Consider the following 107,145-nt stretch of genomic DNA (forward strand, 5'->3'; position numbering starts at 1 on the left):
TTTAGTTTACCTTTTGGTACTGGAGATTGACCCCTGGGATTGACCCACTGACTTTGATTCCCGTAGGTCTCTTGCCTCCAAGGTTCAGTGTCCCCACTGAAAAATTATGTGTATTATTTTCCTAAGCAACATTCTGCTTTCAAGGAGCTACTACATGAATGATTTAGAAGAGGGATTCCCTGGGGTTGAGGATGTGGCTTAAGCGGTGGCATGCGCGGGGCGCTGGGTTTGATCCTCAGCACCACATAAAAATAAAATAAAGATGTTGTGTCCACCGAAAACTAAAAAATAAATATTAAAAAATTCTCTCTAAAAAAAAAAGAGGGACTCCCCTTCTCCACCTGAGACCTGCCCCCTAGCCCTATACCATTAATCAGCTTTTGGAGGGGAGAAGGGAGTACTGGGGATTGAACCTGGGAGCACTCAACCACCGAGCTACATCCCCAGCCCTTTTAATATTTTTATTTAGAGATAGGATCTTGCTGAGTTGCTTAGGTCCCCGCTAAATTGCTGAGGCTGGCCTTGAACCCTTGGTATTCCTGCCTCAGCCTCCTGAGCCACTGGGATTCCAGGTGTGTGCCCCTCACCCAGCACCATTAATAAAGCTTTAATTCCTTAAAGGATGAGACCTGGCGGGGTTGTTGGGAAGCTCACCTTCCTGGCTGTGCCCCCAGGGAGCCACCTGGGCCGGGAGGGAGGTGCCTGGGGGAGGGGGTGAGGCTGAGCCCAGATCCCCTTTTTCCTTCCCCTGCCTCCGTCTTTGTCTCTGGGCTGATGATTGCTTTATTACTGTTTTCAGTCTGATATAATTCCAGCATTTTCTATAATCTTGATCTTTTCATTGATACCAGATTTTTATACAAAGAATCTGTATATAAAATGATTGCGCGCCCCGCAGACTGCGTCCCGGCAATTAGGCCGTTGCAGATGCAGCTCGTCTATTACTTTTGAAAGTGTTTTGTGGGTTTTCTTTTTTGTCGGGGGGATGTGTTTACAAATCCAATAACAATTCTCATTCAGAGTTGCAAAACACGGAGCCATTTTGAGCGGCGACAGATGGCAGTAAATGAAGTTTAATTAAAGACTGAGAGCTCGGAATCAAGTCCCTGCGAAGAGCCCGGTGCGGGGCGCGGGGGGCTGCAGCGGCAGCAGCTGCGCGCGGGCCGGGGACCGGGCTGTGCCGCCTGGCGATGCCCGCGCCGCCTCGGCCGGGTCCACCTCCCAGCGCGCAGGGCCTGGGACTGGGAAGGCCCCGCAGGTGGCCTCGGCGGGCGGGGAGGGTGGTCTCCCGTCCCTGGATCGCGCGCTGCTGGCAGCCCCGACCCGATTCATCGCCCGCGCCTGCCCGGGGGCGCGACCCGGAGCCCAGCGAGGCCTTGCCGGCCGCGGCCCGCGCACCGCGCTGCCCAGCTGGGGCCGCACCGCCGCGCCCTCCGCCCAGGCCCGCCAGGAGCCGCTTCCGGCGCGGGCTGCAAAGCTGAGCGCGCCTGGCTGGGCGGGCGGTGTAGACGGCCCAGCGGCGCCAGCGGTGGCGGGGGCGCCAAGTGGCCGCCCGGGCTCCAGCTTGGGGGTGGCGCGAGAGACCGGGAGGGGCCGCCCGGGAAGGGGAGGCCCCGCGGCTCGTCTTTGTCCCTGGCGGTGCCGGGAAGCCGCCGCAGTGGTTTTGGTTTCTTGAATCCGGAGTCCCGGGGACTGTCGCAGGGGAGGGGCGGAGGCCAGGTGGCTGTGGCCAGCCAGTCTGCGGGGTTTCACAGGCAGGGCGAGTGTGGCCCCTGAGGGAGGCCACCAGGATCCTGGAGAGGAAAGGAGGCCAGGCCGTGGGCAGCAGTGGAGGTCCGTGGCTCCTCAGGCCCTTCTGGAGAGGAGGAGGCCTGCTGGCAGCTGACTGGCTGGGGTGGCACCAGCAGAGGGACAGTCTGGCCTGGCTGGGCCCCGGGCGGTGTTTCAAGTCTTTCCAGGAGGAATCCCAGGCCGGAAGCTGGGCCCAGGAGACCCACAGGGTGGCAGGGGCGCCTGGGCCAACTTGAGCCGAGGGCCACTCCGCCCAGTGTTAGAGCCAGACCCCAGGGTCACCTTGAGCCCTGCTCTCCAGTCGCCCCCCCCCCAGGCCTCCCTAAAGGCTGCTGCCCCCCCCCCCCTTGAGTCTCTCCCTGTGAGGACCAGTGTGGGGCCTCCCAGTGCCCTTCCCCTCACACCCCACCTCTGCTGCTTTCTCCAGACACAACACACTCCCAAAGGGCAGCTCCCCCCATTGTCACTCTCATTTTCTCTCCGGAAGTCGCCTTGCACAGGCACACTGGGGCTACAGGGAGAGGGCCTGCAGTGCACTGCCCAGGAGATACCCAATTCAGCACGTGCAGATGACCCTAGTCCCCACCCAGCCCTTCATGCCACCTCCAGGCACAGCCTCTCGCTCCTGCAGACCCTCCTTATTCCTGGACAGTGCAGATGTCCCCACCTGTGCACTGGGCCTCCTCCTAAGCCTCAGCTTGAAGTGTCCTGACTTTGCTCAAGGTGAGGTCACCCTGCTTTGTGCCCCAGGGCCCTCTGCCCCAGGGCCTGTCCTCTCCACCTGTGATGGGAGTGGAGGATCCTGTGCTACAGGCTCTGTGACCCCTCTTCCTGTCCCCAGTCCTGTCCTCTCCCTAACTTTTCACCTGCTACCAAAATGCTGTGAGAGGCAGCTGAGACCCTAGAGATCTCCTAGTTGGGCTGGGGGTGGAGCGCAGTTGGTGGAGCACCCGCCTCAGGCACAAGGCCCTGGGCTTAATCCCCAGCACCCCCCCCAAAAAATAAAAAAGATCCCCCCCTGCCTCAAGGTCCACCCCAAAGCCTCGCCCAAGAGGTCTGGATCCAGCCAGGGTGACCCACTGGACGTGTACTTAACACAAGGATCATCTTATCAGCACCTTTCCCCCGAGCTTGTGCTCTACCTGAGTCACTTCCTCAGCACCTTCCCCACCCCCCACAAGGTTTTTTTTTTTTTTTTTTTTTTTTTGGTACCAGGGGTTGAACTCAGGGGCACTCAACCACTGAGCCACCTCCCCAGCTCTATTTTGTATTTTAGAGACAGGGTCTCACTGAGTTGCTTAGTGCCTCGCTTTTTGCTGAGGCTGGCTTTGAACTTGCCATCCTCCTGTCTCAGCCTCCAGAGCTGCTGGGACTACAGACGTGCCCCACCACACCAGGCCTCCCGAGACAGGGTCTTGCTGTGTCATCCAGGCTGGCCTTGAACCTCTGAGTAGCTGGGATTATGGGCTCATGCCTCGACACCCAGACTTCACCTAGGTCCTGGGCCCAGGGGGTCCCTGCTGTCACTCCTGCCTGTGCTAGCTCAGCCCCAAGCAGGAAGGATGAGGGACCCCCCCAGGTCCCAGCTCACAGGCAGGCTGTAGGGTGGGGAGGTGGCTTCATGTAACTGGCAGAAGACCCAAGACAATTGTGGCTCAGGCCACTGCCTGGTGGAGGCCTGTCGGTGGCTCTTCTGTCTCCTGTGGCTTCTTGTCCTCAGGTCCCATTCCCCTGGTGGCAAAGAAATGAATGATGTCTGTTCCCAGACAGTGGGGCCTGGGCAGGCCACCTGAACTGGGCCTCCTCTGCCTGTCCCCAGTGGCAGTCACAATTCCAGAAGAGAACACACACAGTGAAGAGCAAAGCCAACTTTTTTTTTTTTTTTTTTTTTTTACTTATTTAAAAAGGCCTTCGCGGCAGGAATATAGTGTAAAAATCATTGGAAAAACTAAAAGGCATCGATACATATCCGAATATACACTTTGTACATAAATTACATTTCCTTTAGTCTTTCTGAGTGAGGTCCTGGGTCAGCTCTGAGGTCTAGTAATTAAGAGGTCCCGGGAGCTGCGTGTTGAGGCCGGCATAGTCCACCATGTACATTGGCCATTGCTAGAGAGAGGGGACAAATGTACCGGGTTAGGACTCCAGGTGACACAGAGAGGACACCAGACGCTGAGCTCTGCTCCGTCAAGGGCTTGCTCCATCAAGGGCTTCCTACGCCCAATTTATTTTGGGGCCATTGAAGCCCAGAGAGGGGATGTGACTTCTCCAAGGTCACACAGTTCAGCAGTAGCTGAGAAGGATGGGCTGGGGATCTGTGACTTCCCACCTGTGTCCCAGAGACTCCTTGTGTGGACAGTCAGGGGCATGGTGGCAGGGGGCTGAGGAAGCTCTCCTGTCCCTGGGCTGTGTGTGGAGGTGGGAATCCTCTATGAGCATCCGGACACTCAGGCAGGGACAAGGTCAAATTCTGGACTTTGGGGGCTCCAGTGAAGGGTTGGGGGAGACAGTGTGGTCATGAAACCAAGAAGTCCTAAGGTCATTTTCAAATGTGCTCAAATATCCCCCCATCAGGACTCAAGATTTATTTTTTTTCCCCTGGAACTGGGGATTGAACCCAGGGTGCTCTACCCCTGAGCTGCATCCCAGCCCTTTTGATTTTGTATTTTGAGGGTCTTTCCAAGTTGCAGAGGCTGGCCTCAAACTTGTGATCCTCCTGCCTCAGCCTCCTGAGTCTCTGGGACTACAGGCCTGCGCCACCGAGCCTGGCTGGACTCAGGGTTGCTAAACCAGGTGTGTCCCTAATGGGGTTTTCCCTTGGACAGGAGAGACGGATGTGCGTAACACAGTGGCACTGATGGAATTCTGGAGCTGGGCTCTCCATCCAGCATGGGTTGGTCCACCCTTGAATCCTGCTGTCTTCTTCTACACAGCGGGGTGACACCCCCACCTCGAGAAGCCCGCTGAGGCTCGGACAGACCCCGGGTCCTGTCTGGGAGCACCGGCAGGAGGGGCTATCTCATTGAGGCTGGAGGGCCTGCTCAGAGCCCAGAGCCTCCCCGAGCCCCCACCCCACCTCCTGGAGCAGGCAGCCCCGCCCGAGGGAGGGGCAGAGGCCAGAGAGAAGCTTGGCGGAGTCCAGGTCTGTGCAACTTTACCACGAGTGAGATCTGGTTGGTGGGGGCCACAGACTCCGGGTTGGAGGACGAGGAGGAGGAGGACGAGGAGGAGGAGACGGAGTTGCCTTCGGAGACCCGCTTTCTCTTGCGCTTGGGGACGTTGCTGTCTTTGGCTGGGGGGAGAAAGGCTGCTGAGGGGAGATGGTGCGGGGAAGGGGGCTTCTCTCAGCCTGGGAGCTCCCTGCAGGAGGCCGGGCTTTCAGGGTCAGGGTCAGCACTGCAGACATCAGCCCGCCCGGTGGTCAAGACTGTCCTCCTCTGCAGACCCACCCAGGGCCACTCGCTCCCGCTCTGGCTCCGGCTCCCACCACCTGCCTGCCTGGCTCACCCTGCATTGGCGGCTTCCAGGTCGACCTCCCCAGAGGCTCAGTGCAGGCCTTGTTCCCACTCCTGCTCCTCAGAATGCCCAGCTCCTTTCCTGGGGCCAGTACCTGTCCTGCCCGCAGCCTTGGGAGTGCGGTATGAATAGGTCTTGCAGGCAGCTGGGCCTGGTGGCACATGCCTAGAGTCCCAGCTGTTCGGGAGGCTGAAGCAGGAGGATTTCTTGAGCCCAGGAGTTCAGGGCCAGTCTGCATCTTGCTGCGAGACCCATGAGATACTGCACAAAGCTCTCCCCCACCGCCTGTTTTTTTTTTTTGTGTGTGTGTGTGTATTTTTGGGGACTGAACCCAGGGCACTCTCTCCCACTGAGCCACATCCCATCTTTTTTATTTTTATTTTTTTTGGTACCAGGGATTGAGTTCAGGGGCACTTGACTTCTGAGCCCTATCCCCAGCCCTTTTCTGTATTTTATTAGACAGGGTCTCAATGAGTTGCTTAGCGCCTTGCTAAGTTGCTGAGGCTGGCTTTGAACTCATGATCCTCTTGCCTCAGCCTCCTGAGCAGCTGTGATCACAGGCGTGCGCCACGGTGCCTGGCTTGTGCACAGCTCTTGGCACAGTGTCTGGCACCCAGCCAATGCTCAGAGACTGGGAACAGGTCCTAATTGTGTGACTACTGAGCTGAAAGCTCCTCTGCACAACAGGTGCACCCCAGTAGAAAGAAACTCTGGGGCACAGAAGCCTAATGTATCAACTTCTCTGAGCCAAAATGGGGGAAAACAGGATGTGAGACTTAGAGATTGTGTGCACACAAGGCTAGCACACAGTAGGACTCTAGGTATTTCGATGCTGCTGGGTAAGTGGATATGCACGTACGAGACTCACAGCAGAGCTTTGTACCTGTGTGCTACTGGAGTCTTTTATCTTCCTTTCTTTTATTGCCAGGCTAAGGATTGAGGCCGGCCTTGTACTGTGGGACAGGACTGTACCCCTGAGCACGGTCCTGTGTGCTACAGAATTCGCGTTTGGGGCTTAACCGCGTGGGAACCTAAGGCTGCACAGGGGTTGGACCCAGGTGCTCTTAATCACTGAGCCACGTCCTCAGTCTTTTTATGTTTTGAGACAGGGCCTGGCTGAACCGCTGAGGATGGCTTTGAATTTGTGATCCTCCTGACTCGGCCTCCGGATACAGTCACTGGGATTACGGAGGTGGAAAAATGTCAGGTGCCACCGTGGGTCTCTCGGTGTAGTGGCACCAGTGGCCTAAAGATCCCTCCCCAGGCCACCACGCCCTCCTGTGGCACCGCCTCTGCCTGAGAGCAGCTCCCCTATCTCGGCCTAGATACTGCCACCTGTGTCTGCTGGCAGACAACTAAGTTCTCTGGACTCTGGTCCCCCTGAGGCAGAAGGGTGGCCGCCTCAGCCTCCAACTCACCTGGCACCTTGGCATCGTTGCAGAGTTCTGCAAAAGGCCTGGAAAAGAAAGGGATGAGGTGGGGTCAGAAATGAGGCTCCCGCTCCTCACCTCCTCCCTGAACATGAGCTACGGCCTCAGGACATGAGATGCCTCTGCGGTCCTCACACTCGAGCTTGGTGGACTGTCATGTGCTGCCACAGGCCCAAGTGACCAGGGGCTGCAATCTCTAAAACCCTGAGCCAGCTGGGAGCACTGGCGCACACCTGTCATCCCAGAGGTCTTGGGAGGCTGCAGCAGGAGGATCCCAAGTTCAAGGCCAGCCTCAGCAACTTAGCAAGCCTGTGTCTCAAAATTATAAAAACAACAATAGAAAACAGCTGGCATGTAGCTCAGCAGCAGAGCACCCCAACATTCAATCCTCAGTACCACAAAAACACCAAAACCCAACATGCTCACCCGCAAAATGTACCACAGTGTTTGTTGCTCGTGCTAGGAAAACTGTAGGTCTCTGTTTCCTTGTTCTAATTCTCAACTTGGCCACCTGTGTGTGCAGGTATTTATTTTTGGCGCTGGATATCTATCCCTGAGCCACACCCCCAGCCCCTTACATTTTTTATTTTGAGACAGGGTCTAACTAAGTTTCTTAGGCCTCGCTAAGTTGCTGAGGCTGGCCTTGAACTTGCGATCCTCCTGCCTCAGCCTCTGAGGTCACTGGCATTACAGGTGTGCGCCACCGCACCTGGTGGCATGTACTGCTTTTAAATCTGAAAACTCTCAAATAAATGATTTTTGGCTTCTGGCCTTTTGATCAGGGACCCCCAACCCTGGCGGGGCTGGTCTCCACGAGTCCCCTCTCCCGCGGCCCCTGGTGCCGGTCACTCACTGGAGCTGGTTAATGATGACCATGCGCACATGTTCCCGGGCCTTCAGGATCTTCTCCAGCCGGTGGATGTCATAGGTGTTGGGGTTCCGGAAAGGGATGTCATCTGGCAGGCCCTTGACCTCCACGGCATCTGGGCTGTCTCGGATCAGCTTGTAAGGAACCAGCACCGGGCGGTTCAGGCCGAGGGCCTCCCCTGGAGGGTGAGGGGGACAGTGGTCCCTGGTCACACCTCTAGGGGGAGGGCTCAGCTGCCATCTCACCCCAGGAAGGTGTCACAGTCAATAAATCTGCGGGGCCAATGAGGGCAGCCCTGTCCGGGTGGGCTGTAGGGGGGTCCCAGGGCTGGCCCGCAGACCCATGCGGCCGCAGGGGACACTGACCATACTTCTCGTTGAAGAGCTCCTTCACCTGCTCCCGGAGGATCACCTTCTCCCCGAGCCTGTTGGCGTCGTCCTCATCTGCCGAGGAAGACAGGGGCTTGAGGGTCCCCACAGGCCTCTCCTGCGAGGGGCCCCTGGCCTGTGTCTCTGGGCCCCCCCCACGCACCCCACACTTCCCAAGCAGCATCCTCAGGTCAGAGGAGGCACAGCCCAGGGCAACACCAGGCGTGTCACTAGTCACAGCCTCTCCAGGGGCAACAGAAACCCTTAGGAGGTGACATAGGAAGGGAATTGGGGTGACCGGCCCTACTGCAGGTCTGAGGTGGCCCCCAGGACCATCAGGGTGGGTGGGGAGAGGCTGAAGGGCAACCCTGACCTGGAGTGGCCCACAGGGAGGTGCCAGATAGCCCAGCCTGGGCCAGCGCCTAGTGACACCTGCGAACGTCCTGGAGGAGATGGGCACGGGCACCCCGGCCATCTTGCCCAGGCCTGAGTGGGAGCTGCCTCTGGGGTCTCCACAAGGTCCTTGCGCAGCCCCTCCGGGCTGCCTGGACGTGCCCTTCCTGTGCTCCTTGGCCTAGAGGAGTCCCTGGTGTTGGGCCAGGGTTCTGGCCATGGGGACAGAGGGACAGGTGGGCCTCTGCAGGGAGACAACTCCTGCTCTGACCTTGGGGACCCAGTTCTGTTGAGGAGCTGACCCAGGCTGCGAGTCCCAGGCCGGGCTCCACCTGCCTGTCAGACCCACCTGGGGGCTTGGTCTGTCCACATGCACTCCCCCATGGGGGGCTTCCCGCATGGCGCTGGGCATCGGCTCGGCCTGACCCCCCTTCCCAGAGTCCCCAATGCCTATTGTAAGTGTCAGTTGTCCCAGACAACCCCTCCCCATGTCCCCACCTCAGAGGACTATATCCTCCTCAGATGCACCAAGACCCCTGGCTCAGCACCCCAGGCCCCCCTCCCAATGGCCTTCAGGACCCTGATATGGTAAGAACCAGCTGACCCTTCCCCAGACCCAGGCAGGGACCAGATGGGCTCTGGGTGAAGGGCCTGTAGCAGAGCCTTTCCTCCTGTCCCGTCACGGAGGATCCCCGGGGTGGCAGACACGGCAGCACCCACACAGGACAGGGAAAGATGGCTGGGACTGCAAACCAACGTGTGCCAAGCCTGGTCATGGGCACCTTCATCACAGCCAAGGAAATGGGCTCAGTGAGGTTGACTGGCCCAAGGCCACCCAGCTACAAAGTGACAGTGCCAGTCCATCTGCCTGACCTCGGCCCTGGTCTTTCCACACCCTCACAATCCTTGGGTCCCAGGAGTCTGCTTCCCTGTGGAGAGGCGTGGTCTGTGGGGTGTCCTGTGACCCCTGCCCACCACCCACAGCTCGACCTCGAAAGGAAATGGGCGGGACCCCTAAGACAGGGCCCTCTGAGCTGAGGCCTCTGTGGTCACCAAGCAAGGACAGGGGTGGCTGCCTTGTGCACACAGGGTGCAGCAGACCTGACCTGGCCCTGTGGCCCGAGGGCAGTGTGGACAGAGAGACTGAGATGGAGACCTGAGCCGCACTGTCCTGGGCTGGACACCCAGCTGTGGAGAGCCAGGACTCAGTCAGAGCTGGCCCATGTCATTCCCCAGGGATGTTTCTAGAGCGCCATTCAAGCTGGACAGGGTGCTGTCCCTGGGAACCTAGCAGGGGACGGGATGTGAGGTGACCCCAAAGCTCCTGTGTGAGACAGTGCAAGAAAGTTCAGAGGTGAGCCACTGGGTGGTGACATCCTTGGCCCCTCAGTGTGTCAAGCCTGTGGGGGATTAGCTGGGTGGTGACTGCAGACGGGGGTGTGGCCGGAGGAGCCCTGTCCCTCTGCTTCCTGATGCCACGTCCCCAGCTGCTCCCCTCTGCCACCCTCTCTGCCACAATGTTCCTTCTGACCTCGAGGCCAGTGCGCTGGGGCCAGTCCTGTGTGCGGATGGAGTATTCTGCCCAGCACCAGTGAATCTGATTGTACCTATTTGGAAGATATTTCAGTACCGTACATTCCCCTGCTTGTTCCCAAAGTGCTCAGAAATAAAGCTTTTTCTTTGCTCTTTAGCTTAGGGCAACTTCAACATCGGACACCGTGAGCCCCGAGTGAACTTTTCCACCGCCAAAATTGTCCTCGTCAGGCCTTTTGGTCCCGGTGATGGAAAAGCTGACCCCAACTGCCCAGCACCCAGCCCTGCCCTTGCGTGCTGTGGGACACCTAGTTGCCTTAGGAGATGGCAGTCAAGTCTGCCAACTGCCACTCGGTGGCCGACAGGAGCAGGTGGCAGGGGCCTGACCCAGCTGGGGGCCAGAGATGGGTTCCCAGAGGTGACAGCCACAAGGGACCCGAGGAACTGGGCTGCAGCCTCACCGCACGCGGAGACTCCTCACTGGGACTGTGGAAGCGGGTGTGAGGGACAAGAGGCACCAGGAGCCCCGGGGTCCTGTGGGTGCTTGGCTCAAGATTCCCCAGAGGAAACCTCCCCTGCTCCCTGGGGGGCCTGGCCCTGGGCTGGGATGAGCGCTCGCTTAGCACGCAGGGGCCCCCGCTGGCTGTGAACCTGGGAGCCTCCTGTTTCAGCCTCCCAAGGTGCTGGGATCACAGGCGGAGCCACTGAGCCCTGCAAGATTTTTCTTAAGGGGTGAGTTTTGGAGTGAAATGGGGCAGGGAAGGCTGGAGGGAGGGAGGAGACCCTGCCCTCTGGGAACTCGAGGCCACTCCTTGGGCAGTGCGGGCAAAGGAGGGAGCAGCTCTGGGAGGAACCCTGACCACAGATGGGCGCCCTCTCCAGCCCCGGGACCCGCCCTCCCTGCTGAACAGGGGGGAGGGCAACTTGGGGAAGGGAGGTGCCCAGCAGCGTGGCCTTTCCTGACGTGAACTGTGGCCACTGCCTGTGACGGAGGTGATTTGCCCCCACGCCCTGGTCAGCCCACAAGAGGAGCCAAGATCCCTGCAGATCCAGATGGCCCAGCCAGTGGGTTGTGTGGCCTAGAGTGGCCCTTCCCCACAATCAGGCCCTTGCACACCCACTGTCTGCACTATGGCCATCACCAGGGAGCCCGGGGCTGTTGTGGGCAGCAGTAGCCAGGACTTGGGCAGGCTGTGCCTCTGGGTCTGCTCACGGGCAAGACAAACATCAGGGAACCCAGGACCTGCTGGAGATGCCGCAGGGTGGCCACAGCCCAAGGGCTTCTGAGACTGGCTGCCCAGGTTCAAATCCTGCCTCTGTTCTCAGCTGTGACCCTGGGCAAGTCCCTCTCGCAGTCCTGTCTGTAGCAGTGACAGCAGCAGGGCCCGCGAGCAGGCACAGAAATGCCCAGCCGGCAGGTCAGGGCAGCGGTGGCCACTCCTCCAGGCACATCAGCAGGCCTAGGTCACGGGGGAGGTGAAGGGGTGTCCTGCCTGAAGGGGGTCTTCAGGGCCAGCGATGAGGAGGGTCCCTGGCCCAGGAGAGACAGCAAGACGACCCTGAGTCTAACCCTAATGCTGAGTGGGACTTGAAAGGTCACTCAACCTCTCTGGGCCTCAGTGTCCACATCTTCCAGGGGGAATCCTGGCCCGTTGCAGGATCTAATATCACATGCAGAAGAGCACTACGAAAGTTTCAGATCCCTGCCACCAGTCAGGATGTCCCTGCTGTCCTTCGCTCCAGGCTTCAATCCTCCTATAGTCCCAGGAAGCTAAATTTCACAAATGAAAACTTTCTAGGCCTCTGAAGTTCGCTCTCAAGCTCCCTGGGCTGTCTGGATAGACGTCAAGATGCACCGCGCGCCCCCTGCTCACCGTGCACTGGGGGGGAGGGGTTCTCAGACCTGCTCCTGAGAGCCTTCCACCAAGTCCCTTGAAACTGTCCCTTCTCTGGGTCCCCAGAGCTCTTCTCAATCCCTCAGGGCCCAGACACACCAGAGCTATCAAGCCCCCAAATCCAAGACTGTAATGGGGGGCTGCGGGGTGGCACTCATGTTGCCCTTTCACAGAGCACTTAAAGGTCTGTGGGGGGTGGGCGCAGAGCCAGGACAGGCAGGAGCGGGCCCTGGTACCCCCCATGCTCACACGCAGCCCACGGTCTCCCAGGGACCTTCCTGCCTCGGGCTGGGGTGCCAACGAGATGAGGCACCAGAGGGTGGCTCAGCCCTGGGCCCCACCTCTCCTTGGGTGGGGCTCAGGACAATCAGAGGCCACATGTGAGACACCTGCCCCGCCCCCCCGTCCTGGTCGCCTGATGGTGCCCACCGCCAAACAGCAACCAGGGGAAGCTGTGGGTGCCGTGTCTCCTGGCCTGCAGCCTCTGCCCACAGGAGTGAGGCCAGCCAGCCCGGGAGGACTAGGGTCTGCTCTGGTTTTCTGAGCTGTTCCTTCCTGTGTGGTGGGGACAGGAGAGGGCACAGATCCCAGGACAGGGGCTGCCACACACTGGGCAGAGCCCCTGGCACTTGGGATGTGGCTCACAACCACCTGCTGGGCCTCGCTGTCCTTTGGACACCAGGGGATCTGCCAGTTCTGACTCCACAGTGGGTGGTGCAGGCAGGATCAGGAGCACCACCAGGGGGCGCTGCTGTCCCCAGCCCTTGGGGAGTCCAGGGCCTGAAGACCCCATTATGGTCCCCATGCCCAAGTGACCTGTCATGTTTGCAAATCAGGGTTGCACAACATGCCTTCAGACTCCTGACCACCCATAAGGACAGGCCACCCGCCCCACCGGACAGATGGTGACAGGCGTGCAGCCTCAGAGAACCTTCTACATGTGAGGCCTCTGCTAAGTCCAAAGGGAACTTTGGGGTGTGGTGTCCAGCTGGGAGATGGGTAGGCAGACTGACACTCACCCTCCAGCAGGACACAGGCACTGAGGTGGAGCCTGGGCAGGCCTCGGGGGGTGACGCGTGAGGTCCTGGGCTCAGGTGGACTGGAAGCCAACATCGCGGCTGTTCTGCTGGGACCCAGGGCCCAGGGAGCAAGTGTGTGCACAGGGTGGCCGTCTGGGTGTGCGCTGGGCACCCACAAGCAGGTGCACTGGCGAGCCCCACGCGGGGTGAGAGTGACAGGTGGCCCTGCTTGGGCTGAAGGTCTCTGTGCACACACACACAGCCAGCCTGTGCTAGGACTCTGCACACCTCCTTCCTCCCTGCGCCTCTCCTGGGTCCCTGCTCCTGCTCTCACCGGTCACTCCAGAGACCTCAGCTGGCAGAGTTTAGAGGCAGCTACTTCTAAGATGGAGGCCAGGAGGAGGAGGCCTCTAAAGCTGGACAAGGAAAGTACATAGACCACCCCCTGCCCCCATCCACCAGGAGGAGGCAGCCCAGCCTGACTTTAGCCTCCTGAGACTCGCGCTGGACTTCTGGCCTCTGAACCAGAAGGTAGCACACAGATGTCTTAAGCCACTAAGTCCAGTCAGCCACAATGGGCCACTTTCACAGAGAATCGTCCCGAAGGTCCAGCCTACAGCCCAGCCTCCCTGCGCCCATCGCCTGCCAAACAGCTCTTGGCGCATCCACCTGGCTCGGCGTCCCCTTGCTGAAGTCCACTGAGGGCCCTGACGTTTAGGGGGCAAAGCTCACCCCCTCCCAAACAGGGCCCCGCTGAGGGACCAGTTTCCCACTCTCCTCCCTGAGGCGGGGTCTCCCTATGTGCCTAGGCCAGCCCTGACGCCCGGCTCAAGTCACCCTCCTGCCTCAGCCTCCTGAAGAACTGGGCTCGAAGGCGAGGAGCCCCACACCTGGCCAAGGCGTCCACATGTTGTCTGCCAAATTCCTTCTGGCCTTCCCTGTCCTGTCCCAGGTCCCCGCAGAAAGGTCATGGAAAACTCAGCTTCAGGGGCCAATAATGGGGACTTGGGGTGCCCTGACTTCACGGGGCACAGAGGGTATCTCTGTCCCTCTCCACCTTGTGTGGCAGCGGTAGCCCTAGGCAAGGGGACTGCGTCTTCTATCACCAAGGAGCAGCACCCACGGACCTGTAGGACACTAACCAGCCTCTGGGTGCCGGGCCTTACATACTCTGTCACGGTTTAGATGTGCGGTGGCCTAGAAGCCCCCGTGGGACAGTGGAGAGTCATAACTGGGTGGTGACTGGAGCAGGTGGGGTATGGCTGGAGGTGGCCCCTGGGGGTGGCCTTGCCCTGCCTCACCCTCACCCTGGGCCCAGACAACGGACCTGGCTGTACATGGACTGAGACCTCTCAAGCCCTGAGCCCCCCCAAAACGTCCTTTCCTCTAATTGTTCTTGTTGTGTCTTTCAGTCACAGTGTGAAAAAGCTGACTGGGACATTCCTGGGTGACCTCACTGTCCCAGGGCTTTAAACACCAGGTCCGAGCTTGGGAATCTCTAATTACACTTCGGGCTGTGGCTGCTCCCCTGGACCCCAGCTTCTGCCCTGAGAGCTGAAGCCCCAGACAGTGTCCCACCCACCCAAGGCCTGGCACCTCCTCTGGCTCAGTCAACAGCACCTCCTGCGGCCAGAAGCGCGCTGGCCCCGGCTGCCCCCACAGCCTGCATCAGCAAATTCTTTGGGTTTTAGCTACAAAAGACACCCAGAGTCGGGGACCGCCCGACAGCCTCAGCCTTCTCAGCCTCCCGCCATCCCAGCCCTGCCTGTCCTGGGCCTGACAGCCAGGGGGCTCCTCTCAACCCTGAATGGGGGAGCAGCCCAGAGCTCACACGCCATCTTCCCTACTGTTCCTGCCTCACCTCTGGCAATTTCCCCTGCTCTTTCTTAACACTTGGCAGGTGACCCCCGGGCCTTTGCAGAGGGGCCCTCTCCGCCTGCAATGCTTTTCCCTGCTCCCTGGTCAGCGCTGCCTCCTTCAGGCCTCTACGCTGGGGCCACTCCTGGGCCACCACCTGCCTAGGCCTGGGGTTCGGCACCGTGTAGAGTGCATGTGTGAGGCCCCGGGTTCGACCCAGTGCTGCCCGGAGACAGAGCGCCTCAAGCCCCGCCCTCACCCAAGCATGTCCACAGCACTTCCAGCTTTTCAGATTGTCCCTTTATGTCCCCATCAGGAGGTGAGCCCCGTGACACAGATTTTTACTTTTCTTTCTTTCTTTTTTTCTTCTTCTTCTTTTTTTTTAAATCATTGTTGATCAAGAGGCCAGCCCCGGACACCAGGACATGGCCCAGTGTCTCTGTCGCTCACAGTGTGACTGTGCCTGTGCTGGCCCCCTGCTGGCCAGTCCCCATGACACTTACAGATATTGGGCTGTGTCCCCATCCCTACCTCCTGTTCTGCCACCTGAGCGTCCCCCACCCCACCCCGTGGGCTGGAAAGACCCAAGCCATCCAGCAAACCACAGGCGGAGCCTGGCTTCCTGCCCAGCCCTCTGCCTCTGCGGCTCAAAGACACGACCACCATTTGACAAGACCTGCACAGGCCAGGTGCCTGGTGACCGCCCTGCCACGCGCTGACCTCAGTACAGCCCAGCCCAGATGGAAGGACCAGGCTGTTCCGGTGGCCTGGGTGGCCTCAGTCAGGGCTTTCTGGAGCCCCCTCCCCACACTGCTCCCTCCAGGGGCCTGGACCACCCTCACTGCCTGTCCAGGGCGCCTGTCCAGGGCAGGATGGGGCTGGCACGGCGCTAGCTGAGCACCCTCCCCCGCGTCCCCGGGATCCAACCACAGTGCCCACTCTATGCAGGGCAGGGCGTGTCTGCCCACAGAGGCCTCTCAGCCCTGCCCAGCAGATGCCAGCTTTCCCTGGGAAGGCAGAAGGGGATCATTACCGGGGCCTAATTAACAAAGCACAGCAGAGATAATTAAGTAGAGAAACACGGCTGGCGCTGGAGCCGGGTATCTTTAGAAACCAGAGGAAGGACGGTTTTATTTTGAGCTCTCAAGATGACAGAGTTGCAAGGGTGGAGAGGGGTGGGGACGGCGGGGAAGGGAGGCAGGCCCTGAGGGGTGAGTGCCTCCAGTGACTAGGGACATGGAAAGGACTCGGGTTTCGAACAACAGGAGAGAGGTGGGAGGAATCACAGAGGGTGCTCCTGTTCCAGGAGACCCTGAGGAAATAGAGGCCCAGTGGAATTAACTTATCCAAGATCAGAGACAGTAAGTTAACTTATCCAGGATCAGAGACAGTAAGTTAACTATCCAAGATCATAGCTAGTAAGTTAACTTATCCATACTCACAGGCAGTAAGTCAACTTATCCAAGATCATACAGGCCAGAAATGGCAGAAAAAAGTCCTGAGGGGGCAAAAGTGACCTGTTCCTGCTGCTGACACTGTCCAACCCCTCTCTCTGCACCCCTAGTGCCTTTCCCATCAGGGCACCCTGGCCCAGCTCCTGCAGATGACAGGAGACCCCACAGAGAGAGGCCTAGCAGCATCTCTGGGGCCCTGTCCACCTGGGTCCCAGGACCACAGCCCTCGCTGCGCAGAGTGAAGTGTCCATCTTCCGAGCAGCTCCTGCCCTGACACTGCCTTCAACTGAAACTAAGGACGTTCCAAGTGGACCACAGGGACAACCTCAATCAAGCTGGGGCCCCGCGGGCTGCTCAGGCTCGGGGGGCTGCGGGGACGTCAGCGCAAGAGCTTGCCAAGGCCGGGTCTGCAGGGTCCAGTCCACGCTGCAAAGCCGGGCCTTCCAGGCCCTCCACGCTCAGCCTGGCCGCCTCTCGCCTCCCACCTGCTGAGCGCCACTGCCCCTCCCCCTCTGGCCATGAAGGGCACGGGGTTCCCGCAGTGTCCCCCACTGTCTGACGAGGTTGCAGAGGCTCAGGCAGGCAAACTGACTTGCCGGAGTCACACAGCAAGTCGGCAGCTCTGCTCTGCCTCTGAGGTCCCCATGCGCTGGGAGGGGCTTCCTGAGACTGTCACTCAGGCTAGCAGGTTCCCAAACAGGGGAGGAGCGGCCTGCCACTGCAGAGGGAGTGGGTCCCACCCTAGCCCTTCCCCCAGACTGGCCCGAGGAGAGCCACCAGGCTCAGACACAGGCAGGAAGAGCCCTTCTGTCCCCACCTGCAGGTAGGGACCTCAGGCTCAGACACAGGCAGGAAGAGCCCTTCTGTCCCCACCTGCAGGGAGCCCTGCCGGAAATGGCCTCCCTAGTGAGTGCCTGCCCCAGCTTGGCTTAAATGCCTTGAGTGACAGGGAGCTCACTATCTTTCATGGCTTTTAAAAAAGTTTTTTTTTTTAAATTAAAAAAGAATTGTTTTTGATACAGGGTGCTCTACTGCTGAGCCACATCCCAGACCTCTCTGCATCTTCTTTAGCTGAGCTGCTGAGGCTGGCTTTGACCTCGCAGTCCTCCTGCCTTGGCCTCCCCAGCTGCAAGGATCACAGATGAGCACCCCCTGCGCCTGGCTACACCCATGTTCTTGGCTCGGTTCTCCTGACCCACAAACTCCGTGGCTGTCTCTGCTCTGCTCCTGCACTGCCTCTGTTCCTCAGGGTGGCCACTGCCCCCACCCCAAGGCCACCCTGCTTGCGTCAACCACCACTCGGACCCCACCAGCTGCACCCATGTCCCCAGGTGTCTCCTAGGCCTGTAGACCCTGCCTCGGGGACCAGTACCACCTTCACCCTTCTGGAAGTTTCCACCTTCCTCACATCTGGCTTCCCCTCACCAGAGACCTGCTGCTCGCTGCTGCTGCCCACCACCCTTCCTTGGCTCCAGTGCCCAGCTCTTCCTTCTCCAGCCTACCCCGGGCGGGCAGTGGAACTGTGTCACCATGGTAACTGCAAGACCATGAAAACCTCCTGATGTCATGTGGGTGGCTGAAAAAACCCTCAATGCCACAAAATCAAGCCTGTTGTCAGCCTGGCTGGCCTGGCCTTCCAGTCAAGGCCCCGTGTGATTCTGGCCGCAGCTCTGCTAACTCCGCCCCCTGCTGCCCCAGGTCCCCAGCACCCAGGCTCGGGCCATGGAGACTCTGCCTCGCTGAGGCTTGGTTTGCTCAGCTACAGATGGGACCCTTGACAGCACCTCCCTCCCTCCCAGGGCAGCTGGAGTCTGGGGGAGATGGGCAGCCCCAGGCCTGGCACCCAGGCACCCGGCAAGTGTGGGGCAGCCAGGAAGGGAGCTCTCCCTGCCAGGATGTGGGCGGCTGGCCCTGGGAGGTGACAGCCCAGACCCTTCTTTGGCCCCAGTGCAGGGGAGAGGGCTGGTCTCTGGCAGGTGGCCTCACCCTGGCATAGAGACCAACCTGCTCCTGCCCCTTCTGGGGACTTCAGCTGCAGACAGACAGGCCTGGGTGGCCCGGACCCCTCCTCGCCTCTTGGTGACCAGCAGTCAAACTTCCCAGGCCCTTTTCTTCTTTTTAGCCCTCTGTCCACGGTCTGGTGACCCTTCCTGGGAGAGATGGCAGCCCCCCGCCCCTAGTGGGTGGCTCCTCCTGCCACCCCCAGCCTCCCCACTATCCCTAGGCGCCATCGCTCCCTCCCGGCCCTGGCTAAAGGCCCTCTGCAGCTCGGTGGCTCCTCTCCCACCCCCACCCGCAGGACACTGCCGCACAGTGACCCAGGCCTCCCCCACCTGTGAGCTGCCCCCCCCCCATGGTCCCAGGCGTCACGGCCTCCCCCATGGCAGCATCCCCCTGGGCTTCAGGCCTATGAGGTCCCCTCTTTCCACACCCAGGCGCTGGACGTCCCGGGGCGCAGGCTTGGACCGTGGCTCACACACCCCACCGTCAACCAGGTTCATGAGCCAAGTTCACTCGCTATGATGGCTGCCAGCCACGTGTCTCGGGCGGACGGTCCCTGGTTTGCAGGCCTCACTGCCTGCCACTCAGATCTGCTCCTCGTTGTCCCCACCACATGGGGACTTTGTTCCTCTAGTGCTCAGGATGTCTTTCTTCAGCACTGGGGACTGAACCCAGAGTGCTCTATCACTGAGCCACACCCACCCTTTTTATTTTTTTATTTAGAGGCAGGGTCTCACTGAGGTGCTAAGGGCCTCTCTAAGTTGCTGGGGCTTTGAACTCAGGATCCTCCTGCCTCAGCCTCCTGAGCTGCTGGGATTACAGGGCTACTGCACCTGGCTCCTGAGACATTCTTAATAGTGTCCTTCTACCACCCAAGGGGAAGTCCCCACTCCCCACACCTCACCCTAGCACCCTGCCCAGCACACCCCCGGCCCCCTGGCTCCACCCTTCCGCCCTGCCCTGGGCCTTCAGAGGGCTCCCTGGGCACAGAGGGACCTAGAGGCCAGATGAGGGGCTGTCGGGAGCCCTCCCCCCGGCTGCTCCCCAAAGCCTGCTGGTCACTCCAAGGGGCTCCTCTGAATGACCTGCCGTCCACATTCCTGGTGCCTTCCCACGGGAATGCAGGAGAGAGGCTTCAGGGCGCGTGGGGTGAGGGCTCTCAGGCTTCCTCTGCCCCATAGAACAGGGCCAAGGGCTGAACCTGCCACCGGGGCGGGCATGACCCTTCCTTTCCTGTTGCTAAACCCACTTAAAAATGGGCACAGCCCAGGGCAGCCCAGCCGGGCCCTCTCCTCCTGTAAAAGGGAGCAGACTGGCCGGCGGTGCCTCACTCCCCGCTCTCACCTGCAGAGGGAGGCCTGGCCATCTTCCCAGCTGCCCGTGCAGCAGAGCTAACGCCACCGGGGCTGAGCCCCACAAGGTGACACCCTGCAGGGGCCGGCCAGCGCTGGGCCGTGATGTGAGCCCCAAAGCCCCAAGTTAGGAGGACAGAGAGCACAGAGATCACGCGGTCCCCGGGAAGCCCTGGGAGGCATGTCCGGGACCCTGGCTGGTGCACAGGAGGCTCTGCAAGTGCACCCCGTGATGCCATCACGATCCCGTGATGGTCACTTCCTGGCCCTGTCCTGCTGTTCCCATCCTGCTTCCTGGGGAAACGCTCATTTCCGCTGTGGTGGCCTGACTGCCTCGGGATCCACTCTGGACTGCCCAGGCCTCAGCAAGCTGGCGCTGGCATAGCCACGCTGCAACAGGGGACTGGCTGCGACTGAGAGCCCAGTCTCCCCTCCGCAATCAGAGGGGTCCCGGAGAGGCCTCCTCTCTGCCCACCATGGTCACTCCAAGCCCAGAACATGGCCGGCCCTCCAAGTTCTCCAAAGAGGTGTAAATGTGCCCATGGTAAAGGTCCGGGTGGGCCAGCACCAGGGAGCTCTGGACCTTGGGCACTCGTGCCACGGCTGCTACTCAAGCTGCCCACCCACCACCACCTTCCTGACCCTCTCCATCCGAGGGCTCCGGAGACACAGTCGGGCTCTGGGGAGCCCCTGGAGCGGCTCAGCCTCCCCGTGCCCTCTCCGCCAAGACTCCCCTCTCCCTTGCCCCTCGTTGGGGTCCCTGTGCTGACAGGAGCTGTCACATCACTACCCGTCCACCTGTGGAGGGCATGGTGTACTGAAGGGGTCAGCAGGGGCCTCGTCATCCAGGCAGCTGGCTCCCCCGTCTCACCACCAAGCTCGAGTCTCCATAGTCAGTCGAGGCAGGACTGCAGCCTGGCTCTGGTCCAGAGCCCAAAACCCATGTCCCACAGTGGACTCAGCTCCAACCTCTAGCCCCAGGACAGGGCCAGCCCCCCACGCCCAGCACCCCTCCCAGCAGGCCTCTTACCAGGCTTGGGGATGAGTCCTTGAAAGGGCCTGGAAGAGAAAGAGAGGGGGCTCAGGGCGGGGGCGGATGGACAGCAGGGAGCCACTGGGATACAGAGGCACTGGCCACGCCTGTGTGGGCTAGGAACGCTGGGGCCACCTCAGGCCTCCTGTGGCACAGCCCGCATCTCATCAAGGACCCCAGGTGACTGTGTGCGTGGGATGAAGGCCTCTCTCGGGGCTAGGGAGCAGGGATGAGTGTCAATGGGCGGTGTTGAGCAGAAGGTGCTCAGAGGTCACCCCTGCTTTGGAGTGGTAGTGGGGTGGCCAGTTTAGGGAAAGACCAGTGGTCCATCTCCAGTCCCCCAGGATGGTGTGGGGAAGGCCCCCAACCAGCAGCGAAGCAGGATCCGGGGAAAGGCCCCACCCTGGCCAACCCTGTGTCCCCCCTCCCCCGGCACCTGGTGACGGTGAACTTGATCTTGTCAGCCACAGCAAGGATCCTCTCCAGGTTCTGGGAACCAAAGGTGCAGGGTTTCCGGAACGGGATTCCCGGAGGCAGCCCCTCAATGATCACGGAGCCAGGGTTGCTCTTGATGCGCTTGTAGGGCACCTGGACGGGGTACTTGATGCCCAGGGCCTCCCCTGCGGGCAAGAGGGACAGTCCTGACCATCAGGAAGGAGGTGGTGGAGGTGTACAGAGGGTGGAGAGGGCCTTTGGGTGACGGGAGGGGAACCGGGGGCTTTCTCAGCCTCGGAGCCGAGATCTGCGAGCCCCACTGGGGGAAGCGTGCCTGTGGCCTGGCTGCCTATGACAGAGACGGCTCTGCCCTGGTTCTAGCAGGCACATTCCATCCGGGGGCGGGAGCACCAGGCCCAGCCAGCCAGGGTGCCGCCAGCCGCTGGGTCCTGTGCACTTGGGCTGTACCTAGTTTCTCATCACAAACGCTCTCCACTCCAGCCAGCCTTTCCTCACAGCTGGACTGGTGCCTCGGTGTGTCCCCAACCCACTGGGGGCCGAGGTGCTGCCCACGGGGGGCAGGTGTGGGTTCTCAGCACTGGACACCCCGCAGCCGACCTGCACATTCAGGGCTCAGCCGCACCTGGCCACCTCAGGAATCCCCTCCCCCAGGGCAGGAGCTCACTGAAAGCACCACCCCCAGCACTGCAGGACAGGGCCGGGCCAACGGGGATAGGGACAACGGGATAGGACAGATGAGATTTTTGGTGCAATGAGCTAATTTTCATCTCATGGACACTGGGAACTGCTCTGGCCTCCAGGAAGCTCAGAGGCCAAGGTGCGCGCTGCACCTGGTGAGCACGAATCCCGTCTTTGTGCATCCTGGGTACCCGCCACTGCCCAGATGCAGGGTCCTGTGATGGAGGTGTAGCTGGTGAACCACAAAATCCGCCATTTTAAAGTGGATCCTCCAGTGGTTTATCAGTCATCAGATTCGAGACTATTTCTACCATATCTCAATCCAGAACATTCTGTCTCCAAAGGGCAGCACCTCACCCAGCCCTGCCTTCTCCTCCATCCTTTTTTTTTTAAACAAAGACTATTATTTTACAGCAGTTTTGAGCCCCACTACCCTGACCCCATGCAAAGCATCCCCAAGGAAGGGCTTCTGTGTCACAGCGGCATATCTGTGACGACTGATGGATGAACCTACACGGACACATCATGACCACTCGGGGCTGGCCCAGCCTGTGGGAGACCCTGGGCTCCCCAGCACCACATTAAATTAAAAAAAAAAAAGTCCCCATATTTCTGTCACCACAGGTCGTCAGTCACCCGGGTGCTCTTGCCATCACAGATTCCAAGGGTTGGAACATGTGAGGTACCTACAGCAAATGTGAGCGTGTGGCGGCACTGCGGTGTCACACAGAGGGCTTCACTGCCCGTGGGTGGCTCCTAGGCCGTCCCAGAGGCCGCTTTTCGACAGCAGACTCCTTCGTCACCTGTGTCCCGACTTCCCTCCTGGGTTAGGCTCGGCCCCTTCTCCCTGGCTAACAGCTGGAGTGTCCACACCATCTGCCTTCCCCCTCTCCACAATGACAGGTCAGGTAACCCTTGCCTAAGTCAAGGGGCACTGACCATGTCCCTGACGTAGAAATTGGGTAAGGAACAGACATGTGACTCAAAAGGGACCAATGAGAAACAAGGGGAGGGCTTTCAAGGAATTCTAGGAAATAAATGACCTAGTTCCCTGAGAAACAAGGAAGACCCAGCCCTCTCCTTCCCAAGCATGCAGAATAGATGCCTGGAGCTGCTGTAGCCATTCTGTCGGCCTGAGGCTATGTCCACACCACAGAAACAGACAGCTAGGGCATGCCTGAGCTGCTGAATCTAGCTGATCCTGAAGGCTACCCTCCCACTGTACTTCCTATGGCATGACCAATGGCCAGCTGTACTGTCCATAGACAGCTGCACCAATACTTCTCCCACGTCACACGCTCCTTTTAATGTTGCACTGATACTTCTCCATGCAGAACTGGAGCCTGTGGCCTTCCACTTGAACTTGGGTGGGCCTGCGTGTGTGCGTGCATGCGTGCGTTTCCGCATGTGTGAGGTGCTGGGAGTCAAACCCAGGCCCAGGCCTCGTGCACATGGCGAGCGCTCGCCCCTGAGCTGCGCCCCTTTCACGAGCTGTACCCAGTCTAAGGTTGAGCGCCCGTTCTCTTGAGCAGCCTGCAGAGCTCATGTCGGTCCCTCACTCTCCGTGGGGCTGGGGCGCTCACCGTACTTCTTGTTGAACAGGTCCTGCACTTGTTCCCGCAACGTGTTGGCGATGTCGATCCGCGAGAGCCTGGCGTCGAAATTTTCTGCAAAGCAAAGACAATTATGGATTGAGGCTGCCGGAGGGAAGGCACTTGGCGGCGTTTAAGGAATGCGATTTTCTAATTAGGGGAGCTGCTTCCAGGGCCATTAGCAGGTCCTCGGAGCGCCCGGGAGCCCTTGGCGGCGACGCGAGTGCTCCGAGGACGCAGGCTGTTGGGGCAACAGCAGCGAAGCCGGAGATTAGCTAATTGCTGACATTTGAAAAACCAAACACATAAACACGCCAGAGGTGGGCTCCGGGGCCGGCAGCTGGGGTCTCCTCTCCCGGGCGCAGACAGGAGGGGACACGAGCTCAGCTGACTCAAGACCCCTGAGTGGTGTGGGACGGGGCCCAAGAGGCAGGAGGCTGCCTGGCGACCCTGGTGACCATGCATTCCCTGCAGTGTCCCTGGAGGACCTCCCTGTGCCAGCAGGTGCAGAGTGGCGGGGTGTAGGGAGGACAAAGAAGGGACCTCTGTGCTTGGGGGGACCCTGGCCAGGTTCAGTGAGGGGTCAAGGGGTGAGGCAAGAACACGAGATCCCCTTGTCACAGAATGTCCCAGATGCCCTGGTAGGACAGTGACCAGGGCAACAAGCAGCATCCCTGTGATCTGGGCCTCCCTGGCCCCCCCACTCCCAGGACTGACCCCACTGACCACTCGCTGCTCAGAGGCATGGAGACCACACCAGGTCACCTGGGGACACCCACCCCTGGGGACTCACAGTCACACTGCTAGTTCCTTGGAGTTGCTTGGACACAGGGATGTGGACAGCGATTTCTAGCCATTGCCACCATGGCAGGGATGGGCCCCCCTCAGGCTGGGCCTCCCTGGGTCACGGCCTGTTTCCCAAGGACCCTGGCCCCTTCCGGCTCCCATGGCCCTACCCGAGCCTTTGTGCCAGTGCCCCGGCCACCCTGGCCCTCCTTCCTCATACTGAGGCCCAGCCCGGCCCAGCCCTCCTCCTCCAGGGGGGCCTCCCTGCCTTGGAACCTCTCCCTACTTCAAAGCCTGGAGGACATGGAGACCGCTGGGGACAGGGCAGTGGCTCGGGCCCAGCCAGGGGTGGCCACCACGCACCCTGTGCCTGGCCTTCCCCAGACCTTCCTGCGGAATCTAGCTGCAGCTGGCAAGTGACAGTCTGGCCCAGAGGCCAGCCCGGCTTGCTTGGTCCCCCAGCCTAGCCCCCCACCCGGTCAAGGTCACGGTGCCTGGCCAGCTGACCTCAACCTTACCTTGAAAGCCCTGTCTCTTCAGGCTCTCGTCCACAAGGGGGTCCCCGGGGTCCCTCTCTGGGGGCGGGGGAGAGAAGCCAGGGTGAGAAGGCTCTGGGACCTGAGGTGGCACTGCCAGCAGGGCAAGCCCCATGGGGGGTCCCGGGGAGGAGGACAGTACAGAGGAAGCAGGAGGTGGCCTGGCTGAGGCCTGGGCCCACCCACACTGCCCGCGCTTCGCCCAGGACGGGTACCTTGGCTGTCCACCACGGGCTCCTTGACGCCCTCCGTGAGCAGCTCAGGCCTGGAAGACACAAGCACAGCCGTCACCCAGGCCCCCCGCACCCAGGCCCTCCGCACCCAGGGCAGCCCACCCTCCCCGGGCCTCGGTCTCCACATCTGTGCACTAGGTCCTGCTGACCTACGGGTGATCTGGGGGCCACACCAGGCACTGAGGAGCCAGTGGGGGACAAGACCCTCTAGGGTCCTGCCCTGGTGGGTGACACCCTCACCTGGGGATCCAGGACGTCACTTAATTGCCACAGCCAAGGGCTGGAGCAAGCAGCCGGGGCGGGGGGTTCTGATGCCCAATGTGGGAGTCCAGCACAGCCTGGGTCCAGCCCGGCTGGCCTGCATGGAGGGTGGGCTTCGGGCACCAAGGGATTGCGGGCAGGGCTGGGGAAGGGGCCTGGTGGTGCAGGGATGTGTCAGGGTAGGACCTGCCTGCTCTCTGCCACAGGGATGCCCAGAAGTGAGGATTTGGCACCCTCTGGCCGTGGGCACCTCCTGGGCACCAGCCAGTGTCCAGCGCACACCTGGGCTCTCGGGGCCAGGGCTGGTAGGAATGAGGACTGCAGCCTTGGGAGCTGGAGAGGGCCCTACACTTGGGCCTCTTCTCTTCAGGGGGAGACTGATGGCTCCGGGGGCCTCAGGGAGATGGCAGCTGGCCAGGGCTCCTGGGCCAGGGCCACCTGGGTCCCCACCAAGCAGCTGAGCAACCTGCCAGAGGCCCCAAGGACTGAGGGCAGCCTTAACCCCAGAAGGCTGCCTCTCCAGCCTGCACAGCCACCAGCTAAGCGGCCTCCCTTTCCAAACAGAGGGCGGGGAGGCCACGGGGGTCTTTGTTTTCTAGTTTTTGCAGCGCGGGGGACCCCTGAGGCCTCAGGCAGGTTACTCAAGCTCCACTGCTGAGCTCCATCCCAGCCCCTTATCTTCTGAGAGGCTGCTAAGCTGTTATCCTCCCGCCACAGCCTCCTGAGCCACTGGAATCCAGGCGTTTGCCACCTCCCCAGTCAGGATTTTTCTTCTTAATTTTCTCCTGTTTATTTTTATTCTGTGCAGCACTGGGGACTGAAGCCAGGGCGCTGCACCACCGAGTGGCACCCACAACCTCTTCTGCCTGCCTCTGGCCTGCGAGTCCGTTCCCCAGCCGCCTTCCCTCTCGGAAGGCCCCCACCCCTCCAGCAACACGTCAGGTCTCTGCCCCAGGCTGCCTACCTGGAGGGTTCCCAGGTCCCCTCTGCCTCCCACCCTGAGCCACACCCCTTCCCAGCATTCAGCTCTGCCTGGCACTATGCTAGGGGGTTTTGGGGTACTGGGGATTGAACCCAGGGTCACTCAGCCACTAAGCCACACCTCCGGCCCTGTTTTATATTTTATTAAGAGACAGGGTCTCACTGAGTTGCTTAGGGCCTCCTTTTGCTGAGGCCTCAGCATCCCGAGCTGCTGGGATTATAGGCGTGCGCTACTGCGCCAGGCTTAGGCCGTGGTTTGGCAGTGGATAGGCCACTGGCTGGCAGGAGTTGGTGGCTGTCCCTGCTGGGTTGTGGCCAGCACCTGTGGGTGCTCAGGACTTTGGCTGAAGGTCAGGACCCCATGTCTGCTGCTGGCATCTTCTGAAGCGCCCAGCTGGGTGGACCCCAGGCCCCACAGGACCCTGCCCAGGGCCCCCAGCCTGCCACTTGGCGTGAATGAGGCCGAGGCTCCCGGCCAGGGCCCTGCTGCCCACGAACTCGGCCTCGGGACTCCCCTCACCACTCTGCCAAACCAGCCTGAACAACACCCAGGAGGGACAGGGACCTCCCCCCACCCCCGCTCACTCTGTAGCAGCCACTGCCCCTTCCAGAGGGACACTGACCCCTGCAGGGACACAGAACGAATTGGTGGGTGCTGCAGGGATCTTTGCAGACCAAAATGGGGTGCCCGAGGCACAGGACCCAGAAGACACCACCAGACTCTCCAACCCTGACCACAGCAATGCCCCCTTTTCCCAGAAGGCGGGTAAGCCAACAGGCACATTCCCGTCCCCAGCTGGGCCACCTGGGCCTGCCTGCCTGAGGCTGGGACAGGGGTCGGTCTGGCCACAGCAACAGGCTGGGCAGGGGCACCTGGTGCCTGCCTGACGATGGCTGGACCCCTTTAACGCCTTTAATAACCACTTGTTTGAAAACGAAGGGGGGAGTCTTTGCCAATCTGCAGAGGGAGGTGCTTGGTACTGCTGCTGGGCGCCGGGTGGTGTCCCCGGGCACAGGAGGCCTTACCTCTTGATGACGAACTGGATGCTGTTGCTGGCCTCCAGAATCTTGCGGAGCTTGGCGATCCCAAAGCAGTTGGGCCTGCGGAGGGAGATGCCTTCAGGCAGCCCCACCACAAACAGCTCCTCGGGGTGCATCAGGAACTTGGAGTAGGGCACCTTGACGGGCTCCGAGATGCCAATGGCCTTGGCTGCAGAGACACGGCTGCTGTAGGGGCACCCAGGGCCACGAGCCTCAGCCCCTGTCCCCCACGCCTGTGCGGGGCGCCGGTGGCCAGAGCCCTTTAGCCCAGCGCTCAGTGACCCTGTGGACCTGCCCGGGGGAGGAGCAGCACCCTGGCCTGCAGGTCAGGGGCCTGGGGCTGCAAGGGGACATGGCTTGTCTGAGGCCAGAGCAGCAGGGACAGTGACATGCGCCCAAGCCAGGGAACCCCCAGAGTACATGGCGGGGACCAGGCCTCATACCAGGCTGTGCAGAGGCCCCCACTGGCTTGTAAGATTTGGCGTCGAATGCACCCAAGTCCACTGGTCCTTGTGCTTCCAGTGGAGCCCTCCTCAGGGTCTCCCTGAGGCCCAAAACCCCAAACTCGTGTGGCCAAACACCAAGCTACGAATGAGCTAGAGCCGGGCGCCGTGGTGTAGGCCTGCAGTCCCAGTGGCTCAGGAGGATGAGGCAGAGGATCGCAAGTTTGAGACCAGCCTCAGCAACTTAGTGTGGCCCTAAGAAACTCAGTGAGACCCTGTCTCTAAATAAAAAACAGGCTGGGGCTGTGGCTCAGTGAGTAAGCGCCCCTGGGTTCAATCCCTGGTACAAAAGAAAAAAATAAACAGAATGAGCTGGACCTCAGGCCCAAGCCACGTGCCTCTGAAAAGGTGCACCACTGCCTGGCCTCATTTTTCCATCTGTGAAATGGATCTCGGGACACAGGGCTGTTGTGTGGATGTGAAGCAGCCACTTGCCCAGTGCCTGGTGGAGCTGGACAGAGAGGTGCCTTTTTCCCGCCTGCCTCCCGGGCAGCAGAGGGGCAGGTTCTTGCTGTGAGCCCCTTGGAGCACCTGAGGAGGGTCTGTCCATGAGGACAGGGGTCAGCCACCAGGCCAATGGGCAGCATGGCAGAGGGTGGGATATCTGGAGATGGGGACATGGCAGGTGGCCCCTCTCGGTGGCAGGTCCCAGCCTGGCCGCCCTCGCTCACCCTTGCTCACCATATCGAGAGTTGAAGAGCAGCTCCACCTGCTTCCGCAGCGGCCGGATGACATCCCCGGGGCTGTCTGCAGAGGGGAGAGGAGCTTCGTGAGCCTCACTGCCTCTGCCCCAGCTCTGCAGTCACCAGGCGCCACCCTGCGGGGACCCTGGAGCGGGGAAGTGGGGATGGGGCGGGCAATCTATGTGCTCAGAAGTGGTTGCTCCTGGGCAGCGGGTCCACTCCTGGACTTGCCCACCTGATGGCGAAATCAGCCCGAGTGGACTAGGAACAGCACTGGGCCTCTCTAGGGAGGCAGCGCGGGACCAGCTGGGCACTGTGTGGAGTAAGCCTGCAATTTGAGCCCGCCGCCACCAGGGGGCAGTGGGCCTCTGTGGCTACTTCAGGGCTCCCCAGCCAGGCTGGGTTTGGGGACTGAGGCTTCTGTCACTCACCCACTCCACGGGCAGGCACCCCAGAGATAAAATAGACCCCTCTCCCTGTGGCCTCCCTCCTGTCCTGCCCCATCTCAGCTGCCTTCCCTCAATGTCTACCGGCCGCAAAGCCAAGCCGGTGATTTCAGGCCTGAACCCCACTCCCCCTGCCCAGCCTCAGGGCGGTGTGTGGCGCAATTTGGGAAAGAACACTGTGACCATGACCCTGACTGCCCTTACAGGAAGCAGCAGCGGGCCTCTGGGCAGGTCTACGAGCTCAGCCCACCAGCACCCCCAAAGGGGGATGTCCGAGAGATGGAGTGCAGAGCAGAGCCAGGGACAAGGGAAGGAGAGGGGTCGCGTGGGGACAGGTACCGTGGGAGGTGCACAGGGCCTCACCCTCCACGGGCCTCTCTTCTGGCCGCGGGTCCTCGCTGGGGCCTTTCTCTAGAAGAGAACAGAGAGACAAATAAAATAACAATACTAAAAAATCAGACAAAACAGAAAAATATCAGAACAGAGAGGACACGGGGGGCCATGCCTGTCACCTCCTGGTCCCTGCACGGCCAAAGGTAGGTCACGATACCCCCAGAGGGGACCAGTGCCCCGCTCCACTCAGGGAGCTTTAGAAGGGAGGCAGGGACTGCTGGACGTGCGTCCCCAGGGGCCACCCCTGAGCCACTGTGTCCCAGGGGTGAGCATATACAGGAAAAACGTCCCATCCTCCTGGTGTGCCAGAGACAGCATGAGACAGGGACAGTGAGGGGCAGGTGGGGCCCAGGGGCCTGACAAGGCGGCCCTGCAGCTGCTGGGGCTCAGGAAGCAGCGCCTGTCCCGCTGGGCACCCTGGACCCAAGGTCTCTGTCCCCGTCCCTCCAGTTCCTCTCTCCTGCAGTGCAGGGCAGGGCTTCCTCCGAACGTCCCTGCTGACTCCTCAAAGGACCCTCTGGGGCCTCTCCCCATCTCATTCAACAGGGCGGGTCAGCCCGCAGGAGAGGACGGCACAGGGAGTGGGAGGGCCGCAGGGTGTCCCTTGTGCCTTGGCCCACCCCCTTCCTCTCTGTATGCACAGCCCATCTCCCTGTCCCTCTGAAGAGGGCGGCTTTCTCTATTCCCTGTCTGTCATTTTGCTTTAGGACCTGCCATCACCGCACCCTCAGGGCGGAAGGGAAGTCCCCTTCACCCCTATGTAGTCAGGGACCCACCTCGTCCCTGGACGCTGCCCATCATCAGTGAGGGCTGGAGGTGAGCACCATGTTGGCGTGGGTGAGGGTCCCCTGCTGGCCCTGGGGGGCTGGGAAGGGAGGCTTCCTGAGGGAGGGGACCTGGGGTGGACCAGTGTGCAGAGGGGGGGCGGCCCAGAGGACAAGCTGGGAGGCTGGGCTCCTGGCCTCCTCTCCAGGGATGACCTGGGGGCCGGAGGGGCTGTCATTACATGGGGGATGGCGTGGCCGGCGGTGCACAAGCTGCTCCCACCCTCAGGGGCCCGTGGCAGCCACCACTGCACCTGAGCTGGGGGGGTAGGCCAGGCTGGGCCAGGCGGGGAACTCAGGACTCCTGGCCCGGAGGACGCTCCTTGGGAAGGAGGAGGAGGATCCCAGGAGAGCTGGCAAGTCAAGACCTGCTCCCCACTGACCAAGGGGGCTGAGCACACTGCCTGGACCACTGAGCAAGTCTGAGCCTAGAGCACGCCAGAAGGTTCTGAAGGGTCTGGTCTGTCTCAGTCAGCAGCCGGGAAAGGTGGAAGGGCCAGGCTATTTCAGGGCTGCACCTTCCTCCAGGAAACTGGCACCCTGCAGGCGGGGGCTGTGCCCAGCTGCCCCTGCCTGGGCCAACTCTGGCTGCAGGAGACGACACCCCGGGAAGTGCTCTCAGGGACAGTGTCCCGGCTCCCGCCTGCTCAGCTGCTCTCACCCGGAGGCCCACGACACCCACAGTCCCAAGTCCACCCAAGCTCGGCTGTGGCCCTGGGGGCCCCAGGACACACAAGTGACCCAGGGCCTTGGCTACTAAGCTAAATCTTCAGCTCTTTCATGATTTTTATTTTAAGACAGGGTCTCTGTAAGTTGCCCAGGCTGGCCGTGAACTACGATCCTCCCAACTTGGCCTCCCGAGTAGCCAGGAGCCTGGGCGTGCAGAACCACCCTGGCAATCTCACGTACTTGTTACGGTTTTGAAGGGGCGCCTTGGAATGAGCTCTGGAAATGGAGGGACTGCAAACCTGGGTTCCAGTCCAGGGCTAAGGCTCGGGGAAGTGGTAGGGGAGCCCATCAGCCTTGCTGACACCGTGTCTGCCCTGCCAAGCCAAAGGGGGGCTTTGCCTCGGGAAAGGCATTGAGTGTTTCTACGGGGGCCGCAGGCATCGGGCTCTGCCCAGTGGAGCCCCCACAGCCTTCTGTGGTCTCAGCCAGGTGTCCTGTGACCTCTCAGCGGCGAGGCCACCCTGGCATCTTGCTCTGTCTCAGGGTCTACCGATGTCCCCACGTGGCTCCACCCCGGGCAGCTGTCGAGTCTGGTCATGCCCAACTTGCACCTGGACAAGTCTTGTTGCCTCCGTTCCCAAGGTACTCAAATGTCCCAGCGGTAAGGAGAGGCGCAGGGGAGCCCTGGACTCAGGGTGGTCCAGTTCCAGTACCTCTTGTTCCTTCCTGGGTGGGGATGCCCAAGCGACCTGCGAGGAAAACCCACGCGGCCCTTCCTCTCCCTCCACAGGCACTGAGTGGGCTCCTGGGGCTGCTCGCAGTCGCCGCGTCAGTGTCCACCAGGGGACTGTTAATGGTCCTCTGACAGCTGGACAGGCTTTTCCTCATACATCACTGTCACCATCAACACTGCCACTGACACCTTTGCGTGAAAACGCTGCCCACGGCTGTAGATGTCACTTCCTGGGACTGGATTCCTGGAGCCACCAGAGGGTGCTCATTTTTATGGCTCTTCAAGGTGACGAGTTTCCTCCAAAACCATCTTGCGGAATTCGCCTCCTCCGGTCCCCAGGTGCTCGGATGCCAGTGTCTCCAAGAGCGCGTGTCCCCCTGTGGTGCCTCCTTTCGGGTACCCGTTTGTTGCTCTCCTTTGCTGTGGCATCTTACTCTGGCCGTGGTGGAACTTCAGAAGCACCGTCCAGATCCCTGAGCAAGGAAGCGCTCGTCCCCAGCCACGGGGAGGGACCTCTGCAGAGGTCATGCCTTCCCAGAGCAGGCCTTCCCTGTGGACTGAGGTGGGACAGAACGGCCAGGACCCCTCAGTCCTCCTCAGCATGACTCCAGGGACCCGGAGCTCCTGGAGGGGAAGGCTGCTGGGGCTGCTTCCTGGCTCGGCTTCTCCCGGCCCTCGTGGCCACAGGGGTCAAGGTTAAGGGCAGCCCTTAATGTGTACCACGGCAGAGCGGCTAGCCCAGGCTGTCCTCAGAACGTGCTTGTCGCGTGTTCCAGAATAAGACCCTGGTGCACAACCAGGCCCTGGAGGAACCCGCACTGCGGGCCTCAGCACCCTCTCCAGGGAAGGCCAGATCCCGGCCTCTGGGAGGCCATGGGAGCCTCTCCCGGGAGCTGGGGTCCACCAGCCACCCGGCTTCCCCAGCTCTGCCTGGAGTCCACTAACTCCCCTGGTGACACCACTTGGGGTCCCTTCGAGACGCTTTCCAGGATCTGCTCCAGACCCAAGCCAAGAAAGGCTCGGGCCCATTGGTAACATGCTCCCCCTCCGGAGGCCGGCCCTCCGCCGTCGCCGTGCCACTGCAGGACCCTGGACGGGTCACCTGCGGGCACCTCCTCAGAGCCAGGCCCTCCCCTGCAGATGCCCCGAAGCTCTCTGCTGTTTGGGCTTCCGTATCTCCCCGACTCCTCCTGTCCCCGGGCCCTTGTCCCTGACCGCCAGCCCATGGCCATCGAGGAGGAGAGACGTCCCACCCTAACCTGTCCCCAGTGAGCACGGCGTTACCCCCGGGGTGCACCATTTCTTTTTCCGGTCACCTGTTCATTTTTGGTAGAGAAGAAACAGAACACGCAGAGCAGTGCCCGGGATGCTGTCCCCAGGCCCCGCACACCCTCCATCCTCCACCCACAAAATGCAAGCCGGCGCCACCTCTGCGCCTGGGTGGTCCACAAAACCTCACGACCTCGGAATCCCCTGTGTCACTTCTAGCCTTCTTGCCCTGGCTGCTCCCTGGGGAGAGGCAGGCTGAGCCACTCCTCTGCTCTTGGGCACAGAACCCAGGGCCCTGCTGATGGAGGGAAGTGCTGGCCCTGGGCAGCCTGAGCAGCCTGAATCGGAAAACCCCAAATCCAAAAGGTCCAGAAGCGGAGTCTTTTCGAGCGTGGACGTGATGCCACTGGGCAGAAAAGTCCACCTGAGGGGACAGGCCAGAAGGCCAGTAGCCAGAAAAGAGTGTAAGAATGCTTCAGGCCGTGTGCAGGGCGGAAGGGCCCAGCCCCAGGATCGCTGTGCTGCGCTAATATCCCAAATCTGAAAAATACACAGAATCTGCAATACTTCTTGTCCCAGCACTTTGGGTAAGGGATGCCTGGCTGCGGCTCTGTCTTGGCTGGATGTAGCCCCGTCCCTGCCCCAGCACCACACGACACTGGGTTGATGTTCCCAGAATGTCTTGATTCCGTCTTCACTTATTTTTTCCCCCATTATATTAGGGCTTTGAGAATTCTTTGTGCTATCTGGGCGCGGCAGCACACGCCTGTAATCCCAGTAGCCCGGGAGGCTGAGGCCAGCCTCAGCAATTTAGTGAGGCCCAAAGCAACTTAGCAGGGCCCTGTCTCTAAATAAAATATATAAAAAGGGCCGGGGATGTGGCTCGGTGGTTGAGTGCCCCTGGGTTCAATCTCTGGTACCAAAAAATTGTACTCACTATTCATTTCTCTCTCTCTCTTTTTTTTCTGGTGCTGGGGACAGAACCCAGGGCCTGGTACATGCTGAACAAGGGCTCTGCTACCCACTAACCCCCCAGTAATACCACCCATTTCAGCACCATCCTTTCTTAGAGGTTCTTGCTCTGGGTAAACCCACCCATCACTTCTGACTCGACACCCTGCCCACCTGGCTCCGGCTCGCTGGGTCTCTGCTCTTGGGGACACGATGGGCACAGGTACCTCAGGGCTTTTGCACTCACTGTTCCCTCTGGGAAGCTCGTTCCTGATATCCACAGGGACCTCCTTCCAGTCTTGCTCTGATGTCTCAGGGAGCTCCATTCTGACCTAACCCTAGTCCTAATCTGAGAGCAACTACCACCTCTTGCCCCTGACACTTGCCTGTCTGGCTTTGTGCCCCTCTGGGACGCATGGCATCTGCCCCTCGCCTTACTAGGTAACTTGCTATCTGGGATTCTGTCTGTCTGACTGCTGTGTCCCCTGTCCTCTGCACAGGACCTGGTATGTAGTAGGTACTCAATAGGCAACAGTTGAGTGAACAAGTGAGTCACCCACATAAGGCTTCCAGAGAAAGAGGAAAGACTTTATGAACCAAACCTGCTTCAGGTTTCCTGGAAGGAGCCCGGGCAGGAGCCGACACACACAGTCACACACTCCTAATCCAAAAGCTCCAAATCCCCAAACCTTGCACCCCACAGGATGCCATGGGGGAGACTCCACACAGTGAAACTGCTTCATCCACAGAATTATTTAAAATATAAACACAGTGTCAACATACTTTATATACAATCAGAAATATGGAAAATTGTGCTGCATACATGTAGTAAGAATTGTAATGCATTCTGCTGTCATTTATTTTTTTTTAAAAAAAAATCAATAAAAAATAAATAAAACAGTTTTGGGTGGCTAAGAAAAAATATATGTGTATATATATATATATATATATATATATATATATATATATATATATATACACACACACATACAGCTGGGCACACTGGCACACACCTGTAATCCCAATGATCTGGGAGGCTGAGGCCGGAAGATCACAATTTTGAAGTCAGCCTCAGCAACTTGGTGAGATCTTGTCTCAAAGTAAAAAATAAAAAGGGCTCAGGGTGGGCTGGGGCTGTAGCTCAGGGGCAGAGCACTTGCCTAGCACGTGTGGGGCACTGGGTCCGATCCTCAGCACCACACAAAACTAAACAAATAAAATAAAGATGTGCTGTTCATCTACAACCACAAAAAAAAAAAAAAAAAAAAGAAGTGCTCAGGGTGTAGTTCAGAGAGCAGCCCTGGGTCAAGTTCCCAGAACCACAGAAAACAAAAAACTGTCAAAACCACCTCGGGCTCTGCGTAAGGTCAGCTCTGTCCTCAGGCTCAGGTTCAAGGTCTCACCATTATGTCAGATATTTCAAAGTTGAACATATACATCTGTCATGCATGGTCCGAGCGTCTCAGCCTGACTGGGTGGCCTCTAAAGGCGCCCGGGACAGCCTACCTCGGGTGCGCCCACTGGCCACCATCCGCTTACCGGTCAGCATCTCCATCCCATAACCAGAGTCCTCCGAGGGCAGGTGCCCAGGCATGGAGTCCGTCATTTCTTCAGAGGTGGGTGAAGGGTCTGCAGAGAGAATCCCAAACAACAAGGGCGTCTTCTGCCTGCCCCGCCTGTCAGGGTCCCTCAGGGACCACAGACCAGGACACGTGGAGGAAGCCGTGCCCTGGAGTGTGAGGACCAGCGGTGCCCAGGCTGGGCAGGTCCCAGTGGCTGGCCCCATGCCACCCCTGGAGGCCACGCACACCCTGCCTCACAGAAAGGGGGTGAGGCTCAGAGTGCCCCCCCCTTCTTCCTCCTTGTCCAGCCTCCCAAGTGCCAGGAGCCAGGGCAGCCTGGCGAAGGTCAGGGTGACCTTCAGGAGAGTCCAAGGAGGGAGCAATAGCTCCCTCCATGGCCGGGGGCTGGCAAAGCTTCCCCGACACCCTGACGGCCATCAGGATGGAAGCTGGAGAGTGGCCTGGGGACTGTGATGCCAGCAGCTTGGCTTGGCAGGTCCAGCAGGCACAGCACTGACCCCGGGGCCTCACCTGGGACAGTGACCTGAATGATGTCCAGATCCTCGGGCTCAATCTTGATGGGCCTCAGGATGCCCAGCTCCCCAGAGGTTCCTGCGAGGAGGAAATGGGGGACCGGTCAGGTCTGGGTATGAGCCCGGCAGGCAGGGAGGGTCGTTCCAGAACCTTCTTACGTCTGACTTGCTAATGAGCCCTGGGGAATGTTCTGCCTGTGCCCTGGCTCCTGCCCAAGACCAGGAATGGAGGGCTGGCAGGCCTCAGGCCTGACTGGCGTCCCCAGGTCTCAGACCTGGTAATGAGGTCCGCAGACGGAGCTGCCTGTTCTCGGATACAGGGGCAGGACCCCGGTCTCCAGCCCTCCCTGGACCTCCCAGCATGCGTTGCTTCCGCAGAGTGGGCAAGGTGCATCCCAGCTGCCCGGGCTCATCTGGACTGGTCTCCCCAGGGCTGCCTGCTGGGGCTGTGCCACCCTCCATGCCTACAGGCCCAGGACCCACCCGGGGCCCAGCCCTTCTCACCTGGCCCACAGTCTTCTGAGATGCTGCCTTTGTCTGACCTGGGAAAAAGCCAGGAAATGACCAGGTGTCAGCCTTGGGCAGGACCCTCCTTCCTGTCAGGAGCCCACAGTGGACACCTCTTCAAAGTACCCCAGCCACGTCACCCTGGCGCTCCCCACCCCGTGACAGCCAGGCTCCCCGCATCATGCTCCGACCACAGTCTTGCTGAGCCCCTGCTCTCCTCCCACCAGCGGAAGCTCCAGGTCCAGGGCTCAGGACAGGCCAGGCTGGAGGCCTCAGGCCCAGCTGTACAGGGCTGGCTGGCTGGCGGTGACCCGGGCTGGACACGTGGATTCCTGCCCACTCTGTTTCCCCTGGAGCTCAGGGCCAGGGCCTGGGGGTGAGGACCAGGCTGTGCAGAGTGCAGACTGGCCTTGGCATTCAGGACAGGTGGCCGCCCCAAGGTGGGTATTCAGGGGAGGTGGCTGAGACGGTGACACCCGGCTTGTCCTCAGGGATGTGCAGTCTCCAGGTGGAAGGGAGCAGGGGGTCCGTCTCCTCTGCCCCCCATGGACGCTCTCTGGCCTGCGGAGGGTGTGTGCGGGGTCTGTGGCCTGAGGTGACCTGCGGGCCTGCTGGGGGACGTCGGCTGGTGGAGCCTCCCCAGGCCCAGCCCAGAGCTGGGGGGGAGGGGGAGGGGGCTCACCGGGCAGTCGCAGCCAGGTCAAGCATGGTGGCCCTGGGGACCTCTGCCGAGGTGTCCTCTGGTGGGCTGGCAGGCTCCAGCTTCGTGGGGTCTTTGGTAAACTTGTTCCCTGGAGGGAAAGGCTGGGGTCACTTGGCAGCCTCTGTTTGAAGCTCCCGAGGGAAGCCCTGATGTGGGGGGGGTCTGGCCTCTATCCCTCCTCGTGGTCTTTGTGTCCAGTCAACAGCCTACAAGGGGTCCTAGGGAGAGGCATCTCCCCTGGGAGCAGGAACAGTGGCCCAGTGCCAGGATAGGTCAGAGGGCAGAGGAGACAGAGGTCCAGCTCGGGCACCCGTCCCTCTCTGGAGGCTCTATGACCCAGAGAACTTGCTCATCGGGAGCCCTGGAGAAAGGGGGGCTCCCCAGGCTGCGCCCAGGACCACGCCGTCCCTTCAGCTATGGCGGGAAGGAGGGAGGGGGTCTTCTCATCATCCCTCCGGGTGAAAACGGAGGTCACATGCTGGTGGGGGGCTGCACTCCGACACCCGTGTGGCCTGGGCAGAGCCTGTCCCTCCTCCCGAGAGGCGTCTGGGCTCTGAGTCGCTGAACCGCATGAGAGCCAGGCCCCTCTTCCCGGCTGGGCTCAGGCCCTTCCTCCGTACGTGGGACAGCAGCAAGGCCACCTCCCGGGACGGCTGGCAGCTATTAGTGCCCAGCAAGCACCACCTGGCCCCACCGGGCCCCACGCACAGGGGTTTCAGATGGTTGGCACCTGAGAGCCCGGGGCCCACAGTGGTCCTAGGACGCAGAAGCCACAGCCCAAGAGAACGGGATGCAGAATAAGCTCAGCTTGGGTCAACTCAGGGGCTCTAGAAGGGTCCAGAGAGTGTCCCTTACCTGTGAAGATCCGCTCATCAAACATCCTGGGGAGAGAGGAGAGACGGGTGAGGGGGGTCGTTGAGGGCTCTCTGGGGCGCAGAGGGTGCCAGGGGATGGCCACTGGGTCCCACCTGCACCTCCCCAGCCTCAGTCTGGGCACCGGGGTCGGTGAGGGCACAGCCCAGACCTTAAACACCTTCCACTGTTTCTACATGGCCACGGACAGCTGGGCCAGCCCCTGGTGCCCCTGGAGGGCTCACGGCAGTGCCAGGGCCTCTGCCAGCCCCCAGCTCTCCTTGGCCACAAGTGAATGACTCCAAAGTCCCTTTGTTTCTTTCTTCCCTTTTTTTTTTTTTCCTGCTAGCGGGGATTGAACTCAGGGCCACTCGACCAGGAGCCACACTCCAGCTCTGTTTTGTATCTTATTAGAGTCAGGGTCTCACTGAGCTGCTTGGGGCCTCGCTGTTGCTGAGGCTGGCTTTGAACTCATGATCATCCTGCCTCAGCCTCCTGAGCCACTGGGATGTGCCACTGCGCCTGGCTCCAAAGTCCCTTTCCCAGGGACCCCCCATTACAAACCCTTCGTTTGTTTATCCTACGAGCTTCTGATACCACCTGCCTCTCAGGGACCCCACCAGGCCTGGGGAGGGACCGTGGTCACGTGGGGTGACCTGCAGGGCCTCAGCTGTGTCTCAGAAGCCAAGGGGACCCAAGCAAGGGGGCAGGTGATCGGGACCCGAGGAAGGGCCTGAGCTTGGGTGAGAGGGTGAGGCCCGCGGGTGAGGCCGGAGACAGGGCAGGACGCAGGGCAGGACCCAGGCCAGGCCTCCCCCTTGGGGACACCGGGCCCCAGGGACCCACAGGGTCAGACACAAGTGGACGGGTTACAGAGGACCAGCCAGGGGCGGCTCGGTCAGCAGATAAGATGGCGGAAACCCAGCCAAGTGGAGTAAAGGCCGGCGGGGGTGGGGCTCGTCACCTGCGCACACCTGTGCTCCCGCTGTCCTACCCGGGGCCCTCACCAGGGTGGCGGGGCTGGCGGGAGGGAGGCCTGCAGCAGGGCCTCCCTTGGTCACTCAGGCTCCAGGTGACACGGGACAAGTGATGTCCAAGCTCAGCACTGGTCTGTGTCCCCAGGAGGGCCCAGCAGGATATTAACAGAGGTGAAAATAAGTCAGCCCTGGAGGCCCAGCCAGGGAGGCCATGTGGAGTCCAGGTGCGGCCTCCTGCTTTCCTGAGAGGTGGAGGCCAGGCTGGCTCCCTGGGGCTCCTGAGACACACCCGTCTGCACCCACAGGCCCCATGGCAGTCACTCAGGGCCCCCTTCCTGAGGCCGCCTCAGCCCCACCCAGGGGGAGCGGCCATAGCACCCACCAGCAGGCCCAGGGGCTTCGTCATCTGAGGGGTTATTTATTAATCAGGGAGCGCAGGGTGGGGGCAGGGGGGCGGGGATGGCAGAGCAGCGCCCGCAGCTCCCTGGTCAGAGCCCTCCTGGGCGGCTGGACGTCCAGGCCCGCTCAGGGGACATGGGCTGAGGGCTGCCGCAGCCCTGAGTTCTGGAATCTTCTCCCACGTCTGCCTCGGGGAGCACGTCCGCTCGAGCGGTGAACTGGGTGCTCACTCTTGGGTCAGAAACACAGTCCTAGGCATGGGGAGGCCGGGACCTGGCCCGAGCTGGGGTCCAGGGTGAGACTCATAACCAGGCCAAGTTCAGGGGTCCCCTCAAGAGCACCCAGACCTCACATGCCCAAAACAGGCCTGGGCCGGGTCGGGACTCCTGCCAGCTGCGTCCTGAGTGCCCGCTGCCCACTCGCCTCTGCCAGGACCATCGACTGTTCACTGGCGCGTCGGGTGGGGGTAAGAGGACAGTGGGCGGGGCCCGAGACGCAGCAGCACCTCCCGCACCCATCACAGCGTCCCAGGAGGCACGGACAGTCACCAGGTGGTTTTTCTGACACTCTGAGGGTTGAACCTGGGGGACTCTACCACTGAGTGGCACTCCCAGGTCTCCCTGAGCTGCCCAGGGTGGCCTCGAGCTCGGGCTCCTCCTGCCTCAGCCTCCCGAGTCGCTGGGACCACAGGTGCCAGCCCCCCACCCCTAGCTCTAGACAGTCCCTGCTGTGCCCCAGGGGCTCTGGCCTCCTCCTTGGGAAGGCCTCGGGCAGGTGCCACCCAGGGCCTGTGAGGCTGATGCATCCTTGACTCAATCCCTGGGTGTCGGCCCCCCGAGGGCCGCTGTGGGCAGGAGGGGACTGAGTCTGCTGCCCTGTGACGTCACTGGCACTGCCCAGGGAAGGTCCGTGGCTTCAGTGGGAGGCACATATCGGTGAAGGACTGAGTGGGCTGCAGTTTGGATCAAAGAATAGGGTGCTCGAGTCCAGTCACAGCCAGGGCCTAAACCCATGGAGAGGCACATCAGGGGACACAGGACTCCCCTTGCTGCCTTCTCCTCCCCAAACCTCCCAGAGAAAAGGACTTGGTGGCAACAAGAGAAACTGAAGCTAGCCCTAAGGAAGCATTGCCTGACAGAAAGTCTACAGAACGCAATTCGCCTCCAGAATCGATCTGCAGTGGGGACCCACAGTCCTGCTGGGAGGGCCCAAGAGATGGCCCAGACATGTCCCAGCCCCGGGAGGAGTCTGCTAAGGTGGTGGTGGGGGCCACCTGCCAACAGAGGTCAGCTTCTTTCTGAATGAGGCCAGCGAGGGCTTTTAGAGACAAAGGAGAGTGAGCCTTGAAGACAGACCGGTGGGACTCGGACAGGGACAGAGAGGGAAGGCCCGAAGGCCTGAAGACCGGGTGACCAGCTCATGCCACACCGCGCCCAGGACTGGGAAGGAGGCGTGGGCAGAGGGCTGCAGACCTGCTGCCAGACTGCACCCGGTGCTGGGGCAGGGCTGTACTGAGGCAGCCTGGACTGAGCTGGCTTCCTGGTGGCTGCCTTGTCCCCTAGCCTCACGGGACCCCAGGGGCTATCCCTCTGACCGCTGTTCACCTGGGTCTCTCCCAGGCCTTGCTGAGGGACGGGTTTCCTCACTAAGCCGGGCTTCTGTCCCGAGTCCCTGACAAGTGACCTTGACTTGGGAGCCCCGGCCCCTGAGCAGCTGGCCGCGGGCACTGCGGGGACGGCCCTGCTCACTCCGATCATGGCCAGCGCCATGAGCAGCCCCCAGGTCCAGAACTTGGGTCAGCGCGTGTGAGAGCTGGAGGCTGCGGGTGGGCGCTTGTTCAGTACGCGGGCCGGGCCGACCCGGTGCCCCAGGACAGGAGAGAGGAAGGTAAGGGAAGGATGGTGGCACATAAGCGCGCGCGCGCGCACACACACACACACACACACACACACACACACACACACACACACACGGCACCCGGCTCCTCGTGCCCTAAACGCCCGGTGTCCCTGTCCCCATGGCCAAGCAAAGCCGCTGACACGGGCCTGTTCACACCAGCTCCTCCCATGTTGGAGGCCGGACACACACGGAAGTGGGGAGCAGGACGCCGGGCAGGGGCTGCCTCTGCCCCTGTGGGGGGAAGGCTGAAGCCAGGGAGACCGCAGTGCCCGCCGCCCACGTCCCTAACCCCCCAACACCGTGTGGCAAACCGGCCACCTCTGCCTCACCCTCATGGGCCTGGCCAGTCCCCCCATCGCTGGCCTTGGCCCCCTGGGGACCCCGGGCTCCTGCTGCCCAGGACCTGCCTTTGCCCAGCAGCCAGAGGGCAGGTCAGACCCCAGCCCCCGCCATGGCCCTTCCCGCGGGTGGGGGCGTCACAGAGCTGACCCCAGCGGTCCTCTCCCTGCTCCCTGTGGCCTGCACACCACCCCTCGGCCTGGACCCTGCCCTGCTCAGCTCTGGCCACCACAGGGACCTTCTCACAGGTGCCCGGCCACCCTGCGTGGTGCCCCGGTGCCCGTCCTTCGCCCGTTATTACCCTGTTGATTTCTGCTTTCTCCCCTGCTCGGATGGAACCCGCCTCGCCCACGCTGGGCAGGGAAGTGCCCGCGCTGACCGCAGCCAGCCCCGCCCGGCTTACTTCTAAAGCCTCTGGGAGGCCAGCGCTCACTCATTCCCCCAGCACCCACTGGGCACTGTGATGCCAGAGAACACACTGGTCACTGGGGATCAGCAAGGAGCACCACGGCCCGGCCCAGCTCCGTGGCATGACCAGGCCACGTGGAACAGACCCCCAGGCCGCAGGACCTCCCAGACAGACACTGGGAAGTGGCCAGGGGCAGGGGGCTGGACGCTGTGTCCAAGGCCGCCCTTCCATTCCTTCCCACATAGGAGGGGTCGCAGGAGGGCTGGCTCTCGCTGGGCAGGCCGCAGCTCTGGGAGGGGCAGCCGGGGGCTCCCAGGGGCTGCAGCTGAGTCCTCCCACCCACCTGGGCCGGGGGACATGGGCAAGCCGGGAGGGCAGGCGGGGCAGCCCAAGGGGAGAGTGTGAAGGGGCGGCTGGCCCAGCCAGGTAGAGCGCAGGCGGGCCAGTGAGGGCAAGGCCTCTGGTCTCCTTTAGGGGGAAGAGCACAGCTGCTCAGGTTGGGCACTGTGCCTCTACCTGATCCTCCAAGAGGCCCAGAAAGGGAGGTTACCCAGCAAGGCTGCTCTCCAGGCCTGCCCGATCCCTGCTCAGCAGAGGCCCACCCCAGACAAGCCCATACCTCTTGATGATGAAGTGGATGCTGTGTCTCTCCTCCAGGATCCGCTTCAGCTTGGGGACCCCATACGTGCAGGGGCGCTTGAAGGGGATCTTGTCGGGGATGCCCACGATTTCCACAGCCTCAGGGTCGCAGGCGATCTTCCTGTAGGGGACGGGGACCATGTGGTCCAGGCCCAGGGCTTCCGCTGCAAGGGCAATGGCAAGGCTGAGCGCAAGCAAGGCCGCGGGACGCACGGGGCGGGGCCAAGCTCATGGTCACCTATCACCCAGCACCCTCCAGGTCGGTGCGGTGGCAGACATCAAATCACGCCCCTTGCTCTGTAAGAGATGTCCAGGGGCTCCCACCCAGTGACAGGCGAAGTCCTGCCATGAGCCCATGAGCCGCCATCACCCCTGACCTCGCCTGCCACTTTCTAGTCCTGGGCTTCCTCAGCCTGGCTCTCTGGAGCCTCATGCCTCCCAGCCTCCAGCCACCTCAGGACCTTTGCATGGGCTCTTCCATCCGCCCTGGCCTCCCTCCCTCCTCTCAGGTGTCCACCCCTGGGATCCAGCCAGGGCTGGGCACAGAGTGTGCCTCCTGCACCACAGCTGAGTGAAAGCCTGAAGAAAGCATAGGCTCCAGGTCAGCCCTGCGGGAGGACTGCACGCAGGTGTGTGCAGATGTGTGCTAGTGTGCACAGGTGTGTCCTCTCCTTTCACTCATCTTTCCAAAGGCTGGTGCTCGGCCACAGCAGGTGCTCAGGGTCTGGGCCTGGCGCGGCTCCCTGCCCTGTCTCCCACAGCTGGGCCTGGCCGTGCCCAGGGCCACTCCTGCCCACCGTCCTCACTCATTCACCCAAACACCTCCAGCACCCACACGTGCCGGGCCCCGGGCCCCGGGCTGCAGAGGCCTCTGGGGACGAGCTGGCTGGGGGTCCATGTGCCTGGGGACAGGCCCAGGCCACTGAGCTCTCACTGTCCCCGCAGCCATGTCCTCACAGTGCTGTCTGCTTCCCAGAGTTGTCCCCAGCTCTGCGCCCGTCCCCCTCCCTCCCTGTTGACGCTGTTTCTCTGTTGATGTGGCCCAGGTCCGCGTGGGTGGCTTCGGCAGCCAGTTCCCGCTGTGAAGTCACACTTAGCTCGTTGTCAAATTAAACCCTTGAAATCTCAACAGCTGTCATGTGTCTTCCGGCCCCCAGCCCCCTGCATGGTGACGACGTCTCCAGCTGGGCTCCTCTGCCTGGTGCGCCAACTCCTCGGGATGAGGGGTTCGGTGGACGGAGGAGCAACCCCACCAGCCCCCATCTTGCCCCTGGGAAGAGTCTGTGTGCACGGCCCCGTGCACGGCCCTAAGCACCCTCTGGTCTCAGCATCTTCCCAGGTGACGATGTCCCTCTTGTCCTTGAGAGTCCCTGAAGGTTGGGGCGTACCTCATTCTTTTGCCCCACACCCCAATCTCGGGCTCACTCTGCCCAGATTTGCTGGTCACCCGGGGTCTGGAGGACGCACACCTCGGCTGCCAGACAGCACCCCCTCCACGGGCCCAGCATGGTGGGCGCTGCCTCCTCCCCGGGGAGCCAGAGCCAGGCTCCACACCCCCAGGATCCGGCCCCAGTGCTCCGCCTGGGAAGGCTCCGCGTCCTAGAGTCCAGACCATGTCAGGCCTGGTGGCGCCTGGGCCTGACCGCAGCCTCCAGGGCCAGCCTGGCAGGGCAGAGCCTGCCTGGGCGGACAGAGCCGACTCCATCCCCCGCCCACACCTGCCTGGGTGCGGTTGACTCAGGTGCAGACTGGGCAGACGCGCCCTCCACAGCAGGAGCCCGAGGCCCAGGAGGAGCCGGTGGGCCAGGGTGCCCACATCAAAAGCACCAGGCCACCCACACCCACGCCTGGCTCTGCCAGCCTCCCGGCCCAGGCCCAGCCTGCCTAGCACAGCCCAGATCAAAGGGCACCGAGTCCACTCTGCGCCTGTGGCCTGTCCCACCTCAGCTTCCTCCAGCTGTTCTACCCTACCAACCCCAGCCATTGTGCACTACCAAGCACCACTGCATACACGGAGCACCACTGCATACCACTGCAGCACCTCCAGCCACTTGCCGAAGCCCGAGACTACAGTCAGCCACATCACCCCATCATGGTCCCTGGCTCAGGGTGGGGGCTCTGTGCAGGACTGGCCAGCGAGGAGGCCAGCGACCGTGTGGGAGGACTGGAGGGAGGGGACAGGCAGGAGAGGACGGGGAAAAGGAGACCAAAGGCTCGCAAGGGAGAGGGCGGAGGCCGCGCAGGCTGGGGGCAAAAGGGCCTGGCTGGAGGCCCCGGGCCAGCGCCTGCCGAATCCCCAGCCTGTGGCCTCCTGGACCTGGGGATCCCCTCCCTCTGCTCTCTTGGCACTGTCACACGAGGGACAAGCCTGAAGTGCAGGTCAGCGTGCAGCAGGTGATCGTGACACCCCACCTGGTCACAGAGTGATCCCTGGGCCTGTGTCACCTCCCAGTGCCTGAAAGCTACCGGCTCAGGCAGGGGACACACAGCATGTGGCTATGGACAGGGCTCAAGAAAGGCTGAGCAAGTGGGTGCGGCGGTGGGGACCAGAGGACCCGAGGAGGACGGGGGTCCCCAGGACCTGCAGTGGGAGCGTCTCAGCTTAGATTTGGAGGGCTGGCATCTGCCTTGGGTCTGTCCTGGTGTTGGGGACCGGCAGGGCAGGTGACAGGCAAGGCACGTCTCCTGCACAGCTCACGCAGGACGGGGAACCCTCAGGGCTGGACACCCAGGGACCTGGAGGGGGTCCCCCACGCTGAATCGTGAAAAGGATTTAGGTGATTATGCCCCAAACGTGCAGGCCACGGGCAGGCCAGGGCAGGCCAGGCCGCGGGCAGGACAGGGCAGGGCGAGGCGCCTGGGACCTGCCAGTAGGAGGCCACAAGTGTCCTGGCCTCAGTGTCCCCCAGACTGGCGCTGCCTGCCTCTCCCCAGGAGACCGGGTCCCGGGCTGCCATCCGCTCCGCCCCCAGGAGTCTGCAAGGGAAATATTGACACAGCCGCCCCCACCCAGCCGGCTGGCGCAGCGTGGCCGGTGGCGGGTGCTGGCATATGGCTCCCGCCGCCGTGTTGGGGAACAGAGTGACGGCCGCCGCCCACTCACCGTATCTGCTGTTGAACAGGATCTGCACACACTCCCGCAGCGTGTTGATGTCCTCCGTCTCCCTGATGAAGGCGTCCCACTTCTCTATCAGAACCCAGGGGGCACCGTCAGGGCGCGGCCCCCAGGAGCCCCGACTCCCTGCTGCCCCGGGCCTCCCGGCTGGGCCTGCACCCCACGACAGTGGTGCCAGTCCATGGCCCAAGCGGGCTTCCTCCTCCAGAGCCACCTTCCCACACCATCCCGCGACACCCATCCTGGTGCTCAGAGGGCCTCCCGCAGCACACGGGCTCCCCACGGGCTCCCTCCTGTCCCCATGTGCCCTGTGTGCTGTGCAGCTCAGGCCTGGCCAGCCTGGCCTTTCCTGCCCTGGGGATACAGGTGGTTGGGGGGTCTCCCTGAGGAAATTTCTTTCCCCCAAGTGCTGGGTTGAACCTGGGACACTTGACCACTGAGCTACTCCCCGGCCTCTTGTTTTTCATTCTGAGACAGGGTCTCGCTAAGTTGCTGAGGCTGGCCTCAAACTTGCAATTCTCCTGCCTCAGCCTCCCAAGTTGCTAGAATTATAGGTTTGCGCCACCGTGCCTAGCTCCCGGGAACTTTCAGACACTGACATCACTCCCATGTTGTACACGGGAAGACTGGAGCTGAGAACCCTGCGAGAGACCCTTGTGAGGTCCTCAGTGTGCCCCTGACCTGCCTCCCACCACGTTCCTCCACCTGGACAGCCAACCTCCTGCTCTTCTGGACCTGGACCTTGTTTGGGGGTAGGGTGGTCCCAGGGGACTGGGTTTTCTTAAAGAGCCTCTCAGCAGAGCTGAAGACCCTCTGAGCAAACCTGCTGAGGTTGGTGTAACCACAGCTCTCCTGCTCTCGGTCCCTCTGTGTGGTTCTTACAAAGGGAGACAAGGGTACAGGTTCAAGGAGGTACTCAGCTCCGGCTGTGGCCTCAGGCCTGGGGTAACAGCCTCGCCTGACTGGGAGACCCCAGAACAGTGGTCTGTGACCGCGAACCAAGGCCAGTCCAGGACCAGGGGTCCTACGTCATCCTGTACCAGAATCTACTATCCAAATGCCACAAGAGCAAATGTGGAAGGTCACCTACAGGTATTCTGCTTTTGTTTATTTATCTTGCAGAATGTAACCCAGGACTGGAGCATGCGCGGCGAGAGTACACCCTGGCCCTGCATTTCTATTTTATTTTTCTTTCTAAATACTCCTTGCAAGAGGTGGAGTGTGACCCTTCTCTGAGTGTTGGATGGACCAAATTTCAGGTTCTCACGATAGGATGTGGGGAAAGTGACAGCAATTTCTGAGGCAAAGACATCAAGTACGTGCCTTCCCCACTCCCTCGGGTCACTGACTTGGGGAACCGGCTGCCATGTGGGAAGGAAGCTCAAGCAGTCCTGGAGACCAGCCCATGTGGGGAGGAGCCAAGGCCTGCTGTCCACAGCCATAGGAGCAGCCTGGGCAGGGAGCCTCCAGCCCCAGTCAAGGCTTCAGATGAGACAGCAGCCCCGGCTGACATTGTAAATGCAGCATTGAAGACCCTGAGCCAGAACCACCCGTCACACCTGCCGTTCCTAAACTCCTGACCCTCAGAGACTGTGAGCAACCCGTGCTCCTTGAGCTACATCTTGGGGCACTTTGTTATGCAGCACAGGTTACTGTTACACCCGATGCTAACTCAGCCCCTAGGGCAGAGCTGTTCCTCCTTCTCCCACAGAGACCCGGTGGGCACGTTTCTATTTCGGCCACACCGTCCACCAGATGCCCACTCTGCCCCCGTGCCACCGCGGGCACTGCCCTACCTGACTTGTCGTGGACGATGGAGAAGAGAATGCGCTTGGAGGCGTGGACGTTCTGGATGAGAGGCCCTCCAGGCCCCGGGGGCTTCTGTCCTGGACAAGGGAGAGAAGGTACAGGTTCAACGGGGTCGTACCCAGCTCCGGCTGTGGCCTCAGGCCTGGGGTAACAGCCTCGCCTGACTGGGAGACCCCAGAACAGTGGTCTGTGACCACGAACCAAGGCCAATCTAGGACCAGGGTCCCACATCATCCTGTACCAGAATCTACTATCCAAATGCCACAAGAGCAAATGTGGAAGGTCACTTTGTCCAGGTGGGGACGGTCAGGTGTGAGCCCCCTTTTTTCAGCCCACACGCCTGGGGAGGGCTCAGTCTTTTGCTTTCCTTCCCTTAATAGCAATATCACTAAAAGCTCCTACTATGTGCTTCACACTTGAGCATGGGCACTCCTCGCAGACTCAGTCGGCCAGCCCCTCCCAGAGCGGCAATGTGGCCCTAAGGACCATCCTGAGACCTGCCTTTCTCTTTTTGCAGTGCTAAGGATGGAGCCCAGGGCCTTGTCCTGGCAGGGGACTCGCCACCCAGTGGCACCCCGGCTCAGGAAGCCGCACTTCCAACCAGCTCTATCTAGAGCTGCTGGAGCCACAGCCCTGTCGCTCAACCATGGCAACCGCCCTGCCCAGCGCTGACACTAAGTTACAAGTGGAAAATTCCACACCTAGCCTCATGGCACAGGTCCAGCTCACAGAGCAGGCGAGCGGAGAGTGTTATTTAAAGCTGGGCACACCTGTGATCCCAGCAATTTGGAGGCGGAGGCAGGAGGATTGCAAGTTAGAGGCCAGCCTCAGCAACTTAGCAAGGCCCTAAAACTTAGTGAGGTCCTATCTCAAAATAAAAAGGCTGGAGATGTGGCTCAGAGGAAGAGCACCCCTGGGTTCAACCCCTGGTACCAAAAAACAAAGTACAAGATGACACTTGGACGATGCATATAAGGTATAGATGAAAGAGAAAAGGATTTCATGTTTAGATAACCCCAAAATACCTCATTATGCATATGCACATGTTCCAAAACCAGGGGGAAAATCTGAAACTTCTGCTTTGTTCTGGCCCTAAGAATTCTGGAGAAGGGCTACAATATGTACAAGCACCCCATCTTATAGGTGAGGAAACTGAGGCTCAGACCTCCATAGCCACTGGGCAGAAGAGCCAGGGTAGGAACCCAAGACTTCCTCCTGTTCTCCCCAGGGCCCTGACCAGGCTGGGTATGTACTAGGTGCTCATTAAATGTTCAGACTCCTCGAGGAGTCCCCTCAGGCATCACCTGGTGTCAGGGGGCTGAGCAGAGGCCCGGGTCCCACTGGCTCTCAGCCCAGACACGCCTCCTACCAGCCGTGGGCAGGGCCTGAGCTGGCCGCCTGAGACAATGACCCATGTGTGCAACCCACGTGTGCGACCCGTGTCCCACCCCAACCTGCAGGCCCCAGCAGCAGTGTTACCACAGCAGTCGGAGAAGTCCTGGGCTCCGGGGGCCTTGGGCTCAGGCCCAGGCCGGCCCAGGCCCAGGTCGCCGGGGGTCAGCGGGCAGGAGGGCGGTTCCTGCTTGAGCTCGCGGAGGGTGTGCACTGGGAGCGCCGTGGTGTACAGGAAGCTGGCCACGGAGGAGGAGGTGGCTGTGGGGGGCAGGTCCTGGGGGGCGGCCTTGGGGACCTGGCCGTGCAGGCTGCAGTCCCGAGACCCCCTGGGCAGCAGGGAGATGCCGTTCAGCTCCACCAGGGCCTTCGAGTCCCGCCCGCCATCCTCGAGGGGCCTGGGTGAGGCAGAGGATGTGGGGCGTTCATACACTGTCCTTGTCCTGTTCTGTCCCTCGACAGCCCCCTGCACCCTGGGCAGCCAGGGGCAGCCCCTGTTCTGTGGGTGGGGCTGGAGGCCAGGGCTGGGGGGCGCCCAGAGCCACACTGCTGGGCCCCTAGAGCCTGTAGCCGGCTCCGGGCCTCTGGGCTCCAGGCTCCTGGTCACGGTGGCTGCTGGCTGCTTCCTTCCTCTGCTTGGGAACGGTGCGGGTGACGGCTCTTGGGTACAAGGTGAAGCCCCACCTGCCTCCCAGCCCGAGCCACCCCTCTCCCGGGAGCTCCTAATGACCAACTCTGACCCCAGCCCATCCTCGCGCATGAGGCCCCACCTCCTCTGCTGCGCACTCTGTCCCTGACCCTGGGACACCACCGGGGCAGCCCTTCTCCTGTCACTGCGACACAAGTCCCCTGGGAAGTCTCCCCCAGCCCAAGCCCTGGCTGTGGTCCTGCTCTGAGCCTGGCCTTCAGCCTCAGCTCAGGGGGCTTTCACAACCAGGTCCTGGGCCTCTCCAGCCCCGCCCCGGCGGTCAGTGGCCTCAGGCCTGCGCCCAGGCCATGCCCTGCTCACCTCTTGAGCTTGAAGCGGATGCGGTGGCTGTGCTCCAGGATGGCCATCAGGGCCTCGGGGTCGTACTCTGCCGGCCTCCGGAAGGCCAGGCCCTCGGGCAGGCCCTGCACGGCCAGCAGCCCGGGCTCCCTGAGCAGCCTCTCGTAGGGCAGGGGCACCACGCTGGCCCTGCCCAGGGCCTCACCTGTCAGGGAGAGAGCAGGAGGGTTAGCAGGGGGCCGCCAGGCTGGGACCAGGAAATACACAGGACCCCACAGGACCCCGGCTGCAGACCCAGCCCAGGAAACCCTGAGGGGCTGAGGCCAGGGCCCCTGCTGTCTGCACCCGAGGACAGGCGCCCTGGTGGGGAGCCACCTGTTCCCGGGACAGCTTCTCCCCTGCACTCAAGCCCTGGGGTAGGGGCTACAGGCAGGGCTCGGGGCAGGGCCAGGGCAAGGGGTGAGAGAGAAGGGAGGGCAGGGACGAAGAAGGGACTGGGGGCACGCCAGAGGGCCCAGGATGAAGGGAGAGGATGAGAGAAAGCAAGAGAAGACAAGGAGGGGGAAAGAAGGGGGGACTCGGCCACGTGTGGTGGGGCACGCCTGCATCCCAGCTACTCAGGAGGCTGAGACAGGAGGATCGCAAGTTTTGAGGCCAGCCTCAGCAACTTAGCAAGATGCTATCTCAAAATGTAAAATAAAAGGGCTGGGATGTGGCTCACGGTAAAGGGCCCCGGGCTCTGTCCCTGGCACACACACCCACAAGGAAGGGACCCAGGAAAAGGGAGGAGAGCAAGAAACAGACTTGGAAGAGGGGCATGGGAAAGGAAGAGGGCTGAGAGGGAGGAAGGGCTGGGGACAGAGGGCCCAAGGCTTAGGGACACCTTTGGTCACCCCTATACCCCTGTCCCTACCCAGAGCCAGAAAGAGGTCTGCACCCTTCAGCCACCTGACCCTCGAGGTGAGCAAGGGGGGCTGAGGCTGGATGGGCAAGGGTGCAGCAGGGCTTGGCATGTCCCCGTGGCTGGCAAAGGTGACCAGAGCGCCCCAGTCAGTGTGCACGACAAGCCCTCCACCCAGGGCCTCTGGGGCCCTAGGTCCCCTTGGCCTTCTCCTCATCTCAAACCAGCGGGTTTCCTCAGGTAAAAAGGTTCCTAATGGACGAGGTGGGGTCCTCAGGGACAGGCCCAAGGTCATCCAGGGAGTGTAAAGATCACTGCTGGGGCCCAGAGACTTCCTGTAACCTGACACTCCCTAAGAGAGGCCAAGCCAGGCCTCCTCCCCACCTCCACAGGACAGGTTCATTCAGTCATTCAACAAACGCTCTGAGCCCCTGTGGTGCTGGGACCTGAACTCCCAGGCTGGGGACAGGAGGGGCTCTGCAATGTGGCTCAGGACACTGGTGTAGCCGAGCATGGAGACAGGGCTGTGGGAGGGGATGGGAGAGCAGCGGTGGGCCCCTAGACGTCAGCCCCAAGCCAGGGAGCACTTCAGACCAGACTGTGCTGAGGACCCCCAACACCGGGGTCATTTTCAGGGCAGAGTGGCAGTGGCCTGAGTGACAGTGGAGACGGGTGGCAGCTCAGGAAAGGGCAGGCAGGACACCAAGCCCTGGGTGCGGAGCTGGGGTAGCCAGGGACCCCCACCCCCCCAGGCCCAGGTGCGAGGAGGAGGGTCTCACTATAGAGGACGTCGAACACCTCCTCCACCATCTTCCGCAGCAGGTACACGTCGGAGCCGCGCTCCAAGGAGGACCGTGGGGTGCCCCGGCAGCCCCCCTCGCCCCGCTGCACCTTCTTGGGGTGCTCGCCTTCTGGGTCCTTCCACAGGGGTCCTCCTGTGGGACAGAGCATGAGGTCACGGTGAGCCCATGGCCCCAGATCAACCTCAGGCTGGGACCTGGCTCTGCACAGTGCCCCAGACCTGCCCGGCCACCTGGAGGGCCGGCCCAGCTGTGGCCTCCTCCCTGGCCACCCCCACCTCACTGTGTGACCTCAGTAAGTCCCTTCCCTCTGAGTCTGAGTGCTGGACAATCAGAGGGGCTCCATGGCACCCATTCCGCCCACTGCACTGTCCTCTGACCCTAACACACTCCACCTTAGCACCCTGGCCCCCCATTTCCTACTGGCCAGAGGTGGAGAGGACAGAGACCCCATCAGAGGACCATCGGCCTGCAAGGAGGCAGATTCCTGCCGGGCTGGGCCTGGGAGTGTGACCGGATCCTGGGGAATGTGCCAGAGCCACACCAGCAGGGGACAGGGAGGGTCCCCGAGGCTATAAATAGTGGCTCCCCTGGCTCCGGGAGGTCAGGTACACCCTTGCGGCCCCAGCCCCACGGGATGGCCATCTGGGGCCCTGGAGGCCTGCCGCACCTCAGCCCAGCACCCACCCTGACCTCGGGAAGGCCCGGGCTCTAGGCTGAGCAGGACAGGGGAGCTGGCAGGGGAAGCCCCACAACGGTGTGCCTAGCCGGGGGTGCCCAGGGCCCACACGCTGGCCCTGGGAGCAGCCCTCGTGATCAGGAATGCTCAGAACAGTGGCCCCACAGCTGGAGCCACGGGGGGACAACATGCAGGCTCTGTTCTGAGTGCTGGCCACAGCAACCGCTCACCCACGGGCCCCCTCACAGACGAGCAGCTTGAGGCCCTCAGGGCCCCAGATGAGCATCCTTCACCATGGGGCAGCGGAGTCGTAAAGTTGGGGTTCACCCATTTTGAAATCCATGCGAATACACGACACACCTGGGGAGGGACCCGCGTCTGACCCAGGTTTCACCCTGCCGCATGCACGGCCTCCAGTGGGTGTCCTGGTCTTGGGCTTGTGACCCTGACCTGTCACCGGCAGGTGAGGAATTTCCCACCGTGACACGGGATACTCAAAAGCTGCAGGTTTCAGAGCCTCTGCGGCGGGTTCTGAACCACAGGTGCTTTCTCTGCACCAGGCGGCTCGGGGCTGGTGGCCAGGCCACCCACTCAGGCCTGTGCGCCTGGACCTTCACCAGACCCCGAGGCAGACCCTGGGGCTGAGCCGCGTGGCCCACAGCTACTGGCCTCCCGGCTGGACTGGGCCCTCATCCTACAGGGTCCCTCCCTGCTGGTCCCAGTCCTGGGTCACATCAAGGCGAAGCTGACCTCCTCAGGAGGCGGAGGCACCAGCACATGGACAGGGAGTCAGGGCGCGGGGTGCTGGGGCCACCGCGCAGGGTGGGAGGCGAGGGGTGCACAGGGTGCGGGTGTGGGCGCACGGGGAAGGAGGACGGAACATGACTCTGAGGCTGGGACATGTCTGCCAGACAGGGGGAGGCGCCAGGTCCTTCCAGAGGGGCAACAGCAGGGGCCAAGGCAGAGAGAGGACACCTGGGACCGGGGTCCAGAGGGGCCGCAGAGGCCAGGCCTGGGCCGAGGGGCACGAGAAGGCACGGGGACTGCAGAAGCCCCCTCTGCTCGGGACCCTCGCTCACAGAGGGAGAGCTGGTCCTTTGGAGGGGACCTGGGCCCTGGGTGCCAGCTGTGCATGTGCCTGATTTTCAAGGTTGCATCAGGACGGGCGGGGTCTGGGGCCCACTGACCCGCAGACGGGGCCGCAGACGGGGCAGCAGACAGGGCCACAGCTGGGGCTACCACCATCTCACCACACGCGGGGGGGACGGGGGGCATGTACCCTCCAGGCCTCGACCCTTCTCTGTGAGCTGAGGGGATGTTCTGGAGCCTGCTGGGCACCTAGCACACTCTGACCACCGAGGGCCACCCCTGCTGAGCATGTCCCAGTGGGCAGCACGTGGCCTGTCCCCACGAGCCCCCAGGAGGGAGCTGAGATGATTTCGGCTCTAATAGTGACAGTGCCCACCCCAGGGCGGAGGCCGGAGCAGACAGCTCACTGGGAGGGGCTTGTGGCACATGTGTCCACCCACCTCAGCTGGACAAGGGCCCTTGGCCCAGGCTCAGGGACATGCGGCTGAGAGGACCTGGGTGAAAACACCAGGCTCGTGTCCTCGCCTGAAAGTGGGCAGATGGCAGTGGCTCAGTCACGCTCACGCAGCCAGCCACTGGGGACTAGGGCCATTGGACAGGCTGTCAGATGTCCGGCCAACTCCGCGGAGGGTGAGCAGACATGGGGAGGGCCAGGGCGGGTGGGGGGGTGGGATGCGGTACTCACGGCAGAACCTGAGGAAGTCAGCCTGCAGCTCCTTGCGGGCACTGAGGAACACTCGGCCCTTCTCGGTGCCCACCACGAAGGCGCTCTCGTCATGCACGGCCACGCAGGCCACCTCGGCGTTCAGCTTGGACAGCGCTGAGCACTGCGGATGGGGCGGGGGCACAGGGGTCCGCTCAGGCTGCAGGGACCCAGCGCAGGGGAGAGGCCGCCCCTCCACCGTCCTCCGTCTTCGAATCCACAGTGGGGGCAAGTGATAGGCCCCCAGAGACTGGCCACGGGGCCAGGAGAAGAGATGCACCTTCTGCTCCTCCCTCTGAGGTCCTCCTAGATCTAGAGGGGCCTCCTGCCTCAGCCCCAGGGGACCTGGGCTTCCATGTTGGCACCTCTGGTCAGGGCACGGGGGAGGACACAGCCCACTGGGCTCCACTGGCCCATGTACAGAGCTGGGGACAGAAGCCCACACCTAGAGCTTGAATGAAGACCAGGGGCGGGAAGGAAGCCATCTCTAGACTGGGCCACCTCTGTGGGTCCACCGCCCCACAGAAGCTGGTAGCTCATCGGCACAGAGGGTCCCTACAGTCAGATACCAGCATCTCAATAGGAAAACCCTGTCTATAAACCTGTGGTATGCAGTTGGTGCCTGATAAATGCTGCTTTTTATCTTCCTGTGACTCCAGGCTCTATTCTGCCCTCTCTGAGCTTCAGCTTCATCATTCTAAGACCCAGGGGTACAGCTAAGAGATGCCAGAGAGACCTCTTTAACACCTGCCAGCTCCCGGCACAGAAGCTTCTCCCAGGAAAAGGACAGTATTCCGTCCTAACCTCCAGGAGAGACTGCGGCTCATCCCGGGCGTGGGATGTGAATGGCAAGAGGTGACCTAGGAGGACGAGGAGTGGGGGACAAGGGCACGAGGCCTAGGCACCAGCGTTCATCCCAAGGCTATGGACTTGACCTGGCTGGACCCTGCGACCACGCTGAGGCAGGACGGCGCTCAGGGGCACAGGCGCCGGGTGGGCAGGGTGGGCGCTCACCATGGAGTCCAGGGCCGACACGAGGCTGGTGATGATCTCGTCTTTGCGGGCGAAGGCAGAGCTCCAGCGGTCAGGCCCGCAGCCGTTGGCGGGGAGGTCACAGCGCTTCCCCAGCAAGGCCATGGTCACCTAGAGGAGGAGGGGAGAGACAGGACGGTGGGCACCAGGCCCTGGGGGAGGGCACGCAGGGCAGCCACCACCCCAATCCCCGGACCCCTGAGGCCGCCTCGACTCCCAGCTGCAGCAGACCAAGGCCTTGCGTGCCTCAGGAATCTGAGCCCTGGACAGCGGCTCACGCACAGGCCTGCACGGTGCGGGCCCAGGACATCACTGGGAGGGGCATCTCATGGCACCACCAGCCCTGGGCCAAGCCCAGTACCATGCCTGCTCTGCCAGATAAGCCCAAATCCCACCGTTCCATGTGTACACAGCTCTGGCCAAGGCCTTGCCCCTGCTCACACACCCTCCATGGCTCCCTACTGCCCCTGAGAGCTCAACTCCTGGTGTTCTGGCTTCCCGGCCAGCGCCCCCACACACACACAGCTTAGGCTGCAGGTCTCTCTGCCCCTAAATACACCAGTGTCCTTCCAAGCTGCCTTCGCAGGTTTGGGTCCCCTGGCCTCAGTCCAACGAAGGCGGGGACAACCCTACTGCCAGCCTATCTGGCTGGGTGTCCTCACTGGCCTCTCTGTAGCAAGCCACATGTCCCCAGGGCAAGGCTACTGCCCCTGCCTCTGGGCCTCCATCTACTCCCTGCTGTGGGCCTCCGCCTAAGGGCCTCAGGGCCAGGGCGTAGGCAGGCAGGGCAGGGCAGAGGCCCCTCCACCAGCCTGGGGCAGGACTTTGTCCTGTCATTAGGGGGCTCCTGGAGGCAGAGGTGCGTGTCCCCATTCTGGTGCCTTCAGACCAGGGGAGGCCTCCCCCACCAGCTGGGCCTCCCCCCGGCTCTGCTCTCCCTTTCCTGACCCCGGGAATCAGATGGAGGCCCCACCGGTTGCCCAGGGCAGCTCCTGCCCCGTCCCCAAGGCAAGTGGAAGAGAGCACAGCGGTGACCCAGGGTTTCCCTCCCTGGCCTCAGCCCAGGGCTATGCCTGCTCCCTGGCTGGGGGTCAGTGGCCAGTTCAGGGCAGTGGGCAGGGAACAGGCCTGAAAGGCCCAGGGGTGTGACTCCTGGATACAAGTGGGCGGGCAGGGCACAGCAGGCTGGAGGTCCTCCCGTCCTACTGCCTAGGGAAACAGGCCACCACGGTCCCTCTGGACGATAAGCTCGGCAAGGGCAAAACCAGGTCTGCCTGCCCCAGGGCCACCTCAATGCCCCCGTATGTGACAGGCCAAGGTGGATGGTCCCAACCCAGACTGGATGGTCCCAACAGACAGCAGAAGGTGTCAGAGGCCATCGCACACAAGGGGGTAAGAAGTGACACCCCAGTGACAGAAACATCCCGAGGATCTAACTGGGCTTGCAGCGGAGCTCCAGCCTTACTTAGTTCAGATCAGCCCTTTGGCTAGGGCTGAAGACTGACCTTGGCAACCGGCCAGCCTGCCATTTGGTCAAAACATGTATTGGAGCCGGATGCGGAGGCACACCCCTTAATCCCAGCAGCTCGGGAGGCTGAGGCAGGAGGATCGCCAGTTCAAGGCCAGCCTCAGCAACTTAGCAAGGCTCTAAGCAACTCAGTGAGACCCTGTCTCTAAATAAAATATAAAAAAGGGCTGGGGATGTGGCTCAGTGGTTAAGCACCCCTGGGTTGAAACCTCGGCACCAAAATAATAATAATAATAATAATTATTATTATTATAATTACTATTATTGGGGCTGGGGTTGTGGCTCAGTGGTAGAACGCTCTCCTCGCACTTGTGAGACCCTGGGTTCGATCCTCAGCACCACATAAACATAAATAAGTGAAATAAAGGTATTGTGTCCAACTACGACTAAAAATTAATATTTTAATTAAAAAAATCACTATTATTATTGTAACACACACGCACGCGCGCACGCTCTGCTTCTGAATGTTTGCAGATGGCGTTTCATCTTAGAACTTGGGGATCTGGGGAATGAAGGGGTGCTGACGGCTGACAGGCTGTAGGTGACAGAAGCCCACAGAGGACTTGTGCTAATGGGCCAGGAGGCGGGCCCCAGCCATCTCCTGGGCCAATCTGTGGCATGATGTCCCCCCAGGGGTCTACTGTGTGGATAGCCCCCAGGACCCTCAGGGAGGCAGCGGGCACAGCTGGGAGCTGGTGGCCCTGCTGCTGTCCCCCGTCACCTGGGCCGTTCCCAGCCCAGCCTCTGAGTGCTGCTTCCCGCTGCCAAGGCCCAAATCGAATCAGGCAGAGCAGCAGCCCAGACACTGGCGCTGGCCTCCCCAAGCCTCCGGTCGCCCAGACTGCACCGGGCTCCTTCCTGCAAAGCCCTAATCCACTTAGGAAGGAACCGGGAGGGAGCAGGAAGGGGGCTGGACTGGGGCCACCAAGTCCACACCCGCCAGCCGGGCACTCAGAGCCCAGGGTGCAGCCGAGCGGGGGCAGCGGGGAGCCCACTCCCCAGATGCCTGGGTGGCTGGAGCTGGAAGGCAGGCGGGAGCCCAGGAGACCCGGGCCAGGCGCTGGACCACACCTTCTCCCTCTGCCATTCACCGTGCAGAGGACAGGGGACCATGGGGACAGCGAGCACCAGTCAACGGTGAGGCCAAAGGGAAGGTCCCCGGGAGATGGTGCAGTCACAGGGAGCCCCAGCCCGGGAAGTCACAGAAGGAGATGAGAGCAGATTCAGACGAGGCTCCAGAACACGTGGTGGCCACTGGCTTCTGATGGGCACAAGTGGTCAGCACACACTCGGGGCCCAGGGTCACCACTCAGGCGGGACGCAGGACAACATCCTGACCCCTTTCTTCCTGCCTCCTCTCACGACCCTGCTAGCTCAGCCCCAAACGTACCCCAGTCTATCCACCTCCAGTCACACCCAGTCCTGCCCACCAGCCCCACGTGTGCAGTGGCCTCCCCTCTTGCTGGTGGGGTCTCCTCCCCAGCCAGGGGGCCTCGCGTTCCTCCCTTGCCCAGACGCTCCTTGTCCCTGCCAAAGACCCAACACGACACTCCCCTGTGCACGGTGGGCCTGTGAGCACAGCCCTCTGCCTCTCCCTTCTGCCCAGGTCCAGGCCTGTCCAGGTCTAGGGCCTCCCCCACCATGGCCAGCTAGGCAGAGGCCGGCCCCTCACCACCCACCCCTCCTGGGACCCTCGACAGAACATGCTGCCATCTGAAGCCACAGCCCATGCACTTCCTGCCCGGTGTCCCCACAGGAACGTGGTCTCCCCAAGGCCAGAGGCTGTGTCTGTCCTGCAGGCCGCAGCCTGGCCCAAGCATCCCCAGGTGCTAAGACACGCACGCCTCTAACAGGCGCTCAAGTCCACCATGCCAGGGGAGCCCGGCGTCGGCCAGCCGCAGGCAGGGCCTGGCCACCCTCGGGAGCCTGCACCTCGGGAGGCGCGGCCTCTCTGGCGGAGCAGTTTGATGGAGAACAGAGGCTGCGGGGTGCCAGGGCTCTGGGTGGTCCCTCCAGCACACAGTGAAGTGACCTGGCCATACTCCAGGTGCTGCCCCAGGACCTGCAGCGCCTGCATCACCTGGCCGCCAGTCTGGGGAGCGTCCTTGCTACAGCAGCCTGTTTTAGAGATGAGAGGGGACTCTCCCCAGGCCCCAGCAGCAGACAGTGGGGACACGTTCTGTCTGCCTCAAAGTCTGAGGCAGGAGGCCTGTGCTCCCACGATGACCAGCACAGAGACCAGAGGGCCACATGCAGAGCTGACCAGGGTGACCAACTGGCCCTCGGTTGCCCAGGAACAGCCAGGACTTAGCAGAAAGTTCTGTGTCCTCAGTCTCTGGACAGTTAGTCACCGGGCTCCGGCCTTGACCCGGGACCATCAGGGACAGGCGCCCACACACCTCCCTCAGCGGCAAAGAACATGGACAGACAGGGACAGGGAGGACGTGTGTCCATCCTTTGGGTCCAAAACCATGAACTTGCTTCCTAAGGTGAGAGCCAGGCCTGGGCTGCACAGGCAGGGGAACACGGAGCGCGGGAGGAGGCAGGGCCCTGCACGTGGGGAGATGGGGAGAGGACGCTGCGACTCGGGGCTCAGGCCTGAGTGTAAAACCCCAAGGGCAGAGCCGGGCAGGTGGAGGGAAGTCACCATAAGGTGCTGAGTCCCAGCTGAGTCCCAGCTGTGGAGTGGCCCGTGACCTGCCCCTCATTTGGCATCCCTACCCACTGTGCCCACCCGCAGGCCAGAGGCTGCCATCACCTGCCTGGTGACCCCCGGGGCTTGCACCACACCCCTGAGGCTCAGAGGTGACACCCCCAACAGCAGGTCCAAGAGGCTGCGTGGTAAGTCCCAGGGACTCTGATGGCAGCCAGGACCTGGACAGTCCTAGGGATGGGCCTGCGACCCAGGTTCCAAGGCTTCTGCATCCTGCTTGCCCCGTAGGCCGCCCAGGGGGTCCCTGAGCCAAAGACTGGCTGAGAGCTGTGTCCCTGGGGGAGCAGGTGCTGCCCAGGCCCAGGGCAGGCCTGTTACCAGGAGAGGGGACACCCACAGTACTGGGCCCCACAGCCCACTCCAGCTGGCCCTGGAGCCCGGCTGAGGGCTAGTAGACTCTCAGCCAAAGGCCCCACAGACAGGAGGTGCCCAATGGGGACCTGAGAGAACCAGGTCAGGTCCCTTTGACCCCACACAACGACACGGCCTCTGTGCTGGCTCTGGAAGCCGTGAGCAGGTCAGGGGGCTCCGTGCTGCCCGCCCGTCACCCCGGGTCATAGCAGGCGAGAAGGCCCCTGGCAGGGCCACTGCAGGAGGGAGGACCGCCCAGGAGACCAAGCCCCTCCAGGCACCAGCCCGCCCAGCGCCAGGGGTGCCTGGGAGGCCTGGCAGGGCACCTGGGCCATTGGCCCCACGGGGACAAAGCTCCCCCATTGTTCCCGCCACACTCTTGAACTCTGGCAGTCACCAAGTCCCCGTCTTATCAGCTACCCAACCAGGGGATAGAACCCAGTGGTCACCCTGCCTGGTCATCAACTGGGTCAGTCTAAGCAGTGAGCTAGCTGTAGGGGGGCCAGCAGCAGTGGCTCTGCCCAGCTGGAGGGTGGTGGCCCGTGGGAGGCCAGGGAAGCAGCCTGGGCGCCTCCCCTGGCCGGGCCACCCCACAATCGGTCACTCAGCACCTGCTGGAGCCTGTGCTAGGCCAGGCCCCTTCTGCCCGCTGGAGATCACAGAGTCAGTGTATTCACAAAGAGTCACAGGGCCTCAGAGAGAGGACGGGGAAGCCGCCTGGCACAGAGCTTCGTGTGGAGGACAGAGAGGGGTCACCCAAGCTTTCTTTTTCTTTTTCTTTTTTGGGTCCCAGGGGATTGAACCCAGGGGCACTGACCACTGGGCCCCACCCCGAGCCCTATTCTGTGTTTTATTTAGAGACAGCATCTTGCTGAGTTGCTTAAGGCCTCGCTAAGAAGTTTCTGAGGCTGGCTTTGAACTCGTGATGCTCCTGCCTCAAGCAACCAAGTCACTAGGACGACAGGGGCACCCCTGGGCCTGGCAGGTGGCCCGTGTTTTACTCCCACCTTCATTTACCTACTTTGAGGGAAGTAAGGGCTTTGCCAGCCAAGGCTGAGACGGGTTTTGAAGCGGGGACAGGAGTTCTCTGGGTATGTGAAAGGAAGCCCGGGGTCGTCTACACAGAGCAAAGGGAGAAGCATGCCTTGGCCATCCGGGGATAAAGGGGAGGACGTCTGGGGCGATGTCGACAGAAGAAAAGGCGACTCGCAGATCCGGGAAAATACTTGCCGATTATGTATCTGATAAGGATAAACGTAAATAGAACCCTAGACGCAACAGCACAGGAGTGGACATGGGCACGGCCACCATGGGGACAGCACCGCTGCTCGTCACCTCTAAGACAGTCACAGGGACCAGCAGCTGCACGTCCACAGTCCACCCAGGACAGGGTTAAGGCCTGCGGCTCAGCGCACAGTGCCAGACGCAGGGCAGCCAGGGTGGCACCACAGGTGAGCATGTGACAAACCACGCAGGACAGCAGGTGGAGACACTGACTCAGGAAGGGAACTTTGATGCTTGCCACGAGGAACCCCGAGGACACCACCCCGCGAAGTGAACTGGGCCGCACAGGCCACCAGACCCGGGACAGACCCACAGGGCGAGCTCCCGCCTGACCTGGCCCTTAGCTCCAGAACCTGGCTGTGCTTCCGCAGGCCACACTCAGGGTCCTCTGCAAGGAGCAGCCCTGAGCCTGAGGGGACACACCCACCAGAGCCTACACTCTCTCCAGGACACCCAGAGGCCCCAGGGGACTCCACACTAGCCTGCCATTCTGCAGTGGCTTTAGGGGTTCTCTGGCCCTGGGCCCACTGAGTGGTGAGGACTGACTCCCCACTCTTGACGTCGGGCCTCACTGCTCACCCTGAACCAGCCAAGGAGCTGGGAGTGCTCGAGGGTCCCCACTTCCCACCTACTCTGAGACAGTGGCCACGAGACCCCGGCTGTCCTGACGGAACCATCCTGGAAATGCTAAAAAAGGGGGAGATGCCCAAGAGGCCCTGGCCGTTTCCCCAGCCCAGGCACCAGGCCAGCGCCTGACGATGTCTCTAACATGACCCCAACCCTGGCCACCCTCCAATGCAGCCACAGGACAGGACTTGGGCAAGACCCACCTGGCCCAGCCCAGTCAACCCCCAGCGGGGAGAGGTTGAGATAGGAGGGGACTGTCATGCGCTGTAGCCAGGTCCAGGCGACTTGTCTCGGGGGTCATTGGCACACCCAGCGCAGGCCCTGCAGAGGTCGGGCCCGAGGGGCAGTGCTGGGAGCGTGGACAAGCTTGGTGGACGGTCTAGGTGCATGCACACGTGTCCAAGGTGACCAGTGGGGACAGGGCTGAGGCGGGAAGAGAGGACAGGGTCAGCAGGAATCCCCAGCTGCCCTCCTCTCCCAGGCCTTGTCCATCACAGCACGAAGGGCGGCAAATCTGCCCCTAGGAGCACCTGGTAGGTTCAAAAGTGACCTCCAACAAGTGACACCTGTCCCCATCCCTGGGGCCTATAAATGTCACCTTCTAAGGGAAAACTACTTCAGGGGGTGACACACTGAAAGACCTTGAGAAGGGAGACCTGCGGAGGCCCTGGAGGCCGTCACATCTCCCTATGATAGAGAGTGGGGAACTGGCAGGAGCAAAGGCCAAGGGCAGACAGACACTTGAAGACAGCGGCCTTGAACCTGCCGGGACGTGGCCACAAGCCCATGAGAGCCTCAGCCGCCAGAGGCTAGGAAAGCAAAGGGCTGAGTCTCTGCTCAATGGCGGCCCCGCCCACACCTTGATCTGAGCCCATAGGTGACACGCTGGACTCCGGACTCCAGAACTGTGAAAATACACACGCTGCTCTTGCAAGGCACCACATTCGTGGAATAGGTGGATCGTCCCAATCTGAAAATCCCAAACCTGAAATGCTCCAAGACCCACACTGTGTTTTTTGAGCAGGGACCCTAACGCCACAGCAGAAAATTCCACCCCAGCCCCAAGTGATGGGTGGACGCCAACACAGGCATCTGGAGACGCTGTGAAACCACCTTGGGGCCGGGCACCGTGGCACACACCTGTGATCCCATGGGCGGAGGCAGGAGGATCGTGGGTTCAAAGCCAGCCTCAGCAACTAAGCAAGATCCTAACTCTAAATAAAATATAAGAAGGGTGGTGATGTGGCTTCAGGTTACGTGCCCTGGGTTCAATTCCTGGTACAAATGACAGCAACAAATCACCTTCAGGCCACATGCATGAGGTGTCCATGAAGCAGAAGCGTAGACTCGGGTCCCTAAGACATGTATGTCATGACATTCTGACAAATACCGCAAAATCCATCGAGATGTGAAATTCAAGACGTCTTGCCCTAAGCTTTGTGGATAAGGGACACCAGCCTGCACCTGCTACGGCAGCCTCCTGAAGCTCGGAGGGGCCCTCGCTGCCCACGCCCTTTGCCCTGGACATGCAGTCCCCAGCTCAGACCTCTCTCTGCAAGGCTCAGGCCTGGTCTGCTGGAGAGCTCCCCAAGCCCTTCGCCACTGGACACCCCAGAAGGGCCTCTGGAGAAGCGGACGTTTCCAGACACCCAGGAAGCGCCTCTGACTCCCGTCTCTGCTCTGTGGGCCATCTGGGGGGGGGGACGGCAGCCGGCAGAAAAACTAAACCTAGCCATGCAAAAGGCAAAGCCGCTCACACGCCACCCAAGCACGCCCCCGCCAGTGCTGCCATATGCCTGTTTCTCCAAAAAGCATCCAAGAGAACAAACAAAATGACATTCCTCCCCTCCCAGCTGGGGGACATCCTTCCTCCCTGGCAGACCCACCCTCCCCCTGGATACTCATCTCCTGCCCCAGGGGCTCCCCAGTGGGGAAGGTGTCACCCGTGGCCCTGGATTCTGGCCACCCCCCTTTGCCACCCATCATTGTAGCTAAGGGAGGACACACAGGCCAGGCTTTGGGCTGACAGCCAGAGGGGGTCTCACACCTTGGCTGCAGTGCGGTACAAGGGGATCTGGAGTGTGGTCAAGACATCTGTGTCCCAACCCAGGCCCAGACCCCAAAGGCCACCCTCCCAGGCCCTTCTCCTGCTAAGCCGGCTCACCCACTGTGCCCTGGCATCTAAAGGCAGGTGCTTGGGGCCCATCCCAGTGCCCAAATTTAACCACTCCCAAAGCCCACCCGAAACACTCTTAAAGCCACTAACGCAAGATTTGGGGACTGAATCTTGCACGAGTGGAGACAGGAACACACTTTCCAACTATGGTCCAAGGCCTGAGGGTGAAGCCGGGTCTCCAGATTGGATCAGGGCCCTCCAGTTCCCATGGCGGGGACTGGGGTAAGGAGAAGCACTGGTCCAGTCCTGGCCACGGAGACAAGAGAGCTACTGGGGAGCTTGTGCCTGGAGAGGGTCTTGGGGTGGCCTTCTCCTGCAGGGGCACCCCAACCACGGCCCTGAGAAGAACCGTCCAGGAGGGGGGTCACCTGCAGAGCAGCAGACCCTGGAAGGACCTGGTCTCTGTTAGTCCAGACCAGCCACCTCCAGGCCTCATGCTGTACAGTAGAAGTCCACGTTGCTGAGGCCACGTCCCGTGTGGGCTTCCTCCACCTGCAGCAGAGGGGTCCCACTGAGGCCGCCTGGAGCAACCCGGCTGGGCTGTGGCTTCGGCTGACTTCACAACAGAAGATCTCCTTCCCAGCGGGTGGCCACAGAGCGACATCCTGTGCAGTGACGGCCCATGGCAAGAATCCAGGGCCCTGAGTGTGCATGGACCCCAAGTGGGTGTGGAGCCCAGGTGGGCGTGGGTCCTGAATGTACACGGACCCCCAGTGTCCATGGACCCCCAGTGCACATGGTGTAAGGGTTTAGACGTGGTGTCCCCCAAGAGCTCACGTGAGAGACAGTAGAAGGTCAGAGACACGACTGGGCTGTGAGATCTAAACCCCATCAGTGAGCTAAGCCCCCCAACGGGGGTTACTGAGCGGTCCCCAAGGGGGTGGGGGTGGCTGGGGAGGTGGAGTTGGGCGTGGCTTGGGGTACATATTTGGAGGGAGGGCAAGGGGAGTCCCTACGCTTCCTGATCACCATGCGAGCTCCTTCTCTCCTCCACCCTCTCCCACATGATGTCACCTGGAGCCCAGAGGAATGGAGCTGGCCTTCTACAAACTGAGACCTCTGGAACCGAGAGCCCCGGGGTAACCTTGTCTCCTGTACAACTGTGCTGGCCGGGTCATTTGGTCACAACTGCCAACCCGTGGATCCCCGGTGGGCGTGGCCCTGAGGCAAACCCTGTGGCCACTCAGGCCTCACACAGCCACCTTCTCCCCTGTCCCCAACTCCTCAAGGGGCTGCAACACACACAGCCGGTCCCCACGTCCACAGGTCCCACGTCCACAGATTTTTACCAATTGTGGGTTGAATATTTGAGAAATAAAACCTGCAGCTGAACTGAACAGATTCTTCTCTTGCCATAATTCCCTCAACTATGCAGCGCAGCAGCTACTGCCATGCCAGTCACATGAAGTCATCTAGAGATACTTAAAACACACGGGCCATGTGCCTGGGTCCTGGGCAAATCCCCGCGCCATTTTACCCACGGGGCTTGAGCCTCCTTAGATTGGGGTGCCTGCCTTGGGGGTGCTGGAACCACCGAGTCCCCTGGATACCAAAGACTCCTTGCAGCCTAGGCATGGCCGTGGGACAGCTTCTGGCCAGTGAGACATTCCCAAAGACACGGGCAGAACTTCTCAGAGAGCAGGTGTTGGCTGCTAACCCTTCCATCTCCTGCCTGGAGGCTGCAGCCCCTTAGATCAGGATGATCAAAGCCACTGCCTGTGACAGAGGGGATGGATGGAAGTGGGGGACTGGTGAGTGCTAGGCAAGTGTCTGTCTCTGAGCTACATCCCCAGACCCCTCTTGCCATGCTCCTTGATGAGTCTTTCAAATAACTTCTGCAATAGGATGGGACACAAACACCCTGGAACCGACCAATCCCATAACTCTCAAAGCTCCGACTCCAGGCACGGTTCAAGAATGAGAGAGAAGGGCTGGGGATGTGGCTCAACTGGTAGCGCGCTCGCCTGGAGTGCGTGCAGCCCGGGTTCGATCCTCAGCACCACATACCAACAAAGATGTTGTGTCCGCCGAGAACTAAAAAATAAATATTAAAAATAAAAATTCTCTTCTCTCTCTCTCTCTTTAAAAAAAAAAAGAATGAGAGAGAAGCCCTGCCTTCCCCGGGGCTCGTCCAATGCGCAAGTGCTTTCCTTCCCCCAAACCTCGCCCTGACCGCCTATAGAATGGGCACCAGCCGGCACCCTTAGGAAGGTCAGACAGCAGCGATGGGTGGATGGGACCCACTTTTATAAAGCCTCAGCTCCAAGCTGCCCAATGAGCTGCCCTGTCCATCAACCTTGCCATTGTGGGAGGTCAGCCCGGGGCCTCATGTTCAGCCACACCTGCTTCCTCCCACTGAGGTGTCTGCAGAAGGGTGTCCTTCCCTCTACCACAACCCCACCCACAAAGCCTTGTCCCCTCCAGCCAAGGTGGCCAGCCTCCCACCTGGCACACGTCTAAGGCTGGGAAAGAGGTGACAGTGGGGAGCACTCAGGATGCAGGCTTCCCACCGGCCTCTGGACACCTGCGCTCTTCACGACGTCACCACCACGCAGCGTCCACTGCCCAGTTACCGGGTAAGCAGCCACCCTCTACCCGCACCTGCCCCGGCCACACCATGGAGGGACCCTGAAGACACGCTGCGTGGATTGAGCCACTCCCAAAGGCCAAGCAGCAAGACTGCACCAAGAGGAACCCAGACCCCCAGACGCCCGGGCAGCAACACCCAGGGCTGTCCACGCCCCCCTGGGGGAGAACAGGACTTTGGTCACCTCCCCCAACTTCACCCTCTCTCCACAGGAAGAGGCCTGGAGAGGCTGTCACCTACTTTTCCCAGGGATGGAAGGCACACTCCGAGAGCGGGGAGTGTGGCAGGCTCCACCTCAGGTCTGGAGCAGGGCTGCGCCTGGGACTCAGTCGGAAATTGATACAGTTTTCTCCTTCTACCCCACTCCCCGCACTCCTCTCCCCCCAAATCACTCCTCACCCCCCCCACCCCAGGCAGAACTCTCCGTCCTGGGCACCACCCAGCCCAGGAATGAGGTGACCCAGACTTGGAGATGGCACCGGAAGATCTCAGAAATCTCCTGAATTAACAAGTGAGTTACGACTCCGACCAACAACACCCGGAGTGTGTGGCCTATGAATCACCTCTTTAGAAACACCCGGCCCCTCTGGTGGGCAGAATCCCAGCCTCTGGGACAGGAGTCCCCTGTGCTTCTCCTTTAAAAAAAAAAAAAAAGCGTCTGGAGACTGGGCACAGAACAAGGTGCCTGCAGCTAGTGACCACGGAGATGAACACCAGCAACGGCTACTGAGCACAGTCACTCGCCCCTGATTGCTGAGTACGTAGCAGTCCCTTGACGCCTACTGCGGCTCACCCCACCTCTCCCAGGTCCCCCATTTCATGACGCTGGCTCCCGAGGCCCCATATGAAGGCCAGATTCACTCACGTCAACCTCAAAGAACTCTGAGGTCAAAGGGCGGCACGGTGGAGCACGCCTGTGATCCCAGCCACTAGAGAGGCTGAGGCAGGACGATCGTTCAAAGCCAACCTCAGCAAAAGCAAGCCCTAAGCAACTCAGCGAGAGTCTGTGTCTAAATAAAATACAAAATAGGGCTGGGGATGGGGCTCAGCGTCCAAGTTTGCGAGTTCACTTCCCAGTACCCCACCCCCCAAAAAGGGCTGGGAATATGCCTCAGTGGTTAAGCACCCCTGGGTCCAATCCCCAGTACCAAAAAAAAAAAAACCCAACAGTTTAAAGATCCAAATGCAAAGAAGCAGTGCCCACTGGGATGATCGTCCCAGGATGAACCGATGCCCCCTCCCTGGGACTGGATGTTGCCCACTTTGTCCTCTGCACCTGGAGACAAGCACCTGCAGGGTCAAGCAGGCAGAGGTCAGTCAGCTGACTTCTGTCCACCTGGGGAGCTGAGCTTGGGATTTGGGGGGGAAGGGAGAGGGAGAGGGTGCTGGGGACCCCATGGGGGCTCGTGCCCCAGCGCAGCCTCCACCACTGAGCTGCACCCCCATCGTTCCTCTCCTGCTCCCCAGGGGGCTTTCAGGGAAGCAAACTTTATTTCTTGGAAAACGAGAACGATCCAGAGGGGATCCCAACTTCGGCAGCCGCCTGTGTGTCTGCCCCCAATGCATCCCCCCTTACCCTGGCGCCTGGTCAGCTGGAAAAGACATCAGAGGGAGGACCAGCCTCTTGCTCATGCAACAGCGCGGCTGAGTGTCGAAACCATGACGAAACACTCCGGGTGCGAGGGCACACAGCGCAGGGTTCAAAGACGTCAGAGGCCCTGGCAGCCAGCCCAGCAGGGTGGGGACAGGGGCTTCGGGGAGCTGGGGGTGTTCTTGGTCTGCATGTGACCTCAGGGAGGGGCTGCCCACTTGTCATAAATGACTTTTTTCTCCTCAACAAGTTTGTAGAAGACTCAGGTCCTGAGACACCTCTGTCAGGAACCCGAACACAGCACGCTGTCCCTTTTCAACTGTTTGCACACCTCAGGGCCTTGCCTGGAGGCTGCGGGAGCCGCTCCAGGACTCCTCAGGCAAGAGTCGAGGGAACGTCTCTCAACACCAGACCCTCACCTATGGCTAAGCACTTGCCCAGCAGCTCAACCCCAGCCACCCTGCCCAGGCCCTGGGCCAATGCAGTCCACTGTGCAAATGAATTTGGTGACCTGCTGATATATGTCAAAAAAAAAAAAATTGTGGGGTTGTTCCCCCACCCCTAGCTCTGGAAATTGAACCTCGGGGGGCTCTACTGAGCCACATCCCCAGCCCTTTCTGAGACAGGGTTTTGCAAAGTTGTCCAGACTGGCCTGTGTCACTGGGACAACTCAATCCCTGAGTTGCTGGGATTATGCGTGTGCGTCACTGTCACAGGGTTTACATTCAACCACGTCGCCACCCTTGAACCCAAGACTCTCACTCTATGAATTTATCCTGAGAAATTATCCAAGACTCAAAGACGCAGCACACGGTGAGTCACAGAAGCACTCAGGACACACACAGGCCAGGCCAGGCCAGAGCAAGCTCCTGATGCCCTGCCCCCACAGATGGCCTCAGGGACATGCAGAGGGGCCCCAGGAGGGAGGGAGGGAAGCTGCAGACAGCCTCTCCATGGCCAGATCCGCGCCTGACTGCCCTTCCTTTTGCTTTTATGCGTTTTATAAAGTCAGTGGTTTGTCCATCGCCGTTTGGAAGACGGGACAGGAACCTCCTGCTTTTAAAAATAAACTACCCAACTGGGCTCCCCACCCGGCACAGGAAAAGGGTCCCCAGGCCTGGTCCTAGGCTGGGCGGCAGGTGGGCCCAGGAGCTTCCCAGGGAACCGAGTGGGCTGCAGGTCTAGGCCCCCAGAGGGCCAGCCAGTCACCCCTCCCAGCACAGGGCAGCAGGCTGAGCCAGGGGACCCAGCTCCCGCAGGGGACCTCCTACCCTGCCCAGGCACAGCTGGAGGGCCCTGGGCCATCAGGAGGGGTGTGGCTCCCTGGGCCTGCCCCCCAGGTGGGGAGGCCACCCCTGGGCAGACAGCCCTCCCGGGTCAGGTTTCCCCCCGTTATTTAAAGCTGGCTCCTGGCAGGCAGGGGCAGCCGCCTGGTGACCAGGATGAGCCCTGGCGGCCCTGCCCGGGCCCGCGTGCCCATGGCAACCGGCGTCCTGGCCTTGGAGACAGGCTCCAGGCTGCCTGCGCAGGGCCTCCCGGGCGGGCGGGTGCAGCTCCTGTCAGGGGCACTGGCTGGGGAAAGGACAAACCCAAGTCCCCGCTGAGGGGTCCTCAGGTCAGGCCCACGGACAGACAAGTCCCCACAGCCACCGCCTCTGCCACAGTAGGGTGATTCGCACAGCCAGCGGTGGTCGCCCGGGGGCCCTCCAAGCACTTCACCCCCAGTAGGACGCCTCCTCCAGGGACAGTCAGTGGTGACGCTCCCAGGGCGGGGGAGGGCAGCCAGGCAGGCTGCACTAGGGGACGTCCCAACAGGATGCCACGGCCTCGGAGGACGCCTCCCGGCCCCGTAGCACCCACCTCTCCTGGACGCCAATGCTGAGCAAGGCTCTGAAGGGGTGCCAAGTGCCCGGCTGCCCAGGAAACCCGACCGCCAGCCTGGGCCGCCCACGTGTCGCGGTCAGGCAGAGCAGGGCAGCGGCCTTGGCTAGAGGCTCAGGAGTGGGCGAGGTGGCCCAGGACTGGTGGGCGAGGGCAAGCCAGCTTTAGGGCACAAGTGGGGCTGGCCTGCACTCACAGGCAGTGGGCTGGGAAGGAAGAGTGGAGACCCGGTGGGTGGGGGGACCCTCTGGGACCTGTGCACAAAAGGGCTGGAGGCTTGGGGGGGTCTGGGCTGGAGGGAGGAGCTCTGAGACGTGGGGTACAGCAGAGGCCCTGATGTGGATGACCCTGCCCGGGAGGCTGGAGATGGAGAACTCAGGGAACTGAGGCCAAGAAGACACAGGAGACCACAGGGAGGTGGGACTGGGGGTGGCAGGGAGGCAGATCAGAGGGCATCAGGATGGGCGGGGGACAGAGCTCAGCTGGGAGAGCGCTGGCCTTGCATGCACAAGGCCCTGGTTCGATCCCTAGCACCAAAACAGCAGAGGGCATTAGGAGGGTGGCCGGGGCAGTGGAGGTGGAGCTGCGGGGTCTGGGGAGCAGGGTAAGGGCGCAGAGCAACCTCCCAGAGGCCCCTGAGCAAGCGGGACTGCATGGGGACAGCTGGCCCTGGGCTGCGGGCCGGGCTCCTGGGTCCTGCAAAAGGTCCCCTGCCCGAGGCCAGGACTCCCTGTCTCTCCCCCTTCTCACAGGCCCAGACACTGCGCCACAGAGCCCCTCAGCCACCCTAGGAGGATCACCAAGGGTCCCCAACCACAGAGAGCTCTGCATTCGTCCCGTCTGCTGGGGAGGTGCTATGGTCAGATCTGCAATGTCCCCTCAGGCTCATGGGCTGAAGGCTCGATCCCCAATATGACCATGTTCAGAGATGAGGCGTTGGGAAATGCCGGACCAGGAGGGCTCCGACGGTCGGTGGGTTAACCCATTAGAAGGGCTAACACTCTGCCCTGCGGGAGGTGCGGGAGCTGCAGGCAGGTAGGGCCAGGGGAGGCACGTCCTGGGGACTATATCCATCTCCACTCCCTCCTTGGGTTCTTCCCAGCCGCCACCAGCTGCCCACCTTTCTCCACCTGGGCCTCTGCCGTGATGGTCTGGTCACCTCAGGCCACAGAGCCATGGCGCTGGCCGACCGTGGACCGGACCCTCAACCTGTGCGCCTACACAATCTTGCCCTCTGAGCTGTTCACCACAGGCACTGTCACAGAGGGGAGGCTGGCACAGAAGGTGGCGTGGAGGTCAGACACAAAGGCCCAGTCCGGGCGGTGACCTCGCCTCCCTACCCGGGAGCAGTGCCCCCAGCCCGGGGAGCTCCCGGCAATGCCTGGTCTGCAGTAGGCCCTCTGTCACGCGCCTTCAGGACGAGGCCACAGTGGGAGTGAGGCCACCGCAGTGATTCTGGGTGGTGCCAACATCACGAACAAACTGTGACGTCACTGGACAGCACGACTTCATGGGGCCACCACCATGTATATAGCCGGTCAACTAGAATGTCACGTGGCGCGCAGCTGAGCATGTGAGCGGGTCCAAGAGCAGACACAGGAGGAAGCGGGCCAAGCCCCAGCACCCCTGGTCCCCACCCTGAAGGCAGGACCAGGGAGACACAGGCTCAAGTGCACCTGCTCTCAGGAGCTGGTCACCCAGGGAGACACTCAGGCCCTCCCTGCCTCACAGCCCTGGGGCCCAAGGGTGCCAGTGGCTGGGGTGATCCCTGCACAGGGAGGAAAAGCGCCCCTTATGGAAGTGGCAGTGACAACTGCGTCACCTGACGTCACCTGCTAAGCTGCACCTACCCAGGGACTGCCTGGACATGGGCTCTCCTGTCCCCTCCAACAACACATCTGTCCCCAGATGTGGCAGGCTGGCAATGGGCCAGCAGCGAGCTGTGGCACCTGGTGCCAGGTGCTGCCTGGCCCTGTGCTATAGGGACATGTATTTGCTTTTAGCTTCTGTGGAGCTGGGGACAGGAGGGCCTCGAGGGTGCTGGGCCAGCTGGGCCACCGAGCTGGTGCTGTGGCACAGGCTGGAGCCAGGTGAGCAGTGGGGAGGGGCCAAGGGGGCAGCCCAGCGCCAGGCGAGGCCCCGGGGATCTCCCGGGACCCCACGCACACGCCAGACGTCAACACTCCTCCTCAGAAGACCCAGGCTGAGCAGCGCCAGGCCCCTCTTGTCAGGAAACGCTGGGCCGTGCGAGCCAGAGCTGGGTGATCTAACCCCGGGGCGCTGGCTCCTGCCCCACCCACCCAGCTGGCCTCTGCCCAAGCCTCCCTGCCCTCCACCCACCACAGCCTCCCAGCAGACTCGGTGGGGGGAGCGGTGCCAGGAGGGGCCGGGCCAGGCTGGGCTGAGGCAGGCCTGGCTTCCAGCTCCAGACGCCCCCTCAGGCACAGCCAGACGCTGGCCCCGCTGGCCTCAGTTTCCCCACGTGTGAAATGAGAACTTGGGCTGGGAGTCATCCAAAGGCCTCCGCAGCCTCTGCCCCAGCTGGGAGGACCACCTGACACCCACACCGCATCCAGCCTCCTGCCCGTCCCCGCCCCCCAGATTCTACGGTCACTCTGGGCCTCCAGCCATCCTCTCTCTGCAGTCAACAGGTCCAGCCTCAGCCAAGAACACTGGTGCACACCTGTAATCCCTCCAACTTGGGAGGCTGAGGCAGGAGTGTCGCGAGTTCAAAGCCAGCCTCAGAAACTAGGGAGGCCCTGAGCAACTCAGCGAGAACCTGTCTCAAAATATAAAAAAAGGGCGGGGGTGTGGCTCAGTGGTTAAGCGCCCCTGGGGTCAATCCTCGGTACCAAAAAATAAATGACACAGGTTCAGCCTCTCCTCAAATGCCCTCCTGCACCCCGTCCTCTTCATTTCCACCAGGCACTCCCCAAGCCTGCCCTGAGCCCCTGCCCCTGCGCCCTGCACCCTATGGGATGCCAGGGACCCTAACTAAGTGCAAGCCCTTTCTCTGCCTCTGCTTCACCTGCACCTAGAACCGGGGCAGATCAGGACGGGACCCTGACCTGGGAGAGGAGGAGCTGAATGACACCTGGTCACCCACAGCGTCATCCACTGCTCACGGGGACCAGAGCTCGGGAAGGATGGAGGACTGGATTCAAAGGCCAGATGGAGGTTCAGGAGGGAAAACAGGAGCAGGGCACAGGGCAGGGGAGCAGGGTGCAGTGCGAAGGAATCTCAGCAGCTTCTGGGCAGGTTCCTGGGGGCCAGGCCAGGCCAGGCGCTGATGGGTGAAAAGTCACTCCTACTGTCTGCATGGGGTGTGGCCCGAATCACCTGTGCTGGATGGAGGCCTGGTCCCAAAAGAGTGGGGGTGGGACCCTCAGGAGGTGGGGCCGGCAGGAGGTCCCTGGGTCCCCGGGGGCAAGCCCTGGGTGGGATTTATGCTGAGTTAGCTCTCAGGAGGGCAGGTTGTCATGGAGGAAGGAAGGCTGGCCCCTCCTTGCTCCCACAGGATCTCTCCCGCTCACACACACTCCTGCCATGACTTCAGCCACCACACTGTGACACAACCAAGGGGCCCTCACCAAACACCAGCACTATGCTCTTGAACCTCCCAAACCGTGACCTCAGTGAACCTCTTTTCTTTATACACCACCCAGTCTCAGATACTTTGTTATAGCATCAGAAAATACAACCGTCTCCTATCATCCACCCCCTTCTCTGGGGCCGGGCAGGACTCTCACCAGCCCACACATTCACACACACTTACAGGCGGGCACACCAAAGCCCAGAGATTGGGCGACCTGCATCTGTGCTGCCCGGCTCCCGAGCAGGCTCTCCTCCCACACACTGGAGTGGAGACAGGTTTGGGCAGATGTCCATCCCCTGGGACCTGCCCATCTCGCCTGCTCACAAACACCGCAGCCCGTTCCCAACAGGCCCCGAGCCCAGGCGCTCCCTTCACACACACTCAGTACCCACTGCAGACCCACTGAGGGCCACCAGGCCAGGGAGCCCCCAGGTGAAGTGCATGGAGGGCAGCTCACACCATCTGGCTTTATAGGGGGACATGCGTGCCCACACAGGCTCCGCGCGTCCCTCCGCTGACGCATCTCTCACACCTGAGGCACCCCGGAGGGGACGGGGATGGGTCCTGCAAGCTAGCCCACAGCTGGACGGCTGAGGCCCAGCAGGCAGGCGGCCAGCCCACAGGGACACTGAGAGCTGTCCCTGACACCAAGGGCGGGCAGCCGCTCACCAACTGTCACCTGGAGAACCCCCAGGGGCCAGGCCCCTGGGCCCTGGGGTAAAGCTGCTCTCCCCTTTCCAGGGCTGTGTGAGGCCAGGCCTCCTGCTTGCCCTCTCTGGACCCCAGGCTTCAACTCTGGGAAAGACACTGACGAGGCTCTGCCCCTCCCTCACAGAGCAGAGGGGAGGGGAGCCAGGCCCTGGTGCAGGGGGCTGACCACTGCCTGTCTGTGCACCCCTTCACTGAAGGACAGGCCCATCAGGGCCTGGGACTACTTCCTGGACACCACGGTCACATCGAGGCAGTAGGGTCAGCATCAGCAGGTGCTATGCTCAGGCAACAGGCATAAATGGAGGTGTGGAAGCTCAGAATGTCTGAGTGACTTGCCCAAGGTCACACAGCAGGAAGAGTTGGGGCAGCTTCAAACCAAGTCTGCTGGGACCCAGAGTAGGCATACTCCTGGTCCCCGGTGTCCCCTAAACAGAGCCTCAGCACAGTGCCCCATCAGCCCCTCCATCCGGCCCACTGCCCACGCTGGCCTGGTCCACAGGAGACCTGAGCGGCCCCACCTTGGGCTGCTCCGAGCACATCGTCCCGCCTCCCGGGCTGAAGGGTGAGGGCCTGGCCCCAGGTTGTAGGGAAACCCAGAGGAGAGACTTCTGGAGGCCTGGTGGGCCCTGGACACCAGCAGGGACCCCACAGGTATGGAGGTGACACCCAGTCTGAAGTGGGCTATGCAGCAGAAGTGTCCCGCACTGCCAAGGTCACAGGCTTTCCTGGATCTAGGGTGGGTCACGGAGGCAGGAGAGGTCCCAGAATGGGCTGTCCATGACCGAGATCCCAGGCTCTGGGTCACTCAGGGCACCCCTGCTTTACCAACCCCGGGGCACAGAAGGGAGTGAGCGGTCACTGTCCCCACCCAACAGGGAGCCCTGAGCTGAGCCATGCGCACCTTCCACCCCACACCCAGTGCCCCGGAAATCCCCAGTGCCCTCGGCAGCCCCTCCAGGGGGGACGCGACCCAGGGGTGCATGGAGATGCAGGACCCTGAGGGGACAGCACCAAGACTCGCACTTCCCAGCGGTCAGCCTCACCCAGCAGACCCTGAGGATCCTGCCTGCTGGGCTCCACTGGACAAGAGACAGGGCTGGAGGGACCTGGGGCTCTAAAGAGCAGAATCAGGAACTGGGCGCGGTGGCCCAGACCTGGCTTGGGAGGCTGAGACAGGAGGATCCTGAGTTCAAAGCCAGCCTCAGCAACAGCGAGGGGCTAAGCGACTCAGTGAGACCCGGTCTCTAAATAAAATACAAAAATAGGGCTGGGGACGTGGCTCAGTGGTCGAGGGCCCCTGAGGTCAATCCCTGGTACCAAAAAAAAAAAAAAAAAAAAAAAACCGAGCAGAAGCGGTGCCACGTTGCCAAGCCTGTCTGGGGACGAGAACCGGCCACACTCCACAGTGGTGTCATCACACTCTCGTCCTCTCCTCCCTCAGGGCATCTCGGAAGCTCTGTCACTGACTGCACCCCTGTCCCTGTCCAGTCACCACAGTCTGCTCCAGAACCTGCCAGGAGCTGTTCCGCTGCCACGGGCCCCTCCCGCCTCCTGAGGACCAGGCGGCACCTGCAGGAGCACAAGGAGCCCATGCCTGAGCCCCCGCAGGGCTCTGCAAGTCGAGTGTCCCAGCCCCAGGCCTTGGTTTCCACATCGGAAAAAGACAAGAGACCAACATGTCCTGGGGTCCCTTCCAACTCGACCACTCCTGGCTGAAAAGCACAGAGCAAGCTGGGCGCGGTGGCCCGCCTGAGGATCCCAGCTATTCAGGAGGCTGAGGAGGAGGACGCTGAGCCCAGGAGATGGAGGCCAGCCTACGCAACACAGTGAGACCCTGTCTCTAAATAAATAAATAATATTTTAATGCGACTATATCTTAATTAAGAATACTAGTAAATAGGCAAGGTGGGTATGGTGGCACACACCTGCAATCCCAGCAGCTCAGGAGGCTGAGGCAGGAGGACTGCAAGTTTGAGGCCAACCTCAGCCACTCAGGCCCTAAACAACTTAGCAAGGCCCTGTCTCAAAAAATAAAAAAGGCTAGCTATGTGGCTCAATGGTTAAGTGCCCCTGGGTTCAATTCCCTGTACCAAAACAGAAAGAAAGTTGAAAATAGAATACCTAATTTGAGGCCAGGCATGGTGGCGCACGCCTGTGATCCTAGTGGCTTGGGAGGCTGAGGTAGGAGGATCACGAGCTCAAAGCCAGCCTCAGCAAAAGCGAGGTGCTAAGCAATTCAGTGAGAACCTGTCTCTAAATAAATACAAAATAGGGCTGGGGGTGTGGCTCAATGGTGATGTGCCTCTGAGTCTAATCCTCAGTGTCCCCCTGCCAAAAAGAAAAGAATCTGCTAATTTGAAAATGCATTTAGTCAGGTGTGCTGGTGCATGTGCCTATAATCCCAGCAACTCAGGAGACTGAGGCAGGAGGATCCAGGTTCCAGGCCAGCCTGGGCAACTTAATAAGACCTTGACTCAAAAAAATATTTTTGGGGTTACCAGGGATAGAACCCAGGGACATGCAACCACTAAACCACACCCCCAGCCCTTTTTATTTTAAGATAGGGTCTCACTAAGTTGCTAGAGCCTTGCTAAATAGCTGAGGCTGTACTTCAACTTGTGATCCTCCTGCCTCAGCCTCCTGAGTTGCTGGGATTACAGGCAAGTACCACCCACACCCCCTGACCCTGTCTCAAACTAAAAGTATTTAAAAGAAAAAAAAAGGAAGCTGTAGCTTGGTGGTAGGCGCCCCCAGGTTCAAGTCCCAGTACTGGACATGCACGCACACAATGTGACAGGGTAGAGACTCAAGTCCCTGAAGACACTGCTGAGCCCCATACCAGCTGCCCACCCCTGGGCTTTTCTTGCAATGAGTAAACTCCTCTGCCCCAACCTCTGCATAGGCCTGCTATTACCTATGGCAATGCACCCCCCACTGACCGTGGACCATCCCCCGGGGCCACCCCGCAGGGCTGGAAGGGACTCTGAAAACCAGGGGACTCAGCCAAGCCAAGTTTCCCCGAACCGTGGTCGGTGGCCCCTGGACCCGCACCCGCTGCGCACATCAGGTGTGGGGCTCAGGCCGAGGCTCGGCTTCCCACAGGCCACCCACCAGCTGCTCCTCACGGAGGGGACCTGAGTTGGGCTGTACCCGGCTCAGGGAGTCACAGAGCCACTGCCCCCATCTGATGTCCTGAGTGCCACAGCCAGGCTGGCTGGGCAGCCCCGGGGGACGAGGTGAGATGGCAAGGGCTGGAATGGAGGGACCCCCACCAAAGTCCCTCGTGACCTTGCTTCTGACTCCTGGACGTTCCTCCAGGACCAGGAGGGGATGCAGGGGGGACAGCGCTGGGGACCTTACCCACGGGAGGCCACAGCTCTGCCCGTAAAGGTGACAGGACAAGCATGGCCGGGGGTGCCTACAGCTGGGGGTGCGGCCTGGAGCAAGCACGGGCTGGGGACACTTTCCAGCACTCAGGGACATCCAAGCTGAGGTCTGCAGCAGGAATCAGCCCCGCTGATGGCACAGGACGTCACACAGGGAAAAGCCACGGGGCTGGGATGTGGCTGGCAGAGTGGCCTGTCACACGGGGAACCCAGGAGAGGTCACAGCGGGGCCCAAGCTGGCTGTGCAGAGGGAGGGTGCAAGACCACCCCACGAGGCCACCCTGGGAAGCTTCTCCCAGAGCTGGGGGAGCCGGTGCCGCCTGGCAGGGAGGCCCCCACCCGGCCAGCGCCACCCCCTAGCTGGTCCCAGGGAACCTCCTGTCACTCCTGAGCATGGTGCTCGCAGCACATGCACCCCGTCTCTGGCTCCCTGTCCCCACTGTCACCCCCCAGGTGCCCACCCCCACCTGCTTCCGCTCCCTAAGTCACCCCAGTGCTCCTTGGAAAGCCAGCTCTCGGGGACATCTACACGGAGAGGGAGTCGCCAGCCCCCAACACCAGCCCAGGGGGAGCACGGCTCGAGGTAGAGCCTGCGCCATGCCCAGGTGCCAGCCCTGCACCAAGGACCAAAGCAAAACAAAACCAAAACCAGCCTTGTCCCACTGCCTGGCAGTGCCAGCCCTGGACAGACACTGGCACCCAGTCCAGCGCCGGGGCGAGGGTCGGACAGCTCTCCCTGCAGAAGCAGGACCAGGCCCAGCCCCGCCATGGCTCACAGGTGACAGGCAATCGCAGAACGGGAACCAGGTGCCCAGCTTCCTTCTGGGCGGGAGTGGAGGCTCCTGAAGGGCTGGCCTCTGAGGTCATCATGTGACAAGTTGAGAAAATGCGCTTAGCTGGGACGGTGGCCAGCTTCTCCCAGCGAAACACGGCGAGCCTCCCAAGTCCCGTGCCACACAGCAGAGCTAACTTTGATGGCTCCCTGAGGCTCAGAGAGGTGAAGTCACTTGCCCGAGGCCACAGAGCAGGCCAGTGGTCAGGCTGGGACTTGAAGTCCCATCCGCCTGCCTTCAAAGGCACTGGTGTCTCCACCGCCCCCCACTGTGAAGTGGGGAGCCCTGCAGCACTGCCGGGGAGAGCCCTGGCCTAACCCAGGGCAGCCAAGACCTCTCAGAGCATCTCCCGCACAGCCACCCGGGGCCTGGACCGAGATCCAACGGGGAGGATGTGGTCTGCCCACCTGCCCGGGCCACACCCCGCTGGCAGCCAGGATGCTCTGGGGAACCAGGGCCGCCCCCTCCTTCCCAGAGGCCCTGCCTCCCTCCCAGCCGGGCCTCACCCTGGAGCCACCACACCTGAAAAACCAGCTCCTAGGTAAACAAAGCCCCAGCAGGCCCCGCACAGGACCACCCTGGAGCTGGGTGGGTGGGTGAGCAGGCAGGGTCCCATGTGCTCCAGGCCGCCACCCAGGAGCACCCAGGCCCCACGCACCCGCCTGGCAGACCAGAGTCTCTCCAAGCCTCCCGCTGAGTGTCGGTGCCCGGGTGGGTCCCAGGAGGCCAGGCTCTGAGAAGACACAGGGGCGGGGGCGACGTGGGACACAGGGCTATGGTGCCGCTGGGGCCGCCCTGACTCATTGGGAAAGGCCAAGTCCACTTCCTCAGGCCCAAAGTTCAAACCCCCAAGTCTCGGGGCTGGTGCAACTCAGGGCAGAGCACCCGCCTGCCCACCCCAGCTCCATCCCCAGGACCCCGAAAGCCTACACTCTAAGACACCATGACAGCCACCCAGGGGACGGTCTTATGAAGCCAGACACCCGTGGTTTGCCAGAGGGAGACGGACAGCTCTGGTTGGGTCCCCACTGGTGATGCGTACCCAGCCACCCCGCACAGACCCACGACCAGCTGCCACCTCCATTTTCTAGATGGAGAATCTGAGCCCCTGCGGATTCGGCAGGTGCCACATCACACGCAGCCAACCCGTGCAGGCTTGAAGTGGCCCTACGAGGGGCTTCTGGGAGCTGCCCACACACAGGCTCGTGGGGACAGCCACTGTTCCTGCAGGGCCACCACGGGCAGCAGCAGATCCCAAATGTTTTGTTAACCAAAATTTCACCTGGAGTGCTCTCAGGCGGCTCCTGCGAACACGGTCCTAATTGGCACAAAGGGACCCGGGAAGCTGGAGCCCCACGAGGCTCTCTGGTCACCCACGGGCTTAAATTCTCCCAGCTGGGGTTCACGGTGGCCCCACAAACCAAGAGTTCTCTTCCCCGTCTAAAGATGCACAAACCGGGGGCCATGCCTATAATCCCAATGGCTGGGGAGGCTGAGGCTGGAGAATCACGAGTTCAAAGCCAGCCTCAGAAACCCATGGAGGCCCTAAGCAACTCACCCTGGGGTTGTGGGGGTAAACGCCCCTGGGTTCTATCCCTGGCACACACACAAAACATGAATGGGGGGTGAGGAGTTAGCCCACCCAAGGTGACCGTGCTCCTGCCGAGGGGCAGCCTCCCATCTCCCCAGCCTCCGCCCCACTCTGGAAGCAGCACAGAATCCCCAGCTGCACAGCTGCAGGTGCAGGGACCAGAAGCAGGCCAGGGACCCCTGCCTGGGGCAGGGCACAGAGGTGGGCAAGACATCACAGGGCCCTGCCAGCTCCCCGCCTGGCTCCGCCCCCGCCCTCCAGCTGTCCCGGCCCCACAGCATCCATTGTTCCAGAGCCCACCTGGACTTCGGAGGCTCCGGGGCGAGGAGGCAGCAGGAAGCTGTAATTTCATCGCGGGGCTTGAGGTATGAGTCACCAGAGACGCCGGATGAAATTCCAGCTCTGAGGACCGAGGTGTGCAGCCCTCCTGGCGCAGGGTCAGCTCCCGACAGGGGCTAAGGGTGGGTGCAGGCCGAGGGCTGCCCCCCAGATGGCCCCGCCGTGGAAATGAGGAAGGGGCACCCCTCCTCCTGGGTGGTCCCAGGGGCACAGGGCTCAGTCGGCCCGTCTGCTGGGTTTTCACCTAGAGGACAGCGGAGCTGCCTCGCCCCAGACCGGAACAGAACCAGGACCCCATAGAGCCACTGCCAGGGAAGGCGACGGCCAGGAAGAAGCCAGCCTCCGGGGCCACGTCTGTGATCCCACGTCTATGACACTGGAAATGCAAAACTAGAGGCAGAAGCCACAGAGGAGCAGCGGCAGGGCCTGGGCCAGGGAGGGGACTGACTGCAAAGGGGTCACCAGGCACAGGGGGCGGGGCAGCTGGCAGGCTGTCCCTCAGACCTCCACGACAGACAGACCCAACCACAACCGAATGAGGACACGCTCCCAGCGAGACCCAGACCTGGTGCCCTGCAGGTGCCTCACCGGCTGGAGGAGTGACAGGCAGGTGACAGACAGACAGACTCCCTTTTCCTGTGGTTCTGTCCATAGTAAGAAAATACAGCCTGACCCCGCCCCCAGCAAACAGGCCTAACCTCATGCTGCCCTCTAGAAGTTTCCAGAAGGGGTTCCGGCAGGAGAGTGTGGGAGGGGAAAGGCCCACACTGCCCCCAGCTGCTGGCTCCCCTCCCCGCTGAGCACTCAGCACGGCCACTCAGCACCCTGGAGCTACCCAGTACCCAGCACCCAGCCACAACCTGCCACCTGTGGTTTCCCACCCTGGCTGCACTCCAGCCCTGCTCTGAGGTGACCCACACACCCAAGCTGCCTGGGCCGGGCAAGTCGGGAAGCACCATCTCCACTTTTAATCCAAGCAAACTGTCCAGACTGAGGTAGAGGTGACAAGTAACATGGAGGGATGCTGCCAACTCCCGGTGACCACCTGCCACAATGTGGAAGTCCCACCAAACTCACGCTGAAATGTGACCCCACTCTGACCCTCTAAGAGGTGAGGGCATGAGGGTAGGCCCTGGGCCGGCATTAGTGACTTCATAAGAAGAGGAACAGACCTGGGGAGCTGGCTTGCTGTCACCACATGACCTGCCGAGCCACCTCTGGACTCTGTAGAGTCCCCAGCAGATGCAACCCTCTGTCCTGGACCTGGGTAAACCTTCATTCTTTAACAAGGCCTCGCCTGCAGCATCCAGTTACAGCAACAGCAAAGGTACTAAGACAATTCACCAGAGGGGACAGGCCCCAAATGCAGACCACCCCAGAAGCAGGATCTCCCCACCTTTGAATGGTAGGTGCAGAGAAACCATCTGCTAGTACTCGGACTTCGGCTTTTGCAAATCTTGATGGAAAGTCATAATTTGGATTCTAACAGGGTATTTCTGGATACTTCCCTCCTCCCATCATCTCTCTCTTTCTCTCTCTCTCTTTGGTACTAGCGGTTGAACCCAGGAAGGCACTACCATTGAGCTACAGCCCAAGTCCTTCTAATTTTTTAACTTTGAGACAGGCTCTAAATGGCTGAGGCTGGCCTTGAACCTGTGATCCTCCTACCTCAGCCTCCTAAATCGCTGGGATTATGGGTGAGCGCCACTGTGCCCAGCCCACCATTTCCTAATATGCTGTTAGGACCACATTGGCACAGAAGCCCCTGAAACAAGGGATTCCCAGGCTGGGGATCCCTAAGAGCACCAGAGACTATCCACACTTCACCCTCCAGGTCACCCAGGCCTAACGTGGGCCCTTGGGTCACAGACTGGAGAAAACCCCAGGAAGTTAGGTGGACCACGGATCAGGCAGCTGGTGACAGAACGTCCCCAGAGCCTCAGGGGGAGCCCAGACCCCAACTCCAGGCCCAGCTACACCCCAGGGCAGAGGACTTCCGGCCCAGTAAGAACCAGATGATGAGTTCTTGGTATAAGTCCGTCTCCAGTGCTGCATTATCTGTTGCTTACGGAAATCCAAATTTAACCGAGCGTCCTGGACTTTGTCTGCTAAACCAGGCAAGGCGAAGCAGGTGGTCCTGAAGGAGGGCAACAGGTGGGCACACAAATAGCTCCAGGTCATCGGCCCAGGCCAGGGTCACGAGCAGGGTGTTGGGAAGGAGGCTCTGCTCAAGACAGCCCTGAGTCGCCCCAAGCCCGTGTGGGGATCCAGCGCAACCTCGCCGCTAACTCACCTCCACGTGGAACTGTGTCCACTTGATGCTCTGAACACAGCCCTTGCTGCTCGGCCACTGTGACTTACTTTTCAAGTGGACATGTCTCTCCTCCTCTCCCTGTTCCTCCCTAACCTCTCCCTCCCCGATCTCAGGGGCGACAGGTCACCTTCCTCCCCATCCTAGGCAGAGCTCTCTGTCCTGAGCACCATCCACCAGGGGAATGAAGCCATCCAGTCTTGGGGACGGCACCAGAAGGTCTCAGAAATGACCATCTCCCAAACTAACAAGTGAATTACGACTCAGAGGACGCAGGGAGTGTAGCCTTTGAGTCACCTCTTTAAAAACCCTGTTCCCGGTGATGGGCAGAATCCCAGCCTTTGGGACAGGAGTCCCTGTACTCCTCCTCTGCCAGCAAAGCTATAAGCCTTGTTTTTCTTTTTCTCAAAACAGTGTCCTCGTTATTGGATTTGCGTGGGGGACAAGGACCCAGCTTTCAGCAACACACGAGCCGGTGCTGAGCCCCTCACTGTTCTCAGCCAGGTCTGACATAACTGAGTGGCTACCCCCGTCAGATGTCCCTGAGATGGAGGACCTGGGCACCTGGTGGGGGGCAAGGCAGGCCGAGGTCCCCCCACCCTGCTCAGGCCTGGACCATCCTCCACATCCTCGAAGCCAGGGAACCTAAGAGCCCATCAGGTCAGAGGGAAGGGAAGGGGACTGAGGCCAGGTCAGTCCTGCAGGAGGGGCGGGGTCCAAAGAGCAGGCCAAGGAGGGAGACACAGACGGGCTGCAGCACCCTCCACCCACCTGGCCCTCCCTCCGCCACACCCCATGCTGCGCAGACAACCAGGCTGGGAATCGCTCCAAGAAAGCAGTGGGGTCCAGACCACTCCAGGCCCGGCCAGGGCACGACCCGCTCCCCCAGACCACTGGAAGGATTCCAGGAGGCTGGCCCTCCTGCTCCACCAGGAACCTTGACACCTACACCCAGAAGCCTCCAACGTCCCCTGTCGCCGACCACAGGCCACATCCCACTTTCTCCTGGCCAGCTGTGTTCATGTCCCCCCACCTCAGCTCCAAGGTCCTGCTGGGAATTTCCTTCCCTTGTCCCACGGGTCCCACTCCCTCCCAGAAGCCCCTCAGTAAACTGAACCCGACTGGGCATGGGGCCCACACCCCCACCAGGGGCCAGCTCTGCTCCCAGGTGTTTGTGAATGAACCCAGCAGGTCCTGCTCCCTGGGTGGCCCTAGGGCCTCTGCAGGGCCCAAGGAGCGGGCTAGTCCCCAAGAACTTGTCTGTGTTACTGGCTGCCCAGGGACAGCAGAGTAAGAACAGAGAGGGGCAGGATGGAGGAGGTGCGGGGGGCACAGCCTCAGGCTAAGGTTCTGGGCGAGACAGTGGGCGACGGGGAGAGAGAAAGTGGCCCCCAGTCCCAGGGAGCGGAAGCTCCTGTGGTGAGGACCCTGCCGCAGAGATGAGAACCCAGGAAGGCAGCAGAGTCCAGGCAGCAGGACGTCATCCATTCCTTCCTCATGGGGCCGTCCAACAGGTGGCTGAGGACCAGACCTCCTCTCCTGCCTGCACCCGGCGCCACCAGGACAGACGTGAGATCCTAGTGAGATCCATGTTGGGACAGCCTTACTGATGCCTCCACCTGAGCCAGTGGGACCATTTAAGGAAGCCCCCAGCCCCTTCGAAGGGTGGGAGAGCCCCGGAGGTTGAGGACCCTGGGAGAGGGCGGCAGTGTGTGTGGAGGCCAGGCTGGGAGGGCGAGGCCGGCAGGGTCCAACAGGCAGGCCAAAGATGGAGCCAGTGGGCAGAGAGAGCCACGCAGGACAAGGGTGACTGGGAGTCCAGACACAAATCCCCCCAAGCTGTCACCCACCACATCATGGAGACACAGCTGGGGCCTCGACAACCGAGCTGTCACCAAACCTGTTACCCACCCAGCCCTGCAAGCCCTGGCCTCTGCAGAGACTGCAGGATGGCCACCCCCCCAGACCCCCTCCAGTGTCCCTGCACCTCCCTGGCGGCTTTCAGGCGCCAAAGCTGTGTCAGAGGCTCCTGGGCTCCCAGGAGACCCCCCCCACAGGAACAGATGAAATAATTTGTGATGAACACACTGCAAATACTCGGCCTTCTCCGCACCCAGACGACAGTCTATTAAGTAGGTTAAGCTCGCCCAGGAACACGCCGCTTGGGCAGGACCATTCTGCCATCTCCATCCCTAAGTTCTCCCATATTTCAAGTGAGGTGGAAGGAGCGAGGCTGAGTCCCAACCCTTCCTCATTTCCTCCAGCGGGTCCTCTGGGACCCTCGGAGTTGGAACTGATCATTTCTAGGTCATCCTTGGGGCAGATACAAAATGGGGTACGGGCGCAAGGTTCCCACGGCCCGGAAGCAGTTTTGGGGTTCTGGTACTGTCACCTCTGGGCCAGGCTGGTACCTGCTCAGAAGAGGCCAAAGTCAATCTCACACCCGGGGCCCAAACAGGTGATTCATGATGGCCCCCATTGTGGCTGCCCTGGTGACCAGCCCCTCCCCACCACCAGCCACCAGCCTCCCACCACTTCCTCCTGCTCCGAATAAATAATCGATGCCTGTGCCCTTTCCCGGTGGGAATGACGCTGCTGAAATAAATGGGCTGCTGCGAAGCACCTCCCAAGCCCCGAGGCCCCAGGCCACTGCCAAGGTCCCAGCAGCCCAGGCTACAGGGCAGCCAAACACACCAGGCAGGCGATGGCCGGAGGGGGCCAGGGTGGCAACGGCCGCCCTTCCCCTCTGCTCTGAGCAGTAAGAGAAGCCCCCACAAATCGCCCGCTCCTCTGGAAGCTGCCCTCCAGGCTCAGGGCATCCCCACACCATCTATCACACTCCCGCTGAGAGCCACGCTGCCCACATGCCCACAGGAAGACCCCCGAATGGCAAGCTCCCGTGCCTCAGCTGTGAGAGGGGCACTGGGCCAACAGGAGAAGTCTAGTCCTGGGAGCCAGGGTCACTGGGCCAGCCCACAGAGCCTGAGTCCCCTCCAGCTCTGCAGGAGGGCAGAAGTCTCAACTGCCAGACCCCCACTTGCCCTGGGCCCAGACCAGGGCCCGATCCTTGTCCCTGGCTGCTGGTGGCTATCAGGCCACCATTCCCAGGAGCTCAGGGTGGGGGTGGAGGGGCATCAGGCACCCTGGCGCCCCTCCTCCCCCTCCCCGCCCATGTGCAAGAACTCAGAGGCCACCCACAGACCCACTCCCCCAACTTGCGGCACTGGGCCCTTTGTGCCCCCCCCCACGGCACGGAGCCCTTTGTGCCCCCCCACACTGTCCTCTAAGTCTCCCCCACCCCCACCGGGTTCGGTGGCGCCACTCGGAAGGCCCCCTCCCCGGGACCCCCGAGGCCCCGCCGAGGCTCCGCCGCCCGCGGCAGCGCGCGCAGGGCGGGCCAGGCCGCGCGGGTGGGGGGCGCGGGCGCAGGACGGGGGACGGGGGGGGGGGCGGACCGCGGCCTTCCCAGCCCCCCATCCCGGCCGCCGCCCCCGCCCCGCGCCCCAGCCGCGGGCAGCCCACTGACCTCATTCGCCAACTGCGGCAGCCTGCGGGCGCCGGCCGGGCACCCCGCGCCGGAGGGCCGGGGGTGGCAGCGGGGCCCCGGCAGGTGGGGGCGGCCAGCCTCGCCTCCCCCGCCGAGGATAACCCGGTCACGTGCCCGCGCCCCCCGCGGACCCCGGCCCGCGGCACCTGGCGGGCGGAGGCCGATCGGGGCGCCCGCCCCCCGCCAAACTTTCTCCTACCTTGGAGGATCCCCAAGCGCTCGGCCCGCGGCGCCCCGGGCCCGGCCCGCGGCCAGGACTCAGCTCCCGCCGCCGAGAGCTCGGAGCGCGGAGGGCGCGGGCGGCCGGCCGGGGGCTGCGGGCCCCCACCCCCGGCGGCTGCGGCGGAGGGCGGGGCGCGGAGCCGAGAGCGGGCGCGGGAGGCTCTTTGTTCTGTAATCCCAGTAAGATTGCCAGCCATTCGCCCCGGCCCTAATCCCAGCCCCGCGCAACACCACCCTCCATTGGCTGCCATTTACATACGGGATTAGCCCGCCCGCTGCCGCCGCCCGCCCGCCGGGCACCGCGGGCAGCTCGGCTGCGCCCGCCCGCGCGGATTAGGACGACGCCGCCGGCCCGGTCGGCGGGTCAAGGTCACCGGCGGCGCCCGCGGCCCCCGGGACCGACCCCAGACCCCCGGGGCCGCCCCGCTGCTCCCTCTGGCCTCGCCCCGGGTATATTCCCAGGGCTGGGCCCTGGGCCCTCAGTCAGGCTTTGTCCCCCGGGATGTGCAGGAAGGCAGTGACATGCCCAAGGTCGCAGCAGATCCTAGTGGACTTCGGGTCTCACCTTGACCTTCGGATCCCCCATCCAGGCTTTCCCCTCCCCACCCACACCGGGGGGCCTACTGAACACGCCTCCCATCATCGCCCCAAAGCCTGTGTCCTAACTCATGGCCAGTGACCACGCAGCGACGCAGCGCCCCGGGGCCTGGCCATGCCTTTGCCGCAATAGGCCACTGTGGGGTCCCCAGCCCCAGAGTGCTCCTGGCCTAGGTGGAGTGGGCCACAGGTAGATGAGAAGCCACCAGGTCCTGTCAGAGCCCACAGGTGTACCCGCAGCCCTGAGGGCAGGGTGCTCCAGAACCCAGGTAGCTTAACCTGGGCTCAGCAGGCCTCCCCTGGCCAGCCCACAGCCCACAGCCCACCAGACTAACGGCTCCTGCAGGAGCCCAAGGCCCAGCCCAGAGGGGCCCTTGGGCCCACACAGAGCACCTGGGATGGGGAGTAAGACCACAGGTGCCAGGGACCCAGGGACAATTCCATGCAGCTCCCTGTGCAGCCCCTCTGACCCACCTCACACACTCCACATGGCCCTGGTTTGGCAGCACGAGTGAGTGAATTCAAACCCTGGCTCTTCCTCTCACCACCCCTGTGGCCTTGGCCAAGTGAGTTCCCCTCTCTGGGTCTCCACTTCCCCTTCCCACAGCCTCGGGGTCAACCCCAGTGTGAACCCCACAGTAGATAACGCTGATAACAGCAGTCACTGGTGTCAAAGTCCTGCCAGGTACTGGACACTTAAGAGTCTTCACTCTGCAGGGTGGGTACCAGTGGCCTTGGTTTAAAATGTAGTCCTCAGCACACAAGGGGCATGAGGGCCACTGCCAGGACTTGTTTCATAGCCCTCCTTTTTGCCCCTTGACCTATGGTGTCCCCATTACATCTGCACTGACCCATGAGAAGTCGTAGCCAGGGCGTGGCCTCAGTGGGCCCTACTGGAGGAAGCTGGTCCTGGGAAAGGCTGAGTGGGCCCTTCTGAGCTCCAAGTCCTGGAACCCAGGGTCTGGAGGAGATGAGGCCTAGAAGGGGTGCAGCACCATGGTGTGCTCAGTACTGCCCTCTGCAGGCAGAATACAGAGCCGAGCAGTGAGCTTGGAAGGAGTGGGTGTCCTGTCCTCCAGCCTCTGGACTACCCCAGCCTTCCAGAAGGGCCAAACAGCCAGAAGGGCCAAGTAGAGACCAGGGGGCAGTTGGCACAACAGAAGCCCCAGCCTGCCATATCCAGGCCCCTCTCAGCCACCTGCGATCTGGGCATCCCCTCTGGTTGCACTGGGTCTGTGTGCCCTGGGCCAAGCCAGCTGGCCTTTGGGGGCCTCCGCTTCCTCTCATCATTCCTGTAAAGCAGAGTTAAGTAAATTTGCTTTGTGAATTTTCTGTGCAGATTAAATGACACAATACAGGGTGCACTCTGGTAATCCCAGACACCCAGGAGGCTGAGGCAGAAGGATTACAAATTTGAGGCCAGGCTCAGTAGTTTAGCGAGACCCTGTGTCAGAATCAAAAATCAGGCAGGCACGGTGGCCCACACCAGTAATCCCAGCAACCGGCAACTCAGGGAGCTGAGACAGGAGGATGACAAGTGTGAGAGCAGCCTCAGCAACTTAGTGAGACCCTGTCTCAAAAATAAAAAGGCCTGGGGGTGTAGCTCAGTGGTAAAGCACCCCTGGGGTCCACCTCTAGTAGCAAATAATAGTCATAATACAGGAGAAATGTTTAGCATAGGGCACAGTAGCACATAGTAGATGCTCAGAAAAGGTAGTTCTCCGTTGTTGATTTGTTTTGTTGGTACAGGGATTAGATTGAACTCCCGTGGTGCTTAACCACGGAGCAACATCCCCAGAACTTTTTGCTTTTTATTCTGAGACAGGGTGTTGAGAGCCACAGTTGAGTCGGAATGAGCCTGGCATTTTGCCAGAGGGTGTGGCTGAAAGGTGACCCTGCTCCGGGAATAGGGCGGCTCCCCAGGATTAGGGCGGATGCTGCTGGGGATAGGGCGGCTCCAGGATTAAGGCGGATCCTGCTGCCTCAGGCACCCACTACTTTGGAGTTCCGGGAGAATTGGCCTGCGGAGTGTGTTCCCGGGAAGTGTGGGTAGAGTGCCGGTGAGAGTTCGGGAATAAAGAGTTGCTGTTTGAACCTACAAGGCTTTTTGGTGGCTCAGTTATTTGTGCCCAGCCAGACTGTGGCAACAGGGTCTCACTAAATTGCTTAGGGCCTCACTAAATTGCTGAGGCTGGCGTTGAACTTGTGGTCCTCCAGCATCGGCCTCCCCAGTCACTGGAATCACAGACTTTCCACCTTCCTCTTTCATTCGTTGGTTTCATCTAGAGAGTGAGTTAGACCCAGAGTCTTAGGTGAAATGGCTCTTGCTAAAGAGGAGGGAATTTAAAGTTCAAGGTCGGGAACATTCACATTTTTATCAAATTCAAGTTCTCCTGAGAAGGGTGGCAACTGCTCACGGCAGTTGAAGGGAGTTTGGATGAGAAGTCCTCCCCAGTGACCTCTCCATGCCTACAGGAGCTTTTCCCCAAGCCCCCTGAGCCGAAGAACCCTAATCCCTAGGTTCCAATCAACTGTCCCCTCACGGGCCTGGGGCTCCCTGCAGGTCCTGCCTCATCACCCCCGGCCACGTGGACATGGGCACTGAGGCTCCTCTCCCTGCCCTCCTGTTCACTACTGCCCGCCACAGGCCCCCATGCCCTGATTCACCTAAGAGGCACCTAAGCTTCCCGAGGACCCTCCCAGCACTTGGGCCTGGGGGGCCCCAATCACAGATGGGGGTGCAGGATGCTGGTCCTGTGAGAAGGTGAGCCCACGCCTGCGCGTCCTGCTGCCCCTCAAGCCAGGACCTCCCAGTCCCCTCCCCTGGCCCTGTGTAGAACTGGTCATCAGGCAGAGCTGCACGAGGGGACTCAGCTCTAGGTCCCCTGGGGTTCGGGTCCCTGACTTCCTACAAACATCACTTCCTTTCTTGTGATGCTGGACACCCCCTCCTGACTCCTTAGAGGTAAGATCCGAAGGGGAAGTGGGGACAGGCAGAGGGACAGCCCCTCATCCCTGACCACATAGCCCTTCTCTGAACCTCGGGGCCACTCCAGGAAGAGCCGGGGCTGTGCTGCCTTGGATGTGATTAGAAGAGCCGCGGGCAGGGCAGTGACCCTCAGCCTCCATCCTGCAGGTGGGAAGCTCCAGGTCCAGGGCCAGCAACCCCGGGGAGCGGCGGGGACTTGGGGGCTCACCTGCCTCTTTTTCCCAACTCCATGGCTCTCTTGTGTTTTCAGGCTTATGATTTTATCTGATAATTACTATTTACCCTTCAAAATGAGACTTGAAAGCTCCAGATGTAGCTCAATGGTAGCGCTTAGCGTGTGTGACGCTGGGTTCAGTCCCCAGCACCAAAAAAACAAGCCCTTGAAGGCCCCTGGAATCCACAACCGTGTCCCCCGTGCTGTCCCCCATCATGGAGACCAAGGGGAGGAGGAGGCTCAGGACTCAGAAAAATGTCTCAACAGGATGCAGAAGCACAAGGCTAAGCCACCCAGGGGCTCCAGGGTTCCAGGGCCTCCTGCCAGCCAGGACGGGCCACCAGCTCAGGTGTGGGTGTGCTGGTGGAGAAGGCCACCTCCGGCTTTGAACCAGGCCTGGGGACTTGTTTCTGAAAGGCACATGTTTACTTCTACTCCCTCCCCCTTCCTAACTTGGGGAAACAGGATCAGGATCCTTCCCACCCCAGGCAGAGCTCCGTCCTGAGCACCACCCATCACAGGAATGCAGTGATCCAGGCTTGGGGACGGCACCGCAGGATCTCAGAAATGACCATCTCCAGCTCTCTCTGAGAACACCTGTCACGTGGCCTTGGAATCCCCTCTTTGACAGTCCCCTGTTCCCCCTGAGGGGCAGGACGCAGGACCTCCACCTCTGGGACAGGAGCTCCCTGTGTCTCTCCTTGACTAGCAAAGTAAGAACAACTTTTTCCCCCCCCAAAAATTGTCTTGGTTATTGGATTGGCACTGAGGACCAAGACGGAGGTTTGTAACACTGGGAGCCCCGTGTCTGTGCCCCAAACGTCCAGCCCCAGCAGTGCCATCCCCGGGTCTCAGGGCAGCTTCTCTCACCTCATGCCGGGCCACATCCTCCGAGCTCTTGGTCTCCAGGGCCCCTCCAGGCTGCTCAAATAGCAAAAAGAGCATCCGAAGTGGAGCAGGGGCTCATGATTGTAAACCCAGCTACTCAGGAGGCTGAGGCAGGAGGAGCTCAAATTTGAGGCCAGCCTCAGCAACTTAGCGAGGCCCTGTCTCTAAATAGAAATACAGAAAAGGGCTGGGGATGTGGCTCAGTAGTTAACCGCCCCTGGGTTCAATATCTGGTACCAAAATAATAATAATAATAATAATATTTTACTTTTGGGGGGGAGAGTGGAGAGAGTACTGGGATTGAACTCAGGGGCACTGACCACTGAGCCCCACCCCCAGCCCTATTTTGTATTTTATTTAGAGACAGGGTCTCACTGATCTGCTTAGCACTTTGCTTTTGCTGAGCCTGGCTTTGAACTTGCAACCCTCCTGCCTCAGCCTCCCCAGCCACTGGGATGACGGATGTGCGCCACCACACACAGCTCTACATGACTTTTCTTGCACTTAGTCTTGTGACACTCAGGGCGCATCTCATTTCGACTGGGCAGACTTTAAAGCGCTCATGAGCCACTGATGACCAGAGGCTGCATGTGGGTCAGTGTTAAGTCAGGGCATCATTCCATGACCCTTTTAAACCACGTTTTATTTTTCCCAGGAAATTCTCAGATGGAAGCCCAGTGGATTCAAGAGGGAAGTTGTGCACTGCTCTGTGGGGAAGCCAGAGTAAAGCCACCCCCCACGGCTCTTCACCCTCTAGTTTCTCTGAGGGGCCCTGTGGATGCACGTGCACACATACACACACACACACACACACACACACACACACACACACATACACACACACACCTGCCCTCAAATTCCCGCCATCTCTCATTCCTATCTCAGCAGAGAAACCACAAAAAATACTAAAGCAAGTGCTCCAGAGCTGTGCTCCCTGTAGTCCCAGCTACTTGGGAGGCTGAAGCAGGAGGATCTCTGGAGCCCAGGGGTTTGAGGCCAGCCTGGGCAACATAGCAAGACTCGGTCCCAAATACGACAATGAGCCCAGAGCAGTGGTGCACATCTGTAACCCCAGCGGCTTGGGAGGCTGAGGCAGGAGGATTGTAAATCCAAGTTCAGCCTCAGCAAAGTGAGGCGCCAAGTAACTCAGTGAGACCCTGTCTGTAATTAGAGTCCAAGATAGGGCCAGGGGTTGGCAGTCTCTCTGAAGACAAACAGGTTGGAGAGGGCTGAGCTTTCTCTTTCTTTTGGGGGGCTGGGGATGGAATCAGGGCCTCAAGAATGTTCTCCACCAACCACCAGGACGCTCCCCAGCCTCTTAGGGTCTGAGGGGCACCTTCCTGGGAAGAAGGCCCCGTGGCCCCCCGCTGGGAGGGCTCAGGACAAGTGGGTAACCCGGTCAGTGCCGCACATCCACACCAGTCACGGGAGGGACCCGTTTGCTGAATCCTGGCACCCGGCCTCTCCTTGGGGTGCACAAGCCACGTGCCCCCAACACTAGTGGGAACCAGCAGGACTCCATTTTCTAGCAGCTGCTCTGCTAAAGGAATCTAGTTAGAAACCAATGAAGATCCAGAACAATATCTGGGCTCTAAGGAAAAGCAGGCGGGAAAACATCTCACAGCAGTGTCCCCAGACACAAGGGGGAAAACCCAGGTTGACCCGGGAGTTTGGGGGGGCTTTCTGCCCCATGCCCCCGTCCCTTTGCACAGCCTAGAGAAGAACCTCTCCCCCAGCTCCTCAGGCAATGGGAGGTGCTGGGGGAGAGAGGACGCCTGGCAGCCGCGCTGTGAAACATAGCACAGCAAGAAGGGCAGCAAGAAGGGCGTCAGAGTGAGGTCACCCCTTGCCCAGGGCTTGGCACAGGGCAGGGCCAGGCGTGGCATGTGGAAGAGCCCACACTGGAGTCAGCTGAGCCTCTTCCATCTGCGCCATTGATGCGGGGAGGTTGGGCCCCCACCCCTTCACCTGGTGCCTGTGAAGAGCCAGGTCCAGACGCTCCTGAGGGACGTGGTGGCTCAGACACAGGGGTGGGGAGAGGCCTGGGGATAACTTCACTTTAGAACACATCCCCTGATTTTCGGATGCACATTCAGATTTGGGGTGCGCTGGTTTTCTCGTCCCGGGAGGAACTTTTAAACTGTCACCTCTGTGGTCTCACCACACGCAGCCACGCTGGACCAGCCCACGCCGTGTCGATTAGGGCCATGTCCCCTGTGCCACCGGGCTCCAGGTGCCAGCTCCTCAGTCACAGGCAGCCAGGCCTGGCATCTGGCGGGGCCAGGCGACCTGGGACGTGATCCACGGACGTGCCCATGTCGGGCATCACGTGGCCCGTTCTGTCCTGGGAGCTCTGGGCCAGCTGTTGGGCTGCGGAGAGGGACCCTGAGCTCTGAGGGCACACAGGGGACCACACTCTGCCTGGGGATGGAGGGGCCCGCCAAGACCACATGCCTCTAGCCCCTCGGGGATGCGAGCCACTGGGCCACGAGTTCCCTTCACACGGAAGACCCAGGGCCGGGAGGCCCCGCACCTGCTAAACTGTTTCCGTGTGGCTTTAGAATTTTCCAGAAGCCCAGGACCTCCTGCACCTCCAGCCCCAGGGGAAGCCTCCGGCCTTCCAGACCTCTAGTGCCCCAGGGAAGGGTCTGGCCCGGCTCAGCCAGGTCTGCCTTGCCATCTGCGGGCTCAGGTGGCCTCCGACACGCAGCGCCCCCACCCCCAATGTCCCAGGTCCCCCGCCAGGTCAGCCCCTGGTCTTTCCGGTCTCAGCCCTCCTGATGGCCTGACCAGCCACCCACACCTGCCCGGGCTCTCAGCCCCGAGGAATTTTATGTTGCCTGAGTTCTTATTTGATCCCTGTGTGACTCACCCATGGCTGTGGCTTGATGTGGTCTAAGTGTGTCCCCAAGGGCTCCTGTGTTGACACGGGGGCCCGGCTGGATGTATTAGGAGGGTGGAAACTCAATCCAACTGTGATGTTGAGAAAGGGGCCTTTGATAAGTCACCAGAGCCGAGTCCCTTCAAGTGAATCCTGATGGCTTTAGGAGATCTGCAGGTGCACTCCTGGGGACTCTGGCCAAGAGAAGCTCTGCACTGCCTTGGGACATGAAGGCCATCACTAGACGCAGGCCCCCAAGCCTCCAGAATGGTGAGCTCGATAAACCTCTTTTCTTTATCACATACTAGCCTCAGGTATTTTGTTATAGCAACACAAGGGGGACTCTAAACCCCATGCGAGGGGAGGGCTGAGTGCTCACAAATCCCTAGATGTTGCCAGTGTCTAGCACTGAGCCTGGCGCACAGCAGGACTCCACCTGGGTGGGTGGATGGATGGATGGATGGATGGATGGATGGGTGGATAAAACAGGCCTTCCCTGTCCACTGTCGGGCCGTGCAGTGGCCTCTTATTTTTCTCTGTCTGCCTGTTGCTCTCCAGCAAAGCGTGTGTGGGCCCTGCCTGGGCTGGCCCCTCTCTGTTCCTCTGTGCCTTCTGGGTCAGGACCTTGTGACTGGTCTCTCTCTGCTCTGTCTCTAAGCCAGTGGTCATCACCCCTGTGTCTACCTCTGGGCTCTCCCCTCTCATCTCTGTCCCCACATCTCTGGCTCTGTGGGGTGTGTCTGAGCCTCTGTGTCTCTCCATGCTGGTCACTCCGTCCGTCTCCTCGCCCCTCCATCCCTGTCATCTCTGCCCCCACCTTTGGCTCCCCCGATCCTCCTCCACTGGAATCTCGGGAGCAAAGCGTGGAATGGAGCCGGGGGTCTCCGTGGCTGCAGCTGGGGAGAAACCGAAGATGGATTTGGAACGAGGATCTCGAGGATCTCGGTGATAACTGCCCCTTAACAGTTAGTGGGAGGCGGAGTGGGGCTCCTCGAGAGGTGGCCAGGACAGCCCAGAGCCCCGGCGGGGATGCCACTTGGAGTCACAGTAGCCCGGGGCCAGGCTTAGGAGGGGACAAGTGGGAGGTGGCGGGAGGGGAGAGGCAGGCCAGGCAGGAGGCTGGCCTCAACCATCGCCCGCCCAGAACAGTCTCTGCCTCCCACTCTCCCCGCTGAGCCCGCTCCTGTCTGTAATTTATGCTTATGATCAGAATTATCAGCAATAATGGTGACGTGATTGTAACTGCTGGGCTGCCTGGCTCAGTCGGGGCCCTGTTGGTAAATATTATGATAGAGAGGAGCCTCAGGCCACTGCCTCCCAGAGCTCAGGGCAGGGTGGGCAGGGGAGCACCTTACGTGGGGGGAAGGGGCTGTCCCCTCCCTTCTCCCAGCCAGGGCCCCTCACCCTGCTGAGACTTGCTGTCCACAGTTGGGGCATCTCTTTTAACACAACAGTCCTCCCTATGTCTAACCTAAGTCATTCCTGCTTTAAGCTCAGGGGGGCATTAACAAGCCGGATGGCACCTGTCACCCCCATGACAGAGGGCACCCTGAGTTGCATTAGGTGGAAGACTCAGAGACATTCTGAGGGGCCTGGGCAGGGGGCTACGGAGCAGGACAGGCCACTGCCCCTGACGCAGCTCAAGGGGGGCTGGGGGACATCTCCAACATCCAGAGGCTCCCCTTTCTGCCCAGGAGGAGTAGGTTGGGGGCTCAGGGGAGGAGCAGCATAAAAGTGGCCCCTCAAGAGAGCCCCACCAAGGCAACGGGACCTGGGACAACCTGGGGACCCACCCTCTGGGAGCTGGTCAGGCCCAGAGGAACTGGGCGCGGGGCGGATGAGCTCTTGGCTGCTGACTTGGTGACCTGGAGGGTCCCACACTCCCCACCCTGTCCCCTTGGGAGAAGCATGTGACGCCGAGGAGCTTGAATGGGTGTGTGGCCCAGGACACTGGGGTTGAGGAAGATATGAGAAGGAAAAGTGGTCCTTGTGCGGTGGTGTCTCGGGGACACACACAAGGTCAGGAGACCCCAACCCACACAGGACACGTGTGTGCTCGTTGCCCAGGGGACAGGGAGGCACCTTGGGACTCAGGAAGCCAGGATCCTGCCATCCCCAGGAGTCCCACCCAGGACCCCACCTGGCACAGCGAGTTGAGTGTGGGCTGCTGTCAGTTCTCCCCACCACACGGCACAAACTGTGTGGTCACTGGGGCGTCCCCTGCAGTCCCCGAGGCTGAAGGCGGGACCCTTTTTGAGATCTCAGGAGGAAAATGCCCAGATAGAACTGGGCACGGTGGCCGGGCACAGTGTAATCCCAGGGAGGCTGAGGCAGGAGGATGGCAAATTCTAAGCCAGCCTCAGCAATTTAGCGAGGCCCCAAGCAGCTCAGCGAGACCCTGCCTCAAAAGAAAATATTAAAAAGGGCTGGGGACGCGGGTCAGTGGTAAAGCACCCCAGGTTCAATCCCTAGTACCCAAAAGAAGAGAAAATCCCCAAGGTGAGAGATTGAGACAGTTCACTCCACTCCAGAGCAAGAAGTCAGAGTTGCTGGGCAATTGCTGGCAAATCTTTCCTTCTCTGAACCTCGGTGTTTTTCATTTGTAAAAATGGAAGGTGGTGTTATCCACGATCCTGAATGAATCCCAGTGAATTTTCCTTGGCTTCATCCTCCATGATGACTGACAGGGTCACCTATGTCGGACCACAGGAAACCAAGAGATCAAGAGAAACGTTGGTTAGGGGGCTGGGGATGTGGCTCAAGTGGTAGCGCGCTCGCCTGGCATGTGTGCGGCCCGGGTTCGATCCTCAGCACCACATACAAACGAAGATGTTGTGTCCGACGAAAACTAAAAAATAAATATTAAAAATTCTCTCTCTCTCTCTCTCTCTCTCTCTCTCTCTCCCCCCTCTCTCACTCTCTCTTTAAAAAAAGAAAAAAAAAAAAAGAAAGAAACGTTGGTTAGCATAGTGGTCAGCGGGGGATCTCAGCTCTGCCCTTGTTGCCCCTTGTTGCTGTGTGTCTTTGGGTAAATACCCTCACCCTTCTGTGCAGGTGGCCTGATGATCAGATGGAGGCGGAGAGACTGCCCACTGATAGAAGCTGTTGGGAAGGTGAGTGAGTCCCCACAGGCCCTGAGAAATGGTTTGTCCAGGCTACACTGTCCCAAGCCAGGCTAGGCCAGGGCCTCCCTAGGGCCTCTGAGAGCTCAGACCAATCTCCACATACTCTCCATCCTGTCCCCACCAGTGCAGGGGCACCTGACCACTGGGCCACATCCCCAGTCCCCTCCTCCCTATTTTTTCTTTAATATTTCCAGCTGTAGATGGACACAGTGTCTTTATTTATTGTCTTATGTGGTGCTGAGGATTGAACCCAGTGCCTCACACGTGCCAGGTGAGCCCCCTGTCACTGAGCCATATCCCCAGCCCCTTTTTTACATTTTATTTAGGGACAGGGTCTCCCTGAGGTGCTTAGGGCCTCGCTGTTGCTGAGGCTGGCTTTGAACTCGAGATCCTCCTGCCTCAGCCTCCAGAGCTGCTGGGATCTCAGGCACCACAGTGGCCGGCTCCCGTGCACCTGGGGGTCCCCTCCTCGTGATGTCCTGGGAACAGAGTGGGCCGGGGCATCTCTCAGGGCCTCCCTGAGGTTTGGACGCTGGTACCCCCTCCACGATTCACACTGAAACTGCGATCCCCTGTGGTGACAGAGAGGCACAGCCTTCCTGGAATGTGATTTAAGTCACCAGCGATCTGCTGTGCAAGGCCAGGACAGGCTGGGTCTGAGGCAGGAGGCTCTGCTCCACCACCCTGCCAAGAACTGGATGAAGAAGAGGAGGAAGCCCAGGGACAACTTTGCATGCCACCCTGGGTGGGCCGGACCTGGGGCCAGGGCCACCACATCACTGTGGATCAACGTGTGGGGCAAATGGTTCAAAAACCAGGAAATCCCCACAGCTCCGGAGGCTGAGGCAGGAGGATCTCAAGTTCAAAGCCAGCCTCAGGAAAAGGGAGGCCCTAAGCAGCTCAGTGAGACCCTGTCTCTATATAAAATACAAAATAGGGCTGTGGATGGGTCTTGGTGGCCAAGTGCCCCTGGGTTCAGTCCCTGGTACTAAACATTAAAAAATAAAAATAAAAACATGAACATGAAGGTGTTTCCTGTTTCCATTTTTGGTGGGGTTGGGCTTAGACAGAGGAGGCCCTGGTGCGTGCTGAGCCGTGCTCCACCCACTGAGCTGCGCACCAGCCCAGGCTTTCCCTCTCTGATCTGTCTCTCAACTTGTTGCAGCTGTTTTTGTTTTGTTTTTCTTCCCCCGTTTTGTGTGATTCTTTTTTTTTTTTAAGAGAGAGAGAGAGAGAGAGAGAGAGAGAGAGAGAGAGAGAGAGAGAGAGAGAGAGAGACTTTTTTTTAATTTTAATATTTATTTTCTAGGGGCTGGGGATGTGGCTCAAGCGGTAGCGCGCTCGCCTGGCATGCGTGCGGCCCGGGTTCGATCCTCAGCACCACATACCAACAAAAATGTTGTGTACGCCGAGAACTAGAAAATAAATATATTTTTTTAATATTTATTTTTTATTTTTATTTTTTAGTTCTTGGTGTACACAACATTTTTGTTGGTATGTGGTGCTGAGGATCGAACCCGGGCCGCACGCATGCCAGGCGAGCGCGCTACCGCTTGAGCCACATCCCCAGCCCCTTGTAATATTCTTATTCAAGAGACATTTTTGAGATTTTAAATTAGTAGCTTTTTACCACCTCACTCCTAGCCCTTCATCTTTGTGTTGTTCAAGGCCAGTTTTGTTTCTTTCTTTTGCAGCGTTGGGGGTTAAAGCCAGGGGCACTGTACACTGTCCCGCGTCCCCAGCCCTTTGTAATATTTCATTTTGAGATGAGGTCTCGCTAAGTTACTAAGGCTGACCTTGAACTCCCGATCCTCCCGCCTCAGCCTCCCGAGTTGGTGGGAGTCCAGGTGTCGCCACGGCGCCGGCTGTGCCTCCTTTCTGCCTCTGAAGCAGGTTCCTGCTGAGGGCCATTACCAAGTAGGAATGACGCATGGATTTCCTTGCCAGCGTACCCCATGTTAAATTTGCTGTGACCTTGCATGTGTGTTTGAGGAAGATGACCCTACTCAAGGACGAGGGTGGATCCAGGATTAGGGTGTATCCTGCAGTTTGAGGAAGTATAGTATCCCGCTCCTTGGGTTAAGGGCGTTCCCAGTTTAAGACCTTGGGTTTTAGGGAAGTTCGATGTTGAGGATTATTGCTGCTGGAATTAGGGCGTTCCTGCTGCCTGAGCTCCCGTTGAGTTCTCGTGAGATTCAGAGAGCATTTTGGGAAGAAACCCTCGTGGAGTAGGTGAATTGGGTGGCAGCAGAACTGGGATTACCCCAGAACGTGTGTGGAGGCCGGTGTGAGTTCGGGAATAAAGAATTGCTGTTTGAATCTACAAAGCTGTGTGGTGGCTCGTGATTCTGTGCCCAGCCAAGACTGCGGCAGGTTCTGTCTGAACAGGGAGCAGGTTGTCAACGGTCCCCTGATATGCAACGTTGGCCTGTCACCATGGTCCCTGTGCATCCACACCCTGGGATGCCCAGTCCCATATAAGTGGTGCCATGTCTGCATAGAACCCAGGGACACCCCAAATCCTCTCCAGAGGACTCCTCGTACCTGATCCCATGTCAAAGCCACATCGTCACTGTCCTGTACTGCTCAGGGGACCGTGACAAGGAGAGAGCTCCTGTCTGTCCACAACAGCTGCAACTCCTTTCCACGTATTCTCAGTCCTCACCTGGCTGAGTCACAGAGGTGGGACCCAGGGACACGGAGGGCCCCCAGCGCTGGCTTTGCACCCCATCAGGAGTCTGGGGGACTCTGCCCACCAGGCGGGGCCGTCACTCTGAGGGGACGCGGTGTGAGGACGAGGACCTGCAGATCTGCTCACACTCCTGTCCTCCTGGACACACACTTGAAGGCCACCATCAACACTTGCATGGTGGCACCAGCGTCTCACACACGCAGGGTCCTTCCGTGGGTGGCCCAAGGAGCTGGCCTGCCACAGGGCGCACGCTGGCTCACCTCCCTGCATGGCCATCCCGGGCTCAGCCGCAGGCCAGGGGTCAGCCTGAACCTGGGGCCTGGCCCAGACTCCCCGGGCCCCCAGCCCAAGGCCATCAAGATGACCAGCCCCAGCACCGACTCGCCAGCTCAGGAGTCCATTCAGAGCCTCTTTACTGCCCTCAGCTCTCTTCCCTCCCAGAAGCCAGAGACTCCCCTGCCCTGGTGCCCGCTGCCCAGGAGCTGTGCCAGCCTCGGCGGGCCCCTGCGTCTCGGCTCCCCGGGTGGTGGCAGGGTGCTGGGGGCTGCCATCAGCAGGCCACAGACACAGTATCCTTCCTCTCCAGCTGCTGCCCCGCCTATGGACACTGGGGGGAACCTCCAGCATTCCTAGCCTGGCTGTCGCCCTGGCCCTGGTCCTGGCCCGCCCGCCGCCCGACCTGGGGTGGCCATTTTCCTCCCACCCAGTCGGAGCTGTGCTGACACCCTGTCCTCGGGGCCGGCTCTGTGCTCTATTTAGGTCAGGCCTATTTTCATTCTGCTGGGGACGTTGAGGGCTGGGGCCGCCTCCTGGCTGACACAGGGAAGGGCCGGGTGGGTTCTGTCCAGCGGGAGATGGCACTGCCCAGGACTATGGGGAGTGGATGGCGGAGGCCGGAGGGGCCTGGCCCCCAAGTCCTGGCCCATCCGGGACCCTTTGCTCTCTCCCGGTCTGGAGAGGACCCCACCCAGCTTAGTCCAGTGAGGAGAGGAACTTGGGCTGGATGTCAGGGGACACGGGTGACATTCCACCCAAATGAGGTGTGATTTTGGCAGTGAGGACTCGGCTGCCTCAGTCTCCCCGTCTGCATGTGGATGAGGCTAGCCCTGCACACCTGGGTCCCCGTGCCAGGTTAGGAAATCAGGCTGGCCTCCTGGCACTGCCATCTGCTAGCTGCCTTGTTACCAAAAGCTCGGTCCTTGTCCCCAATACCATTCAATAACCAAGACACGGTTTTGAGGAAAAAGAGGTTTTATTGCTTTGCTGGCAAAGAAGCAGCACAGGGGCCTCCTGTCCCAGAGGCTGGGATTCTGCCCCTTGGGGGGGACAGGGGGCTTTTAAAGAGGTGACTCAAAGGCCACTTTCCCTGTGTTCTAGGTCTGAATCATAAATCACTTGTTAGTTTGGGAGAGGGTCATTTCTGAGACCTTCTGGTACCGTCCCCAAGTCTGGATGGCTTTGTCCCCATGGTGGGTGGTGCTCAGGACTGAGAGCTCTGCCTAGGATGGGGAGGAAGGTGACCTGTCTCCCCTGAGATTGGGGAGGGGAGAGGTTAGGGAGGAGCAGGGAGAGGAGGAGAGACATGTCCACTTGAAAAGTAAGTCACAGTGGCCGAGCAGCTGTGTTCAGAGCGTCAAGTGGACACACAGGGGTCATGATTCACCTGCTACCTCGGAGGTTTCTGAGATCCTCTGGTGCCGTGCCCAAAGTCTGGGTGACTTCCCTCCTGGGTGGGTGTGTGCCTGGGACAGAGAGCTCTGCCTAGGACAGGAAGGAAGGTGGCCCTGTCTCCCCTGAGATAGGGGGACAGGGGGTGAGGAAGAGGAAGAAACATGTCCGGTTTATGTTTCTTTTGGTACCAGGGATTGAACCCAGGGGCCATCGACCACTGAGCCCCAGCCCCAGCCCTTATTTATTTACTTTTTATTTAGAGACACGGTCTCGGTCTCGCTGAGTTGCTTAGAACCTCACTAAATTGCTGAGGCTGGCTTTGAACTGGCGATCCTCCTGCCTCAGCCTCCTCCCTGAGCCTCAGGAATTGCGTGGCAATCCACGGCGCCCGGCTAATGTGTCTGTTTTAAAAACAAGTCTCAGTGGCAGATCAGCGAGGGCTGTGTTCACAGTATGGAGTGGGCCCTGTTACAGTGTGACTCTCTCCAGCTGCACAACCACTCTGTGCCCGCATGTTCTCAGCTGCAAACAGGGCTTGAAAACCGGCCGGTCACAGGAGGCGGTTGGGAGTGAGCCGAGGTTCAGCGTCTGAGTGGGGTGCACCCCTGACGGGTCTCCTCTGTGGGGACGAGTGGCCTCCAGTGAGGCGATGGCATGCCGTGGCTAGCTGTCCTTGCAGGGTGCCCCACGCTCCCAGCCCCCTCCGCCCAGGGCCTCCGCAGAGGCCGGCCTCATTGATATTCTGGCCACCGTCATCCTTACCGGACCTGCGCAGCCGGACCCGCGTCTATCTCCAGATCTGGTAATTAATACCCTGGACGGTTTTTATTGGAATCAAGCAGGACCCGCACATGACCGGCGTTTTAATTAATAACCAGCCTGGCTCCCGCTCCCCTCCCACCCCCAGCCGACCTTGAGGACAGGCTGGGGGGACAGGGCCCCGTCACACCCGGTGCAGCCCTCTCTGAAGGCCAGTGCCTGGCAGGGACAGAGGCAGCCAGCGGCCATGGGCCGTCAAACACCCAGAACATTCTCTGTTGGCCAGGCCCCAGGGGTAGTGGGTGTGGCCCCTGTCCTCGGCAGCAGGCAGTCAGGCTGTCCAGACCCAGGGACACATCAGTGCAAGAGCAGGTGCTGCTGAAGTCTCCGGGGGCACCGGGGAGGCTGAGGCCAGAGTGCTCTGAGCTGGGGCCTGAGCGCCTCCTGTCCCCCCCCCTCCCCCCCCCCCCCGGGAAGGGTGCAGGGGAGCCTCAGCAGGCTGCATACAGGGGAGCCACCTGGTCTTGCGAGCGCCTTCTAGGTGTCCCCTGTGTGACGGGGTTACACTCCCAGGACTGGAGGGAGCCGGGCTGGGTGCTCCCAGGCTGTCAGAGCCAGGGTTCAGGTCACTCACAGGCCTGGACCCCGGCTCCGCCCCGCCCCAGGGCCCCGGAGCCTGGCACCCCCTCAACACCCAACGCTCTCCTTCCTCTCACCCCACCCAGGGCCCTGCTGTTTCCCCAGAGGAACCCCCAGCCCCCAGCCCAGCTCCCACTGGGCTTCAACCAGGGCTTCTTGGTCCCTGAGCCACACCCTCAGCCCTTTTTATTTGGAAACAGTCTCGCTAAGTTATCCAGACTGGCCTCCTTTTTGAGATCCTCCTGCCTCAGCCTCCAGAACAGCTGGGATGACGGGTTGCACCTCTGTGCTGGGTCCTGCTCCAGGATTCCCCTGGGTGGCATGGAGGTGGTGGCTGGTGGACCCATGCTTCCTGGATCCATGTCCCCTGGAGCATCATGTTCAGGGCACAGTGGGACCTGGAGAGAACAAACCTGAGGGGCCCTCTGGAGTCCAGGTCCCTCGGGGGACAGACACGTCCGGGAATAAACATGGAGTCAGGAAATTGATGCTGAGGACGGCAAGGGACAGGACATGGAGGGAAAAGACCCAGGGAGAGGAGGCGGGAGGCCAGGGAGGGGAGGCTGCCAGCGTCTGAGCTGTGCCCAGGGATGGCCGAGGAGCCAGCCCAGTCCAGGAGGAAGCCACCAGGGCAGACGCCAGTTCCCAGGAGACAGGAGGTGCCCAGGAGGGGTGGGGACAGTGCACTGTCTGCTTGACCTCGTGTGGTTATTGGCACAGCCTGAGCTGGAGCCCCTCATGAGGTCTGAAGGGGGGGCCGTGGCATGGTGCCCACACAGCCCAGGTGGTTAGGGCCCCGCTCCTGGTCCCCCGAGTCACCTTCAGATAATGGCCTTGCAATTCTGGCTCAGGCCCGAGGCTGAATGCCCAAGGGTGACCCTGACCCTGGACAGAGAACCGTTGACTGAACACCCCACTACCCACCCTCTGACCGCCCAGAGGTGTCGCTGAGGCAAGAGGTCCCCAGCCTCTCTGAGGGCCCCTAGCAAGACCCATCCCCAGCCGTCCCCAAAATTCAGCTGCTCAGGAACACACTTCTGCCGGCCATCGTCCCTGCACCCTTCCTTACAGGGGTCCTGGGGACACCTCCCAAGTCACACCCAAATCCTCAGCCCCTGGTTTGGGGGCCTCCACACAAAGCAGAGTGGTCAGTTCCACCCCGAGCTGGGACCCGGGGGCTCTAGGGTGAGTCAGCCCTGGGGACCCCAGTGGCACCCTCTAGTTCACCTGCGAAGGCCCCCCTCGATGCTGGCCTGGGGCTTGTTTTTAGAAGGGAGTGTTTATCCCCCCTCCCCCTCCCTAATCTTGGGGAGATGGGGTACCTGCCCCCCATCCCTCCCCATCCCAGGCAGAGACGTCCCTCCTGAGCACCCTCCCACACATAGATCTCAGACACGTCCCAAGCTCACAGGTGATGACAACTCCAGCCAGTTACACCTGGAAGGCAGCCCCTGAGTCACCTCTTTAGAAGCCCCTGTCCCCGGGCTGGGCCGAATCCCAGTCTCAGGGACAGGAGTCCCAGGTGCTTCTCAAAGCCGTGTCCTCGTGTTGGATTGGCTCAGGGACAAGGACTGAGATCTGGTAACATTAGGAAGGGGTCAGGTGAGGCTGGGGACCCCCAGCACCCCACAGGCCCTGCTCTCTGCCCGCTCAGGAGCCCTCCGTCCCCCCAAGGGCAAGAAGCAGCCTCCCTTTTCTCCTCCTCTCTCAAGCCCTGGAGGCCGCCTCTAGAGTTTTCTGCCCGGAACCTGCCCGTGTCACCGGGCTGCTCCAGAAAACAAAGCCTGCCCGCTTCCTCTGCCAGATCTCCCTCCTGGCCTCCAGAGTGGCCATGTGACCCAAGGTAGCCAATGACAGCTCTTGTACCTGCCCGATCAGGATGATGGATGCAGAGACAGGCCAATCAGAGTCCAGGCTGCTGTACCTGTCCCCCACCTCCTGGAGAAGGCGTTCTGTGGCGTCAGAGGGTGGCGGAAGAGAAACAGAGGGGTGCAGGCTTGGGGGTCCCTAAAGGCTGCTACCTCTGTCCAACCCACTTACTGGGGCCGCACTTCCCTGCTTGCCTGCGGTTCTTATTGGGGTACGTCCCACTTAAGTCAAAGTGAGATTCAACCTCAGCCCATTCCAACTTCCACTTCAGCCTCCCATTGGATACACTGATGTTCAAGGTTAACACTAGTGGCGTATCTGAACACCCTTCCTGGGTCCCCTAGTCATGCCCTCTGGTCTGTTGGGTGCATGAAGTTGGGCTTCATATGTTGGATTTTTAACTTTTCTTATTGATTTGTATGAGTTCTTTATATATGATAGACGCCCCCATCCTTTGTTAGTTATAGGCACTGCAGATATTTTTTTCCAAAGTAAGATCTATCTTTCACCTTGTTTTAAATTTTTACTAAAGCAATAAAATTTCTTTATTCCATGATTCAGATTTTAATTTAATCACATTTGTCCATTTTTCCTCCCCTTTTACATTCATGCTTTCTGCGTCTTAAGAATGATTTTCTTGGGGCTGGGGCTGGGGCTCAGTGGTAGAGCACTTGCCTCACACAGGTGAGGCCCTGGGTTCAGTCCTCACACTACATAAAAATAAAAACTAAACAGAATAAAAAGTTATTTTAAAAAGTGCAAAAGAGCAGATGCATTAAAGAAAAATGTCTTTCTTCTTTTCAGTCCTGAGGATAGAACTTCTACCACCGAGCTACGTCCTCAGGGCTTTTTAGTTTTTCTTTGGGGACAGGGTTTTGTGAAGTTGCTGAGGCTGGCCTCAAACTTGTAATCCTCCTGCCTCAGCCCCCGCAAGTCACTGGGATTACAAGCATGTGCCACTGTGCCCAGTTCAATAACAACTTTATATTGTGGACTCTGTTGGTGGCCCAACGTCCATTCTACTCTTCTTCCTTAGTAACAGAATGCTGGGTTTTAGTTGGACAGAGTGTCACTAGCCAAAAAATTGTGTTTCAGTCTCTTTTGCAACTCGCTATGGTCTGTAGACTGACATCTATCTGATGAAACATGAGTCAAAGTATTTGGGGGGTCTGCTGGGGCATTTCTCTCCTTTGTCTTCCTTATTTTGCCAGTTGGAATCTAGATGGGATGGGTGGAGCTCCAGCAGTTGCTTTGGACTTTGAGGTGACCTCACCTGGTAATGACATAATTAGTATGTTAGCGAAGGTTAGGAGCCTAATTCTGGACCTCACTGGGAATCAGTCATAACAGGTTTCCTGGTTTGGTTTGTTCTTCTCCTACCTCCAGAGCAATTATACCTGAAACAGAAATAGTTTTTTTTTTTAAATTTTTTTTTTTAGTTGTAGGTGGACACAGTACCTTTATTTTTATTTATTTATTTTTATAAGGTGCTGAGGATCGAACCCAGTGCCTCACCCACGCTAGGCGAGCGCTCTACCACTGAGCCACAACCCCAGCCCCAGAAATAGTTTTAAATAAGAGAAAAGTTGTGGTCCAGCTGTTTGGGGTTTTTTCAATCAGATAGACTTCCCTGTTCTACATTTTCTTTTGCAAGTCTTACAACTTTACATTTCACACGTAGCCACTTAATTCTTCTGGAGTTGGTTTCTGCGTATGTGGGAGGTGGGAATCTATTTTTATTCTTTTCCCATATGGACAGCTAATTGTCCTAGCACCATACATTGAATAGTCCAAAACAAATATAAGGTATTTTGGAAAAATTTACTAAAAGTTGCTGAAGACCTTTATGGTGAGTATTATAAAATTAACTTAGGTGCATTACATTTTTAAAAAATATTTTTAGTTGTAGATGGACACAATACCTTTATTTTGTTTACTTAGTTTTTGTTTTTTTTTTTTTTTTTTTTTTTTTTTTAATGAGGCCCTTGGGATCAAACCCAGTACCTCCTGCATGCTAGGCAGGTGCTCCACCAGTGAGCCACAACCACAGCCTGGGTGCATTGAATCTTAAAACGCTTAGTAGACCTGTAATCCCAGCGTCTAGGGAGGCTGAGGCAGGAGGATCCTGAGTTCAAAGCCAGCCTCAGCAACTTAGTGAGGCCCTAAGCAACTCAACAAGACCCTGTCTCTAAGCAAAATATAAAAAAGGGGGTTGGTGGGGCTGGGGATGTAGCTCAGAGGTTAAGTGCCTCTGGGTTCAATCCCCTGCCCCCCGCAAAAGTAAAATAAAATAAAATAAAATGGTCCAGAATAAGAGCACAGGGTGAGGCATCTGTGACCGAAAGCTCTGTCCCTGTCCCCAATGCCAATCAAGGCCAATCAAATAATAAGGACACGGTTTTGAGAACCAGGAAAAAGAAGGTTTATTGCTTTGCTAGCAGAGGAGAAACACAGGGGACTCCTGTCCCAAAGCCTGAGACTCTCCCAATCAGGAGGGACAGGGGGGTTAAGGAATTCTTCAGGGGCCCCATTCCTGTAGGGGCTCCCGGGTCGCCCCATGGGGGTGAGGACTCACTTGTTAATGTGGGAGCCACTCACTTCCCAGGTCCTCAGCAGGCCTCTCCTTCCTGTCGTGGGGGTGTTGGGGCAGTCAACTGGGGGAGAGAAGGTGAC

At 60.5% G+C, this 107,145-nt stretch overlaps 1 protein-coding gene and 2 long non-coding RNA genes across 6 annotated transcripts; 2 read left to right on the plus strand and 1 right to left on the minus strand.

The window, feature by feature from the left end:
- Nucleotides 1-3,691: 3,691 nt before the first annotated feature.
- On the minus strand, nt 3,692-86,294 carry GTF2IRD1 (GTF2I repeat domain containing 1). Of its 4 annotated transcripts, none has more exons than XM_081299879.1 (27): nt 86,126-86,294; nt 54,858-54,986; nt 53,826-53,967; nt 51,352-51,507; nt 49,693-49,876; nt 48,771-49,081; nt 47,279-47,368; nt 45,471-45,554; nt 42,348-42,531; nt 37,709-37,734; nt 36,833-36,941; nt 36,148-36,185; nt 35,642-35,722; nt 35,088-35,177; nt 29,073-29,120; nt 28,262-28,327; nt 27,063-27,246; nt 24,777-24,826; nt 24,544-24,600; nt 23,231-23,314; nt 20,950-21,133; nt 20,511-20,539; nt 7,974-8,051; nt 7,594-7,786; nt 6,729-6,766; nt 4,953-5,086; nt 3,692-3,903 (listed from the first exon to the last, which is right to left on the minus strand). In XM_081299879.1, exons 2-27 carry the CDS (start codon nt 54,978-54,980, stop codon nt 3,835-3,837), a joined length of 2,832 nt encoding a protein of 943 aa, XP_081156005.1. In that variant the 5' UTR covers nt 54,981-54,986; nt 86,126-86,294; the 3' UTR covers nt 3,692-3,834. The 4 variants fall into 4 exon arrangements, with proteins under 4 accessions (XP_081156005.1, XP_081156004.1, XP_081156003.1 ...); XM_081299878.1 differs by having other exon boundaries at nt 29,049-29,120; XM_081299877.1 differs by lacking the exon at nt 24,544-24,600 and having other exon boundaries at nt 86,126-86,282.
- On the plus strand, nt 14,642-20,490 carry LOC308652148. Its single transcript, XR_014022739.1, has 3 exons — nt 14,642-14,777; nt 14,949-16,888; nt 16,951-20,490. It is a non-coding gene; the product is annotated as an uncharacterized lncRNA (long non-coding RNA).
- Nucleotides 57,389-59,237, plus strand: LOC308652489. The gene is made up of 3 exons (XR_014022799.1): nt 57,389-57,540; nt 58,736-58,892; nt 59,144-59,237. It is a non-coding gene; the product is annotated as an uncharacterized lncRNA (long non-coding RNA).
- Nucleotides 86,295-107,145: the final 20,851 nt, after the last annotated feature.

The sequence above is a fragment of the Spermophilus citellus genome (genome assembly GCF_964194105.1).
Source record: "Spermophilus citellus genome assembly, chromosome: 6".
Taxonomy (NCBI): domain Eukaryota; kingdom Metazoa; phylum Chordata; class Mammalia; order Rodentia; family Sciuridae; genus Spermophilus; species Spermophilus citellus.

What these genes read in the sequence shown, in the direction of transcription:
- GTF2IRD1 (XM_081299878.1), bottom strand. Translation starts at nt 54,980, where the DNA reads ATGGCCTTGCTGGGGAAGCGCTGTGACCTCCCCGCCAACGGCTGCGGG. An exon ending in TGGGATGGAGATGCTGACCG is followed by an intron (nt 29,121 to 35,087) that starts GTAAGCGGATGG and finishes GTTCTCTTCTAG; the next exon opens with AGAAAGGCCCCAGCGAGGAC. An exon ending in GCTCTTCAACGAGAAGTATG is followed by an intron (nt 7,787 to 7,973) that starts GTCAGTGTCCCC and finishes CTCACCCTCCAG; the next exon opens with GGGAGGCCCTCGGCCTGAAC.